This window comes from Rhinopithecus roxellana, chromosome 20 (assembly GCF_007565055.1).
Source record: "Rhinopithecus roxellana isolate Shanxi Qingling chromosome 20, ASM756505v1, whole genome shotgun sequence".
NCBI classification, from domain to species: Eukaryota; Metazoa; Chordata; class Mammalia; order Primates; family Cercopithecidae; genus Rhinopithecus; species Rhinopithecus roxellana.
The window spans coordinates 78,001,530-78,145,708 of NC_044568.1; the positions used below are offsets into that span (position 1 = coordinate 78,001,530).

At 46.2% G+C, this 144,179-nt stretch overlaps 1 protein-coding gene across 1 annotated transcript; it reads right to left on the bottom strand.

Annotated features, from left to right (window-relative positions):
- Nucleotides 1-46,171: 46,171 nt before the first annotated feature.
- Nucleotides 46,172-109,434, bottom strand: TEKT5 (tektin 5). The gene is made up of 7 exons (XM_010370256.2): nucleotides 108,805-109,434; nucleotides 105,467-105,550; nucleotides 104,726-104,796; nucleotides 97,205-97,348; nucleotides 90,820-91,042; nucleotides 54,379-54,533; nucleotides 46,172-46,470 (listed from the first exon to the last, which is right to left on the bottom strand). Exons 1-7 carry the CDS (start codon nucleotides 109,366-109,368, stop codon nucleotides 46,254-46,256), a joined length of 1,458 nt encoding a protein of 485 aa, XP_010368558.2. The 5' UTR covers nucleotides 109,369-109,434; the 3' UTR covers nucleotides 46,172-46,253.
- Between the last annotated feature and the right edge of the window lie 34,745 nt (nucleotides 109,435-144,179).

Consider the following 144,179-nt stretch of genomic DNA (forward strand, 5'->3'; position numbering starts at 1 on the left):
CTGATTCAGAGCCAGGAGATGCCTCCTCCCTGTACTATCTCCCAAGCCACCAGCTGATAGGGTGTGTCCCAACAGGAAAGAACCTGTCCAGACCCCCAAGATCCCTCTCCAAGACCCAGAGAAAAAAACGGGCCAATTGTTCCTCTCCCTTGTTTCTAAACCCTCTCCAGAGCCCAACCTGTCTGTCCCATTCACCTGCTACTTGCTATTCTTTGTTTTCTGTCTTTAAATATACTCCTGTTCCTCTAGGAAGATGGGAGACAGAAACCTGCCCCATACCTGCTTGTATTCCTGCTTCTGGTGTTTCGATAATGAACTTGGTGTGGGGGAAAGTAAAAGTGTGTTTGATTGAGTTCTGGTCCCAGTCCTTCAGCCCCTTGTAGTAGTACACATCCCGAATCTAGCCATAGCCTCATGATGAGAGGAGTATATTCCTCAACTTGATCTTGAGCTTGGCCATGTGACTTGCTTTGCCCAATGAGATATTAGCAAAGATGACACACACAAAGAATGGAAGGGTGCCTGGGTGGTAGGATTTGCCCTCTCTCTCTTTTGCCATTTCCATGAGCATAGTATACCTCTGGTAGCTTAGCGGTCCCAGAAAATGAAAGGCATGTGGAGTAGAGCTACCCTAAAGGACCTACAGAACTTCCGTCAGAGACACAGAGCTACTCCAGTCAAGCCACACACATGTAAATGAGAAATGCATGCTAATTGTTGCATGCCACTGCGGCTCATGGTTGTTTGTTTCACAGCAGTATCTGGTCTATATGGAGAGAAAGAACTGTAAGGAAGGTATTTGAAGGTATGGAAAGTCACCGAGGATGGGGGCTCGGTTCAGGGTGGGATAGAAGATAATTTATTATGCAGTGATCTCCCTTGTGTCTTTTCTGGCTTGAACATTTTAGGGTTCTGCAGTCTCTTGTAACTGGATCCTGTTTACTCTTTCTTGTTCTTAGAAGGAATGACTAGGGGTGCCCAGGCCTGGGTGCAAATCGGATCCCCAACCTTAAGAAAGCCGAACAGAACTCAATGTTGTAGCAGCACAGGTCATGGAGAAGACAATGTGGACTCTTGTTAAGAAGGATGAAGATTTTTTTCAAATAGCCACAAACTCCTGATGGGAATAGATTGAATATGAATGTGATTCAACCATCATAACCCACTTTTGGTTGGTGGGTTAGCTGAATCTTAACAGATGCCAGGGGTTTTACTAACTTCCATTCAGTGGCTGTTTCAGCTGAAAACAAACTGGTGCATAGGCTGCTAAGATGACTCCCATGCCCCTGCCTCCTGGTATTCATGCCTTTGTATAATTCTCTCCCCTTGAGAGTAGGCTGCACCTAATGACTTGCTTGTTTTTTTTTTTTTTTTTTTTCTTTTTGAGATAGAATCTTGCTCTCTCGTCCAGGCTAGAGTACAATGGCACAGTCTCGGCTCACTGAAATCTCAGCCTCCTGGGTTCAAGTAATTCTCCTACCTCAGCCTCCCGAGTAGCTGGGATTACAGGTGACTGCCACCATGCCTGGCTAATTTTTGTATTTTTAGTAGAGATGGGGTTTCACCATGTTGGCCGGGCTCGTCTCAAACTCCTGACCTCAGGTGATCCACCCACCTCAGCCTCCCAAAGTGCTGGGATTACAGGCGTGAGCCACCATGTCCGGCTAAAAAGGCACTTCTAAGTGTGGCTCAGCTGGCTACCATCTTGGTGTGAGACAGATGGTTAGGTAGCCCCCAAGTCACTACTGTATGAAGAGTCAGGAAATCGGAATTCCTCGAGTGGGATCTGAGAAACATGCTTTATTGAGGCCATTTCCTCCCTGTCGCCCACCTCTGCAGACTGGGTTGGGGGAAGGATGGAGATAATGATTTCAAGCCCTAGTATCGTCCGACTTAAAGCTCAGAGCTCTGGGTCTCATAGCTTCTCCCCATGAGTCAGAGGGTAGAGCCATACGTTTTAAGTCTGACCTTTCCTGCTTCCTTTTGTCTCTGATTTCTGTCACAGAAATACCTACAAACTGCTGTCATAAAACATCCTGCAAATGCAATAAGAATGAACAGTACAAATAGTATCCATTTGACTTACGACAAAGAGGGTTTGACTAAGCACCAAAGGCAACAACCACAGAATTTCCAAACTTCTGGAGAAACAGCCCCAAACCATGCTGTCTTAGGCTGTTTCATGTCTCCTAAAGCCATCACATGAAATGAATGTAAATGTCTGTGAGTAGAACAAAGGTAAGTGGCTGTGCCCGGGCTTTTCCCATTATAGAAACATCTGGCTGCTTGACTCTGGTTCTGTTTTCATCAGGAGGTTTGGCACCACAGGGATGGAGCCTCAGAGCCCTCCCAGATTTGAATTTCCCTGAAATATGGTCAGAAAGCATAACAGGAAGCAGGGGGTGGGGGTTGTGCTCCACCACCAGAATCATTACTACCCGAACATCTGGAACCCAGCATGGTTCATGGGATGTTCTTGGCAAGTCGTAGAAGAAAGTCCCCAGGTGTCCCCAGAGTGGCAAGGAGGATGGAGGCCAGCTCTCTAGGCCTGTCTTCTGAAAAGAACAGTTTGGCACTGAAAAGTTCTGCAAAGAAGAAGAAAAAAAGATGTTTCTGTTGTTAATAATGTCCCAGGAGTGGGCTGTCATTTTTCCAGGATCCTAAGTATAGTCATAAAAGCAATCCTTCAGTCTATGAGAGCATCCTTGTTCTTTTCTTTTCTTCTTTTCTTTTCTTTCTTTTCTTTTTTTTTTTTTTTTTTTTTTTTTTGAGACAGAGTCTTGCTCTGTCGCCCAGGCTGGAGTACAGTGGCGCCATCTCGGCTCACTGCAACCTCCGCCTCCCGGGTTCACGCCATTCTCCTGCCTCAGCCTCCCCAGTAGCTGGGACTACAGGCACCCACCACCATGCCCAGCTAATTTTTTTTGTATTTTTAGTAGAGACGGGGTTTCACTATGTTGGCCTGGATGGTCTCGATCTCCTGACCTCGTGATCCACCCGCCTCAGCCTCCCAAAGTGCTAGGATTACAGGCGTGAGCCACCGCGCCCAGCCTTCTTTTCCTTTCCTTTCCATTTCCTTTCCTTTCCTTTCACAGAATCCTGCTGGTTTACCCAGGCTGGAGTGCACTGACATGATCCTGGGTCACTGCAACCTCCACCTCCCAGGTTCAAGTAATTCTTGTGCCTCAGTCTCCAGAGTAGCTGGGATTACAGGCACCCACCACCACACCCAGCTAATTTTTACATTTTTGTTAGAGACAGGGTTTCACTATGTTGTTCATCCTGGTCTCGAACTCCTGAGCTCAGGCAATCCCCACACCTCAGCCTCTCAAAGCGCTAGGATTACATGCGTGAGCCACTGCACCATACTTGTGCTTTTCTAAATATATTCTTTTAATTTTACAAAAAGTTTCTTTCCCTTCTGCCAGAAAAGTGGTTTTTTCCCATTACTCAATGTATACATATTTTGAATCTCCCGTGTGCCAGACATTATTGGAGACATTGGGAATACAGCAATGAGTGAACCAACTTGTCCCCAAAACCCCCTGATCTCATGGAACTCACTAACCAACCCTGGTCAGTTCTGCTCATTATCCTTCTTCATACTGATCTGTGTTTTATTTTTCTTTCCAAGATTGCTGGGTATCTTTTTGTGAGGTGTCTCTTAGGCTATAAAACCATGGAAATATCTTCCTAATCCGAGTGACCTCAGTTGCCTACCCACCCCGCAGGCAACTTCAGCCTTAGGGCTCTGGCCAGACTCTCGCATCCTTATGAATCTTTGGATCTGGGGAAGTAAGGATGCCTTCCATTTCTACCCTACTGCCCCATGCATGGTCTAACAGTTCAAAATTCAAAGAATGACGTGGCGGGGGGAGGCCTAGGAATTCCTCCCCATTCTCTCCTCCTGGCAGCAAGGTATGTAAACTATTCTGGATGAATGAGATTCTTGATCTTAAAGGCCTTATACGTTGACATTCTGGAACTCCCTCATAATGTGGGATTAAAATCCTTTTGGACACAGGCTATGTCTGTTTGCTCTTGTTGGTTCCTCCCTTGTTTGATGTCCTCTGAGAGGTGGGGGTCCGAGATAAGGCAGCCTCAGCCTCCAGACTCCAGCCTCTGCCGTCAGCAACCAGCACAGTGGAGATGCTCACGTGAGGGGCTTTTCTTCCATAATGCTGTTTCCAATCTGTAATTTCATTTGTATTTTTTCAAGCGTGTGCTTTCTTACTTATTGTCTTCATTCCCCAGTAGAACACAAGCTTACCGAGAGCAGACGTTTCATCTATCTTACCCATGGCTTTTCCACCAATGTCTTCACATAGTGGGTGAACAATCAGTGTTCCTATTAGTCTTTTACATTTTTATTATTTTTTTTTATTTTATTATTATTATTATTACTATTATTAGAAATGGAGGTCTCACTCTGTGGCTCAGGCTGGAATGCAGTGGTGAGATCATAGCTCACCACAGCCTCAAACTCCTGGGCTCGAGTGATCCTCCTGCCTCAGTCACCTGAGTAGCTAGGACTACAGGTGTGTGCCACCGCGCTCGGCTAATTTTCTTATTTTGTGCAGAGATGAAGTCTCACTATTTTGCCCAGGCTGGTCTCAAATTCCTGGGCTCAAATAATCCTCCTGCCTCGGCCTCCCAAAGTGCTGGGATGACAGGTGTGAGCCACTGCACCCAGCCCCACTAGTCTTTACAGTGCCTATATGAAAATAAGAAAAAGGTGCCTCTTCTGAGTCAGTGATTTAGAAAATAGTAACCTCTCAGGGCAGATAGCTTGACAAATAGATAGCACCTTGGTGCAGAGGGGAAAAAAATGCCCCTTCCTCTAGGCAGACACAACCCCAAGTCAGGCACATGGCTTGGTGAACAGTCTGTAGGCTGGATTTCACCCTCTAACCTCTTGGCTAGGAATCCTTGTGCAGGACACAAATTATACAAGAGAAAGGGGCATGAGAACCAATGAATATGTGATGAATGAGTTAATGAATGAAAGGCAGATCCTTGGGTGATATGTGGTGGTTTTTAAAAATGTCTGCAAATTCTATGACAGCCCATTGAGAGCTTTGGACCCATTGATCGGTATCCAGTCCATCAACAGTATATGGTGCAACCAAGTACGTGGCTTCCGAGGCTAGGTGATGAAAGACCATGTATGCTCAACCTGGTTCTCTGGAGGACCTACTTACTGAGCACCTAATTACTGGCATTGAGCCAGGCACTGGGACTACAGTGATGAGCAGAAACAAATACAGCTCAAGGCCTCATGAAGTTTACAGTCTGGTGGGGGACACTACTATTAGGATGGCCACAACATGTATCATCCAAAGTAGGACACTTCTGAGAGTGAAAAGGGTGCTGTTAGTAACTGCAGTGGGACAGTAAGCACACCTAGAACTATCCCAGGACGACAGGGATGTGCAATTGCCCTAACTATAATCAACTAAGTAATCCCTTAACTAAATGTGAATGTTATCAGCGTGACAATGTGCTGTGAAGGAGGAGAAACCCAGTGCTCTGCAAATCTAGCGTAAGGGGATTGCCCCAGCAGAGACATCAAGAGGGCTTCCCTGAGGAAGGGTGCTGGAGCTTAGGCCGAGACCCAAATGGTAAGTAGGAGCTGGTTGGCAGAAAGCAATGGGAGACAGCACCAAGTGGAGGTGGCAGTTCGTGCATAGGCCTTGTGGATGGAAACATGAAAGGCAGGAGGGCCTGAAAGAAACCATTGCAGCTAGAAAGGCCAGAGTGAGGATGAGGCTAGAAAGATGGTCGGGCTATGGTAAGGCTGGGGGATTCGTTCTAGGAGCAATGGAACACCATTGAAGGTTTTTCTTTTTTTCCTTTTTTTGAGACAGAGTCTCACTCTGTCACCCAGGCAGGAGTGCAGTGACATGATCTCAGCTCACTGCAACCTCCGCCTTTTGGGTTGGAGTGATTCTCCTGCCTCAGCCTCCCGAGTAGCTGGGATTACAGGTCCCTGCTGCCACACCTGGCTAATTTTTGTATTTTTAGTAGAGACACAGTTTCTCCGTGTTGGCCAGGCTGGTCTCGAACTCCTGACCTCAAATTATTTGCCCGCCTCAGCCTCCCAAAGGGCTGGGATTACAGGGGTGAGCCACTGTGCCCAGCCGAAGGTTTTAAGTCAGTAACAACATGATCTGATTGACTGCTGTGTGGAGAAGTTTGGGGAGGGAAAGCGTGGGCTCAGGTGGAGAAATAACAAGATGAGAGATGATAGTAACTTGAAATTCAAGATTTCATTCATACTGCAGAATGATGCTGGGTCTGGGAGAAGAATAACCCAAAGGGCACTCAGAGATTCTTTTGGGGAGATGTCTAGAGAAAATCATGTTATTGACAGAACTGAAGAGTCTGGGGGTCAGATGAAATGGGCACTTCTCTGGGGGCCATATGTGAAGGGCTTGGCTCGGTGCCTTGGAGTGTCTGATGGTGCACATGTTTCTTGAAGTGCTGGGGACACCCTGGACTCTGGAGATAGGATGGTCTAACTCAGGTAATAAGGAATAATTTGCTGGGCAGCTTCTATGTAAGCTGCACTTTGATGATGGATGAGTTGGCCAGAGAGCAGGGGGCAGGGGTGGTTCCCATCCTAGCCTGGTCACAAATGAAGCTTCATGTATTTACCTGTCTGGCTTCCAAAGAGAAGCTTAGGGCAGCTTACCATCAAAGACACAGACACAATAGAGCTGACACAAAAGGAATACAAACTACACAGATGGAGGAGGAAGCAAATACATGCGCCCAGAGATTTGGAAAGGTGAATGCACCTATGAGTCACCTGAGGTACAGAGTAACTATGTAAATTTCTGGGCCCCACTTCCTAAGGTGCTGGTACAATAGATCTGGGGTGAAAGCCCAGCAATCTGCATATTTAACAAGCCTCCCTTCCCTGCAAACTGATTCTGACATAGGTGATGAATGGACCACATTTCAAGAAACACTGCTTTAATCCGTTCAGCAAATGCGGCCATAGTAACTGAGTATCAAATTTAACTTGGGAGCCCCTGACACCCTAGGCACAATGGTGAGCTGACATCCTATTGAGGAAGATTTCCTTGGTTGATGGAGAGTCGCCTTATATTCCCACAGAGGTGGCCCACAGGAGAGCATTGAACTACCTTGACCTTCAGTTGCATCTCTCTGTTGCTAGAGAGGGCTTTGTGTGAATCCTTGGCTAGGGTAGGATTCAGATTTTGCCACCAAGGCACCGTGGCACAAACAGCACCGAAACACAAACAGCACCGAAACAACCAGCCTAAGTGTGTAAACTGCTGGAATGTGCATGGTCAACTTGGCATTGAGAATGACGATGAGCTGGTAAGATAAGGATGAACATTTCCAGCCCTGGAACAGCCACTCTCCCTCCTGGGAGAGATCCTGGGCAGACAAAGTGGGACCATGTTTGCTCAACCTCCAGGACCAGAAAAACTGGGAAGTGTAGGGATGTGATGCCTTTGAAATTCTAGTGTGTGTGCTGTCCTCAGCTAAGCTTCCAGAGCATCTTTGATTCTGTGCTCCTTGCACTTTCTCGTACTTCTTTATTAATCTTTTCTTAGGTTTCAGTAGCCCCTTCCTTGCTTCCGAAAAGCTTGAAACCTCTCCCCAGGCATTGAGCAATGGGAGGGAGATATAGATGGTGAGGTGGCTGACTGAGAAGGACAGACGTTATGTAGGACATTGCTACTTAAAGTGTGGTCCATGGACCAGCAGCATCATCGTCCCTGGGAACTTGTGAAAAATGCAGACTCTGAGGTCCCACCCAGACTTGGTGGCTCAGAATCTACATTTTCACAGAATCTCTAGGTGAATCACCTGCATGTTAAAGTTTGAGAAGTGCTGCTGTACTTATTCCTTTATCCCACAACTATTTTTTGAGGGCCTCCCAAGGGCCAGGCTCTGTCCCAGTGCTGGGGCCCAGTGATAAATGAAAATGACATAGTCCCTGACTCAGTGAAGGGAACAGACTAGTGAGGGAGCTATGAGATATTAATAAATACCCAAACAAACAAATGTTCAATTACAAGTTGTGGCAGCTACAATTCAAGAAGGAAAAAAAGATCCAAGTGACAAAGTATAAAAAAAGTTGTGGCCGGGTGTGGTGGTTCATGCCTGTAATCCTAGCACTTTGGGAGGCCGAGGCGGGCAGCTCACATGAGGTCGGGAGTTCAAGACCAGCTTGACCAACATGGAGAAACCCCGTCTCTACCAAAAATACAAAATTAGCCGGACATGGTGGCGCATGCCTGTAATCCCAACTACTTGGGAGGCTGAGGCAGGAGAATCACTTGAACCTGGGAGGCGGCGGTTGCAGTGAGCCAAGATTGCACCATTGTACTCCAGCCAGGGCAATAAGAGTGAAACTCCATCTTAAAAAAACAAAAACAAAAACAAAAAAAAACTTACAGACTTCTCTAAGTCTGTAAGACAACAGACTTAGAGAAGGATTTGTAGCAGACAGAATAGACACAGAGTTAAAAGGAGGGGAAAGACCAAGGACAGTCAGGGCCAGGGTAGGCCTCTCTGAAGACATGTCTTTTACACATGGAAAGTGGGTGGTCCTTGAAGGAGTTGGAAGATTCTAGAATGGATGCCCAGGTCTTATCCTGAATCAAGTGAATTGTCCTGCCAGTGAATTACAACCTGAAATGTGAGAGCTCAGATTGTAAGATTCCTGGAGAAGCAGCTAGCACTGACCATACAAGGTTATAATTTCATCCTGTCCATGTGCGCCCATGGGATCCTCTTCAACCCAGCCCTATTCAGCCTGGTGCTGAAGCATGGAGGCTGAGGCTCCCCGAGCTCATTCCTTGCTCCAGGATTGTAAATGCCTGTTAGACACCAGTCCTAGGGCTTGAAAACTGTTATTCTAGGGCCTCCTTCTTCTAGGGTGGATCCCAGGTTTTGTGGCCAGAAAACTGGCAACTCAGCTTTTGGCTAAAGATTAGGGAAGGAGATGTTTTGTTCTGTTTTTCCTGAAATGGTTTCTAAATGTTCCCCCTCTCAAGGGTACTAATCACCTCTCCAACCAGCCAGTTCCAATGGCATGACAGGAGCCAACGGCATGAGTCTCCACATGGTCACCCTCTCCCCTGGCAGCACTCGAGACTCCCCTAACCAGAGAGAGGAGGCCTCAGGTGGGAGGGGGTGCTCAGAGCTGAAAAAAATCCTGGGAAGCTGGAGAGATGAGGGAGGGAACCACAAAGACTTTTTCTCAACCTAATACAATGGAGGTAATCCCCTGGGCAGGGGTGGATTGGGTGGGAGGGGAGTGTTTGTTAAAATTTTACATCACTGGGTCCATCATCCAAACCCACTGAATCAGAATCTCCAGGGAAGGGGGCTGGGAATTATCATTTTTAGAAGTAAGGGGTGGAGCACTAGGTGACTGTATGTCCAGGCAAGTTGGAAAATCTGATGTGGAAGGAACAAGCTCAGAGAGGACTTGACTTGCTCAAGGGCACATGGCAGGTCAGGAGACAACACAAGATGTTGGTCAAGAAAACCAAGCTCCTGGTCCAGTGGATTTTCCCTTAATTTTGTTGGTTTCAACCTTTTCTTTTTTCTTAAAAGAGATGGGGTCTCACTTTGTTGCCCAGACTGGTCTTAAATTCCTGGGCTCAAGTGATCCTCCCATCTTGGCCTCCCAAAGTGCTGAGATTACAGATGTGATGAGCCACCATTCCTGGTCTCAACCTTTTAGGAGTCAGAATCTTTTATCTTTGTGTTCAAATGAAATATTGTAGGGAACAGAATGTATAAGTCAGACCTAAAGGAGTAGGGGGTGAGGGGACCATGGCACATAGTAGGTGCTCAACAAATACCTGTCAAATGAACAAAAGAATAATATCTCTCCTAAAGAAAGAGCACAAGGCCTCGACTCAGAAGTTCGGTTAGGCAACAGCCTCCAGGTAGAATTGAAAAACATTCTTTTGCTTTGGCTCTATTTCTCTAATTTCCTTCCATTTAGGCTAGAAATTCTGATTTTCTGTTTATGGTAGTGGTAAAAAAAAATTTTCATTTTAAAATAAATGTAAGTCAAAAACATAAGTTGATTTTTTTTAATGAAGTAAAATCAAAGATCACGAAACTTTTTCTGTAAAGGGCCAGATAGCAATTATTTTTAACTTTGCAGGCCATACATCTCGACTATAAATGGCTGGGACTGGCTGTGTTCCAATAAAACTTTATTTACAAAGGCAGACTTAGGATCATATTTGGCCCACAGGCTGCAATTGAACAAACTCTGAAATAATAATATAGGTAGGAGATACTGAAAAGGCAGTAACTGTGAAGGTGGTATTGGGACGACCAAATTCAGAACTCTGTTCCAGCATAAATCTAGGAAATCAAGGACAATAACACAGAGGAGTAGAGAGTGAATCCTGGGGTCTCTTCCCACGTGCAGCCCCCAGACCTTTTGTGGCACATCTGTTCATCCCCCCCTTTGCATCCCCCAAAGGGGAAGTTAAAGGATCTCCCAGAAAACGTTCTAAGGGCTTTAATTCCTGTCTTTCCTCTTTGCAGTTGAATCCAGTGCCTGTCCATTTAATAACCCGGGGCTGGGTCTAAGGACACTTAGCAGACATAGGAGGGCCCAGGAACCACCCTTCAACCCAAATCACCCTCTCGTATCCCCTTCTCTGTGCCAGGCTCGGCAGAGAATGTTCCTTTGGCTTCTCGAGGTGTCACTGGGTAAAACTCTTAGATGGGAAAGTATGCTAATTATCCCATTAGCTACGCATCAACTGTTAGCACTTTAGCTAGAGCATGAGCAACCAGCTTTGCAAAGTGACAGAACAGAATATAGAGTGGAAAGAGTCCAGAGAGGTGGGGCCCATCCCTTCATTTTCTAGGAAGGGAAAGTAAAACTTAGGTGAGAAAGGAGACACAGCAAGTGATAACAGACACCAGACTGTCCTCAGTATTGGCCATCTAAGCTGCTCTTCCTTATTCCCACCTTACTGAACGCCTAAGTGCTGAACACTTTTTACCTGCCCTGACTTCATCTAATCCTCGCCACACTATAAAGTAGGTGCTATGATGCCTGTTTTACAGATGAGGGAGCAGAGGCTCAGACAGGTTAATTAAGTAGGTGGCGAGAGGTCTCAAAGGTCTGCGGAACTTCAAAGTTTTTTTTTTTTTGAAACGGAGTTTCACTCTTGTTGCCCAGGCTGGAATGCAATGGCGCAATCTTGACTCACTGCAACCTCCACCTTCTGAGTTCAAGTGATTTCCCTGCCTTAGCCTCCTGAGTAGCTGGATTACAGGCGCCCACCACCACACCCAGCTTTTTTTTTTTTTTTTTTTTTTTTTGCATTTTTAGTAGAGACTGGATTTTGCCATGTTGGCGAGGCTGGTCTCGAGCTCCTGATCTCAGGTGATCTGCTTGCCTCGGCCTCCCAAAGTTCTGGGATTACAGCATGAGCTTCTGCACCCAGCCTCTAAATTCTTTTTTTTTTTTTTTTTTTTTTTTTGAGACGGAGTCTCGCTCTGTCCCCCAGGCTGTAGTGCAGTGGCCGGATCTAAGCTCACTGCAAGCTCCGCCTCCTGGGTTCACGCCATTCTCCTGCCTCAGCCTCCTGAGTAGCTGGGACTACAGGCGCCCGCCACCTCGCCCGGCTAGTTTTTTGTATTTTTTAGTAGAGACGAGGTTTCACCAGGTTAGCCAGGATGGTCTCAATCTCCTGACCTTGTGATCCACCCGTCTCGGCCTCCCAAAGTGCTGGGATTACAGCATGAGCCTCTGCACCCAGCCTCCAAATTCTTTAAAAAACATTTTTTATTATTATTGCTACTATTTTTAGAGACAAGGTCTCACTATGTTGCCCAGACTGGTCTTGAACTCTTGGGCTCAAGTGATCCTCCCACGTTGGCCTCCCAAAGTGCTGGGAATACAGGCATGAGCCACCATGCATGGCCAAAATTATTTTTTCATTTAAGTTAATGTATTTATTTTTAGTGATATATTAGATGTACATATTTTAGGGTACATGTAATAATTTGATACATTCATATAATCAAATCAGGATAATTGGAATATCCAAGAAGCTCCAGATTCTTAATGACCACACTCAACTATCTTGCGTCCCCTTCAAGGTTTCTCTCCTTACTGGCTGCTTCATGCATTTATCTTGACCCAATCTCCAGTTCATTTCCAGCCCCGGAATACTTCCTCCTTTCCCTCCACCAGGAGGTGAGATGCTCTCAGGAAGCCTGACTCAAGTGACCTTGTGCCCAGCACATCCTCAGTTCCTGGAAGGATGCCAGGGAACCTCTGGGTCCTTTGAGTTGATGGTCTCAAACCCAGAGTCAATGCAGACTGGGGCTGCTCTGAGGGTGGGAGACCAGATGCCTCCCCATCTCCAGGGCAGGAGTGTCACAGTTCATTGGCTGGCACCCTCACCAGCCCACACCCTACACTCGCCCAACCAGTTGGGTCACACCACCCATATGCCAGGTGGATCCATTTGGACAGGCGCACAGCATGACCCAGCTTGTCTGCCACCTGTCCTCGGCTGCTGGGTTCCTCCCATCCTCCCACCTCCCAGGTGCCCCAGGTCCAGGTGTTCAAAGGCTCCTCCGTGCACATGCCCCTCCTCCATGAGAGCGCTTTGTGTGTCTCACAAAGAAGAGAAACAGGTCATTTCCTGGAAGCTCAGGGAGGCTCACTGCTGGGGATTCCCTGCCCCTGGGTGCCGGGCTCCCGTTTGTGGGAAGTGATTCCAAAGCCCAAGTATTCCTGATGGAGGGAGGTTAGAGAAGTTCTTCTCCAAGGGGATGGAAGGCCAGGTTGGTATTCTGATATGGCTTCCTTGTCTCTTGCCTGGCCTCAGTTTCCCCATTTGAAAACAGGACAAAGAATTCCCTCATTGCAACTCTCTGAAGTATTCCATAGGAGGATTACTTGGCATTACACACACTCCATTGCCCCATTAATTTATTCATTTATTCAAATATGTTTAAATTTTGTAGTTTTTAGTTTTTTTAAAAATTTTTTTGAGAAGGAGTCTCAGTCTGTTGCCTAGGCTGGAGTGCAGTGGTGCCATCTCGGCTCACTACAACCTCTGCCTCCCAGGTTCAAGTGATCCTCCTGCCTCAGTCTCCTGAGTAGCTGGGACTACAGGAGCCTGCCAGCACCACGCCTGGCTAATTTTTGTATTTTTAGTAGAGATGGGGTTTCGCCATGTTGGCCACGCTGGTCTCAAACTCCTGGTCTCAAGTGATCCACCTGCCTCGGCCTCCCAAAGTGCTGAGATTACAGGCGTGAGCCACAGTGCTCGGCCTCAAATATCATTTTTTTGAAACACTGGCCAAGTTCCAGGGGCTCTGCCTGGCCCAGGAAGGTAGGGGGAGGCACGACACTCAGGGAAGGAGCTTACAACAAACAGGGGAGGCCTACAAAAGCAAACCAACACACAAGGCAGCCAGCCAACCTCAGCTCACAATATGTCCCCTGAGGAAAATACAGCTGGAGGACATGACAGACACTGACCACAGGGGCAGGGCAGGGCCTCTCTGAGCACGCCGCTGATAGAGGCTGAAACAAGCAGAAAGAACCGCCGTGAGAAGGAAGGTCTGCTGCTGAATGTTCTGAGCGAGGAAGCAGCAAGTACAAGTGCCCTGGGGTGACTAGGAGCTTGCCCTTCCGAGGCATAAACAGTGACGGTGTTGCTGAAACATGGCGCACGATAGGGAAAGTGGCAGGAATGAGGTCAGAGGGAAAGGCTGGGGCGGGAGCCTGTGGGGAGCCCTCTGAGGATTCTGTGTACAGCAAGAGCCTCCCCAGTCACAGGAGATACAGGATCTTGCATGACTTAGGAGGAGCCCAGAAGTGGGTACCACCTTCCTCCTTCATCACCCCTGGTTCCCTGGGGCTGGGACTCCTGTTTGGAGAGAGGATCTGGTCGGCTTAGGTTGGGTTATATGTCCACCACCATGGCCATGGGGAAGCCAGAACCCTGTATTAGACACCCCTGCCCCCCAGATCGGTACAGCATGGCCAAAGGGTAGTTCTCAAAAGGGAATGCATGCAGCTAGCAGAGAAAGGAGGCCTGGGCACTTGCAAACAGAAGCCACAGCTGTGCACTCCTTTCCACCCGACTCCCACTTCTGACCTAGATTCTGATGCCTTTCTCTGCTGTCTGAGCCCCACTCCCCACCATTTCCTACCCACTCCAGGAGTTTCTGGCATACTGGGTGGCACCCATTTGTCACTTAATAGAATCATAAAACCAAGAGAAATGCCCAGGACCATCCTGTCACTGTTGCACTTTGGAGCTGGGGAAACTGAGTCTGGTGTGGTGAGAAGCCATGGGTCCTAGAACTTTGTGCTTCTGATGTACCCACCATGGGATTCTGCTGCTTCTTTTACGATTCCTGAAGGAATTCCTTGTCCCCTGTTCCCGCCTTCAGCAGCCTCATTTCACCCATATGGGTGAGGCCACAATGTAAGGAGATGGATTTTCTTTGCCTTGTGCAACCCAGCTAAGAAGTTTGCATCATACCTCATGTTTCCCCGTAGACATACTACAGCTTAGGGAGCTGGCTATGCCTGGGTTTGACAGACTATGTGACCTTACACAGATCATTTAACCTCTCTGTGCCTTCATTTTCTCATCTGTAAAATGGGACTACTACTAGTACTCCCTACCTCCTACGATTGTGGAAAGGTTGAGTTCATATACACAAAGCACTTAGAATAACCCTTGGGGTATATTACCTTCAGAGTGGTGATGTGTCATTCCTAAGCCCCTACAGTGCCTTGCACACACTTCACACTTTGAAACTCTCTGTGAATTTCTTTTGTTCCTTCAACTAACACCTTTTGGGCATTTGCCAGGCCCAAATGCCCTCACTCATGGTGAACAGGCCAGACAAGGTCCCCACCCTCTCTAGGGGTAGAGATAGACCACGGAGGAAAAAAAATCAATCATCAATAAACAAGAAAACAAGACACTTTCAATAGTGACAAGTGCTAGGAAGAACTGAAACAGGGTGACAAAGAGAGAGAGTTGTGAGGGCGCTGTTTAGGCAGAGTGATCTGGGAAGATCTCCCTGAACAGTGACAGTTAGAAGAGTAACCAGCCACAGAACAAAAACTTCTTGTAGAGGACATAAACAGCAGGTGCAAAGTCCCTGGGGTAGGAAAGAGTCACGTGTGTGTGATGGAAAGGAGAAAGTCGTTATGGCTGGAATGAGTTGGGGGAATGGGAGATGAGAAAGCAGAGAGGCAGGCAGGGGCCACATTAAGCAGCTCTCCTTGACCATGGTAGGAATTTGAATTTGATCCTAAGGATGGTGGAAGCCTGTGAACAGCTGAAGCAGTGGAGTGAATGAGCCAATTCATGTTTTCTGGCTACTGTGAGAGAAATGGATTGCAGGGGACAAGATTAGAAAAGCAGAGACTGGTCATGAGGCTGTTGAGAAGTGGTGAGACATATCCTTGGGTCCATACAGAGCACTTAGACAGGCACCTGGAGCACCTCATCAAAGAGCACTGCTCACCGCCCGCAGGTGGTCCCTGTTTGTGAGGCTGCATCATTCCACCAATGAAAGAGGGTAACTCCATACAACCTGGGTGCCCTAGGCAGAGAACTGGAGATGAGTTCCTGCCCAGAACCTGCTCCAGGATCAATCTTTTTTTTTTTTTTTTTTGAGAGGGAGTCTTGCTCTGTCACCCAGGCTAGAGTGCAGTGGTACAATCTCAGCTCACTGCAACCTTCGCCTCCCGGGCTCAAGCGAATTATCTGCCTCAGCCTCCTGAGTACCTGGGATTACAGGCACCCGTCACCACACCCAACTAATTTTTATATTTTTAGTAGAGACAGGGTTTCACCACATTGGCCAGGTAGGTCTTGAACTCTTGACCTCAAGTGATCCACCTGCCTCAGCCTCCCAAAGTGCTGGGATTACAGGCGTGAACCACCGCACCCGGCCAGGAATCAGTCTTGTTCCAGTAGTCCTGCTAGGGCCCTGGCTCTGGCTTCCTTCCAACCTCCGGGGAGTGCCCAGGGCAGAAATCCGGCCCTGCCCACCCTGGGCTGCACACCGATAACCTCCCCAAAGGGAAGCCGTTTGTTTGGAAGGAAATGGTGCAGAATGAGCAGTGGCCACGCTTAAAATAGGGCTGGGGCCTGGTTTCCAGGGCTGAGCTGGGAGCGCTGGAGCTGAGATTTCAGTGGCTGAGACGTTTGGTGGCCTTTCCTGGGACTGTGGAGATTGGATCCAGTTCGGCACCCTCTGCCTTGCCCCAAGGAGCTTCCAAAGGTTTGCATGTAATGCCACTCTTGGGGCAATGCGCTAAGCACTCAGGGGCATAATCACTTATTTTTTTTTTTTTTTTTTGGAGATGGAGTTTTGCTCTTGTTACCCCAGCTAGAGTGTAGGGGTGCCATCTCAGCTCACTGCAACCTCCGCCTCCCAGGTTCAAGCGATTCTCCTGCCTCAGCCTCCCGAGTAGCTGGGATTACAGGCACTTGCCACCACACCTGGCTAATATTTGTATTTTTAATAGAGATGGGGTTTCACCGTGTTGGCCAGGCTGGTCTCGAACTCCTGACCTCACGTGAAGGGGCATGATCACTTTTAATCCTCAGTCCTGGGAAGTGGGGGCATAGTAAGCCCTCATTTCAAAGAGCAGAGCCCAGGGGTATTGATGGGTTTAAAGTCCTGTCCCAAAGCAAGCTCCTCTCAGTGCCTTGGGGGGCTCCGTAGGAAGATGACAGCTCCACAGAGGGGTCTTTGGGGCTGACCCATGACTCTTTACTCTCCCTGTCTCCACTTCCTCCTTCATTCTGGCATTTTCTTGTCCCCATCTTGTCCCATGATGAGGAAGAGGGTTGGAAGTTGGGAATTATAATCGCCTGGCTGCACACTGGCAACAACTGGGGAACTTTTAAAAGTGCTGCTGCCAAGACCCCACCTCTGACCAATTCAGTCAGGTACTGGGGTAGGGCCCTGGCACTGGTCTTAAAAAAAAAAAAAAAAAAAAAAGAAGGAAAGATCTCCCGGGGGATCCTAACATACAGCAAAGGTTGACAGCCACTGCTCTAAAGCCTTTCCAATCCTGCAGTTCCCGGCCTTGACTGGTCATCGTAAATCACCTGGGTAGATGCTATTATGAACTCACGTCTGAGCTGCACCCCGGGCCAATCAAGCTAGGATCCCTGAGGATGGGATCTGGGCAGTACATTTTAAAAGAGCTCTCACAGGCGATTCCCAAGGGCAGGCAAGGTGGGGAAGCTCTGTGAGTCCAGTCTCATAGGTGTACACATATGGAAACTGCGGCCCAGAGGAACGTGGCAACTTGTCCAGGGCCACAGAGCAGCTAGTGGAGTTCAAACCCAACACTCTAGACCCCCAGGCTAGCACAGCCCTGATGGAGGAGGTCTAGGGGCCCACTGCCTGCTGTGATTGTAACCATCAGCCCCCGTGACCCTCACCCTTCTCTAATCCCCACTTTGAGGATGGGTAGGACCTGAGAATATACTGAGCTATCGCTCCTGTGACTATGTTACCTTTATTACCTTACTTAACAAAAGGGATTTATCAGTTGCCTTTGAGTTCATCAAAAGGGACTTATCTAGGTGAGCCTAATCTAATCACATAAGCCGTATAGAAGCAGAGTATGGCCAGGTGCAGTGGTTCATGCCTGGAAGCCCAGTACTTTGAGAGGCCGAGATGGGCAGATTGCTTGAGCCCTGGAATTCAAGAGCAGCCTGGGCAACATGGCGAAGCCCCATCTCTACAAAAAAGTACAAAAATTAGTTGGGCATGTTGGCACACACTTATCGCTCTAGCTTTTCGGGAGGCTGAGGATGGGAGGATTGCTTGAGCCCAGGGGGTTGAACTGCAGTGATCCGAGATTGCACCACTGCACTCCAGCCTGGGCGACAGAGTGAGACTCCATCTCAAAAAAACAAAACAAAAAACCCACCACCCTTTCCGGTGGGTGGCCCATGGTCCCCCACTGTGGCCAGGTAAGTATAGGCAAATGTAGCAAGGTTACTGCACCCAGTCTCCCCTACAAAGGTGTGACCCACCTTCGGAGGCTGTTTCTCAAAAGGACAGCTTTGCCCACTCACTCCTTTCCTTGACTCAAAAGTCCCAGAGACTTGCCCTGACCCCAGTCCACACTTGACATACTGCACCCCACCAAGCCCACCTTCCTTGATCCCTTTTTGCATCATCCTGTTGTACTTCCCCACAGCTCGTAACATCACCTGAGACCATCTGTTTCATTTACTCATGTGTTCACTGTCTGCACTCAGTCCCAATTCGCAGTCACAGGAACCCAAACCCAGAAAGGCAGGGACCTTGTGGATCTGCAGCCTAACACAGTGAACCAGCCAGATCTGTGGGGCTACTGAGGGGGTTTCAGGGAGAGGGTTGGGAGGGAGGGGAGAGACCCAGGGCAAAGAGTTGACCCTGAGCCAGCCTTATGCATCCCACCCCAGGATCCTGGGAGCCGCTGAGGGATTCCTGGGTCCTGTAGATTTCAGCCAGGCCATGCACACTCCCTGCCCTTCAGGGAAGCCCTGGCAGGTCCCCTGGAAGTTCCTGGAGGGTCCGAGCTCAGAGACATGGAGGGAAGGAGGTGAGGCAGGGTGATCCTGACAGCTCCCAGGGGAAACTCCCTGCTCTCTTCCCGCAGGTCCCTTAGCTCGGTGTTTTTCAAATGATTTGTGGTGAAGGACCAGTCTGTGCATCTGTTCTCAATTGCTGATTCATCACACACCAATACTTTCACAATTTACCATAAAAATCCCCCTGTGCCTACATGTCGCAGCAATGGCTAATTGCTATGTAGGTTTCCAAACATTTCCTCTGGGAACTGCACTCAGCTTTTCGAGGACAGATAACTGTGAACGGCTTGCAGGCCACACTTTGAGCTGTACAGATCTGGATACGCCAAGGCCCAGGATGGGTGGGTGGGTGTTGGCAGCTACAAGGGCCCTGACACCTGCCCAGAGGCTGGGTGTTGGAGGAATGAAGGGCTGGGTGGGATGTGCGGGTGAGGTGGGGACCTGATGTGCAAGCCTGTGTCCCCCAGCAGTAAAGAGCCAGGGCTGGGAAGTAGAAGGAATCTCCTCTGTCCTCAAACCACAGGAGACAGGCAGGCAGGAGTGGGGAACTCCTCCAGCTCGGTCCATGCCTCCTGGTCCTTCTCACAGTTCAGGGGAACCTTCTTTGGGGGAGGGAGCAGTTTTGCCCCACTCCGTACTTGTCATCGCCATGCCACTTTGGCCCGGAGTCATTAAACTCCTCTAGAGATGTTTGCCTTGTACCTCGTAGTGCAGATTCCAGTCCAGAAGGAATGCACGCTCATGACATGAAGGCAGTGTCAGAGGGCCTTGCATCTCTCTGCACCCAGCCTGGGGACAGCTGGTTTCCATCTGCCAGACGTCAGGCTGTTGACAGGGGTGGGGTGGTGATACCGTCCCAGCCCAGCATTCAGGGAGCTGGCATCTCAGATTGCCCCACCCTGCCCCTCCCCGGCCCTCAAGGAGCCGAGAGGAGAGTGAGATCGAAACTCCACTCCATCAAGAGTGGGCTGACCCAGCCCCCTCCGTTTCTGGGTGGGGTCCCAGGAATGCCTCACTGCCCCCCCCCCCACCCCGTCTTGCACACAGTAGGCACTTAGAGTATTTGCTAAGCACATGCAGGGTCCTCAGCTGGCCTGGAGGGAGCCCCAGCCCAGTGGCCTTCCCCAGGGTCACCTCAGTAGCCTTCAGGCCCTGGCCGCATTGTTCCAATTCCTACAGGTTTGGAATGTCTCTGTTTACTGTCAATGTCAATCTGACTGGGAGAACACCCAGTTCCCAGAGGCCTTCTGGGGCGTGGCAGGGGACACAAGGCTGAGAGATGGGAGCAGGCCACACCTGGGCCCCCCAGCTCCCTTCAGGATCCCCTATCTTACAGACCCCAATCCAGGCACATTGTCACTCTGGGTCCTGGAATTGCATAAGCAGATGGGTGGCAGCCAGCAGGAGTTCCACAGGGCCTCGTACCTCTACCCACGACTTCCAGCCCCTCCCCTCCCTCCTTGTCTTTTTATTTGGCAGGATATGGGGAGCAATGGCTGCTTCTGCAAGGAGCTGCCCCTCCTCCTATGCCTTTGAACAGAGTCCCTCCACCTACCACCTCCACCTGTCCAAACCCTCTCCGACTCATAGATCTCAGCTCTGTATCCAGATGGCTTGGATTCAGATCTTACCTCCACCATTTCTAGCTGTGTTGCCTGGGCAAGTTACTCAACCTCTCTCTGCCTGTTTTCTCACCTGTAGAGTGGCATGTTGGGAGCATTTCTTCTATTTCTGACTGCCCATCATCTCGGAATCCCCTTTCTGTAACTGGAGATTTCTCCATTTGTCCATAGTATGAGTCTGTACTCATGAATGTAGAAGTCAGAATTCAATTTCCCAACCCCTGTTTGATCATCAATCTGGTGCAACCATGTAGGACTTCCATGGAGAGACAGATCATTAGTTCAAGCACTACCTTTTCTTTGGTGAACATGGTGGCAGGAACAATTGGATCTTTGGGGACATCAATGGCTGAACTCGTGTGTCTGTAGAAGCAGTTGCACATTTGCTAAAGCATCCTCCGTAGAGTGGTTGGGTGTTATCTCTCACTACCTACCACCCAGACCCAGTTTTCTGTCTCCTCACCCTGAATTCAGAGAGCTGCCTACTTTTAAAAAGCCTTTGCCGTTTAAATTAGCTAAAATTCTGTTATTTGCAACCAAGACCCTTAACAAAGTCATGAGGACAATAGTAATATCTACCTCGTGGTGGTGGTGTGAAGATCAAACCCTCCTACAGGCTTGGTGGGAAGTCAAGAGGCAGCCAGGCCAGCTCTTTGAATATCTTCCTTGTGTCCAGGGTGTCCAGCTTTATGGTTTGGGGACAGTGTCCTCTGCCTGTGTCCCAGAACACAGCCTCACTTGCAGGCAAGTTGCTCTTCTGAACCTTCCCTCTCCTTTAAGAAGCACAAGAACCTCAGGGTTGCACTAGGTCCCAGGGTCAGTCACTCACCTCCCCGAAATAAAACCAGGACATCTGACCCATACGGCAAAGAGCTCCATTCTCTGAGTGCAGCATCCGAAACAAGACCTGTTTGCTACAGGAGATGCTACGGCAGCCGGGCATCCTGCAGCTGGGAGCACCCCTTTCCCCTTGGGAAGTTCGGTGGAGACTGAGAAGCACTGAGGCTCCGGACATGGAGGCACCTCCCCAGTCCCAGAAATACCTAACTGGAGAAGACCTGGGATTTCTAGGTCCCTGCTAGTTAGTGACACAGCCAGACCTTGCATGTGGCTCCTGTATTCTTGGTCACTTCCCTGGGGCAGCCATGGTGAGCTTGACCGGGCAGCCCCAGAACTGACATCTTCCCTTAGTATCCCAACTTTCTGTACATGGAGACATGCCCCCACACGGCCACTCTGGGGCAGGTCTGGCCTCCCAGGCATCCTGAGAGTGACCCATCGGTCACTGAATCGATGCCAACCCTTGTCTACTGGCGGTCCCCAAGACATGGCCTCTTTCCATTTGCCTCTTATTCACCACAACAGGTCGCCTTGGAGAAGACCTTCGGTGTTCCACTCAAGTAGGTCTCTGTACCTGGTTGAATGGTGTGCCCCGAAAACTCACATATACTTGGAACTTCAGGAAATTACCTTATTTGGAAATGGGGGTCTTTGCAGATACGATTAGTAATGAAGATGAGGTCATACTGGATTAGGGTGGGCCCCAATCCAATGACTAGTGTCCTTATAAGACAAGGGAAATTTGGACACAAACACACAGGAGAGAAGACCACGTGACAATGGAGGCAGAGGTTGGCGTGATGCAGCTGTAAGCCAAGGATTGCTGGCAAACCCCAGGAGCTGGGATCAGATTCTCCCCCAGCCCTTCCCGCAGGAACCAGCCCTGCTGACACCTTGATGTTGGACTACTGGCCTCTGAACAGTGAGAGGACGCACGTTGGTTGTTTTAAGCCTCCTAGATTGTGGTAACTGGTTACAGCAGCCCTGGGAGATGAATACAGTTTCCTTTTAATTAATCTTGTTATGAACAGCAAAGACAGGATTGTGGGAAGGAGTGAGTGCCAGTGATACTTTTCAGACTTGGGTTCTGTAGGCAAATAAAGATGAATTGCCCATCTTTTCCTTCCTGTGATGTTTAATTGTAATTTAAACATAATTGTAACGGTGATGTGTAATTTAAAGGTGGCGACAGCCGGTCGTGGTGGCTCATGCCTGAAATCCTAGCATTTTGGGAAGCTGAGGTGGGCGGATCACTTGAGGTCAGGAGTTTGAGAACAGCCTGGCCAACATGATGAAACCCTGTCTCCACTAAAAATACAAAAATTGGCTGGGCATAGTGGCATGTGCCTGTAATCCCAGCTACTCTGGAGGCTGAGGTGGGAGAATTGCTTGAACCCGGGAGGCAGAAGTTGCAGTGAGCTGAGATTGCGCCACTGTGCTCCAGCCTTGGCGACAAAGCAGGACTCCATCTCAAAAAAAAAAAAAAAAAAAAAAGGGTGGTGAGGATTGCAGTTAGGAAATTTTGCATAAGTAGCCTTTGGCAAAGGAAGCAATTGAGACACTGCCCCCGATCTATGGGTCAGGGATTGTCCAAACCCTTCCCAACCAAGAGATGTCAGCTCTGTATCCAGGCAGCTTGGATTCAAATCTTACCTCCACCATTTCTAGCTGTGTTGCTTGGGCAAGTTACTCAACCTCTCTGTGCCTCTGTTTTCTCACCTGTAGAGCGGTGTGCTGGGGGCCTTTCTCCTATTTCTGGCTGCCCATCATCTCCGAACCACCTTTAACTGGAGATTTCTCCATTCGCCCATAGAGTGAGTCTGTACTCATTAATCTAGAAGTGAGCTCAACAGAAATACAGTAAGAGGCCGGTGGCTCACGCCTGTAATCCCAGCACTTTGGGAGGCCGGGGTGGGCGGATCACGAGGTCAGGAGATCGAGACCATCCTGGCTAACACTGTGAAACTCCATCTCTACTAAAAATACAAAAAATTAGCTGGGCATGGTAGCATGCACCTGTAGTCCCAGCTACTCGGGAGGTTGAGGCAGGATAATCGCTTCAACCCAAGAGGCTGAGGTTGCGGTGAGCTGAGATCACACCATTGCACTCCAGCCTGGGTGACAGAGCGAAACTCTGTCTCAAAAAAACAAACTCAATTTATTTTATTTTAATGTATTAATTTTTTTTTCAGAACAGGGTCCTGCTCCCTGCTCTGTAACCCAGACTGGAGTGCAGTCGTGCAATCATAGCTCACTGTAGCCTCAAACTCCTGGGCTCAAGTGATTCTCCCACCTCAGTTCAAGTAGCTGGGACTACAGGTGCACGCCACCATGACTAGCTAATTTTTTGTAGAGATGGAGTCTTGCTATGTTGCCCAGGCTGGCCTCAAACTCCTGAGCTCAAGCGAATCCTCCCTCTGCAGCCTCCCAGTGGGCTGGGATTACAGATGTGAGACACTATTCCCTACCCAAATATCTCAATTTAAACAGTAGCATCTAATTTTTAAGCTTTGTGTGGAAAAACTGAAGATACCAGTTTGCACTAGTTTTTATGAAACAATTGGCCAAAAACTGATGGTGTAACTCTCTCCAAGCTGTAGATATATTTCATCTTCTGTACTCAGCAAAAGACTCCCATTATCCTTTATTCGAGTAGTTCAACCAGTGATTTTCAGAAAGTGGCTTAGTGACTTTGTGCCTCAGTTTCTTCATTTGTAAAAGAGAGATAATCACAGTTCCTACTGCATAGGGTTGCTATGAAGATTAAATGAATTAATTTTGTGATTCACTTACACAAAATAAGTGCTCAGTAAGGATTGGCGGTTATTGTTGTTATTATCGTTAGCCAAAGCAGCTTGAAGGGAGGATGTTCTGTATTACAGGAAGTTCTCAATTTAGCCCACTCTGAGCCTCCTGCAGGCTTCCTACTGCATTCCTGGGTTCTCTCCTTCCCTATGGAGACTCAGCCAGAGGAGACCCTTCTTCCTGACCCACCCCCACCAGAAAGTGGGGGTCCCAACAAGGCACACACAGCCCTTGTAAAGACAGAGATTAGGCCGGGCGCGGTGGCTCAAGTCTGTAATCCCAGCACTTTGGGAGGCCGAGACGGGCAGATCACAAGGTCAGGAGATCAAGACCATCCTGGCTAACACGGTGAAACCCCATCTCTACTAAAAAAAAAAAACATACAAAAAACTAGCCGGGTGGGGTGGCCGGCACCTGTAGTCCCAGCTACTCGGGAGGCTGAGTTAGGAGAATGGTGTAAACCTGGGAGGCGGAGCTTGCAGTGAGCTGGGATCCGGCCACTGCACTCCAGCCTGGGTGACAGAGCGAGACTCCGTCTCAAAAAAAAAAAAAAAAAAAAAAAGACAGAGATTACATCCTGGTTTTGGTGTGGTTGGGACATAGCCTCCTGAGCACTGTGCCTCCAAATCATGTTTGCAAAGTGATTGTTCAAGACCAATGGTTGGGAAGCTGAATGGCTCAGGTTCTTGGCTGAACAATAGATGAGAGGGGGCCCCTGGCTTCCCAGAGGAAGGGGAAGAAAGGGACATGAGTGAGTTAGCAGCATGGCAGGGAATAGAGAGCAAACGGGTGACAGCTTGGGCTCTGGCTGGTCCACCCACCTGGTGCAGCCCCCACACTGCATCACAAAGCTCTTGCTCATGACAAATCCCCGGGCTCCACTCCCATGCTTGACAGCATCCCTAGCTCCTAAGCACATTCCTTAGCATTCAAGACCTTCCTGGTTTCCCTGCTGACTGCCACCTTCTTCCCAGCTTTGAACTTGATGCTGCCTGGAGGCCCCGTCACGGAACACACTCTCATGCCCATCAGCTGTTACTTCTGCTCAAAAAGCTCTCCCCTTGCTGGATTCTAGTCCTCCTAGGAAACTGCCTCCAGGAAGCCTCCTGACTCCCCAGTGGGGTCGCATTCTTCCTGGATGAGGAGGACATTTCTGTTCACTTAACCATTCCCCTCATCGAGGCTGGTAGCACCACACAAGGGCAGGGAGGGGTCTGAGCCCCCAACTGCATACTATGAGGTGGACCCGGGAACCCCAAGGAGAACTCCTTACCCTTAGGTCCTCCCCTGACCCCCTCTCCCTCAAACTTTATTTTTACCAAAGATCATCTAAGAATCTCTATTGCACGCCCACCCAGTTCTGCAAGGGGTGCAGCGGAAGGGGGAGGCTCTCCCTGCTTTAGAGAGGTGTTATAGGGTGAATTACATCACTCCCAAAATGCATATGCTGAAGTCCTGACCCCCAGTATCTCAGAATGTGACTGTATTTGGAGAGAGTGTCTTGAAAGAGGTAAGTTGAAAGAGCTAAGTTGAAGTGAGGCCACTCAAGTGGGCTGTAACCCAGTATGACCAGTGTCCTTATGAGAAGGAAATCTGGACACAGACACGTACAGAGGAAAGACCATGTGTAGACACAGGGAGAAGAAGGCCGTCAACAAGTTAAGGAGGGAAGGAACCATCCCTGCTGACACCTTGATCTTGGACTTCCGGCCTCCAGAACTGTGAGAAAATACATTTCTGTGGTTTAAGCCAGGGTCTCCAACTCCCCAGGAAACCGGACCAGTTAGGAACCGGGCCACACAGCAGAAGGTGAGTGATGGGCAGGCAAGTAAAGCTTCATCTGTATTTATAGCCACTCCTCATCGCTTCCATTACCACCTGAGCTCCATCCCCTGTCAGATCAGCAGTGGCAATAAATTCTTACAGGAGCTGGCCGGGTGTGGTGGCTCACACCTGTAATCCCAGCACTTTGGAAAGTCAACGCAGGCAGATCACCTGAGGTCAGGAGTTTAAGGCCAGCCTGACCAACATGGTGAAACCCTGTCTCTACTAAAAATACAAAAATTAGCTGGTCATGGTGGTAAGCACCTGTAATTCCAGCTGCTTGGGAGGCTGAGGTGGAAGAATCACTTGAACCTGGGAGGCAGAGATTATAGTGAGCCGAGATCGCGCCACTGCACTCCAGCCTGGGTGACAGAGCAAGACTCTGTCTCAAAAATAATAATAATAAATAAAATAAAAAATTAAAAAAAAATTTTTTTATCAGAGCGTGAACCCTACTGTAAACTGCATATTCAAGGGATCTAGGTTGCGTGCTCCTTATGAGAATCCAATGCCTGGTGATCTGTCACTGTCCCCCATCGCCCCCAGAGGGGACCGTCTAGGTGCAGGAAAACAAGCTCAGGGCTCGCATTAATTCTACCTTATGGTGAGTTGCATAATTATTTCACTATATATCACAATGTAATGATAATAGAAATAAAGTACACAATAAATGGAATGCACTTGAATCATCCCAAACCATCCCCCAACCCCCATCTGTGGAAAAATTGCCTGCCATGAAACCAGTCCCTGGTACCAAAAAGGTTGAGGACCGCTGTTTTTTTTTTTTTTTTTTTTTTTTTTGAGACGGAGACTCACTGTGTAGCCCAGGCTGGAGTGCAGTGGTGCGATCTCGGCTCACTGCAAGCTCCGCCTCCCGGGCTCCCGCCATTCTCCCGCCTCAGCCTCCGAGTAGCTGGGACTACAGGCACCCGCCACCGCGCCCGGCTAGTTTTTTGTATTTTTAGTACAGACGGGGTTTCACCGTGTTAGCCAGGAGGGTCTCGATCTCCTGACCTCGTGATCCGCCCGCCTCGGCCTCCCAAAGTGCTGGGATTACAGGCTTGAGCCACCGCGCCCGGCCTTGAGCCACCGCGCCCGGCCGGACCGCTGGTTTAAGCCACCCAGTCTGAGGTGCTGTGTTATGGCAGGGTAGGAAACTTACATAAGGAATTGATAGTTCTCCGTTTCTGCCTTTGTAAAACAGAGATAATAATGGTCTCTACCTCATAAAGTGGTCAGGAAGACTGAGTAAGTCAAATGTACATAAAACAGAGCTGATATTGACGCATCAAACAATCCTAGGATTTCAGAGCCGGGAAGCCTGCTTGGTGTCCCCCTCCCTTGTCTGATGAATGAGCAGAAGAGAAGGGACTTTCTCAAAGTCTCATGGTAAATGGGGAACACCAGGGCCAGAATAGAGCTTCCAGGCTCCGAGCCTTGGCCACGCCATCATGCCGCTCGTGGGTTTCTATTATTAAGCAAAATGCACGCTTGTTCTTTGTTGCACAGCCTGCATCAGGGCCTGGCCAGCCCACTCTTGGGGTGCCGGATTGATCCTCGCTTGATGAGACACAGACTGCAAGGAGGAAACAGTCTGGCCAGTAGGGACTGGGAAGTAGCTGTTTCCAGCTTTGCATCTGCTAAGCTACTTACTCTAAGGGCCTCTCCACACCCAGGCAGCCAAGAGCTTCCCTCGTGTGGGAGCTCTGCCCAGGACCTGGAACTGAGCAGAGAGCCATGAGGGGTCCTCCCTCTGCACACTATCTGGGAGCAGGAGAAAATGGGGGTCTCATGGGGCTGACCCTGGAGCTGGGCTAAGCCACAAGGGCACAGAAGGCAGGCAGGGTCCAGTGCTCATTCTGCCAATCCTTGCCCCCTGAACCAACAGTAGTTCATGCTGGATTCCTGTTAAGAAGAGATGACTCCTGCTGTGTGGAATGAGAGCTGCTTTCTAGGCCACTTCCAGGAAGATGATGAGCTGCTCTCTAGCTATGCACTTAGCTGTGGTCCCAGAAGGCCCTACACATCGAGGAGACCCAGGAGCTGAATGGGTTCTCAACTCTGATGTCATCACGTGTTGTCCCTACTTCGCAATCATCCACCTTCGGCTTGAAATGCTCTCACGACAGGGAACTCACTACTCCACAAACTATTCTCTTCCATTGTAACAGAGGTTTTAATCAGTACTACCCAACAGAAATATAATGTAAACATGTTAACATTACTTTTTAAAGTATATTTAAAAAGTAAAAAGAAACAAGTCAAATTAATTTTAATAATATATATATTTTTTCCCAATAGATCTAAAATACGGTCATTTCAACATGTAATCAATATTCAGAAATGTAGGCCGGACACGGTGGCTCACACCTGTCATCTGAGCACTTTGGGAGGCCAAGGTGGGTGGATCACCTGAGGTCAGGAGTTCGAGATCAGCCTGACCAACATTGTGAAACCCTGTCTTTACCAAAAATACAAAAATCAGTTGGGCGTGGTAGCACACGCCTGTAATCCCAGCTACTTGGGATGCTGAGGCAGGAGAATTCCTTGAACCTGGGGGGTGGAGGTTTCAGTGAGCTGAGATCATGCCACTGCACTCCAGACTGGGTGACAGAGCGAGACTCAGTCTCAAAAAAAAAAAAAAAAAGGAGTTAGAAATTTAATGAGATGTTTTACATTCATATGTATTGTACTAAATCTTAGAAATCTGGTGTGTATTTTACACATCACCACTGCTCAATCAGACTAGCTAGATCAGGGCTCAGTGGTCACTTGGGGCTCATGGCTACTGTGTTGGATAGTACAAGTGTAAATTATAGTTTTTTCGTGTGCTGAATTAAAATCTAACTCCCTGCTATTGTTACCTGTTCTGTTGATCTGGTTGTTTTTTGTTTTTGTTTTTGTTTTGTCTACTGTGCTTAGCAGGCTTAACTCCTTTTCTATATACTAGCTATTTGGTGGTTGTTTGTTTGTTTTGGTTTTTTTGGAACAGTCTTGTTCTGTCGCCCAGGCTGGATTGCAATGGTGTGGTCACAGCTTCAATCCCCAGGGCTCAAGCGATCCTTCCGCCTCAGCCTCTACAGTAGCTGGGACAACAGGTACACACCACCACATCCAGCTAATTTTTGTTTTGTTTTGTTTAGAGATAGGGTTTTGCCATGTTTCCCGGGCTGGTCTTGAAACCGTGGACTCAAGCAATCTGTCTGCCTTGACCTCTCAAAGTGCTGGGATTACAGGCGTGAGCCACCACGCCTGGCCCCTGGCATTATGTTTTTATTGCACTGTGTTGCACTAACCCGTTTCCTTCCATGCTAAATAGTCTCCATTCCTTCAACAGTTCTGTGCATGACATCACTTCTAATCCCTTCCCCCGGATGCTTCTTTTGATCAGTGTCTCTAGGAGTGAACCATGATCTATTTTTCTGTAACTTGGTAGCTGATGCCCTTGGCCCGATTTGAGCATAAGTGGTTTTTCCTTTTGTTCTATTGGTGTTCGATTCAATTATTTCTGTAATTAGGAGTATTTACCTTTGTCCATTGCAATGTTGTAAATCTTTTCTCCCAGTCATTGCTGGCCTTTCAACTTTTTCTATTCTATCTTTGGCTATACAAGTTTCTGTTTTCAGGAAGTCAGTCTGCAAATATTTTCCATTTGTAGCTTCTGGACTTCGTGGCGTGCTAAGGGAAGTCTTGCCCACTCTCATGTGTATGAAAAAGTATTATCCTGCATTTTCTTTCACTGTGTCCACTTTTTAATACTTCCTTCATCTAACTGGAATTGTTTTGTGATACGAGGAAGGGGTCTAACTTAATTTCCATCCCCCCAAATGCATAGCCAGTTGTTCTATTTTGTGAATAATCCATTCTTTCCCCACTAATTTAAAATGCCATTTAAAAAAATCAGTTTTAGGGCTGGGTATGGTGGCTCACTCCTGTAATCCCAGCACTTTGGGAGGCCAAGGCGGGCAGATCACTTGAGGTCAGGAGTTCAACACCAGCCTGGCCAACATGGTGAAACCCTGTCTCTATTAAAAATACAATAATTAGCCAGGCATGGCAGTGTGCACCTGTAGTCCCAGCTACTTGGGAGGCTGAGGCGGGAGAATCGCTTGAACCCCAGGAGGCAGAGGTTGCAGTGAGCCGAAATTGCACCATTGCACTCCAGCCTGGGTGAGAGAGCCAGACTTCGTCTCAAACCAACAAACAACAACAAAAAATTAACTAAAAAAATAAATAAAAAATAAAATTAAAAAATCATCTTTAGGGTCTACGTTCTCTTTGTCAGCAGAGAAGTAAGACTCTAGCAGTTCCAGGGTTGCATCTGATCAGCTCAACAAGCTCAGTAAAAAGAGGTTTCCTCTTCTCTAATGGTCCCGGTAAAAGAGTCCTAGGACTAACTCCCACTGGACAGCCTAGACCAACATGGAACCAATGGGAGAAAAGGATCTGCTGATTGGCCACGTCTGATCCCCCTGTCTCCCTCAGGAGCAAAGGGGAAGTATCACTTGAGAAAGGGGGAAGGGTAGATACTCAAGGGGAAAGTAGGATGCTGTCGACAGAAAGAACAGATGCTGTTCAATCAAAATGCTGCCTACCACAATGCAGCTGCCCTCTTAGCCTGACACTGGGTGCCCCACAGCCCCAGCTCTGTAGGCATCTGGGGAGTCCACATCCCCTCTGCTCTATCTAGGCTTCTGTCTCAAAGATCAGCTAGAGTTGTGTCTGCCCCAGAAATTCAGATCTGAGGCTGGGCATGGTGGGATTACACCTGTAATCCCAGCACTCTGGGAGGCCAAGGTGGGCAGATCATTGGAGGTCAGGAGTTCAAGATCAGCTTGGCCAACATGGTGAAACCCCATCTCTACTAAAAACACAAAAATCAGCCGGGTGTGGAGACGTGTGCCTCTAACCCCAGCTACTCAGGAGGCTGAGGCAGGTGAATTGTTTGAACCCAGGGGTGCAGGTTGCAGTGAGCCGAGATTGTGCCACTGCACTCCAGCCTGGGTGACAGAATGAGACTCTGTTTCAAAAAAAGAAATAAAAGAAAAGGGAAAAGAAAAGAAAAAAGAAAAGAAGGGAAAGGAAGGGAAGGGAGGGGAAATTCAGGTCTGATTCCAGATGCCTTTTCAGGGGGATCCCCACTAGCCTAGAAAATCAGCCCAGCAAGGTTGGATAGGACAGTCCTGCCCCCTCCTGCCCCCTCCTGCCCCCTCCTGCCCCAGGACCTTGTCCACGTTGCTTCTTTCTGCCAAAAAGAGCAGAGTTCAGGAAGGCCAGAAGGAAGGAAGGATGCCAGTAGGATGTGGATGCTGTTTACAAACAGAAAGTGGCTCCTTCCTGCCCACCTCCAGGAGCAGTGCTGCCTTGCTTAGCTACTGTAGGGAGGGTCCCTGGAATGCCCTTTCTGGCCTCTTCCCAAAGACCCACAGCCAATCCCTGGGTCACCAGAGGACAGCCTTAGAATCCTCTAGATAAGGCTCTAGAGAAAGGTTTACAGGCCAGACCGCAGACCCGGAGTGTTGACCTGAGAGAACAGATGGCTGTGTTTCTACACGGGGATGCCCCAGCCCTTGACGCCTCATGCCACAAGGTGGGCACGGCGAGCCCCTCCCTCTCACTCTTGAGCCTTCAGGGAATCAGGATGTGATTTGGGAGGAGTCAGTGGATGAGGTCAGAACCCCAATTTTTTTGGTTGCCCCTCCATCTCCATCAGCCCCTACAAAGGCCCCATAATAATAATATGCTAAGTAGAACAATAGTAAAGTGAAAACACCATATAAAATGGAAATTAAAACTCTTTTTAGGCCGGGTGCAGTGGCTCATGCCTGGAATCCCAGCACTCTGGGACGCCGAGGTGGGCAGATCACCTGAGGTGAGGAGTTTGAGACCAGCCTGGCCAACATGATGAAGTGCCATACCTACAAAATAATAATAATAATAATAATAATAGTAATAATAATTAGCTGGGTATGACGGCAGGTGCCTGTAATCCCAGTTACTCAGGAGACTGAGGCAGGAGAATTCCTTGAACCTGGGAAGTGGAGGTTGCGCCACTGCACTGAAGCTGGGGCGACGGAGCGAAACCCTGCCTCAAAATAAAAGCGGCATAGGAATAAAAACTCTTTTTAGTAAACTTTGCTCTGTTGGAAGACAGGCAGCACTTCAGCTAAACAAAAGCAGGCTGCTCGCCTGCAGTGTGAGGGATGCTTGAGTTCAAAGCTCATCCCTGCCACTCGCTGACTGTGACCCAGCAACTTGTAGAGACTTCCTGTGGCTCCATAGACCCCTGTGACATGAGGCTGAAGACTGTCTCCGCCTTACAAGATTGTTGTGAGGATTCAAGACATGAGTAACTGCAGTAAACCAACAATAACAGCAACAAAGTGTTGGATGGTTATGGGTGATGACAGGGTTTGCAGAAGTGAAATGAATGGCAGCAACATTATAAAGGAGGGGAGGGAGGAATTGCAGATACTCTGTGAAACCCTAGAATGTTATTTGCAAGTGGACTCAGGGTTAGGTACAGTGGCTCATGCCTGTAATCCCAGCACTCTGGGAGGCCGAGGCAGGAGGATCACTCGACGTCAGTAGTTCAAGACCTGCCTGGCCAACAAGGTAAAACCCCATTTCTACTAAAACTACAAAAGTTAGCTGGGTGTGGTAGCGAGCACCTGTAATCCTGCTACTCCTCCTGTGGGAGGCTGAGGTGGGAGGATCGCTTGAACCCCAGAGGCAGAGGTGGCAGCGAGCTGAGATTGTGCCACTGCACTCCAGCCTGGGCAACAGAGTGAGACTCCATCTCACAAAACAAAAACAAAACAAAACCCACAAAACAAAACAAAAAAGAAAGTGGACTCAGATTACTTGTAAATGTATAGTAAATGTATATTACAAAACCTCTAGGTCAACCACCAAAAAGCTGCTTAAAAGAAGTATAATTGATATGCTAAGAAAGGAGAGAATATAGAATCACATAAAACACTCAAAACCAGAGAAGGCAGAAAAAGAGGAGAAGATTTGTTTAAAGTAAAAACAAGTACACTGAATGCAAAGTAGTTAGAAATGTGGTAGGTATTAATCCAACTACTTTAAATGTGAATGGTCTAAATACACCAGTTAAAGACAGAGACCTCAGAGTGGATTAGAAAAATCAAGACCCAACTATGTGTTGTCCACAGGAAACCCACTTTAAATACTGACAGGAGTGCTAGCAGAGGGTGAAAGGCGGTGGAGCCAAACTGTCCAAGATTTATTGGGCCACTTCTTTTCCTTCTTTCCTTCCTTCCTTCCTTCCTTCCTTCCTTCCTTCCTTCCTTCCTTCCTTCCTTCCTTCCTTCCTTCCTTCCCTCCCTCCCTCCCTCCCTCCCTTCCTTCCTTCCTTCCTTCCATCCTTCCTTCCTTTCCTCCCTCCCTCCCTCCCTTCTTCCCTTCCTCTCTTTCTTTTTTTGAGACAGCGTCTTTGTCTCCCAGGCTGGAGTGCAGCAGTGCAATCACAGCTCACTGCAACCTTGACCTCCTGAGCTCAAGCAATCATTCTGCCTCAGCCTCCTAAGTAGCTGAGACTACAGGTGCACGGGTGCACGCCACCATGCCTGGATCATTTTTTGATTTTTTTTTTAGAGACAGGGTCTCACTCTGCTGCCCAGGCTGGTCTCAAACTCCTGGGTGCAAGTAATCCTCCCATCTCAGTCTCCCAAAGTGCTGGGATTACGGGCATGCAACACCACACCTGGCCACTTTTTAATTTTAATAAGCCTCAGTTTCCTTTTCTATAAAATTGGAATAGTAGTAGTTCTGATGAAAAATAGTATAATTGATACACTAAGAAAGGAGATTAAATGAGCTAACTCATACAAAGCATTTATTTGAGAAGGAATCTCACTCTGTCACCCAGGCTGGAGTGCAGTGGCACAATCTCGGCTCACCGCAACCTCCACGTCCTGGATTCAAGCGATTCTCCTGCCTCAGCCTCAGAGTAGCTGGGATTATGGGCACACGCCACCACGTCTGGCTAATTTTTGTATTTTTAGTAGAGACGGGGTTTTTCACCGTGTTGGCCAGGCTGGTCTCTGATTGCTGACCTCAAGTATCTGCCCCCTTCAGCCTCCCAAAGTGCTGGGATTACAGGCGTGAGCCACCACAGCTGGCCCCACATAAAGCATTTAAAATAGTGGCTGGTACATAAGTGCTGTAAGAATATGCTGTTATTGTTATTATTATCCAAGTGCAGCTTCCGAATAAATTGCCTAAAGCTCACTCCTAATGAGCCTTTTACTTCAAAGCTTCTCCTAAATGGAAATTTTGGAGCCACTAATGTTTCTTTCTTTCCTTCTTTCTTTTTTTAAAAGACAGAGTCTCACTCTGTCACCCAGGCTGGAGTGCAGTGGTGCAATCTCAACTCACTGCAACCTCCGCCTGCCGGGTTCAACTGATTCTCCTGTCTCAGCCTCCCAAATAGCTGGGACCACAGGTGCATGCCACCACGCCCAGCTGATTTTTGTATTTTTAGTAGAGACAAGGTTTTACCATATCGGTCAGTCTGGTCTCGAACTCCTGACCTCAGGTGATCCACCCGCCTTGGCCTCCCAAAGTGCTGGGATTACAGGTATGAGCCACTGCACCCGGCCCCTTGTGTTTTAAGACCAGGATTGGCTACATAATTTTCAGAGCTCAGTGCAAAATGAAAACACAGAGTCCCTTGTTCAATATTACAAGGAATTTTAAGATGGTACTTCTGTGTGACAGTACAGGTAGAATGTCCATGAAGCCAGCCGTGAATAAGACTATGGATTAAGAGGGCAAAGTCACAATCCAAGATGCCAACTACCCAGTCTGTTCCACCCCACTTGAGTCTGGAGGGCCGTGACCTCCTGGCTGTGAACACATCTCACTTCTCTGCCCCCAGGGAATCCCAGCCCAGGTGCACATTTTGAGGAAAAAAAAAAAAAAAAAGAACTTCAGCAAATGCTCTGTGGAGCCCTAATGCTGGCTGTCTTGTGAAATCCTGGATCCAGGATTTCCGGGGAGCTGGGGGCTGGGCTCCCCTGGGCTGGAGGCCAGTTTTGGAGAAAGGAAGGGCAGAGCTCAGACTGCTTCTGAGAAATGCGCTCAGGAGTGGGCTGAGAATTTTTGGTTTCCTGGGACGCCTGCTCCAGGGAGCCCGCAGCAGCAGGAGCGAGTCCTGGCCTGTCCAACACTCTCACCCACTTCCCCTTCACCCTCAAGTCACCCAGTTGGCCACACTCTCCTAGGCGGGCGGGGGCGGAGGTTGGCAGAGTCTTCAGAGCCTTTTATTCAAACCTTTTGGGTGCTTTGTTTACCACGCCTGGCAAAGTCCAGGGCTCTGGCTTACCCTGGTCTCTCCCTTTCCTGCCCCAAAGGTCACCACCCAGGGTCCCAGTCCCTTGTCCTTTGGGGCACTCTCAGAGCTGCCACTCTGGGGTGGGGGAGCAGATGGGCACAGGCCTGGTGTTAGCGGCAACCTCCGCCTGGGGTGCCCGGCCACACAGGCGATTCCCAGAGAGAGTGGGCGGCAGACAAACAAGCGTTCAGTGTCAGCACAGCCCACCCAGCTCTGAAATGCGTCCTTTCTGTCTCCTGGGGGTGGGGCCTGACAGTAACCCCCGGGGCCCAGTGACTGCAGGGGCCACCCGCTCCCTAGCACCCCCACCTCCCACTCCTCCTACTTTGCAGATCCAGCCCTCCCCTCCTATCAAGGGGCAGGGACAAGGCCAGCTCTGCAGGGTGGGGCCAGTTGGTTTTTGATCTCAAAGATACTGTTCATCCCAGCCTGGGCAGGGCATTGGGAAAGCCTCTGGCTTCTCCCGCCCTCTTTCCATTTCCTGCCCCCTCCGGCACACTGCCAAGCTAGAAATACTGAAATGCAGGCTGCAGCCTCTTGTGGGTGCAGGTTAGGAAGCCAAGAGGCAGGAGAGCTGGGGAAAGAGGCTGGCTCCTTCTGCTACCCCCAGTCCCTCCTCCCTTCACCCCTATACTCTCGCAGCAGATGGAGGAGCCCCACCACCACACCTGGCCTCCAGAGCAGGGGCGATGTTCACAGAACCCAAAATTAGCAAATACAGACGGAGAGGGGCTCCGATGGAGAGACTGGCAGAGAGAGAGGAGCTGTTTGAAATCCAGGACATACCATGGTGGAAGGAATACTTCAATTCCAAGTTTAACACTTGGAGGAACTGGAAGGGGAGGGAAAAGAGAGGAAAGTGGTGCATGGCAGGAACTGGAGAGGGAGAGGGAGCAAGGGAGCAGGTGCAGCTACTAGATTGCATGACCTGAAGTGCAAAATGCTCAAAGCAGTGCCTAGCATTATCCGGATGCCCAAAAGGCACATCTTCATTGCTGTCGTTGTTACCCTGTCCTGTCTGGGTCATCAGCTCCCCACAGGTATAACCAATTCTCTGCCTCCACCTGACCTGGGGGAGTGATGCCCTCCCAGCAGGAGGTGGGTCCCGCTACATCAGGGTGGGTACTCCTGTCCTCTGCTCAGGGCTCACTGCACAGGCAGAGTCCTCTTCCCATACTCGCCTCAATCCTGGACCCCATTTGGGTTTTATTAACATCCTGTTCACTCTGTCTCCGCTCTGATTCCTAGTGCCCACATCATCCACCTTGGCATTCTTCTTGTGGACTAGTCTTGTGTAGGCCGGGTAAGAAGTACAGTATGCTCAGAATTGAATCACAGTTAGTTACTGTGAATAATTTCATTCATTCTATAGCCATTCATCCACTTAATAAGTGTATCTTGAGCCAGATCCCACGCCAGACACTGTGCTGGAGATGGGGTTGCAACAGTAAAGAAACGGCGGTGCTCACTTCCTGGTGCTCAGAACCTGGGGTAGGGGCGTCCCTCTGCTGCCAGCCCATGGTGGTGGTTCAGCATCACCCAGCTCCCTCTCTCGGAGCTTCTGACTCTAGGGATAGGAAAGGGTCAAGGAATCCATATTTTTAAAACATGTATATTTCACATGACTCTATTTTCAAGGCAGTTTGGGAAACTGCATCCTAAGGAAAGGAAATCTACTGGACTGGGGGAAAAAAGAAGCTGAGAGGACCCCTCAGCGAGATCCGGTAAGGCTTTCCTGGGAAACTGACAGCTGTGACCTGTGTCTACAGGTCAAGGCTGTGAACTGGGGGAAGAAGGTAGGGACAGGGACCAATGTTCCAGGAGGAGGGAACAGCGCATGCGAAGACCCTGATGTGGGTAAGTGCAGCTTGGGGGTAATGGGGAGCTGGAGAGGTGGCTGTGAGTTGAAGTCAGAGACAGAGATGGGGTATCCTAGGAGCCCTGGGGAGCCCTGAGAGGGTTTTATGCAAAAGGCCTGCTGTGATCGTTGTTTTGAAAAAAGGTTTCTCATTCAGCAGATGCCTGTACTGAGCCATACAGGCTCCGTGCCAGGTTCTGGCAGAATCAGGCTTCTCTCCCAATTCCTCTCCCTGTCAGGCCCTGGCTAGCCCCGCTTCTGCAGGCCTTGGCAGAGGGAGGAGGGGAAGCCCAAGTGGCCTGGAGGCCCCAGCTCCGCTTCTCTCCCTGTCTTGGCAGACAGAAAGCTATAGAATGGGTTTTGGCATCTCCCACCGGCTGTGTCTGCCTCAGCATCCCCCCAGATCCAGCGGTGGGTAGGCACCCCCTAGGGAACCTGTTGGCCCTACTGCCAAGAACCCCTTTGCTCTCCAGAAGGTGATGTCAGGACTACCCCCCATCCCCCGACACGCACTCCACCCCTCCTCCAGACCAGAAGGGGTCACCTGCCAAGACACTAACAGATGGGTCGAGGGAAGCTCAGAGGAGCAGGCATGTGGCCCCTCGGGCAGAGTCCTCATCCCTGCACCTGACTCAGCCCCGCGCTCCCACCACCACCTCCTCACAGGCTCCAAAGTCTTGGGGAGCAAACGGGGAGCAGGGGGATCCCCAGCCGCTTCTCAATCCCGCAGAAGCTGGTGGGTAGGAGGCAGTGGTAGTGGGGGAAGCAGGGGGGCAGTATCCACGGTGAGCTGGGCTGGGTTGGAACAGAGCTGGCCAGGTGCCCGAGGTCTGCGCAGGGGTGTGGTGGGTGTGGTGCGCGCCGAGGGGCGGGGTTACAGAGTGGCTTCATTTGCATACAACCGTGAGGGGCGGGGCCATGCCGCCTACCATAATTCTTGATCTACGATCTCCCCACCTCCGCAGCAGCCAGACTTTCCCCCACCCAGCCTCGTTATCTCCTCTTTGATTAAATTTAATGCTCCTGAACCAAATTCCTGGAATCCAGGGAAGATAGATGGGGGTTGGAGACAGAATGAACCCCACCCTGCAAACTGATGATACTGCTCCCGTTTCCATTTCTGGAAAAAATCAAGTCCACTGGCATTTCTGAGAAACCAGTATGGGGAGGTGCGACAGGGAGAGGGTCATATCCCAAAAAGGGTCATTTGCTCTCTTCCCCAGACTCCTGGGGTCCTCAAACTCCTCCTCCTCCTCTTATTCCAGGGGCAGCGCTGAGTGAGAAGCCCCTTCACCCAGCATGCACCACTGTCTTGCTAAATTTGAGTTCCAGTCAGCGAGTTCTACGTGGGAAAGGCCCCTGCAGGGTCTCCCACCTGCCAGGTAGCTCTCCATTTTGAAGCAGGGTGTCCCTAACAGCTCCTAGGCCAGCAGGACCAGCTAGCTAGTGAGTGCCCGCTGTGTGCCAGTCTCTGTGGCCTCATATACATTCACTCAAATAACCCTTGCTAAGTAAGCCTTTATAAGTAGAGACTATTCTCATTGTCCCCATTTTACAGATGAGAAAACCGAGGCTTGGAGCGTGTAAGTGAGTTGTGAGGCCCCCAGAGGGGGAGATGAAGAACTCGGATTTAAATCTAGGCGGAGGGGCTTCAGACGTAAGAGTGGGTGCTTTCAACTCAAGTGCTGACCACAAAGAGGGTGAAAAGCTGTCATTTGGCCGGGCGCGGTGGCTCAAGCCTGTAATCCCAGCACTTTGGGAGGCCAAGACGGGGGGATCATGAGGTCAGGAGATCAAGACCATCCTGGCTAACACGGTGAAACCCCGTCTCTACTAAAAAAAAAAAAATACAAAAATCTAGCCGGGCAAGGTGGCGGGCGCCTGTAGTCCCAGCTACTCCGGAGGCTGAGGCAGGAGAATGGCGTGAACCCGGGAGGCGGAGCTTGCAGGGAGCTGAGATCCGGCCACTGCACTCCAGCCCGGGCGACAGAGCGAGACTCAGTCTCAAAAAAAAAAAAAAAAAAAGAAAAGCTGTCATCTGTGCTGGGAGGGACATAGGGTGACTGGATGCAAAAGCACAGAGCACCCTTAAAAGGTGACAGGGGCGTGAATCGGGACTAAAGCGAGCCAAGGGAGGCGTATAATGTGATGAGGTCCTTGGGTTTGTGCCAATGCAGACCCTTTAGCTGAAGGGCCATGAGAGCAGGTCCTCCTTATGTGTACATAGATTTATTATGTAAATTTTCATGATATTTTCCAACTTTTTAATCACTAAGTTTTCTTGTATCTAATGGAAATTTCCGTGCAGAAATTTCCTTAGAAAGGTCCAAGAATAAGATCAGAGGAAGGAAGAGAATGGGCTGCACCAGCCACAACGAATCCTTTCTCTTTTTTTTTTTTTTTTTTAGACGGAGTCTCGCTCTGTCGCCCAGGCTGGAGTGCAGTGGCCCAATCTCAGCTCACTGCAAGCTCCGCCTCCCGGGTTCACACCATTCTCCTGCCTCAGCCTCCCGAGTAGCTGGGACTACAGGCGCCAGCCACCTCGCCTGGCTAGTTTTTTTTTTTTGTATTTTTTAGTAGAGATGGGGTTTCACCGTGTTAGCCAGGATGGTCTCAATCTCCTGACCTTGTGATCCGCCCATCTCGGCCTCCCAAAGTGCTGGGATTACAGGCATGAGCCACCGCGCCTGGCCCCTTTCTCTTTCTTAAAAAGTCAAGGTGAAGGTTGGGCGCGGTGGCTCATGCCTGTACTCCCAGCATTTTGGGAGCCCGAGGTAGGCGGATCACAAGGTCAAAAAGTTCGAGACCAGTCTGACTAACATGGTGAAACCCCGTTTCTAACACAAATACAAAAATTAGCCGGGCGTGGTGGTACGCACCTGCAATCAGGAGGCTGAGGCAGGAGAATCGTTTGAACCTGGAAGGTGGAGGTTGCAGTGAGCCGAGATTGCACCACTGCACTCCAGCCTGGGCAACACAGTGAGACTCTGTCTCAAAACAAACAAAAAAAAAAAAACAAGATGAAATTAGCATAACATAAAATTAACTATTTTAAAGTGTTCAGGAGTATTCACAGTGAATTCACAATGTTCATCAGCTCTATCTAGTTCCAAAACATTTTCATTGCCAAACGGAGACCATGTACCCTTGGACAGTTGCTCCCCAGTCCCTTCTCCCAGACCATTAAGGGTGAAGTGAGACCAGGCATCATGGCTCACACCTGTAATCCCAGCACTTCAGGAGGCTCTTTAGGAGGATCGCTTGAGGCCAGGAGTTGGAGACCAGCTTAGGCAACACAGTGAGACCCTGTTCTCTACAAAAAATAAAGAAAATTAGTTGGATAGGGTGGTGTGTGCCTGTAGCCCTATAGTCCCAGCTACTCTGGAGGCTGAGAGCAGGGAATTGCTTGAGTCCAGGAGTTGGAGGCTGCAGTGAGCCATGATCACACCACTGCACTCTAGCGTGGGTGACAGAGTGAGACCCTGTCTGGAAAAAAAAAAAAAAAGCCAGGCTCAGTGGCTGACGCCTGTAATCCCGACATTTTGGGAGTCCAAGGCAGGTGGATCACTTGACCTCAGGAGTTCAAAGACCAGCCTAGGCAACATGGTGAAACCCTGTCTCTACAAAAAACACAAAAATTAGCCGGGTGTGGTAGCGTGGGCCTGTAGTCCCAGCTACTTGGGAGGCTGAGGCATGAGAATCGCTTGAACCTGGGAGGCAGAGTTTGCAGTGAGCAGAGATCACGCCACTGCACTCCAGCCTGGGGGAGAGAGTAAGACCCTGTCTCAAAAAAAAAAAAAAAAGTAAGAAAAGAGAAAAAAACTTGAAGTGACCCGAAGTGAAGACTTCTTAGATTTTGCGCCCCCAGTATCCTGCCACCCTTGCCTCGCCCTGGTCCTCCCTGATCTGCCTTTCAGTTCATCGATAACCACAGCCTCTTATCTGCTCTCAGCTCCTAGATAAGGGCAGCCCCTTATCAGGAGAGGTCCACACCCCTGGGGAAGGCAGGCCTCTCTCATTCACACCCTCAGCCCTGAAAGGTCTTCCTTATCTTCCAAGACCACCAACAGCCCAGGGCCCAGCAGAGGCAGCTGCAGACACCCACTCCTAGCACACGCACACACTGCCAGGTGCTGACCTACCAGGCATGTGGCCTGGGCAAGCAGCCCCTCGGATATCCCCGACTCAGGCTGTCCAGGGTTCTGCGGCCCATGGGTGCCCACACCCGTGCCTGCCCCCGGAGGAGTGCCAGGAATCCCAAGCAGCGCTGCTGGGTGGGGGGTGGAGGGAGGGGCCGGCTGTCTCGGGGAACACAGAGAATTCCACCGGGGAGCATGTCTGGGGTCACGTGGGATGGGAGAAGGTGTGGCAAGAGGCTTATAGCCCAGCCCCCTGTGCCATATGGAGACCAAGAATGTTCTGCATGTGGAATAAGACTCCATATCGCGGCTTAGGAATTTTAATTGTGTGCTTTAAACCTGTCTCCCATTCCTGCCTCTCCTCCCACCCCTCACCCTGAGAGCAGGGACACTTGTTTAGAGTGCCTTGGAAATCACAGGAGCGAACAGCCAGGACTTTGTGTGATAGTGACACACTGACATTTCTGGACCAGACCAAAAATGCAGCCGCCTCCCTCCCAGGCAGTGCCTTGTCACTGACACTGGCTGGGAGTAGAGGAGCGGGGGCAAAAGCGCCAGTGTAGAGCCACCTGGGTGGGTGCATAAGCACTGAAGGCCAGGGCCAGCCCATCCTAGCTGTGTAACTGTGGGCAAGGGACCTAGACTCTGTGCCTCAGTTTCCTTATTTGTAAAGTGGGGATGAGCATGGGGATTACCTGAGATAGGGCACTTGGCATCTCCCAAGCATTCAAGCTGTTAGTGCCAGTTTTTTTTTTTTTGTTTTTTTTTTTATTTTTTAGAGACAGGGTCTTGCTCAGTGACTCAGGCTGGAGTGCAGTAGCACCATCATAACTCATTGCAGCCTTGAACTCCTGCACTCAAGTGATTCTCCTGCCTCAGCCTTCCAACTAACTGGGACCACAGGTGCGCACCACTGTGCCCAGCGAATTTTTTTTTTAGAGATGGGGTCTTGCTATGTTGCCCAGGCTGGTCTTGAAGTCCTGGCCTCAAGCAATCCTCCCACCTTGGCCTCCAATTGCTATTGTTATCATTACTCTCTTCTCCAGAAAATGAAGAAATGTTTTATCAAATCAGCCCCTCTGAGAGCAAGGCTGTGGGGTCCTCTGCTCCTTTAGATGCCCCTGTGGGCCCGGCCTTTGCCTGACCCTTTTTGGTCTGTGGGTCCACCCTAAACAATCTTTTCTTTATTTTGGGAAGCTATGGTCAGTAGTAGTTCAGACCCAGGATTCTCATAACTGGACATAACTGTCTCAGTCATTTATTATTTGCAAATCCTCACTTGGGGGACCATTATATAGATAAGGAGACGGTGTGACTATCACTAAGTTTCTTAACCTCTCTGTGCCTTAATTTCCATTTCCATGTTTCAGGGCTGAGTGATGATTAAAATGAGATGGCACTTTTAAAATTGCCTGGCACAGAGCAAATCCTCAATAAATATGAACTGTCATTCTTAAAATATTACTGAATACCCCTTAGATATGGAGGTATTAGTCCTATCATCCTAACTTAGTCCTCACAGTCACCCATGAATGGGGGAAATGAATATTGGCCCCCTTTGACAGATAGGGAAACTGAGGTTCAGTGACTCAGTGACTTTCCCAAGGCAATACAGGTAGTGGAGAGTGGAGTCAAATTAGATCTAGTGTGAAAGTTCTGCTCATGCCAGGATCAGTGGCTAGCACCTGACATCCCAGTGCTTTGGGAGACTGAGGCGGGAGGATCGCTTGAGGCCAGGATTTCAAGATCAGCTTAGGCAATATGGCAAAACCCTGAGGAAGGAAGGAAGGAAGGAAGGAAGGAAGGAAGGAAGGAAGGGAGGGAGGGAGGGAGGGAGGGAGGGAGGGAGGGAGGGAGGGAGGGAGGGAGGGGGAGGAAGGAAGGGTGGATCCTGCTCTTGACCATGGTAGGAAGGAGGGAAGGAAGGAAGGAAGGGGGGAAGGAAGGAAGGGGGGAAGGAAGGAAGGAAGGGAGGGAGGGAGGGAGGGAGGGAGGAAGGAAGGAAGGAAGGAAGGAAGGAAGGAAGGAAGGAAGGAAGGAAGGAAGGGTGGGTCCTGCTCTTGACCATGGTAGGAAGGAAGGAAGGGGGGAAGGAAGGAAGGAAGGGAGGAAGGGAAGAAGGGAGGGAGGGAGGGAGGGAGGGAGGGTTTTGCTCTTGACCATGGTGTCATCCCACCACCTCTTTTAAATAATGACAGAGAAGGAGAACCCCTTCTCCACACGAGATTAGGTGGCCTCCTTCTTTATATTTTCAGGATTTGTCAAAGAAAATCTATAACAATAGAAGGCCAGTATCAATTCAATGATGTATTGGTTGAACCCAATGGCATCCACGAACATTTCAATCATAGCTTAAAAAGTGTTGGAGATCTATTTTTTTTTCTACCCATGTTTTGGTGCTCACATGGGCTCAAGGATTCTTCCCAATAATGCTGAGGTTTTCCTAGACATCCTCGTGTTGGGGGAACCATTATACAGACACGGCGACTGAGGCTCACTGAAGCGCAGGAACCTTGCCAACTCAAGCACCTGACTTCAAGGTTGGTTTTTCCTGAAAGACCACTGGCCCCCGTCTGCCTAAATGTAGCTGCATCTGGTGGTGTATAGGCCCTGTGTCTCCTTGTAGCGCCTATAAGCGCCAGGGGGGCCACAGTCCAAGTTGACTCATCTTCCTTCCCCACTGTACCTGTTGCCCAGGTGAGACATAATAGGTGCTTATCTCAGATGGTAACAGAAGAGAAGGCGAGCAGTGGCCAAGTTTAGGAAAGATTAGGAAGGTAGTATGCACATGACGTGCTGATGAATTAAATGTGGGGTGTGGGAGAAAGACAGGGATCAAGGATGACTCTAGGGTTGGGGATCGGCTGGTAGGGCATTTACTTAGGGAAGAACAGAGAGTGGCCTGGAACTGGGCGGGTAAAGCTAGAAATGTCGTCAGGAGCTGAGTTCAGGAGCCTGGATTTAGAAGCCAGAAATTTGGGAGTCAGTGGGGGGATGAATGGGATTAAAAGGAGCGGAAGGTACGCTGGGCTCATGCCTGTAATCCCAGCACTTTACAAGGCCGAGGCGGGTGGATCACCTGAGGTCAGGAGTTGGAGACCAGCCTGGCCAACATGGTGAGACCCCATCTCTGCTAAAAATACAAAAAATTAGCTGGGCAAGGTGGTGTGCATCTGTAGTTCCAGCTACTTGGGAAGCTGAGGCAGAAGAATCACTTGAACCCAGGGAGGCAGATGTTGCAGCGAACCCAGATTATGCCATTGGGCTCCAGCCTGGGTGACAAGAGTGAAACTCCATCTCAAAAGAAAAGAAAAGAAAAGAAAAAAAAAGAGGGGAAAGAGTGAAATCCCCTATGGAAGAGATATATTAAGAAACTGAGGCCTGGCTGGGTGCGGTGGCTCATGCCTGTAATCCCAGCACTTTCGGAGGCTGAGGCAGGCGCATCTTGAGGTCAGGAGATCGAGACCATCCTGACTAACACAGTGAAACCCCGTCTCTACTAAAATTACAAAAAATTAGCTAGGCATGGTGGTGGGCGCCTGTAGTCCCAGCTACTCGGGAGGCTGAGGCAGGAGAATCGCTTGAATCCGGGAGGTGGAGGTTTGCAGTGAGCCAAGATCGCAGCATTGCACTCCAGCCTGGGTGACAGAGAGAAACTCCAACTCAAAAATAAACAAACAATTCTATGGCATTTAGTGTATTCACAATGTTATGCAACCACCTCTTTCTAGTTCTAAAACATTTTCATCACTCCAAAGTAAAACCCTGCACCCACTAAGCAGTCACTCCCTGTTCCCCTCTCCCAGCAACCGTATCTATTTCTATGGATTTACCTATTCTGGACATTTCATATAAATGGAATCATACACTATGTGAGATTTCTGTCTAGCTTTTTTCACTTAGCATCCTGTTTTCGAGGTTCATCCACGATGCACCGTGGATCAGTGCTTCATTCCGTTTTATGGCTAAATCAGACTCCATTGTGCAGATTCAGCACACTTTGTTTTCCCATCCATCCATGGATAGACATTTGGGTCATTCCACCCTTTGACTAATGTGATCAGTGCTGCTCTGAACATTCGTGCACGAGTATTTGAGGATCGTTTTCACTTCTCTTGGGTAAACACCTAGGAGTGAAATTGCTGGGTCATAGGGCAGTTTTATGTTTAACTACTTTTTGAGGAGTGCAGTGGCATAATCTTGGCTCACTGAAACCTCTGTCTCCCAGGTTCAAGTGATTCTCCCACCTTAGCCTCCCCAGTAGCTGGGATTACAGGTTTGCACCAACACACCTGGCAAATTTCTGTATTTTTAGTAGAGATGTGGTTTCCCCACGTTGGCCAGGCTTGTCTGGAACTCCTGGCCTCAAGTGATCCACCCACCTCGGCCTCCCAAAGTACTGGAATTACAGGTGTAAGCCACCACAGCTGGCGTTCCATAGCTATTTGTAAAATACTCCATCAGCCAAACGTGGTGGCTCATGCCTGTTGTCCCAACACTTTGGGAGGCTGAGACTTGTGGATCACCTGAGGTCAGGTGTTTGAGACCAGCCTGGTCAACATGGTGAAAACCTATCTCTCTACTAAAAATACAAAAATTAGCCAGGCATAGTGGTGGGTGCCTGTCATCCCAGCTAGCGAGGCAGGGGAACTGCTTGAACCCAGGAAGTGGAGGTTGCAGTGAGCCGAGATTGCACCATTGCACTCCAGCCTGGGTGACAGAGTGAAACTCCATGTGAAATAAATAAATACATACACAAACACTCCATCTACCAAGGCTGGGATTCACACCCAGAACCTCTGATTCCAAATCCTGGTTATTTTTGTGTGTGTTTTTTTTTTCTCTCTGCCCCACACTGCTGGCAATCCCCCGCACCTCGGACTATCCTCATTCCATAGATGAGGACCACAGGTGAGAAACTTGTTCCAGGCCACACAGGTCCTAAGTCACAGTGCTGGGCTCTAGATTTTGAGCTATCAAGTCTAATCTTAAAACACCATGGTCTACACTGTGCTCCTAAGGTGACAAACAGGTAAGAGAGAGAGATAGAGACAGAGAGAGAAATACAGATAACAAATAGGTACGAAAAAGAGAAATTCGGCCCCTTCCAAACAAAATACTGTTTTACTTTGTTTCTCAGCCTCTTCCAATTTTATGCCAGCGTGGAACGAGGCGCCAGGGCGGTGCTCAGGTGTGGCCCACCAGGCGCGGGGTGCAGGGGAAGGTCTTACGCATGCCCATGCACTTCTCCTTGTCGATGCAGAGGGTGTTGGCCTTGATGGCGAGTTCGTGCTCTAGCCGGCACTTGGTCATGACCAGCAGCTGCAGCATGTCTTGTGTCTCCCGCAGCCGCAGCTTGAGGGTCTGCAGGGTGTCGTCGATGGTGAACACCTCGTTAACCAGCCTGGGGTGAGGGAAGAGGAGAAGGCACAGGTTATTCATTTATTTTTATTTGTTTATTTTTTGAGACAGAGTCTCACTCTATCGCCCAGGCTGGAGTGCAGTGGCATGATCTCGGTTCACGGCAACCTCTGCCTCCCGGGTTCAAGCAATTCTGTTTCAGCCTCCCAAGTAGCTGGGATTACAGTCACGCACCACAACGCCCAGCTAATTTTTGACCTTTTTTTTTTTTTTTTTAGTAGAGACAGGGTTTCACCATGTTGGTCAGGCTGATCAAGAACTCCTGACCTCAAGTGACCCACCTGCCTTGCCCTCCCAAAGTGCTGGGATTACAAGCATTAGCCATGGTGCCCAGCCTGGCACAGGTTATTAGGTTCAAGGTAGATGTACTCACTGTGCACTGGGAACTGTGCCTGACAGCAGCAAGCAAGACAGGCAAGGCTCAGCCCTCCAGGGGAAGCAAGAGGCAGAATAGGTAGACAAGTAAATACACAAGAGAACTGTCAAGGGTAATGTACACAAAGGAAGAAATAAGACAGGATGGTAAAACAGAACAGGAGACCAATCTGGACATTCCTTGGTAAGTTAGACATAGACTTACCATACAGTCCAGCAGTCCTGCTCTTGGGTATATACCCAAAAGAACGGAAAACAGGTGTTCAAACCAAAATGTGTACATGAATGTTCACAGCAGCCCGATTCACGATAGCCAAAAGGTGCAAGCAGCTCAAATCTCCATGGATGGATGGATGAGTGGATAAGCACAATGTAATAAAGCCACAAAATGGGAGATTATTCAGCTATAATAAAAAGGAATGAAATACAGCCGGGTGCAGTGGCTCACGTCTGTAATCCCAGCACTTTGGGAGGCGGAGGCAGGTGGATCACCTGAGGTCAGGAGTTCAGGACCAGCCTGGCCAACATGGTGAAACCCCGTCTCTACTGAAAATACAAAAAATTAGCCGGGCATGATGGCGCGTGCCTATAATCCCAGCCACTTGAGAGGCTGAGGCGGGGGAAGCTCTTGAACCCAGGAGGCGGAGGTTGCAGTGAGCTGAGATCGCACCATTGCACTCCGAATGAGCGAAACTCCATCCCAAAAAAAAGAAAAAAAAAAGGGGGATGAAATACTAATACCTGTGACAACATGGATGAATCTTGAAAAACATCATGCTAAACAAAGGAAGTCAGACACGAAAGGACAAATATTGCATGACTGCATTCATAGGAAACGTCCAGAATAGGCAAAACCACACAGAAAGAAAGTGAACTGGTGGCTTCCAAAGGTCAGGCAGTGGGGAGAATGTAGAAGATTCTTTAATGGGTATGGGGTTTCCTTTTGGGTTTATGAAAATGTCATAGAACTAGAGAATGCTGAGGGCTGCACAACATCGTGAATGTACCAAATGTCAATGATGGTAAAGTTTGTGTTATGCGTACTTTATCACAATTTTTTCTTTTTTTTTTTTTTGAGACGGAGTCTCTCCCTGTCGCCCAGGCTGGAGTGCAGTGGTGCCATCTCGGCTCACAGCAACTTCCACCTCCCAGGTTCAAGCAATTCTCTTGCCTCAGCCTCCCGAGTAGCTGGGATTACAGGAGCCCGCTACCACACCCAGCTGATTTTTTGTGTTTTCGTAGAGACGGGTTTCACCGTGTTGCCCAGGCTGGTCTCGAACTCCTGAGCTCAGGCAATCCGCCAGCCTCAGCCTCCCAAAGTGCTGGGATTACAGGCGGGAGCCACCGCACTCAGCCCTATAATTTTTTCCTAAACAGGATAACAGGGCCAGCCTCGTCTAGATAAGAGCCTCACTCAGTCTTCCTTACTGGCCAGGGCACCATCCCCAGCTGCTATGAGTGAGTGTTGGCAGCTAGCGGCCCACAGGTCTGCACTTCTCCAGAGAATTATGTTGCTCAGCCAATCAGAGCTATCTCACCTGGGAGTAGAGTCCCTGCCAGTGGCCACAGGCAATGACTGGCTGACTCAGGTACAAAGGGCCTCTGGTGCAAACATCTCCATGATGCACTTCACGGTCTAGAGCCCCTTGCAGGATCAGCTAGGGCTGAGCTGCCCCGTACTGCTTCCCCACCCCTCTCCTTCTGAGGCTTTGCTTTTCTAGAACTTTCTGAGGAGAGGACATTTTTTTCTTTTTTCTTTTTGAGACAGAGTCTCACTCTGTCTAGGCCAGAGTGCAGTGGCGCAGTCATAGCTCACTGCAGCCTCAACTTCCTTGGCTTAAGCGTTCCTCCAGCCTCACCCTCTGAAGTAGCTGGGTCTAGAGGTGTGCAAAACCACACTTGACTAATTTTACATTTTTTGTAGAGACAAGATTTCACCATGTTGCCCAGGCTGGTCTCAAACTCCTGGGTTCAAGCAGTCTGCCCGACTCAGCCTCCCAAAATGCTGAGATTACAGGCATGAGCCACCACACCCAGCTGATTTTAATTTTAATTTTAATTTTTTAGACAAGGTCTCCCTTGTCACCCAGGCTGGAGTGCAGTGGTGCCACCATAGCTTACTGCAGCCTCAAATCTCTGGGTTCAAGAGATCCGCCTGTCTCAGCCTCCCAAATAGCTGAAGCTACAGGCATGCACCACCACACCTGGTTAATTAAAAAAAAAAAAAAGTTTTATAGAGATGGGACTTCTTTTTTTTGCCTCCAGGTTGGTCTCAAACTCCTGGGCTCAAGTGATCCTCCTCCCTCAGCCTCCCATGAGATGACTTTGAGCAGAGAAGAAAGATGAGATTGAGCTGGATGTGTGAAGGCCAAGAGGGAAAGTAGGCTTTAGCAGTGCCGTGGAGTAGAACTTTCTGTGAAGATGGGAAGGTCTATATCTGTACCATCCAATATGGTACCCACCAGCCCCACAGGGCTAATGAACTGAGAAGCTGCATTTTTAATTGTATTCCTTTAATTTAAAATTTAAATTTTGGCTGAGCGTGGTGACTCATGCTTGTAATCTCAGCACTTTAGGAGGCTGAGATGGGCAGATCACTTGAGGTCAGGGGTTCGAGACCAGCCTGGCCAACATGGTGGCAAAACGCCATCTCTACTGACAACACAAAAAATTAGTCAGGTGTCGTGGTGCACACCTGTAATCCCAGCTACTTGGGAGGCTGACCCAGGGGGCAGAGGTTGCAGCCTCTAATCCCAACACTTTGGGAGGCTGAAGTGGGCAGATCACTTGAGGTCAAGAAGTTGAGACCACCCTGGCCAACATGGTGAAACCTGATCCTTACTTAAAAAAAAAAAAAAAATACAAAAATTAGCCAGGTGTGGTGGCCTGTGCCTGTAATCCCAGCTACTCGGGAGGCTGAGGCAGGAGAATCGCTTGAACTCGGGACGCAGAGGTTGCAGTGGGCTGAGATCATGCCACTACACTCCAGCCTGGGCAATACAGCAAGACTCCATTTCAAAAAAAAAAAAAAAGAGAAAAGCACATGCAAAATTAAGGGCTTGGGTTTGTTCTCAGCACTGTGGGAAGCCATGGGGTGGGGGTGGGGGGTTTGAAACAGGGAAGGACATGCTGATTCGAGTTTCAGGATAACCTCCAGGCAGCTGTGTAAGATGAGATTGGAAGGGGCAAGAGTAGAGGCAGGAGAAAGGTTAGGAGGTTATTGTGAATCCACACGGAGTGGATTGAATGTGTTCCCCAGAAAGATATGTTCAAGTCCTAAGCCTTGGTGCACGTGATGTTATTAGGAAATAGGGTCTTCGCAGGCATAATGAAGTTAAGGATCTTAAGATGAGATCATCCTGGATTTAGGGTGACACCTAAATCCAATGACTGATCTCCTTGTAAGAGAAAGGAGAGGGAGGTTTGAGACACGGAGACATGCAGGGGAGAAGGCCATGTGGAGACAGAGGCAGAGATGGGAGTGATGCAGCTACAAGCTGAGGGACGCCAAAGATTGCTGACAGTCTCCCGGAACTGGGAGAGTGGCAGGGGACAGAGCCTCTCTCAGAGCCTCCAGGAAGAGCAACCTTGATTTGGAACTTTGGGCCCCCAAAGCTGTGAGGGAATAAACTTCTGTTGTCTGTAGCCACCCAGTTTATAGTAATTTGTGATAGCAGCCCTGGGAAATGAAGGCAGCAAACTGAGCTGTGACGGTGGCTTGGCTGTGGGACTGTGTTGGGGGTCCCACCTCTGCAGAGAAGAGACAATGAAACTGTGCTCAGGACCAGAGGACATGAAGCTGGGTGAACTTCCCCATGGTAAGCCTGGCCTAGAGAGAAGCGAAGACAAGTGACAGAAGCAGCCTGGAAACTTCCACCAGCACTGTTCAATAGAACTTTCTAGAGCAAGGGAGATGTTCGGTGCTATGTTGTCTGATATGGTGGACCCTAGCCACATGTGGATACTGAGCTCTTGAAATGTGGTTAGTGTGAATAAGGAATTGAATTTTTTAACTTTATTTAATTTTAATTAAAATTCAGTTGTTGTTGTTGTTTTTTGATAGGGTGTTGCTCTGTTGCCCAGGATGGAGTACAGTGGCACGATTATAGCTCACTGCAGCTTCCAACTTCTGTGCTTAAGCAATCCTCCTGCTTCAGCCTCCTGAGTAGCTTGGACTATAGGCACACCACCACGCCTGGCTAATTTTTGTATTTTTTGTAGAGATGGGGTCTTGCTATGTTGTCCAGGCTGGTCTCGAACTGCTGGCCTCATGCAATCCTCCCACCTCAGCCTCCCAAAGTACTGGGGTTACAGGTCTGAACCACCACACCTAGACTTTAAAGTTCAATTTTAAATGGACTTTCTTTCTGGGGGATAGGCATGGATGGGACTCCAGTGACTGGAGTAGGTCAGGAGAAGAGAGACCACTTGCAGGAGGAAAAGGAAAAAGATGGCCCAAAGGCAGGAATGGAGGGGATGGGGACAAGGAAGATCATGTGTAGATGGGACAATTTAGCCATTGGAGAAGGGAGACAGCCTGAATCCTATCATCTGCTCAGTTCCCAAGACAGCCATGCATACAAACCAAAACACAACATGCACAAACACAGACACACACACACACGCACACACACACACACACATACACACACACGGCCAGACTCCTGAACCAAACATGCTCTACCTTCTTGCTCTCTGTCTGTCCTCCTCAGTGGTATGACTGTTAAACAGGAAACGGGAAGGCAGAGAGCTTGCCCCAAAGCAGTAGGTCCTCCAGGCAACTCCCCCAGAAGCCCTGTTCTGTAGAAGTCCCCAGTGGGTGCTGGGCACTGTGGCCCACGCCTGTAATCCCAGCACTTTGGGAGGTGGAGGTGGTTGGATCACTTGAGGTTAGGAGTTCGAGACCAGTCTGGCCAACATGGTGAAACCCTGTCTGTACTAAAAATACAAAAATTAGCCGAGCATGGTGGCGGGTGCTTGTAATCCCAGCTACTCAGGAGGCTGAGGCAGGAGAATCTCTTGAACCTGGGAGGTGGAGGTTGCAGTGAGCCAAGATTGTGCCACTGCACTCCAGCCTGGGCAACAGAGTGAGACTCAATTTAAAGAAAAAAAAATAGTCCTGTTGGGGAGGCAAAGGGATCACCTGAGTCCTCCACTCCAGGAGGTGCTGGGGTTCAGCTTGAGCATCGAAGAAGCAGGGGCAGGTGGAAGACAGGTCAGCAGAGCCCAGCCCCTACTCTTCTGCACCCAGGACCTAGACCCCATCCAGTCCACTTCCAGGGCTGAAGACCTAGCAAGCCAGTAGCAGGCCTGCTGGGTGTTGCTCTGTTGCCCAGGGTGGAGTGCAATGGCACAATCATAATTCACTGCAGCCTCCAACTCCTGGGCTTAAGCAATCCTTCTGCCTCAGCCTCCTGAGTAGCTGGGACTACAGGTACATGCCACCATCCCTGGCTAATTTTTGTATTTTTTTTTTTTAGAGATGGGGTCTTGCTATGTCATCCAGGCTGGTCTCAAACTCCTGGCCTCAAGTGATCCTCCTGCCTCAGCATCCCAAAGTGGGAGGGACTCCAGGCCCTCAAGTTCAAAGCCTTGAATCACGTTGCCTGCCCCTCCACCCCACAGCAACATATACCTTGCTTTTTCCATTTCCTAAATGGTTACTTAGGCGGTAACTGAGGCTGTGCAAAAATCATCACTTGGGCACCACCCAACACTTTTTCTTGATTATCTATCCTCTTTCTCCTAACTGATAGCTCTCTTCTTGACATCTTTTCAGTTCTAGCAGTGGGGTCTCCACACCAGGATGGAGGGAGCAGGGTCCATCGCTGGACCAAGACCTGCACTCCCTGCCCAGTGAAGCCCTGGCTTAGTGCTGTGTGACTGGGATAGCTTTTTCAACCTCTCTGGACCTCAATTTATCTTCCCATTTGACAATAGTAGGAGTAACGGACTTCCCAACTCCCCTAGGAGTAAGACTGAAAGGGATAGAACTCAAAAGAAGCTCAAGGGATTGCAGTTAGACATCAGGGTGAATTTCCCTTGCTGTAAGCCAGGGCTGAAATAATGTGCACAAGGAAGCCTGAGGATGGTCCTTTCCATCTTCTTCTCTTGGGGGATATCAACTCAGTATCTTGTCAAAAGAAGTACTGCTATGAAACCCGGTGAGCACAGCCCTGGGCACAGTGAATGCAGAATAAGGTTTATGGAGCAAATGAGCAGCTGAAATGTGGCCAAACTCAGTCTCCTCCCACTCCACCAGAAACCCTGTTAGTGCCCATAGGAGGATGTTCCAAGGATGACCCTCAATGATCCCCATCTCCTGGTATCACACCCGTGAGTATGGGCTGAACCTAGAGACTTGCTTCTAAAGAAGAGCATGCAGAAAGAGTTATGGGTGTCACTTCCATGGTTAGGTTACAAAAGACTGTGATGTCCTTGCTCCTGGTACTGTAATTGTCCTTCTGGCTTGCATGCTTTGTTGAAGCAAGCCACCATGCTGGAGAGACCCATGGGTGAGTGAGGGTGGCTGCCAGCCAACAGCCAGCAAAGAAGTGAGTTCTACCAACAAGCATGGGAGTGAGCTTGGATGTGGAACCTTCCCCAGTCCAGCTTTGAGATAAGACCACAGCCCCAGCTGACACCTTGATTGCAACCTCTGGAAGACCCTGACATGTGGAACCTAGCAAGGAACCTAGCCCAATTCCTAACCCACAGAAACTGAGATAACAAATATGGTTCTTTCAAGTCACTACCTTTTAGGGTAATTTACTACATAGCAATAGACAACTAAGACAATGCCCCTAGCATGGGGGAACAGAGTGGCCAGGTGGTTTGCCCCAAGTCATACAGCACGTTCATGGGAAATAATCCCCTAGTCTGATGACCTGTTCCTTTTTGGTCTGGCCATCATCCTATTACAATCCTCGCCCTCCACCCCCACAAACCTTTCCAGGCTGGAATGAGCTTTTCACCCCGTCCTGTGAGAAAGCCCTTCGTCAACAGACACCAGCCTCATTAGCACAGCAGGATAGGTGGAATCCGTCTGCCAGGAGCTCATGAGGCTCTTCCAAGGCTTCATGGTGAGAACTTTACAAAGAGGGAGGTGGGAAATGAGTGAGGAATGAGCCAGGTGCCTCTTTCATGGGAGCCTGGAGAGAGAAGGTAAAGCCACCGCCTGGGAGGCTACCATTCATTGCCTTGGCTTTCAAGGAAAACAGGAGGGTCTCTAGAGCACAACGGAGTTACAAAACCACCGCTAGTTTAGGCAAGTGAGAAGACCACAGTGCACAGGGTGGGGCTCCCAGTGATGAGGAAGCCACGCAGTGGTACAGCCCGAGCTGCATCTCAGAACTCCACCCGCACCCTGCACTCTGTTGAGCTGTGGGACTGGATGTCCTGATTGAGGGAGGGTCCGTTTTTCAGACCCAGTGCACCTGGGAGCTCCTGAGACCCACCCCTCCGCCTTCCTGGATTACCAGGGGTTCTCCTGCCTCCTCTGGCCTCCCTCACTTACTTGAACTGCGGGATGTCCCTGCACAGCTCCACGTTGGGGCGCCAGGTCCGGCACTCCAGCCTCGTCTGGGCCACCTTCAGCGGGCCCTCCTTGGCCACGATGGACCTTTCCAGCAGCATGATGGTGTTCTCGGCCTGGAAGATCTCCTGCAGCGTCTGAGAGGGAACACACAGGTGTCACCACCCACCAGGCCCTTTTGACCTCCTCTGACTGGGGACCTGGGGGCAGCTCAAGTCAACTAGGTCAGCCTCCAGCCAGGCACTTACGATACCCCTTCCCTGGCCTTGAGTACCTGTGGGGCAGGGAGTTCACCCTTCCTAAGAAACCCTGAGGCCCCAGGCGCGGTGGCTCACGCCTGTAATCCCAGCACTTTGGGAGGCCGAGGCGGGTGGATCACCTGAGGTCAGGAGTTGTAGACCTGCCTGGCCAACATGGTGAAACCCCATCTCTACTAAAAATACAAAAATTAGCCGGGCATGGTGGAAGGCGCCTGTAATCCCAGCTACTCGGAGGACCGAGGCAGGAGAATCGCTTGAACCCGGGAGGCGGAGGCGGAGGTTGCAGCGAGCCGAGATCATGCCGTCACACTCCAGCCCGGGGGACAAGAGTGAGACTTCATCTCAGGGGAAAAAAAAAAAAAGGGTTAGAAACCCTGAGAAGCCGCTTCAGGTACCCTCTAGTCACCAGGGCACTGTGGACATGGAAGACGGGCCAGTACCATGGATAGTTTTGTTCTGAATCTCCAATAGCCATTAGAGTTGCCTGTCAGTGCTCAGCAGGAAGAAAGCAAAGGAAGGGAGTGAGGGAGAGGAAGAGGGAGAGGAAGTGAAGGAGGAAGGCAGGCCTTTCAGATTGACAGAGACTGTTCATCTGAAACAATCTGTAAGCCAATCTCTAAGCCAGTTTCACGTAATCTGGGTTTTCCATAATATATATATAATATATATATTTTATATATATATATGTATGTATGTATTCAAACAGACCCAGAGTTTACCTTCTTCGTAATTACTTTCTTAATTACGAAGAAGGTAAACTCTGGATCTGTATGTATTTTCCATTATTATTAGTATTATTTTGACATGGAGTCCCGCTCTGTCGCCCAGGCTGGAGCCCAGGCAACGGCATGATCTGGGCTCACTGCAAACTCTGCCCCCTAAGTTCAAGTGATTCTCCTGCCTCAGTCTCCCAAGTAGCTGGGATTACAGGCACCTGCTGCCTCACCTGGTTGATTTTTGTATTTTTAGTACAGATGGGGTTTTGCCATGTTGGCCAGGCTTGTCTCAAACTCCTGACCTCAAGTGATCCACCTGCCTCAGCCTCACAAAGTGCTGGGATTACAGGCGTGAGCCACCACACCCAGTCTGTTTTTTGTTTGTTTGTTTGTTTGTTTTAACAAATCCAGAGTTTACCCTCTTAGTAACTAGATTAGTGAATAAAGAAGGAAGAAGGGAAAGAAATAAGAATGCAAGGAGGGAGGGAGGGAGGGGAGGGAGAGGGAGAGAGGAGAGAGGAAAGGAGGGAGAAAGGAAGGCAGGAAGGCAAGAAGGAAAACAAAAGTTTTTATCTGTCAAAATATTTTTCCCAATACGATGTCACCATTGTATCCTACAATCTATGAAAATGCAGATCTCAGGGAGGGGCAGGCAAGAGCCCACTGAGGTCTGAGAATGTTCTACATCTTGATCTGAAGGTTGCACAGATATAAACATAGATGAAAATTCATCTTCAAAATCCAGCAAGCTGTGAGCTTCACTGACTCTTCTGCCTCAACAGAAAATGCAATGAAAATCAGAAAAAGTCAAATACAAGGCACGATTGGTGAAATGTCAACATTTGTGTTGGGTATATGAAAGTCTTTCATTTATTTTATTTTTCTGAGAAAGGGTCTTGCTCTGTCACTCAGGCTGGAGTGCAGTTGCACAATCACAGCTCGCCACAACCTCAACCTCCAGGGCTCAAATGAGCTTCCCGCCTCAGCCTCACAAGTAGCAGGGACTACAGTACACACCACCACACCTGGCTAATTGTTTAGCTTTTTTCAAGAGATGAGGTCTCGCTATGTTGCTCAGACTGGTCTCAAACTCCTGGGCTCAAGCAGCCATCATGCCTCAGCCTCCCAAAGTGCTGGGATTACAGGTGTGGTCCACAGCACCTGGTGCGAGTCTGTGATATGATTCTCTCTACTTCTGTTACTAGAAACTTTCCACAACAAAAAATAAAAGAATGAGAGCATGAACAAAGAATGGGCTCAAAAGCCTATGCTTTTATTCCAGAAGGAACCCGTCCTTGCGCACTTGGCCAACCACAAACACACCCAGAACTGAGACACTGGCACTAAACCATGTCACATCCCCGTGACTGAAACATCCACTCTCCGCCCTGTTGTCACCCAGTGGCCCTCAACCTGTGAGCAGTTCTGCTGGTCACGGTGTCCCTCTCCTGTGACAAGGCCCTTTGAGGACAGGCTGTCCTGACACCCCTTCCCAGACTCAGCAGAATACAATGGCGAGGTTGCATGTGCTCAGTCCCTGAGAAGCCTAGAAATGACGCAGTGATGTCCTGCCATGATGGCGTCCAGCGCTCAGAAGGATGTGCCCGAGCAACTGATGACCATGAAGAGTTCAATTTAATTTGCCCAGAGACTCTATACCACCTAGAGAAGCCATTCATCAGCTCCACCAGGAACGTCTCCACAGCTGGAGATGCACCTGCTCTTCCATACAAGGGCATCTGCTTTGTGAATGTGACTGCTACCTTGATACAAGACCATGGGAAGTCAACATCTTTGAGCATTTCTACCCTGTTCATGTAATTAATGAAGAGGATAATTCAAAGAAACAACCAGTGAAGCCCTACTTGAAAGTTCATCATCAAAATCATGGGGGTCTGGGGAAAGAGACAGACAAGACTATGATGTAAAACAGAAAGTACTATCTGCAAGTGACGTGGGGTAATTAATTCAGCCTTTGTTCAATACCATCTACCTTTTCCATTTTAGACCAGTGATAAGTGATAATGATTTACAACAGAAGGGTCCCAAATGCACCTTCAAATCACACTCAAGTTTGGGTGCAGTGGCTCACACCTGGAATCCCAACATTTTGGGAGGCCAAGGTGGCAGAATTGCTTGAACCCAGGAGTTTGAGACTAGCCTGGGCAACATACCAAGACCTTATCTCTACAAAATAATTTTAAAAGTTAGCCAGGCATGGTGGCGCAAGTCTGTAGTCCCAGTTACCTGGGAGGCTGAGGCTGGAGGACTGTTTGAGCCCAGGAGTTCAAGGTTGCAGTGAGCTATGATTGCACCATGGCACTACAGCCCAGATGACAGAGCAAGACCCTATCTCCAAAAAACAAAAAACAAAAAACTCAAACAGTTGTACCTTCCAATATATTCTCCATCCACACATGCACACACCAGAGGCAGATTGGGAATAACAGGAGTGCTGAATTGGAAACTAGACCACCAGGGGCCAAATCTTGGTATCACCACTACACGTATAAGACCTACACATATAAGACCTTGGGCATCCATGTCCTTATGTGGAGGTGATAAAAGCATCCGCCCAGTAAGTGTGTGACAAGAATAAAATGGAATACTGCACGTACAGTTTTCCAAGAGTCCCTAACACATACTAAGTGCTCATCAGAGGTCAGCCATTCCAATGATCACACTCTATTTTTCAAATACGAGACCAATACATTGAAATACCATTGTTTCCAAGAAGTTTCATCCCATCCTCCCAATTGAAACAAATCACATCTCTGGCATAAGCAAAGGTTTGTGTCTCCACTAACACACCTCAGACAGACTGGTTCACAACAGGGTAGGTTGGGTTCCCCAATCAGAGTGTGAGCCACTCCTGGGGAGGGTCCAGGCCCACCTGTCCCCTTCTGTGTCCCCTCTGCATCCTAGCGCCTGCTCCCAGATGTGCCTTGGGACTGGAGGCTGGCACTGCCTCACAGTCTGATCTCCCGCCAGCCCACCCCTAAAGCTTATACAAGCTTCTTCTTTCTTCTTTTTCTTCCCCCTCTTCCTCCTCCTCAGTCTTTCTCTGCCTCCTTCTCCTTCTTTCTCTTCCTCCTTCTCCTTCTTTCTCTTCCTCCTCCTCCTTTTTCTTTCTCCTTTTTCTCCTTCCTTCCTTCCTTCCCTCCCTCCTTCCCTTCCCCCCTCCTTCTCCCTCCTCATCCCCACTTTTCCCCTCCTCCTCCTCTGTGGGACAGGGTCTCTGTTGCTCGAATTGAAGAGCAATGGTGGGATCATGGCTCACTGCAACCTCTGCCTCCCAGGCTCCAGGGATCCTCTCACCTCAGCTTCCTCAGTAGCTGGGACTACAGGTGCATGCCACCACACTCAGTTAACTTTCTTTTTATATTTTTTAGAGACGGTGTCTTGCTATGTTGCCCAGGCTAGTCTCAAACTAATACACTATGTTTTAAAACAATGAGGCTGGCTCTTCACATAATATTCATGATATAACCTGTGCTGTCCAACATGAGGCCAAGGGTCACACACGGCTGTTAAGCACTTCAGTGTGGCTAGTGCAAATTGAGATGAGCCTTAAGTGAGCCGTAAGCATATAACATGCACCAGATTTTGAAGACTTAGCACAAGAAAAATGTTATAAAATATCTCTGTAGTAATTTTTACATTGACAACATGTAAAAATAACACTTTGGTATATTACCAAAGTATTATGCATTACATAAAACATATTAAAATCAATTTCGTGCCGGGCAGGGTGGCTCACGCCTGTTTTACCAGCACTTTGGGAGGCCGAGACGAGTGGATCACCTGTGGTCAGAAGTTCCAGACCAGCCCAGCCCACATAGCGAAACCCCATCTCTACTAAAAAAAAGAAAAAAATTAGCTGGATGTGGTGGTGGGTGCCTGTAATCCCAACTACTGGGGAGGCTGAGGCAGGAGAATCGCTTGAACTCGGGAGGAGGAGGTTGCAGTGAGCCAAGGTCTCTCCATTGCACTCCAGACTGGGCAACAAGAGCAAAACTCCATCTCAAAAAACAAATAAAATGAAATAAAATTCACATTTTTTTTTTTTTTTTTTTTTTGCTTTTTCAAGCAGCTACTAGACACTTTAAAGTTACCCAAGGGGCTCGCATTGTATTTCTGTTGGACAGCGCCAGTGAAGACCCTGCTGAGCACTTTTCAGTTTACGAAGTCCTTTCCCATCTTTTACATCCTTTGATACCCACAATGGCCCTGTGAGAAAGCGAGTCAGTGACTACTATTCCCACTACACATATGAAGTCAACTGAGGCCCAGAGAGGGGCTGCAAACAGCTCAGTGCATCATCAGAGGTGGACATGAGGCTTGAAACCCTAAAGTCATTTTTCTCCAAGTGGCGTTCACAGATCTCCACGTCGGATTCTTCCAGAAGGGCTTATTATCTATGCAGATCCTTGAGCCCTACACACTTACTGCATCCAAATCTCACCTTCCCAGGTCCTTGTTTAAATGTCACCTCCAAAGAAAGAGCGTCCCTGTCTACTCTATTAAAAATGGACAGCCACCTCTATCACGCCACCCCTCACCTGGCTTCCCCCTTCTTTCCTGGATCTATTTGTCTGCGTGGATCGATTTGTCTCCAGATCCTATGGGGACACCAGGAAATTGCTTCCTCACTAGAACATAAGCTGTCAGAAATCAGGGGCTGTGTTTTGTTCACGCTGTTCTCCCATCGCCTAGAACAGTGGTTGGTACAGCATTAGCGTTACCAGTTAAACCATAGGACTCCTAGTTAAAATTGAATTTCACATAAACAACAAAGCACTTTCTCATGTATGTTCTATAAGGGACTGTCTGAATGTTTGTGTTCCCCCAAAATTCCTATATTGAAAGCTTAATCTGTCCCATTGTGTTGGAGGTGGGGCCTCTGAGAGGCGATTAGGTGAGAAGTGGAGCTCTTGTGAATGGGATGAGTGCCTTTCTAAGAGGCCAAAGAGCTACTTTGCTCTCTGCCAGGTGAAGAATAAACAAACGCTGTCTACTACCCGGAAGAGGGCCCTCACCAGAACCCACTCATGCTGGCACCGTGACCTTGAACTTTCAGCCTCCAGAACTGTGAGAAATAAATTTCGTTGTTTACAATCCACCTAGCCTATGGTACTTGGTTATAGTAGCAAGAATGCACAGAGGCAAGCCCCAGTTATTGCATGAGACATGCTGATGTTAAAACACGATTTGTAGGTCAGGCACAGTGGCTCACACCTATAATCCTAACACTTTGGGAGGTTGAGGTGGGAGGATTGCTTGAGCCCAGGAGTTCGAGACCAGCCTAGGAAACATGGTGAAAACCCATCTCCACAAAAAATACAAAAAAATTAGTCAGGTGTGGTGGTATGCACCTGTGGTCCCAGCTACTCAGGAGGCTGAGGTGGGAGGATTAGCCTGACCCCAGGAGGTGAAGGTTGCAGTGAACCATGAAGCACCACTGCACTCCAGCCTGGGCAGCAGAGCAAGATCGTGTCTCGAAAAATAATAATAATTTGACTGGGTGCAGTGGTTCACGCCTGTAATCCCAGCACTTTGGGAGGCCAAGGCAGGCAGATCACCTGAGGTCAGGAGTTCAAAACCAGCCTGGCCAACATGATAAAACTCCATCTTACTAAAAATACAAAAATTGGCCAGGCGTGGTGGCAGGCACCTGTAATTCCAGCTACTGGGAGGCAGAGACAGGAAAATCGCTTGAACCTCGGAGGCAGAGGTTGCAGGGAGCCAAAATCGCACCATTGCACTGGGCTGCAAGGCTGGGCAACAAGAGTGAAACTCTGTCTCAAAAAAATAAATAAAATAAAATAAAAATAATTTGTTGGTCAGCCACGGTATCTTTGTGCCTGTAATCCCAGCACTTTGGGGGGTTGCTGAGGTGGGAGGATTGCTTGAGCCCAGGAGTTTGAGACCAGCCTGGGCAATATAGTGAGACCCCATCCCTATAAAAAAAATTAAAAATTGGTCAGGCATATAGTGCACATCTGTAGTCCCAGCTACCTGGGAGGCTGAGGAAGGACTGCTTGAGCCCAGAAGGTAGAGGTTGCACTGAGCTATGATCACAACACTGTACTGCATTCTAGCCTGGGCAAAAGAGTAAGACTCTGTCTCAAAGAAAAAAAAAAAAATTGTTGATCTGACATTCAAGTTTAAATGGACATCCTGTACTTGTCTTTGCTAAATCTGGAAACCCTACTTACTGTAGTAGCTCAATAAACATTAATTGAATGAATGAATCACACTGGCATCTGGAAGTCTAGATTTTTAACCAGCTTCCCCCCAGTGACTCTTATGCACACTCAAATTTGGGAACAACTTGCCTTACAAATTATAGAGTCCTGCCCATCTCAGAATTTAAGATAGGGGAAAACTGATTACACAGTAAATTGCTCCTGAATGAGGTGGGATTGCAAGTATAACACCCAGTCCCTGCCTTCAAGGATTTTACAATCACTTTGTTTTTTTCCTTTCTCATAAGCTGTAAAACATTCACACATCTTCATATGCAGGAATGCCTGTTTTAGTCATGGACCCATCCATACCCTATGGGCACCAAGAAATTGCTTAAAACAGAATTTTTTCAAAGAATACAAGTCCTGGCTTCTGTATTAGCTTACAAAAAAATCCAGAAAAAACAGATAGCAATTTGCTCCCTAAAGAGGACAAAAGGATGTCTGTTTCCTACTGGTGGGGTCAAGACAGGAAGCTGGGTTATGGGAGGGCAGGGGGACCCAGCCTCCTCCGGAACCCACCTAGGAAGGAGGCCGGCCCCTCACCTGGTCCTCCGTGAGCCACAGCAACTCAGCCCACACGCAGGTTAAACATTATCCCATAAGAATGTTCTGGGCCCAGCAAGTGAGTGGCATATAAACACTCAATGGGGGAACACCTCTCTTGGAAGCCCTGGGGATTTTCTTCAGAAACCTCCCCTTTGTGGGGGCAGTGGGTGGGATGTACAACCCTGAGAATGCACCACTTCAGCCCAGCACAGAAGAAAATAAAGCCTTATATAGATGAAAAATGCTTCTTGGTGCCACTTTGCCCAGTGTATACCCTGTCATGGAAAACAGCCCCTACCATCTAGGCATCCTTACTTGAAGAGCCTATTGCTGGGGTGGAAAGGACATTACTGAGAGTTCAGTGGGTGATAAGAAGCTGCCACTGGGCTGGGCGTGGTGGTGCACACCGGTAGTCCCAGCTACTCAGGAGGCTGAGCAGGAGGATCGCTTAAGCCTGGGATGTCGAGGCTGCAGTGAGCTGTGATCACGCCACTGCACTCTACCCTGGGTGACAGAGTGGGACCCTGTCTCAAAAAAAAATTAAAAAAAATAAACAGCAGCAGCTGCCTGTGGTATGCACTGGCCCTGCCCCACCCTGAGCCCATCCAGGGCAACTCCCAGGATGCTCCTTTCCACCAATAGGTGCTGCTGCTAGAGAAATCTAGAGATGCGTCAGGCCAGTGACCTGAGCCCACTTTGTCTCTTTCTTTGTTCACTTTCTCCACTCCCTGGTCACCATGCTCAGGGCTCAGCCGGCCTCTGATGGGGACCTGAAACTTTACAAAAGGCCTGTCTCCTGAGTATGGGAAAGGAAGACCTAATACTCATTCATAAGCTCAATCCTTTCTTCATTCATTCATTCATTCATTCAGAGTCACTGATTCATGTGTCGATGCAACAAATGTTCATTGAGCACCTACTTAGTGCAAAGCACTGTTCCAGGCGGTGGATTCAGCAGTAAGCAGAACAGCTGGAAAACCCTGTCCTTATGGAGTGGACATTTGGGTGGACTTTACACTCTGTTTGCTTTTTATGCAACAAACACCTGTTAAGTGCATACGAACAAGTGCACACTACAAGTGAGACAAATGGTCACTTCCAGCATCACAGGAACTCAAGTCCCTTCCACCTCCTGTTAAAAACATGTATTAGATGCTTTTGATGTACAGCACATGGGTAGGGGACAGGGCCACAAAAAAAGGCACCATATTAGTTCTCCTGGAATTCCTGTGTAAGCAGAGGAACAAGGGCACAGCCACACACGACCATTTATCAAGTGTTTACTCCAGGCCGGGTCCTGCGCCAAGACTCTCACATGAATCATCTCATTATAGGACCAAACCAATCCTATGCAGAAGGTTCTAGCAACATTCCCTGGCTTTTATTTTTATTTATCTTTTTTTTTTTTTTTTTTGAGACGAAGTCTTGCTCTGTCGCCCAGACTGGAGTGCAGTGGCCGGATCTCAGCTCACTGCAAGCTCTGCCTCCTGGGTTCAAGTGATTCTCCTGCCTCAGGAGACACAGGGACACAGGCATGTGCCACCACGTCTGGCTAATTTTTGTATTTATTTATTTTTTAGTAGAGACAGGGTTTCGCCATATTGGCCACGCTGGTCTCAAACTCCCAGCCTCAAGTGATCCGCCTATCTCGGCCTCCCGAAGTGCTGAGATTACAGGCCGCCTGCATTCCCTGGTTTTTAGATGAGAGAAGTGAGACAGTTACCTCCTTGTTAATTCTTTTTCAAACCTGCTGACCATTTCCAGACATGAGGCCCCACGTGGTGCCAGCCTACCTTTGTCTCTCTAGCCCTTGGCCATGTTGCATGGTTCACAAACAGCAGCTTCAGCATTGAGCAGTTTCTGCAGGCCACAGGCTCAGACTGCATTTGAATGGTTGGCTCTGCTTTCCTTGTATTTATTTTCTAGCTACCCTCAGGTTACAGCAAGTGCTGATAGTTTTCCATTTATTGAAGTGACCTGAAGTTTCTCTTTTATTTTCATTTTTAATTTTATTTATTTTTAGAGACAAGATCTCTCTCCATTGCCCAGGCTGGAGTGCAATGGCATGATCATAGCTCACCGCAACCTTAAAAATCCTGGGCTCAAGTGATCCTCCTGCCTCAGCCTCCTGAGTAACTGGTGCTACAGGTACATGCCACCATACTTGGCTATTTTTTATTTTTATTTTGTTTGTAGAAATTGGATCTCACTATGTTGCCCAGGCTGGAATGCAGTGGCACTATTGTATCTCACTGCAGCCTAGAACGCCTGGGCTCAAGTGATGTTCCCAACCCAGCCTCCTATGTAGCTGGCATTACAAGCGTGTGCCACCATGCCTGACTAATTTTTTTTGGAGATGGGGTCTTGCTATGTTGCCAGGCTGGTCTTGAACTCCTAGCCTCAAGCCATCCTCCTGCCTCAGCCTCCCAAAGTTCTGGGATTATAGGCATGAGCCAATGCACCCAGCTGTGTCTCTTTTAAACACAATTTTTTTCTTTTTTAATTTTCTTTTTCTTTTTAACACAGGGTCTCTTACCTAGGCTGGAGTGAAGTGGCACAATTTCTCCTCACTGCAGCCTCGACCTTCTCGGCCTCAAGTGATCCTCCCACTTCAGCCTCCTGAGTAGCTAGGACTACAGACGTACACCACCATGCTCAGCTAGTTTCAGTGTTTTTTTGCAGAGACTGGATCTCGCCTTGTTGCCCAGGCTGGTCTCGAACTCTGGGGCTCAAGTGATTCTCCCACACCGGCCTCCTAAAGTGCTGGGAATACAAGTATGAGCCACTGCACTCGGCCTATTTTTTGAAATTTTTAGGTGACTCAATTTAAATAGAAATACAAAGTCAGTCATGGTCCAGGTGGCACATGAATACGGTAAAATTGAGAACATGGTGCTCCTGCACTTGGTACATAGATAACACAGGTGAAAGAGAATTGAAGCAGAGCTAGGAGGAGGACACTCAGGGGCAGAGACTACTGCCGAGGCTGTTCCCACCCCATATCCTTCCCAGGTTGAGACTGGAACTGACAGCTGCCTGTTTCTCCACCACCCCCACCCCGTTCCACTTTCTTCCTCCCCCTATTGTCCCCTCCTCCTCCCCCCTGCCATTTCTTTTTTTATTTTTATTTTTATTTTTGAGACTAAGTCTTGCTCTGTTGCCCACACTGGAGTGCAGGGGCGCAATCTCGGCTTACTGCAACCTCTGCTTCTCGGGTTCAAGCAATTCTCCTGCCTCTGACTCCCTGGTAGCTGGGATCACAGGTACGTGCCACAAGGCCTGGTTAATTTTTGTATTTTTAGTGGAGACAGGGTTTCACCATGTTGACCAAGCAGGTCTTGAACTCCTGACCTCAAGTGATCTGCCCACCTTGGCCTCCCAAAGTGCTGGGATTACAGGTATGAGCCACTGCGCCTGGTCCCCCTCCCATTTCTTTACAGGGCCTGTCTGCAGGTTTTCCAGAATTGGCTTCCCTAGAACCTCTCGATGACTCACACCCAAGGCAAATCTGCCCATGTGGGTGTGCCCTCTGCCAAAAAACATGCCTCTTAACATCTTGTCCAGACTCTGTCACTCAAGGCCAGGGTCATCTTCATTAGAAGGGAGGAAATCTGGCCAGGTAGGTGGCTCACGCCTGTAATCCCAGCACTTTGGGATGCCAAGGCAGGTGGATCACCTGAGATCAGGAGTTCGAGACCAGCCTGACCAACATGGTGACACTCAGTCTCCACTAAAAATACAAAAATTAGCCAGGGGTGGTGGTGTGTGCCTATAATCCCAGCTACTCATGAGGCTGAGGCACGAGAATCGCTTGAATCTGGGAGACAGAGCTTACAGTGAGCCGAGATTGTGGCATTGCATTCCAGCCTGGGTGACAGAGTAAGATTCCATTTAAAAAAAAAAAAAAAAGCCACACCCACTCTGTCTGGGGGGCAGCCCCTGCTTGTGCACTAGAAACACTGGGGCACCATGACAGCTTCCAGAAGTTTGAGGAATGGGACTCCCAATGCCAGAGAGGCAGATGGCTGCATGGGCTGGCCAGGGGCAGGGGCTGGAGACAGAGCAGGTTGAAGCTTCATGGTGAGGAGGAAGCCCAGGGGACCTTCATCCCGAGCTGGAGGGACAGTTTAGTGACATGGTCTTTCTGCAGGGCAATCCAATGCAACAAGATCAAATAGGGGAGCTGCCCCTTCACCTGGGATGTACCTCCCCAGGTATCCACAAGCCAAGAAGCCCTTCCCTGACATCCCAGTTTAAATTGCAGCCCTAAACCAGCCAGCACCCCCAATCACCTGCTTCCCTGCTTCATTTTCTCTCTAGTCCTTATCCCTGACATACTGTATGTTTTACTCATTAATTTTGTTGTTAATTCCCCTAACTAAAAAGCAAGCTTTTCCTCTGGGAAGGGGTTTTGGTCTGTTTTGCTCACTTCTGAATTCCCAGTGCCTACATGGGATCAATGTCTGTAACACAGTAAATAATAATGATGATGATGATAATATGCAACACTTAGCATACTGCTATTGTGTACCAGGCACTTTTCCAAGGACTTTGAATATATTAATCAATTAGTAGGTGCTCAGTGAACACTGCCTCTCTGGATGGATAAATACACACCATGGGGTGTAAGTGTTTAAGACAAGAGTACACGGCTGGGTGCGGTGGCTCACACCTGTAATCCCAGTACTTTGGGAGGCTGAGGCGGGAGGATCACCTGAGATCAGGGATTTGAGACTAGCGTGACCAACATGGCAAAACCCCATCTCTACTAAAAATACAGAAAAAAAAAAAATAGCCAGGTGTTGTGGTGGGCGCCCGTAATCCAAGCCACCTGAGAGACTGAGACAGGAGAATCACTTGAACCCGGGAGGCAGAGGTTGCAGCGAGCCAAGATGACATGAATGCACTCCAAACTGGGCAATAGAGCAAGACTCCAAAAAATGAAAAAGACAAGAGGAGAAGCATTGGCACCAGACTGTCTAAATCCCAGCTCCAGCACATCCAAGCTGGGTGTCCTTGGGCCAATGTCCTACCCTCTCTGAGCCTTTCCACTATAGCAGGAGTCATAATCATTCCTAGTCCATGGGCTGGAGGTGAGGTTTAGTGAGACAATCCAGCAACGTGATTAGCACAGGGCCTGGGAGAAGGAACTCTTGAAAACCTTAGCAGGTATGGACCCCTTCACTGCCTTGGCACACAGAGCTGGCAGACGCAGACACCTCTCTGGTCACAGAGCAAAGGTGGCATGCAGCTCTTCCCACAGTGCATGCTTTTCTCCCACACAATCTGAAAAATGCCAAAGGAAAGTCCTGCTCCTCTCCCCACCTGCCCTCCCACCCTCTCCAGGCTAGGTAGAACGATCCCTTATATACACAGGCAGACACACACACACACCGCACCCTCTCCAGGTCAGCTAGAACAATCCATTCTATACACAGGCAGACACACACACACACACACAGCACACCCTCTCCAGGTCAGGTAGAACTATCCCTTGTATACACAGGCAGAGACGCACACACACCCCCACCCTCCCCAGGTCAGGTAGAATGATCTGTTATATACACAAGCAGAGACACACACATGCACAGACAGAGCTGGCATCTCTCTGCCCATCCCCCAAGCTCTGAGGGGCTTCCCCACTGCAGGCCCCCTCCGCAGGGATGTTAACCTTCCTGTTCCCATGAAGCTGGAGGAATCTGGGGAAAAGAGGCTTCTGGGGCACAGCCTGGCATATCCTAGTGGCTGGGTGAGGCTGCTGGGGATTGGCTCAGGGGGTCACCCCATGGGAGGAGTCCTGGCATCCTGTATCTGGCAGCCAGCCCTGCCTTCCCCGCCCAACCCTGCCTGGGAACTGGAACTCTGGTGGGAAGAGGGCGGTGGAGTAGAGGACTCACCTCACTCCCTTTCCCGCCCAAACTCTGTGCTCTGCATATAGCAGGCTGCCTGCCAGTGGAGATGAGGTGAGCCTAGGGAGCAGGAGTCCTAAGCCTCCCACGTGCTATACACCTGGGGACAGGTTACTTCACCTTCCTGAGCCTCTCTATAGTTGCACAGATGTAGGTTCAATTCCACCTCCTGCTGTGTGACCTTGCATGGATCACAACCTCTCTGTGCCTCATGCAATCTGCACTCAACAACAATTGAGCCCTTTTTAGCTGCCAGACACTGTGTAGGGCACTTGTTCTTTCGTCTATAAAAACTAGCTTAATAATAACTTGCCTGGCCAGGTGTGGTGGCCCATGCCTGTAATCCCAACACGTTGGGAGGCCAAGGTGGGCAGATCACCTGAGATTAGGAGTTTGAGACCAGTCTGGTCAACATGGTGAAACCCCGTCTCTACTTAAAATACAAAAATTAGCCAGGTGTGGTGGCGGGCACCTATAATCTCAGCTACTTGGGAGGCTGAGGCAGGAGAGTTGCATGAACCTGGGAGGCAGAAGTTGCAGTGAGCCGAGACCGAGCTATTGCACTCCAGCCTGGGGAATAAGAGTGAAACTCTGTCTCAAAAAACTAAAAACAAAAACAAACAAACAAAAACACTTGCCCACAAGGTTATTGGGGGAACTAAGTAAAATTGTGTGCCTGTGCACGTGTGTGTGTGTGTGGTAGCTGCTCTATTATTTTTTTTGAGAGAAGTTCTCACCCTGTTGTCCAGGCTGAAATGCGGTGGCACTATTACGGCTCACTGCAGCCTTAACATCCCAGGCTCAAGGGATCCTCCCACTTCAGCCTCCCGAGTTGCTGGAACTACAGGCACATGCTACCACACCCAGGTAATTTTTGTGTTTTTCATAGAGATGAGGTTTTGCCACGTTGGCCAGGCTGATCTCAAACTCCTGGGCTCAAGCAATCCACCTACCTCAGCCTCCCAAAGTGCTGGGATTACAGATGTGAGCCACTGCACCCAGCCAGTGGTTAATTTTATATGTCAATTTGACTGGCTTGACTGGGTTAATTGTATATGTTAATTTAAAGGGATACCCAGGTAGCTGGTAAACCATTATTTTGAGGTGTGTCTGTGAAGGTGTTTCTGGAAGAAACTAACATTTGAATGGATGAACTCAGTGGTCATGTCCAATGTGGGCAGGCATCACCCAACCCACTGAGGGTCCGAATAGAACAAAAAGGTAGAGGAAGGGTGAATTCGCTCTCTCTGCTTTAGCTGGGACATCCATCTTCTCCTTCCCTTGGACATCAGAGCTGCTGGTTCAGACTCAGACTGAGGCTTACAGCCTCAGCCCCTGACTCTTAGACCTTAGGACTGGAACTGAATTACACTACCAGGTTACCCAGGTCTCCAGCATGCAGACTGCAGGTTGTGGGCCTTCTCAGCCTCCATAACCTCACAAGCCAATTCCTATAATAAATCTCTCAGATATATTTCTGTATATCCTATTGCTTCTGTTTCTCTAAAGACCCCTAAAACAGTGTGTAAATTGCTTAGTCCAGTGTCTGCCACCATGCCATGGACTGTCCTGCTCCCCACCCTACCTTCCCCAACCCCCCCAGTCTGTGATGAGATTTTTCATTTGGGATCATTGTGTTTTCTTTTTTTTTTAATGTAAGACAATAGGAAATTCAGATTCGCTTGAAAGAATTTGTCTTTGCAGGCAACTTAAATTCTGTAATGCAGGAAGAGAGATTTACTGCTGGAGAAATAACTGCCTTTCCTAAAAAAAAAATTGAGGACTAAATTTATCCTTCAAGAATCGTTATCTCTTTTACATATATGCAAATGCTGCACGGGTAACTCGAAAGCCAATTACATAAAAAATGTTGCCTTTACAAACAGCCTCCAACCATATTTACACATTCTTATTGCTCCCAGTCTAAATGGAGGGAGTGCAGTCCATTGGGAGAAGTAGGCCTTCAGAACCCAGCAGAACTCCTGGGTTCCAATCCCAATTCCACTACTTACCCCCGTTCAACCTTGTACAAATTACCTAATCTCTCTAAACCTCAGTATTTTTTTTAATTATGAAATAATATTTTTAATGCCTGCCATATAGGATTATTGTGAGGGTTATGTAAGATTATATATGTTTATATGTAGGTGGCATTGTGGCTACCTGACACATAGAAAGGGCCATATTAATACCCATTTTCTCTTAACCTGTGGAACACTATAAAAGACTACATTTCCCAGACTCCCTTGCAGCTCCAGGCCATGTGACTAATTCCAGCCACTAGAAAGGAATCAAAATGTTGTCTGGGACTCTTGGGAAGTCTCTTTTAAAAGGGGGTGCTTGTGCCCTTCTCTTTCTCGGATATCTTCCTGCTAGCTCAAACTTAAGATGTGATGGTGCAGCTCCAGTAGCCCCCTTGGACCATGAGGTCTAAGTGTGAAAAATAAATGCTTGGATGGTGAAGTGGAAAAATAGCAGCCTGGGCATCTGATAACACCATAAAGCCAACTTGCCAACCCAAGATTTATTTTATGGGAGAGGAAAGTAGACTTCTAACTTACTTAAATTGGTGCTATTTGAGGTTTTCTATTACATGTGGCTGAACCTAATCCCAAATGAGTTGTCATATATGACCAAAGAGTTCATAGCAAATCATCCCTGATGAGGGTATCTTGACCTCAGCACTACTGACATTTTGATAGACTCTTTGATAAAATTTGTGGAGGAGGCCGTCCTGTGCGTTGAAGGATATTTAGCAGCATCCCTGGTCTCTACCCACTAGATGCCAGTAGTACTCGCTTCCAGTGTGACAACCAAAATTATCTCCAGACATTGCCAACTACCCCCTAGAGGAAAAAATTGCCCCGTGTAGAGAACCACTGCCCTTGATTTATTTTTATTTTTATTTTTATTTTTTGAGAGTCCTGCTCATCACTTAGGCTGGAATGCAGTGGTGTGATCTCAGCTCCCTGCAATCTATGCCTCCTGGGCCCAAGCAATTCTCCCACCTCAGCCTCCTGAGTACCTGGGACTATAGGCTTGTGCCACCATGCCCAGCTAATTATTCTTATTTTTTGTTGCCCAGGCTGGCCTCTAACTCCTGGGCTCAAGCGATCCACCCGCCTTGGCCTCCAAAAGTGCTGGGATGACAAGTGTGAGCCACCGTGCCCAGCCATCTTGATTTATTTGCTGAGAAATTTGGAAGCCAAAGAGGTAAGGCCTATGGAAGTGAACCTCTAGAAATGAACAAACACCTGAGATATAATAAACTGATATCAAGAGGAAAAGATAATCAAAGGCACAAACATTTGGGTTATACAGATCTCTCCAGAAAAGTATTCAACTGGGTACATGCAAATTACTTTTTGTTTTGTTTTTGAAACAGTGTCTTGGCTTTGTTGCCCAGGCTGGAGCACAATGGTGCAATCAATCCTCACTACAGCCTCAATCTCCTGGGCTCAAGTGGCCCTCCTGCCTCAGCCTCCTGAGGAGCTGGGACTACAGATGCACACCACCATGCCCGACTAATTTATTATTTTGTGTCGAGATGGGGTCTTGCTAGATTGCCCAAGCTGGTCTTGAACTCCTGGGTTCAAGTGATCCTCCGACCTCAGCCTCCCAAAGTGCTGGGATTACAGGTGTGAGTCATTGCGCCCAGCCTACCTTTTTGACTTGAAATTCAAGCCTAGACTCAGATTCATGGACAATTAGTTGCATATAAAGCCAAAAATTAGGGCTGCCTTTTTTTTTTTTTTTTTTTTTTTTTTGAGACAGAGTTTCACTCTTGTTGCCCAGGCTGGAGTGCAATGGTGCGATCTCGGCTCACTGCAACCTCCGCCTGCCAGGTTCAAGTGATTCTCCTGCCTCAGCCTTCTGAGTAGCTGGAATTACAGGTGTGCACCACCATGCCCAGCTAATTTTTTTGTATATTTAGTAGAAATGGGGTTTCACCGTGTTGGCCAGGCTGGTCTCAAGCTCCTGACCTCAGGTGATCCACCTGCCTCAGCCTTCCAAAGTGCTGGGATTATAGGCGTGAGCCACCATGCCCAGCCTAGAGCTGCTTTTAAACAACTGTGTTTAGGATAGGAATCAATAGGATAAGGCAGTAGAGAAATAGGAGTGAAGCCAATGCTATAACCAATGACTTCCAAAGTGATTTTAAGTGGTAAATGATAACGTAAGTCACATTGTAGGAAAGTCATTCCCCTTTCAATTTTTTCAGCATCTTTATTGAGATACAATTTGCCAAAAAGTTCACCCACTTAAAATGTACTGTGGTTTTCAGTATAGTTACAGTTGTCCAGCCATCACTATAATCTAATTTAGAACATTTTCATTACCCACCCACAAAAGAAACTTTGTATCCCCTGTCTTTGAATCTGATTATTGTCTTGTAATCTAAATGAAAGAGATGACAACTCTAAGTGTTGACTAGGATGCAGAGAAACTGAACCACTTATATGCGGCTGGTGGAAGTCAGTATTTGTCAACCTCTGGAAAGCTGTTTGACAGAACCTACTGAAGTTGAAGATACACCCACTTTATGAGCCAGGGATTCCATTCCTGGGAACGCCCATGAGAAAGGAGTCCATATGTCCACCAGAAGACTTGTGCAAGACTGTTCATAACAACTTAAACATCTGTCAACAGGAGGATGGATCAGTTGTGGAATAGTCCCACAATAGACTACTATCCAGCAGTAAAAAAGAACTTCTAACACACACACAAGAATACAATGGATGACCCTCACCGATATTATATTGAGTGAAAACAGCCAGGCACCAAGCAAAGAACATATTGCATGATTCCATCAATATGAATTTCAAGACCAGGCAAATCTAATGGCTGGTGATAGAAGTAAGAATGACGGTTCCTTTGGGGAGAAGGTGTAGACTGGGAGAGGGCAAGAGGGGGGCTCCTGGAACTAGAAATGTCCTAGGCTTTGATCTGGAACAGGGTTTCCCAACCTCATCTCCTACTGACATTTAGGGTCAGATATTTCTTTTTCTTTCTTTTTTTTTTTTTTTTTTTTTTGAGACAGAGTCACTCTGTCACCCAGGCTGGAGTGCAGTGGTGCCATCTCAGCTCACTGCAACCTCTGCCTCCCGGGTTCAAGCAATTATTGTACCTCAGCCCCCTGAGTACTTGGGATTATAGGCATGCGTCACCACACCTGGCTAATTTTTGTATTTTTAGTAGAGATGGGGTTTCACCATGTTGGTCAGGCTGGTCTCGAACTTCTGGCCTCAAGTGATCCACCCACCTCAGTCTCCCAAAGTGCTAGGATTACAGATGTGAGCCACGGTGCCTGGTCTGAGACCAGATAATTCTTTGTGTGGCATCTGTCCTGTGCATTGAAGGATGTTCAGTAGCATCCCTGGCCTCTACCCACTAAATGCCAGTAGCATCCAGCCCGCAAGTTGTGACAACCACATTGCTAAATATCCCGAGGGGCATAATCACCCCATGATTGACAGCCACTGAACTAGGTACTGGTTACACATGTGCGCACACACGTAAAAATCAAATTCCAGCTGTACACAGATTAATGCAGTCAAACGTCACATATACCTGATGAATATGTACAACTATGTCCCCATAATAACTAAACATTTTTTAAAATTTGAAGATTTAATACAATTGTGTTCTTTGCTGTGTTATATGTCAGTTTGTTTGTTTATTTATTTATTCATTCATTTATTTTGAGATGGAGCCTCGCTCTGTCGCCCAGGCTGGAGTGCAGTGGCGCCATCTCGGCTCACTGCAAGCTCCGCCTCCCGGGTTCACGCCATTCTCCTGCCTCAGCCGCCCGAGTAGCTGAGACTACAGGCGCCCGCCACCATGCCGGGCTAATTTTTTGTATATTTAGTAGAGACAGGGTTTCACCATGTTAGCCAGGAAGAGCTCAACCTCCTGACCTTGTGATCTGCCCACCTCAACCTCCCAAAGTGCTGGGATTACGGACATGAGCCACCAAGCCCAGTAACACCTCACTTTCAAAAAAAGTTTTAATAAGGCAACTGCAGAGAAAACAAATCAATGTGTTTACATTCAAGATAAGAAGACCATGAAAGGCCTGTATGCTCATTATTAGTGTTACGATAGCTTAAAGGTGAAAGGTGAATGGGTGAAGTTTGGGGAGGATAGATTTAAATGGACACAGGGTTTTCTTCTGGGGTGACGAAAATGGAACTGGGTAGAGGTGGTCGTTGTACAATATTATGAATACTAAATGGCAGCGAATTGTTCACTTTAAAGTAGTTAATTTTATGTTATGTGAATTTCACCTTAATAAAGGAAAAAACTCATTTTTGTCTCCACCACCCGCAATACCTATTACTATTGTAATTTAAAAGGAATCCACCTTCAGAAGCATTTAATCCAGTTCCCTGGATATCACAGGCAACATTCTGAGACATTAGGCAACGTGATGAGGTCACAGATGGAGAGAGGCAGATCTCCAGATCTCCGGTATAGGCTCCAATATAATGCCCCCCCCCCACCCCAGCCCAGCCTCCACCAACCCACTTATTCCAGTGTAAGGGGTCAAGACGGGGGTTGCCTGTGTGATGGAAAAGGGCTCTCCACAGTCTTTGGAATGTGGCTCAGAAAAAAGCCTGCCCAAGGCAGGTGGCAGGTGGCTCCTTGGGCCACATGCCCCCACCTTTGGCTGACCAAAGGTTTTCGTGTTAAGTAACTCCCCCCACCTACCCCCACCTGCTGGCAGAATTCTGTGCAGGGCGTCCTGGAGGTAGAAACCCTATATAGGAAGTCAGGAGGCCCAGGTTCCCATCTCAGCCCTAACACAAACCAACTATGGGGCCCAGACTCCCACTCAGAACCCCTGACTGCTCTGAGCTGCTATCTCCTCATCCGGGAAATAGAGACTGGCCAGGTAATGTTCTCTAAGAATTCCATCTTCAAACTCCCACACATACCTGGAGCCACTTCCTTCAAAAGCCAGTCTGAGAATGTTACCAACAGGAGTGCAAGTGTGTGTATGTGTGTGTGTATGTGTGTATGTTTTTATTTATTTATTTTTTTGAAGATGGAGTCTTGCTCTGTTGCCCAGGCTGGAGTGCAGTGGCACGATCTCGGCTCACTATAACTTCCACCTCCTGGGTTCAAGAGATTCTCCTGCCTCAGCCTCCTGAGTAGCTGGGACTACAGACCCACGCCATCACACCCGGCTGATTTTTGTATTTTTAGTAGAGACAGGGTTTTGCCATGTTGGCCAGGCTGGTCTCGAACTCCTGACCTCAAGTGATCGACCCACGTTGGCCTCCCAAAGTGTTGGGATACAGACGTGAGCCACTATGCCCGGCTGTGTTTTGTTTTTACTTCTTTAAGTCCATCCTCTTTAAATTGCTGCAAATCTCAATATACAGCTTTATGATCTCTGTTGAAACTACTCACCTTGGCCATTGTAGCACAAAAGCAGCCACAGACAACATGAAAATGTACTGGGCATGGCTGTGCTCCAATAAAACTATTTATAAAAATAGGTTGCGGGGTGGGGATTTGGCCCTTGGGGCTGTGAGTTTGCAACCGCTATTATAAACTATTCCAGGGGAAATCATGATCCCCCAAATCCGCCCATCTCATGCAAGTCTGCTGCTCCTCTGGGGTTTCTGTGTTCACAGAACAATTTCTCCAGTGCCTCGCTACTCAAAGTGTGGTCCATGGACCAGCATCTTTGGACTTGAAGAGCTTGTTAGAAACCCAGGCCCCACCCCAGATCTCAGCACAGAATCTACATTTTTACAAACTCCCAAGCTATTCATATGCATAGTAAAGCTTTAAAGCAAGAGAAAAGCATGATTATGTTTGTAGTTTTATGCAGATCTCTCTGGCTGCCATTTGGAGGATGGACAGAGGGGACAATCTGGATAAGCTGAGAGACAGGAAGACTCACAGCTAGGCAGTGTGGACAATTACAGAAGGAATGAGGTCACCAGAGTATCCAGAAGTTGAAGTAGGAAGGACTTGAGAACTTATGGAATGTAAGGAGAGGAGGAGAGGCCAGTGGTATTCGGATTCCAGTGTGCCCACCTCACTACCATCCAGAGGAACCTTCTAGAAGAGAGGTTGGGGAGCCACCAGCCACTGCCAAGCGTGTGGCCTTGGCAAATCACCAAACCTCTCTGAGCCTCAGTTTCCCCACGTGTATAAAGAGGATGATAATAACACCTATCCCAGAAGGTGACTTCTAGGATGGATTTAGGTAACCTGTGTAACGTGTTCAGCACTGCGGCCAGCACATAGCAAGCCTTCCAGAGCCCTGGGTCCCTCAGCCTCCACACTATCTATCCTTCCATCAGCCTAGCCATCTACCTATCTACTATCTTTTTTCCTTTCTGTCTTTTAAAATTAAACCTTAATGCTAGCAGATCAGGGTTTCTTAGCCTTAGCACTATTGACATTTGAGGCTGGGTGATTCTCCATGGTGGGGGATGGGGACTCTCCTGTGCACTGTGGGATGTTTGGCAGCATCCTTGGCCTCTACTCACTGGATGCCAATCATCAGTAGCACACACCCCCATTTGTGACAACTAAATGTCTCAAAGACATTGCCAAATGCCCCTGGGGGAAATGGGGACAAAATCACCTTGTTTGAGAACTACTGCTTTAGATGTTGACCTGTTATTGTTATCATTAGGCTGGGTAGCGGGGGAAGCATCTCTATTAACCTGAAGCCCAGAATCTAGAGCTGGACTTGTGGCATCCTAATAAGTTAGCAACAACGAGGAGGGGGCCCCAGGCTGAGGAGAACAATTGTTCTGAGAGACGGTTAACCACAAACAACTCACTTGCACAGCTTTCTGTTCCCAAATACTTTGTTCTGCACGTACCCCCAGCAGCACAACCCTGGAAAACTTCCTTCCAGCTCCTGCCTCTTTGCAGACAGCCCCTTCTGTGCTGTGCTACCCATTGCTTTCTTGCAATGTATCCTTGTACTTTCTCCAGTACATCTGCCTTTCTTTACCCATGACCATCTTGGTAAATTCTTTTACCACCGACAACACTGGCCCCAGTCAGTTGCACCCATGACAGGACCACCTGGAGTAAAATCACAGCTCTGCCATTTCCTAGTTGGAGTGGTTAGTGGTGGCGACTTCAGATAAATCACTTTTTGTGATGAGTCCTCAGTTTCCTCATCTGTAAAACAGGTCTAATAATAACCCCTTCTTCATGGGAGGGAAAGATAAGCTCACCTAAGTAAAGCACTCAGTAAGGCTAATATGTGTTTTGTTGTTACAGTAAGTTATCTTCTTCTTTCTCCTTCTGCTTGCAGCAGGATGGAAAACTCAATTATGATCACCCACTCTCACCTCCTGTAGAGGAGAAGCCAGAAGCAAATCTCCATTCCACCCACCCACTTACCCTCAACCCTGCACCCAGAATATGGAAAGGGTTGAGGTCAGCACTGGGAATGGTCTCTGGCCATGCATGGGGTGTGAAAGGCAATTACCAGGTCTGCCTCAGATAAAACCAACCTCGGCTCGGTGGAAAAGTGTGCTGATATTCCTGGCTGGACTAGAAATCCAGCCAGCAGCTCTGAAAGCAGAGATATGTTTGGCAGGGTTGTTCGCCATGTAAAACTATCTGCCTGTGTCTTGTGACAGTGGAGAAAGCCTCTAAGGCCAAGAAATTATTTTTGATGTGGAAGGGAAAAAAATGGATTTAGCAGTTCCAGCCAGCTTTAGGCTTCTTGATGTTTTGTGCAACCTTGCAAATTTATTGTTTTCCAAAGTGCACGAAGCCAAGGAGTTTCCAAGGAGATGCTTAGCTCAGTGCAGATCCCCAGCTCAGGAAGGGGGAAAGCAGCTTGACATCCTTTTCTGGTCAAATGGTGGAAGATTCTCAAGTTCAGCCAAATTCAGGAGCAAGGAGAGAGAGAAAGAGAAGAGCACTCCGGAGGGACCTGGCCAGGGATTCAGAACATGAACGTCCCAGAGCTGGGACTCTCAACCCTCGGCACTCTTGACATTTGGGACCAGATATATCTCAGCTGTGGGGACTGCCCTGCGCATTGGGAGCTGTTTAGCACAGCATCCTTGGTCTCTACCCACTAAATGTTAATAGCGTTCTCCACCCCCAGCAGTTGTAACAACCAAAAATGTCTCCAGACATTGGCAAATGCCAGTGGGGTGCAAATTCACCCTGGTTGGGAACCAGTACTCCAGGAGATAAATGTTGAGCAGGTCCTGCTCACAGCTGTTTCTGTCAAGTGGTGGCCCAGCTGCTTTCAGAAAATATCAAGCCAGCACATGCCTCAGCTGTTGAGAGGCTGTCTGAGGTCAGAGGTCCTGAAAGTCCTGAATGGGGTTAGAAATGGGCAGAAGCTTTCTTGCCTGAGAGACCAATGTATTCTTAAAAAAACTGATGGTAATTCACCATCTCAGGCCTTTGAGGGCCTCCTTCTTAACAGTTATTACTGTTTTTAATTAATTGTATGTTTGCTTATTTTTTTAAACTCTATTTCCCCCTCTAGAATGTAAGCTCCTTGAGGGTAGGGATCTTGTCTGTTGTTCACTGTTGTATCCCCAGCGCCCCACTCAGTCTAGCACATAGGATGGGCTAAGTATGTATCTGCTGCAGGGAGGGAGGGAACAACAGATAATTGTTGCATGTCTACACCTGGAAGATATACCTAGAGGGCTTGTTAAAACTCGGATCACTGGACCCCACTTGCAGACTTTCTGATTCAGTGGGTCCCAGATGGAGCCTGAGAATGTGCATTTTTATCAAATTCCCAGGTAGTGCTGATGCTGATGGTCTAAGGACCACACTTTAAGAACCACTGGTCTGAAGATCTAACTTCTGGTCCTCAGTCCTGGGCTGTGCGTTAGAGTCACCTGGAGAGCTTTAAAAAGATCTGCTGCAGGCCACACCCTGGCCAATTGAATCAGAATCCCTAGAGTGAGGCCCAGGCATCTGGGAGATTCAAATATGGCACTAAGGCTGAGAGCGGCTCACCTGCACCTTCTCACTTGTTCCTCACAGCTGGTAGCATTGTTCCTTTCTTACAGATTAGGAAACAGATTCAGAAGGGTTAGTTACTTCCTCAAGACCCCTTAGCCATACCAAAATTCAAACCAGGTGCCAGGTTCTTTCAGTTACTTTGTCGTCCCTCCCACTTCAGCAGATCAGAAAGCAGACCATAGCTTTGTACTATTTTTATAACTAATAGCCATTGATCACTAAGGGATGGGCACAGCTGCTGTTATTCTCACAACTGCTTGTCAAACATCATTACTCCCATTTGACAGAGGAAAAAACTGAGGCACAGAGAGGCAGAGAAACCTGACTTTGGTCAAACAGCCAGGAAGTGCTAAAGCCAGAATTGAGCCCAGCCCTCTGCAATACACTATGGGTCTTACCTGTGAGGACACAGAAGGTGGAGATGGAAGGGGAGGCTGGACCAAGGAGGAGGCCAGCAGATGTCAAAGCTGGAGCATAGGTGAGGCTAGCCAGTAGGTCCCATGCTAGCAAGCAGACAAAGACACAAAGGTGGACGAGGCATGACTTGGAAAAAATTAGGGGACTGCTGGGACATAACGGTATCCAGGAGACGCCACTGCAACCCTCTGGCTTGGCCAGGCTGCACCTTATATTCTTCTCATCTCACCAGGAACCAATCCCGGTGATTGTCCTTCCCAGGGCTTCCAGGCAAAGCATATGATTGGCTGTCAATATTTGAAGCCAGCCATGGGAGGAAGGAAGTACTAGCGTCCCTGAGCATAGGTGGTGCTCACAACATGAGCTAGAAACAGCCTCATTTGTGCTGCCCTCTCCCGTGTTCGTTCTCTCCCTCTCCTGTCTGGTTTCTCCAACTTCCTGCATCTGTCGGCTACCTCCCCAGCTCTGGACCTTGGCTCCACCTTCCTGATTCCAGCAGCTCCTCTCCCATTTGGCACAGTGTTCCCATGAACTGATAACCAGTGACACAGTCCCCCTGACCAGCCCACCTTCTGGCGCAGCTCTCAGAGTTTCCCATGTCTGAGCTCCCAGGGAGCCCTCATGCTGGGTCCGTCCAGACACACACCACCCATGACTATGATGAGACCTGAGCTCATGTGACACTGGAAGGGCTATTGATTCCTCCTGGTGCTAAGGTGGGCAACAGGTAGAGACCTGCCTATGCATGCATATGACCCTGAGCCTTTTCCTGAGAGCTACAGCCTGAGATAGCTGGAAACCCATAGATAGCAGAGCCTCTGCAAGCCACATTCATACCAAGCCCAGGACCTACAGGAACAAAGTCTTAAACAGAACAGAGGGGTGGGTGCGGTGGCTCAGGCCTGTAATCCCAGCACTTTGGGAGGCCGAGGCTGGTAGACCTCGGAGTTTGAGACCAGCCTGGTCAACATGGTGAAACCTTGTCTCTAATAAAAATACAAAAAGTAGCCGCAGTGGTGGTGCACGTCCGTAATCCCAGCTACTCGGGAGGCTGAGGCAGGAGAATCGCTTGAACCCAGGAGGCAGAGGTTGCAGTGAGCCGAGATCGTGCCACTGCACTCCAGCCTGGATGACAGAGGGAGACTCTGTCTCAAAAGCAAAACAAAACAAAAACAGATCAGGGGATGGCATTTAGGGGGGCGGATGCCCTGAAGAACCACCCTGTTCACCAAGCCACGGGGAGTAGGCACAGTCCAGGTTTTATACACGCAAATTCTTCCTCTCTTCTGGAATCTTGTAGTTTATAAGAGGGCAATTGGCCTCTTCAGACAACAGTCTGTGAGTTCAGGACTCACGCAGATCTGAAGAATTCTGGATGTCTTCTACCTCCTCAAACCCTCCGCCCCGTTCTTCAGTGGGGCCTGGAATTCCTTTAAAACAAGGGTTCTCAGCCTCAGCATTACTGACATTCAGGCCCAATCATTCTTTGCTGTGGGGGGCTGTCCTGTGCCATGTAGGAAGTTTAGCAGTATCCCTGGCCTCTATCCGGTAGATGCCAGCAGCACCCCCTCACCCAACTATAGCAACCAAAAATGCCTCCAAACATTTCAAATGTCCTCTGGGGAACACAACTGCCTTCAGCTGACAACCACTGCATTGAAGAATTACTCAGGACGCAACTTCTACGAAAATGCAGACTGCAGAGAGAGGGGAGCGCCTGCACAGGAATGAACAGCGGCCGTTGATTACTGAGTGTCTGCAAGGGCGGCTATCTTATGAAGCCAGGGATGGGGTGTTGTTCTGAAGTCAATACAAGGCATGAAAATTGCGTCTGGTCAAAAGTGCCCTTGAAACCTGGTCATCCCTCCATCAGGACATATGGCTGTTTCCTTCGTTGAATACTGATGTGGGTGTATTTTCCTACAACATGGCAGTCACTTTCAGGACATAATTGCCCATATGAACTATCTACACTGGTGCAGGGGTAACTATTCTGCCGGGATTCCGATGAAATGAACTAAACTTCATTCAGCCTAACGCTGGCTCCTTACTTTTTTTTTTCCTTTGAGACAGGGTCTCGCTCTGTCGCACAGGCTGGAGTGCAGTGGCACAACCACAGCTCACCGAAGCCTCGGCCTCCTGGGCTCAAGCGATCCTCTCACCTCAGCCTACCAAGTAGCTGGGACTACAGGCGCATGCCACCATGCCCAGCTAATTTCTGGTTTTTTTGTAGAGACAAGATCTTACTATGTTGCCCAGGCTGGTCTCAAACTCCTCGGCTCAAGCTATCCTCCCACCTCAGCCTCCAAAAGTGCTGGGATTACAGGCATGAGCCACCACGCCCGGCTTCCTTCCTTACATATCTTAATGGTCTCTCCCGTACACAGTGAACTGTGACCTAACAGGATGTGTGAACAGCCTGGAACCGACTCCTGTACCAATCACAGAATTTTAGCCAATCGCAGGGAGCCAACTGTTCAAATCCTGTTCAAATAAGGCAAACAAACAATAAGCAGAAACCAATCTGGCTGTTTCTGCACCTGACTTTCGTCTTCTGTGCCTCACTTTCCTTTTTCTGTCTGTAAATATCATCCGACCATGTGGCAGCTTTGAGGCTGCTCTGAATCCATTCTGGTGTAGGGGGCTGCCCAATTCACCAATCATTCTTTGCTCAATTAAATTCTGATAAATGTAATCTGCCTTAAGCTTTTCTTTTAACGCTCCCAAATTTCAGGTACTGGGCAGCACTGTCATCGCATTTCCCATATCCACATACCATCTACATAATCATTTAATATTTTTCTTCAAATCAGCCTGTTTCAGCCTTTAATGTATGTATTTGAAATGAAACCTTTAAATTATTTCCACAAGTGGAAATCTACTATTGTTTTCCACTAATAGAGGGTACCATAACAATAGGGAAAATGGGAAAAATAAGTTAATAATTCTTTTTTTTTTTTTTTTTTTTTTTTTTTTTTTTTTTTTTTTGAGATGGAGACTCACTCTGTCACCCAGGCTGGAGTGCAGTGGCATGATCTCGACTCATTGCAACCTCCACCTCCCAGGTTCAAGTCATTCTCCTGCCTCAGCCTCCCGAGTAGCTGGAACTACAGCCATGCGCCACCATGCCCAGCTAATTTTTGTATTTTTAGTAGAGATGGTGTTTCACCATGTTGGTCAGGCTTATCTGGAACTCCTGACCTCAGGTAATCTGCCTGCCTCGGCTTCCCAAAGTTCTGGGACTACAGATGTGAGCCACCATGCCTAGCTGGAAAAAGAAGCTAATAACTTTCTCTAGGTTCTATTGCTTTCCAAAGCTTCTAAGCCTGAGGCCTGATGCCTTTGCTAGAAAGGTAGATGGGCAAAGGAAGGACAGGTGTTAAAGAGAGGTCGGCATCATGAAGAGTCTTGCTCTGTGACACCATCAGAAAAGACAGAGACTTTCTCCCCAGGATGCAGTGGTGTTTTATGAGGAGGGTAGCACAGGGCCAGACTGCCAGCTCCACTTCCCCAGGGCTGGGCCAGTTTTAGAAATCAGCCATCAGTAGCTTGGCTGCAGCCTCCACCACTGGAAGGAATCAGCTGCAAAGCACAAAAGCATTTCCCAGTGCACAATGGGTTCCAGACCTCCTTGGACAAACAGAGGAATTGGCAGTAGGCACGCAGGGCCTCAGATCATCAGCAGGGGCCCTCACCCCTCAGACGCCAGACCTTCCTGCCCAGGCCTTCCTAGGAAGGGGTGGTTTTGCTGATGCTAATAATGGCTGCTTGGGAGTCAAAACCCCAAAGAAACTTCAGAATGAAACCAAAGCCCTTCAAAGTTAAAATTCATAGCCCTTCTCTGTTCTGTTCAAGCTCTTCCTATGCCTGGATGTTCTGTTTATCTGCCTCTCTGAATTTCCTCTGATATATAAAGCAGAGTGCACAAATACAGGGCTACAGGATCAAGTAAATAATGCAAATGAGGGAAGTGTGCTATAATAGGGAGTGGTGGGGCCTGAGGCTAATTGGAGCACCTGACCCCCAAGAGAGGCAGCAGCCACTCACCCCTTACCCACTGTTCCTTGTAGAAACATGGGCTGTGAATTGCTAGAGCTACTAATTTTTCAAGAGATGCTGGAAATCTGAAAAATTTTTATGTGAAATCCCCATTTTATACCAAATATTTTTTGAACTCTATGAGAGTGCATACAAATATGTGTACATGAGGGTTCACAGCAGCTCTGTTATTTTTTTTTTTTTTTTGAGACGGAGTCTCGCTCTGTCACCCAGGCTGGAGTGCAGTGGCCGGATCTCAGCTCACTGCAAGCTCCGCCTCCCGGGTTTACGCCATTCTCCTGCCTCAGCCTCCCGAGTAGCTGGGACTACAGGCGCCACCACCTCGCCCAGCTAGTTTTTGTATTTTTTAGTAGAGACGGGGTTTCACCGTGTTCGCCAGGATGGTCTCGAACTCCTGACCTCGTGATCCGCCCGTCTCAGCCTCCCAAAGTACTGGGATTACAGGCTTGAGCCACCGCGCCCAGCGATTTGTAACAGCCCCAAATGGAAACAACCCAAATGCTTATCAACAGGTGAGGCCACGTGCGGTGGCCCACACCTGCAATCCCAGCACTTCGAGAGGCTGAGGCCGGTAGATCACCTGAAGACCAGCCTGGCCAACATGGTGAAACCCCATCTCTACTAAATATACAAAAAAAGTAGCTGGGCAAGGTGGTGCACACCTGCAATACCAGCTACTCGGAAGGCTGAGGCAGGAGAAATGCTTGAACCTGGCAGGCGGAGGTTGTAGTGAGCCGAGATCGCACCACTGCCCTCCAGCCTGGGCAACAAAAAGGTACCCTGTCTCCAAAAAAAAAAAATTATAAAAGGAAGATTGGCAGGTGTTAAAAGAGGTAAGGGAGGCATTCTAGCACCTTTGAGATGGTCAGCAGCAATGAAGAAGGAAAAATCTCGTTGTATGATTCAATGGTATTAATGCTACATCCATGTAACACATCTAATATTTCACCTGCCAAGATCTAGTTCACACATCAGAACAAGCACTTTCTCCATAGAAGGATCCCTGACCCCACACATCCTACCCCCAAAAGCCATATTTGTGCATCTTTTCCCCCTACACATTAAGAGATCCCCTACTCAAATGCACATTCACGTGGGTAATTGCATGTAAGTGAGGGGTTGTTTTTCTGGAAGTTTCCAGGGCCCTGCATCTCAGAGGAATCAGCACTCAAAGGCAGCAACCCACTCTATGGCCACCAACTTCTTTAGTCCAGAGAAGTCACCAGCTCCTCTGCTAGCAGTGGTCAGTATGATACAGTGATGCCTGGAGCCTCAAAGTGCAAGGATGAGGCCCCAGGGCAAGTTAGGAGGCTTGGGGTGTGGCCGAGATGACAGAACTCTAGGATCCCAGTGAACAGATGAGGCTGTCTGCACAGCCCCAAACCACTGTCTGCATGTGGAGCCATGTAGATCTGGCCTTACAAGGTGGATTCCTATGACCACTTGGGAAATAACTGCCTTGCAGCACAGATACGCATGGGCACTTGGAATTTTCCAGAAATGCCTTTTGCCAAGGAGAATCAGGCTGAGCTCGACTAATAACAGTTACATTTTTAAAAGAGCATTTCAGGCCAGGTACGGTGGCTCAAGCCTGTAATCCCAGCACTTTGGGAGGCCAAGGCGGGTAGATCACCCGGGATCAGGAATTTGAGATCAGCCTGGTCAACATGGTGAAACCTCGTCTCTACTAAAAATACAAAAATTAGCTGGGCATGGTGGCAGGCACCCAGCTACTCAGGAGGCTGAGGCGGGAGAATTGCTTGAACCTGGAAAGCAGAGGTTGCAGCAAGCCAAGATCTTGTCACTGCACTCCAGCCTGCGCGACGGACTGAGACTCCGTCTCAAAAAAAGAAGAGAGCATTTCAAATCCTCCAGCCAAAGTAAACTGTTGAAAGGTGAAATGGTTGCTATATATTTATCTTCATTGAGTCAAATTCCTGTATTATTTTAGAAAAACACCATGTGAAATTCACCAACCAGAAGACAAATCCTTGTTCAGGAAAATGTCAATAGTGTAGGGTTGGAGTTTGGCTCATTTCAGACGGGTGCCAGCTTATTTGCAGAACAGCTGGTGATTAAATTATGACTATTAATAAAAATCCATGAGGTTGCAAAAACCCTCTGGTCTGCAGTGATGAGGTTGTTAGTAACAATTCAAAACTTCCCTGGAGGAATTTTTATTTTTATTTATTTATTTCAACTTATTTTAATTTTAATTTTTAGAGACAAAGTCTTGCTCTGTCACCCAGGCTGGAGTGCAGTGCTGCGATCATAGCTCTCTACAGCATCAAACTCCTGGACTCAAGGGATCCTCACTAGAGAAATTTTGAAAGGGAAAAGGTTTTGCTCTCTCCACCTCCACTCAAAAGATCCTTTCTCTCTCCATCAATAATTGAATTAATACTTAGTTACCTTTTACTGACTGTTGATCATTTGTCAAGCACTGTTTTAAGAGCTCCAGAGATTAATTCATTAATACAGTAATGTTACCCTGTAGAAATTCTTATCCCTGTTTAACAGGTGAGAAACCAGGCACCAAGAGCCAACCAAAAGAGCCTTCCCAAGTCATCCCCAGACCACAAACTTCAGGCAATGAAACATGACAATGAACTACATTTGATCCACCGTATGAGATGCCTCATTAAAAGAAAATGCACAAGAGCCGAAAGAAGGACACCACCAAGCGTCCATAAATGGACGAATGGATAAAGAAAATGTGGTATAGACAACGGAATATTATTCTGACTTGAAAAGGAAGGAAATTCTGACACATGCTACAACACGGATGAGCCTTGAAGACATTATGTCAAGTGAAATTAAGCAGTCACAGAAGGACAACTACTGTGTAATTCCACTTATATGAGGTCCATAGAGGAGTCAAATTCTCAGAGACAGAAAGTAGAATGGAGGTTATTTGTATTCATCTGTTCTCATGTTGCTAATAAAGATATACCCAAGACTGGGATATTTACAAAGAAAAAGAGATTTAATGGACTCGCAGTTCCATATGGCTAGGAAGGCCTCACAATCATGATGGAAGGCAGGGGAGGAGCAAAGGCACGTCTAACATGGCAGCAGGCAAAAGAGAACGTGCAGGGGAACTCCCTTTTATAGAACCACCAGTCTCACGAGGCTTATTCACTATCACAAGAAGCGCATGGGAAAAACCTGTCCCCATGATTCAATTACCTCCCACCTGGTCTCTTCCACTGACACATGGGGTTTATGGGAGCTACAATTCAAGATGAGATTTGGGTGGAAACACAACCAAACCATATCACCATGGATATGTGGGGAGATGGAAAAGTGGAGGCAGTGTTTAAAGGGTGCAGAGTTTCAGTTTGGGAAGATGGGAAAGTTCTGGAGATGGATGGTGGTGATGGATGCACAATGTGTGAATGTACTTAATGCCACAGAACTGTACACTTAAGAGTGGTTATAATGCTAAGTTTTATGTTATGTGTATTTTACCATAAAAAAATGGATTTTTGCATGAAAAAAGAAAAAGAAACATTAAAAGCATTCATTCATGCATGCTTCATTCTTTAAAAAAAAAAAAAAACCTCAATAAAAAACTCAACATTGTAGGCTGGACACGGTGGCTCACACCTGTAATCCCAGCACTTTGGGAGGCAAAGGCAGGCGGATCACTTGAGCCCAGGGGACTTGAGCCTGGAAGTTCAAGACCAGCCTGGGCAATATGGCAAAACCCTGTCTCTAGAAAAAATACAAAAATTAGCTGGGGTGTGGTGGGGGTGCTGGGTGCCTGTAATCCCAGCTACTCAGGAGGCTGAGGCAGAAGAATCGCCTGAACCGGGGAGGCAAAGGTTGCAGTGAGCCGACATTGAGCCACTGCACTCCAGCCTGGGCTACAGAGCGAGACTGTCTCAAAAAACCACCCCAACGTTGTAGATTTCTTCCATTCACTGCACAAAGATGTAAGGAGTACCAGGCAGTTACTAAGCAGTAGGGGGACAAGATTAAATCAGGAGCAGTGCTCTGAAGACATATTGGCAAGTAAATAAACTAGTACAGTAAGATCACAGCCACTAGCACAGACATGGTGCCTACTACGTGCCCTCACTCCTTCAGGTGCTATATCTGCATTAACTCAAATAATCCTCACGGCAGTCATTTTGGGTTTTGTTTTTTTTTTTTTTTTTTTTTTTGAGACAAGGTCTTGCTCTGTCGTCCAGGTTCGATGGAGTGCAGTAGTGCAATCACAACTCACTGCAGCCTCCACCTCCCAGGCTCAAGAGATCCTCCTTGCCTCAGCCTCCTGTGACAGTCATTCTTATCCTCATTCTACAAACAAGGAGACTCAGGCTCAGAGAAGTTAAGAAAGTTGTCCAAGGTTATAGAGGATTCATCACACCCATGCAGTGTGGCTCAGGGTCAGTGGTTCTAGCCAAAAGGTATGAGATGGAAGAAGCAACAAAAAACACAGTCTCAGAACGCAGTGACCACCCAGAGATGGTGAGTGCAAATATGCCGTGGAGTTTAGGAAGGATTCCTGGAGGAAGAGACTTTTGAGCTAAGTTCCAGAGCAGGGGTTGTCAAAACTACAACCTGTGGACCAAATCCGGCCCACTGCCTAGTTCTGTGAAGTTTTATTGGAACACAGCCATGATCATTTGTGTACAGATTGTCCATAGCTGCTTTTGCAGTATAGGCCCAGAAACCATATGGCCTGCAAAGCTGAAAACAGTTATCATCTAGCCCTTGACAGAAGTTTACCAACCCTATTCTAGAGAATTAATAGGAAAATAGTTCATGAAAGATAAAGGGAAGGTGCACAGGCCAACTCGATGCCAACTTTGCCTTCTCCAGATATCTTACCCTCTTCCAGTCCTTCTTCCACTTGATGTCACCACCACAGCACAGGCAGCCTTCCCCATTCCCTGGGCCTCTTCCAGAGCCTCCTAACCACTCCATCCATTCTTTTCTTTTTTTTTTTTTTTTTGAAGCAGAGTCTCACTCTGCCGCCCAGGCTGGAGTGCCGTGGCAAGATCTCAGCTCATTGCAACCTCTGCCTCCTGGGTTCAAATGATTTTCCTGCCTCAGCCTCTCGAGTAGCTGGAATTACAGGTGCCTGCCACTACGCCCAGATGATTTTTTGTATTTTTAGTAGAGACGGGGTTTCACTATGTTGGCCAGACTGGTCTCTAACTCCTGAACTCAAGTGATCCTCCTGCCTCTGCCTTCTGAAGTGCTGGGATTACAGGTGTGAACCACCACGCCTGGCCCCTGCATCCATTCTTAACTGCTGCATCCCTTCTGCCACCCAGGCAGAAAAGAAATCAACAAAAGCACAAGCTTGGACCCAAACACTGTCCGCTTAAAATCTTCAAAGGCTCCCCATTGTTCTTAGGTGAGAATCCAAATCCTTCACCAGGCCTACCCAGACCTGCCTGCCCCTTCTTCCAGCTTCATCCCGGACGCATCCTTTGCCTTGCTGCTCTCTCTGGAATCCTCTTCCCACCAACTTTTGGCCACTCAACTCCTGTTGATCTGTTCTGGGTGGCAATGTCCCCTGCTTCTCTGCTCTACCCAGTGTGGGTCCCATGAGAATCTCTGGCTCACCTACCCTTGCTCCCTCCCTATAAAAATGTTGGGATGATTTCATGGAAACTCCTGTTTCGAGGCCAGGCACGGTGGCTCACTCCCGTAATCCTAACACTTTGACAGGCCGAAGTGGGAGGACTGCTTGAGCCCAGGAGTTTGAGACCAGCCTAAGCAACATAGCAAAACGCTGTCTCTACAAAAAACTAAAAAACTTAGCCAGGTGTGGTCGCACGCACATGTAGTCTCAGCTGCTTGGGAGGCTGAGGCGGGAGGATCGCTTGAGTCCAGGAGTTCAAGGCTGCAGTGAGCCGTGATTGTGCCACTGCACTCCAGCCTGGGCAACAGAGCAAGATCATCTGAGAAAAAAAAAAAAAGAGAGAGACAGAGAGAGAGAAGAAAGGAAAAATAAACTTTATTTATTTTTTGTCTCTTCTGGAGCACCAGACTAAAGGGTGGCAGATGTAGGTGGGCTGAAGCTACCACTGTAATTTCCATCAAACCCTGCCTGCAGCCCACAAATCCCCCCAAAGATACAGACACAAGAAAAAAGGGCACAGTTTTGTTTTTGTTTTTGTTTGAGACAGGCTATCACTCTGTCACTGAGGCTGGAGTGCAGTGGTGTGATCTTGGCTCACTGCAACCTCTGCCTCCCAAGTTCAAGCGATTCTCCCACCTCAGCCTCCCCAAGTAGCTGGGATTACAGGCATGCACCACCACACCTGGCTAATTTTTTGTATTTTTAGTAGAGAAAGGATTTCACCATGTGTCCAGGCTGGTCTCAAATTCCTGGCCTCAAGTGATCTGCCCACTTCGGCCTCCCAAAGTGCTGGGGTTACAGGCATGAGCCACTGCGCTTGGCCTTAAAAAGGCGTGCTGTTCTGCAAATACAAATTCAAGGCAAGTTCCCTCTGACCTGACTATCATCCAAGTTCTTTCTGTGTATATAAATTTCACAACCACCACTGTTCTTCCAGGAGAATGTCAAATCCCCAGAGGCCAGGGCCCATGTTTATACGGCTCCTCATATTATTCCTAGTGCCTAGCGCAGCATCTGGCACCCAGTGGGAATCTAAATTTGCATTGAGCAGGGAGTATAGATTCCATCCAAAGAAGACTCCAAGAGCCAACCCGGAGGTGTGAAACAACATGATGCAAAATGCCTAAAGGGCAAGCTGGTGTGGGCATAGCGGGCTGACGACAGAATCGGGCAGTGCTGCAGACTCCTCAGATCCAAAAAGCACCCCATCCCTCAGCAGGAAATCCCTTTAGACTGTTAGGGTTCTGTTGAGGCCTTTGGAAGTCAAAGGTTACACTTCCAAAGATGCTGCTGTGGGCAGAGAAGATGTGTCGGAGTGACAGAGACAATGGGCTGCAGAGCATGACAGGTTCTCTGCACCTGTCATGCTCAGCCACATGGGTCTTAGATGGAGAATAAGGGGTCCTGGGAGCGTCACAGCCTCTTGGGGACAGCCAGGCCAAGTTCCAGGCTCCATCCTCCAGTGAGCAAGAGAGGATGGACCCTGGATGCTTAAATCCCCCCAGGAAGTTCAGCCCTTGGCCGCTTTTAGAAAGAACAAGACCACAGACCTTGGGGACGGAGGGTACTGGTTTGGCACCAGGGGCAGGGCCAGCTTGGCCCAGAAACCGCTCAGATTCATGGGAGGAGGGTGAGGGCTTGGCAGAGAAGACAGGGGTAGTGGGAGGATCTGCTCACCTTCGCCAGCTGTGTCTGCAGCTTATTCTTCACGCCCGTCACCTCGGAGATGCGGGCGTTGAAGGCCAGGTTGGTGTCTGTGAACTGCCTCCACATCTGATCCGACAAGGTCTCAAAGAGGTGCTCCACCTCCTCCCGCAGCCGGATGGAGTCGGCCCGCATGTTCTGAGAGTGCTTGATGTTGTCGTTACTGAATTTGGCCCAGGTCTCGGGTACGGAGATCCTGCAAAGGCACAGGGGCGAGTTGCCGCAGTCCTGGGAGACCTCAGAATCTGCGGCTTCTCAGCCTTGGCAGTCTTGGCCTCTGGATTGGAATTATTCTCTCTGCTGTGCATTGTGGGATATTTAGCAGCATCCCTGGCCTCTACCTACTAGATGCCAGTAGCTCCCGGACCACCCTGTTGTGACAACCAAAAAATGGCTCCAGACATTGCTAAGGCACCCTCCTGGGGGAGGGCGCAGTCACCCCTTGCTGAGAACCACTGTCCTGATCCAATACCCTCATTTTACAGGGGAGGCAAGAGAACCCTAAAGAGAGCAGCTGGTTGGCAGAAGGGCACTCAGTGAGTGGGTCAAAGAGAGGGTCTCCCTCAGAGAGCTCTTTTCCCTAACACCCACACCACCGCCACCAGAAACACAGCATGGACAAGCCAAGGCTGGCATTGGGCACAGAGGGGGTTCACGGATCCTCCAACTCTGCGATGAGAATGTGGCCATGCTACTTTCACTGCCATTCATTCATGGAATATTTCTTCAACTTCTACCACATGCCACGCATTGTTCCAGGCACTTAGGAGAGAGCCATGAACAAGAACAGCAACATCCACGTCCTTGTGGCGCTTAATTGCCAGAGAAGGAAGATTGACAGTGAACGAGGAGATAGTTACACATTGTGTTATGTGCTGGGAAGGGATTTAGAAACTGGAGGGCCGGGCCAGCCATGCCTCTAATCCCAGCATGCTGGGAGGCCGAGGAAAGCAGATCAGTTGAGCCCAGGAGTTCAAGACCAGCCTGGTCAATGTGGTGAAACCCCCATCTCTATAAAAAATGCCAAAAAGAAGTACCTACGTGTGGTGGTACACGCTTGTGGTCCCAGCTACTTGGGAGGCTGAGGTGGGAGGATCGCTTGAGCCCAGGAGTTCGGGTTTGCAGTGAGCCATGATTGCACCGCTGCACTCCAGCCTGGGCAACATAACAAGACCCTGTCTCAAAAGAAGCAGCAGCAGCAGGAGGATGAAAGAGACAAATGGAGTGGTGTCATTATGTGTTGTTCAGGGTTATAAACGGGAATAGATGAATACTTGGAAGGGTGTTGAGATGGTCAGGGATTAGAAAATGCATGAAGTGCTGAATGCAGTGGCTCATGGCTGTAATCCCAGCACTTTGGGAGCCCAAGGCGGGAGGATCACTTGAGGTCAGGAGTTCGAGACCAGCTTGGCCGACATGGTGAAATCCCGTCCCTACTAAAAATACAAAAATTAGCTGGGTGTGGTGGCACGTGCCTGTAATCCCAGCTACTTGGAAGGCTGAGGCAGGAGAATTGCTTGAACTGGAAGTTAGAGACTGCAGTGAGCCAAGATCACACTGCTGCACTCCAGCATGGGCAACAGAGTAAGACCCTATCCCCACCACTAAAAAATAAAAAGAAACTGCATGAAGTTGTCACTATCCCAGCTGTAACGGGCAAGAGAAAAGGAAGCAGTAGGTGTTATAAGAGCCCCAGAAGAGAAGGAACCATGGTCGACCACAGTGTCTGGGAGGGAGGTAGCAGGGGAAGAAATCGTAGCCTCTCTCCTCCCACACTCTGTCTTCTGCTGGTGCCCCTCCTCCTGGCTGAACCCATCTGGAAATCAAACGACAGAGAGCCCAGGAGAGGAGGTCTGCAGAGGAGAGTCTGTTGTGCAGGACACACAGTGTGGCAACTGGAGAATGGATTTGGGGAGATCAATGGACAGGGACACAGGCTACATTAGCAAAGGCAGGCAGGGAAGGCTTCTCGGAGGTGGTGACACATGAGCAACTCCTCAGTAAAGTTCTTCCTGGCAGAGCATGTAAACCCCTGCAACAAGCAACCAATGGACCATGTGGGGTTTTCTCATCTGGGAAGGCTTTGAGGAAGGGCATGCATTTCTTTGAGTTGGCTTCAGGTCCTGGATAAACCAGACTAGGTAATTTCTCAAGGTCTTTTCTGGTCAGGAAGTCTCCAGTTCTTTTTTTTTTTTTTTTTTTTTTTTTTTTTTTTTTTTTTTTTTTTTTTTTTTTATTGAGACGGAGTCTCGCTCTGTCACCCAGGCTGGAGTGCAGTGGCCGGATCTCAGCTCACTGCAAGCTCCGCCTCCCGGGTTCACGCCATTCTCCTGCCTCAGCCTCCCGAGTAGCTGGGACTACAGGCGCCGCCACCTCGCCCGGCTAGTTTTTTGTATTTTTAGTAGAGACGGGGTTTCACCATATTAGCCAGGATGGTCTCGATCTCCTGACCTCGTGATCCGCCCGTCTCGGCCTCCCAAAGTGCTGGGATTACAGGCTTGAGCCACCGCGCCCGGCCCTCCAGTTCTTAAATAAAGCAGATTTTTATACTCAGGCAGCAGGAATTGAACTCACATTTCTAAAATAAAACTCTCTTTTCAGACTTTTTTTTTATTTCTTTTTTTTTCTTTTTCTTTTTTTTTTTTTTTTTTTTTTTTTTTTTTTTTTTTTTTTTTGAGACACAGTCTCACTCTGTTGCCAGGCTGGAGTGCAGTGGCAGGATCTCGGCTCACTGCAACCTCTGTCTTCCAAGTTCAAGCAATTCTCCTGCCTCAGGCTCCCAAGTAGCTGGGACTACAGGCGAGCACCATCACGTCTGGCTAATTTTTGTATTTTTAGTAGAGATGGGGTTTTACCATGTTGGCCAGGATGGTCTGGATCTCTTGACTTCGTGATTCGCCCACCTCGGCCTCCCAAAGTGCTGTAATTACGAGCATGAGCCACCGTGCCCAGCTTCTTTTCAGACATTTTAAAGCACACTTAGGTTGCATGGTGCACAGAAGTTTTAAAAATCATATAATGTGTGTGATTGTTTTGCCTGGCTTTTGTAGGAGTTAAAAATCAAGCAATAAACAGGCATCTTGGGCTTCTGGAGATAGGACTGGCACTATGTCAGGTTCAGAGCTTTCATCCAACCAAGACCTGAGGCTCAGAGAGTGAAGCATCTTGTTCAAGGCCGCACAACAATACTGCATCCCAGAACACCGAGGAAAGAGGAGACGATAAGGACAGCAGAGAGAAACAGGCAGATTTACTTTGAGTGTCTCTGTTGCCTCTGCATGGGGGGACACTGTCAATGTCATGAACAGTAACCTCTAAGCCCTTGTCCTCCCCTGCAGCAGACAGCTGAGCTCCCCAGAGAAAATAACCCACTTAATCACATTCTACCTGGGGAGGAATTTGCTAAAGACAGGCTGCCTCCTCAGCAGGCCGTGTGCCTCAGTAGGGGGAAGTGCTTTCTGGAGTCCATGTCCACTAAAGATGGAGAGGACAGCTGGCCTTGCTGGAGAGGCAGGAAGGCACCATTGGTAAAAATACACAGGCTCAGTATTCAGTGCAGATTCAGAATCATGGCTCTGTTATTTGCTGTGTGAGCTTGAGCCAATCGATTCACCTCTCTGAGCCTTAGTTTCCTCATTGTAAAATGGAGATAATGGTACCAACCCCAGGGTTGCTGAGTGTTTAAATGTGAAGTCCTTATCATGGCACTGGACAGAGTAAGCACCCGAAAAATATTTATTATTCATGAGATGTTGCACATGAAGCTGTCAGCACAATGTCTAGCACACAGCAGACACCATGTAAAAGGTGTGTCTTCCTGGCCAACATGGTGAAACCCCGTCCCTACTAAAAATACAAAAATTAGCTGGGCGTGGTGGCACATGCCTGCAGTCCCAGCTACTTGGGAGGCTGAGGTAGGAGAATCACTTGAACCTGGGAGGCAGAGTTTGCAGTGAGCTGAGATTGTGCCACTGCACTCTGGCCTAGTGACAGAGCGAGACTCTGTCTAAAAAACAAGGTGTCGGCCGGGCGCGGTGGCTCAAGCCTGTAATCCCAGCACTTTGGGAGGCCGAGATGGGCGGATCACAAAGTCAGGAGATCGAGACCATCCTGGCTAACACGGTGAAACCCCGTCTCTACTAAAAAATACAAAGAACTAGCCGGCCAAGGTGGCGAGCACCTGTAGTCCCAGCTACTCGGGAGGCTGAGGCAGGAGAATGGCATGAACCTGGGAGGCGGAGCTTGCAGTGAGCTGAGATCCAGCCACTGCACTCCAGCCTGGGTGACAGAGCGAGACTCCGTCTCAAAAAAAAAAAAAAAAAAAAAACAAGGTGTCTACTGCCATCATCATCATCATCATCACTGTTAATCCAGAAAATAGATACTGCAATTCAGACAGTCACCAAACATCCTCTTTCATCCGCCCAGACATAGCCCTGCTTTAAGAAAACCCCAAGGCTGGGTGTGGTGGCTCACACCTGTAATCCCAGCACTCTGGGAGGTCAAGGCCTGAGGATCACCTGAGGTCAGGAGTTTGAGACCAGCCTGACCAACATGCAGAAACCCCATCTCTACTAAAAATACAAAAAAATTAGCTGGATGTGGTGGCGCATGCCTGTAATTCCAGCTACTTGGGAGGCTGAGGCAGGAGAATCGCTTGAACCCGAGAGGTGGAGGTTGTGGTGAGCTGAGATCACACCATAGCACTCCAGCCTGGGCAACAAGAGCAAAACTGTCTTGAGTAAATAAATAAATAAGAAAACCACAAATACAAAGCCCCAAGCTAGCACATCTGGGGAGCAATTAGTTGCCACAAACAGCAGCTCTCTTCTGCAGATGGAGTCTCTAGATGGGGGACTTCCAGTAGCAGGTCCCTCCTGGGTGTAGAAATTGGAGGCTCCGTGGCTGCCAGCTTTCTGGAGAGGAATCTGGGAAGAGAGACCCTCTGGACTCCCTGTGCAGATGAGGGGGGCCAAGCCCCCAAAGTCCTGCTCACCTTGCCAGTGCCATGGGGGACAGCACCTTGTCAGGAAGAGGAGGAAAGTCCCCAGGAGTTGTCATTACCGGAAGTCCCAAAGGGTCACCTCAGCACTTCCACATTTGTAAGATCCAGAAAGCGACCCCAGGCTTGGGCCAAGGAGACTGCCAAGGAATACCGTCCTTCTCGCTCCCCTTCCTCCCTTCCTGTGGTTCTTCTTTCCCTCCCTTCTTCCTTTCACTCATTCTTTCATTCCATAAAAATTTATTGCATACCAACAGGTGCCAAGCACAATTCTATGTACTAGAGATTTTTTTTTTTAACAGAAGAAGGCGGAACTAAGATAGACCCCACCTTCTTCCTCATCCTAAGCATCTCTCACACCTCAGACTACCAAGTGGGAAGCATGTTTTCATTCTGCATAAAATCCCACAATTCTGTGATATGCCCACGATCATGACAGGCTCACAGAAGGCACCACCTCGTAGCTGCTGTGACGAGAAAATGAGGTCACACAGTAAGCACTCGATAAATGTTGGCTGTTATTATTCTATACGAGGCTCTGTGCTTAAAACTTCATACACCCACCTTTTTCATACTCATAGCAGCCCTGGGAAGTGGGTACTAATTTTCTCCCAGTGGTATAGATTCAGAAATGGCCCAAAGAAATGAAGTGACTTGCTCAGTGTTAGTGTAGAGGCTGGGATTTGAAGTCAGGCAACCTGGCTCCAGATTCCACTCTTTCTCTCTCTCTCTCTCTCTCTCTCTCTCTCTCTCTCTCTCTCTCTCTCTCTCTCTCTCTCTCTCTCCGGCTGGTCTGGAAAACTCCTGGAACTCCTGGCCTCAAGTAATTCTCCAGCCTCGGCCTCCCAAAGGGCTGCGATTACAGGGGTAAGCCCACACCTGACCAGGCAAGAATTCACTCTCTTAAACCACTATCGGCACCAGCTGACCCCAGGTGGCCTCCCTGCCAAGCTTGTCACTTGTTTGGGAATTTCTTTTTTGGTGAAACTGCTGAGCGGCAGTGGCTGTGTGACCCTCACTAAGCCAATGGCATGCGCTCTCGAAATTTGGATCTTGAACAGTGGGGCAAGGATGAAAAGATGAAGGCACTCTGACCACACAGCTCCCCCTGCCAGGACCTTTCTCTCCAGCCTTCCCCTTGAGTTCGTGGCTCCCCCATAACCCCTCGGGTAAATTCCATTTTGTCTTAAGTTAACCCAACTTGGATTCTGCCGCCTGCACTGGAGGATCCCCGTTCGACCACACTACTTCCCACTTAACTGGCGCACGATGCCCCTTCGCCATTCGTTGGCAGGAGCAGAAGCCCTCACTCCAGTTGGACATGCCAGGGATGGGGAGGGGATGTCTAATACTTACGTGCCATCAATTTTCTCCATGCCGTGGAAGAAGCTGATGCAGTCTGACGTATTTCTCAGGTTAAAGCACTTCTCATCGATGCACTGCGCCGAGCTTTTGTCCTCGAGGTCCCTCTCCAGGGCGTGTTGAGCATCTCGGTTATCCCTGCAGGGAGGGAGGAGTCATTCCTGGACTGTGCACCTGCCCAGAATTCCCAGCCTGGGCCACACAGCAGGTGTGTGTTACAAGCCCTGGCCCCACAGGAAGCCCCCCAGTAGCTTCTCAGTTCTCTTCCCACCTCAATGCCCCACCACATACCCAGAGGCTCCCCCCAATCCAAACAGATTTGCCCTTTATTCTTTTTTTTTTTTTTCCAGAGTCTCACTTTGTCAGCCGGGTTGGAGTGCAGTGGTGCAGTCATGGTTTACTGCAGCCTTGAGCTCCCAGGCTCAAGCACTCTTCCCACCTCAGTCTCCTGAGTAGCTGGGACTACAGGCATGCAGCCACCAGCCCGACTAACTTTTTAAATATTTTGTAGACACGGTGTTGCTGTGTTGTGCAGGCTGGTCTTGAACTCCTAGGCTCAAGTGATCCTCCTGCCTCAGTTTCCCAAAGTGTTGAGATTACAGGTGTAAGCCACCACACCTGGCCCCTGTTGTCCTTTAGAAGAAGGATGGGTAAGCATTTACTGTAAAGGGTTGCATGATAAATATTTTAGGCTTTGTGGGTCATATGGTCTCTGTTGCAACTACTGAACTGTGCACGAAAGCAGTCACAGATATGTAAAAATGGTTGTGGCTTCATCTCAATAAAACTTTATTTACAAAAACAGATTGTGGGCCAGATTTGTCCCTCCAGCTGTAGCTTGCTGAGCTAATTTAGAAGATATCAACCCATACTTTGGACAAAGTCTGATGCAAGTCTAATCATTTCGTAAATCCATCATTGTGTCTGACCCCATGCTGGGCACCAAGGGATGAGACATGAATAAAACGACACAGTCACTGCCTTCAAGTTGCTTACAGATTTGTGTGAACACATACAAATATAGATAGATAGATAGATAGATAGATAGATAGATAGATAGATAGATAGATAGATAGATAGAGAACAGACTGGTAAGGGCATTGTGCAGGTTTGAAAATACAAAATAACACAGAGGAGGAAACCGTTAACTGAGGATGAGAGGGTGGTCAGGGAAGGCTTTCCAAGGAGGTGTCTGAGCTGGGTTTTCACAATATATTGGAGTAGACATTATGGGGGAATCGCTGCTGGGGGAATGAGAATTCCAAGCCGAGAACATCACACGTGCCAACGCAAAGAAGCTAGAAACACCAGATGTTTAGGGACCTTGGGATCAGGAACTGGGCGGAGTCAGGGGCTAGGTTAGGACAGGGATTGGGTGGGGTCAGGGACTAGGTGGAGTCAGGGACTGGGTGAAGACAGGGATTGGGTGGATTCAGGGACTGGGCGGGGTCGGGGGCTAGGTGAAGCCAGGAATTGGGTAGGGTTGGGGCTGGGCGGGGTCAGAGACTGGGCCGAGGTAAAGAGAGGACAATGGATCGGGGCCAGGGCTTAAGCCAGCAGGGCTGGTTGGTATCTTGGCTAAGATACTTAGACTTAAAGATTACTGCCAAATTCCAGACATTTGAGAACCACTTCCATGATTCTTGTCAAATACCAAACTCTACTTATTTTTTCTTTTTAAAATCACTTTTATTTAATTAATTCATTTTTTTGAGATGGAGTTTCCCTCTTGTCGCTTAGGCTGGAGTGCAGTGGCAGGATCTCAGTTCACTGCAACCTCCGCCTCCTGGGTTCAAGGGGTTCTCCCACCTCAGTCTCCCTAGTAGCTGGGATTACAGGCACCCGCCACCACTTCTGGCTGATTTTTGTTTTTTTTTAGTAGAGACGGGGTTTCATCATGTTGGCCAGGTTGGTCTTGAACTCCTGACCTCAGGCGATCCGCCCACCTTGGCCTCCCAAAGTACTGGGATTATAGGTATGAGCCACCGCATTTGGCCTAAAATCACTTTTAAAATGTAAATAAATGTATGATAAAAGGAAATTTACATCCCTGTCTTTAAAGAAAAACCCATCACCCTTTCCATTGATAGAAGATCACCTCAGACCTAAATATTAATACTAAGTAGGCACTCACTAAATATTAATAAATATGAATACTAAGCAGGCACTCACTAAATATTAATAAATATTAATACTAAGTAGGCACTCACTAAATATTAATAAATATTAATACCAAGTAGGCACTTACTAAATCCTAGCTAGAATCTACTTCTTCCAGAAGGTTCTAAGCCTGGACCTTTTTCTGTTTCCCTGTTGGCTGAAAAAAGAGAGATCAGTTGATGTTACAGACTCATAAGCGGCAGCTGAAACTTTGCCTTGGCGTGTTTAGAAGAATTTTAAGAGTGGAGAAGGGAATAACTTCCATTAAGTGAGGGTATGTCAGACACCAGCTAAACTGAGTGTCTCTGCTCTCTTTCTGTCTTTCTCTCTCTCTCCCTCCCTTCTTGTGTCTGTGTCTCTGTCTCTCCAACCTTTGTCTCTTTCTTGGTTTCTCTCTGTCTCAGCCTCTGTGTGTCTCTCTGGTCTCTCCCTCCCTCTCCTCCATCTATATCTTTTTTTTTATGTTTTTTTTTTTTTCTCTGCTATGGATGTTCATTGCGGGTAAGGGATTTCCAGCAGGCCGGGAGCCAGCAAGTGAAATCCTGACAGTAGTGGGGGTTCCCACCTATTAGGAAGCATGGGTCATGTCGGAGCAGGAGGAACCCCTGACCCGGGGCCCTTGGGGTTTCCAAATTGGCAGAGCCCTGGAGAAATGGGGCCCTGTCCTGCTGAATGAGCTGGAATGTGAAGCGAGGCCAGGATGTGGAAAGCAAACATGTCAGAGAATTAGAGGGAAACCTGGGGGCTCAGAGTCCAGCGTGTCCAGCTGCCTGGCCCTTGCCATGAGGCCTAGGGAAAGAGGAGGCAGTCCTGTTCTCCCTACTTGGCCCACAACCAAGGGCCGGACCAGTGCCAAGCTCACCCTGCTGTCAGCCCACCAGGAAAAGCCCAAACGTGACTCCTCTGTCAGGAAGAGCCTTTTCTCACCTGGTGTGGCAAGGACACCACCCTGCCCAGATGCAGGCCTCAGGCTTTGCAAAAAACCATGAGCCAACAGCCTGGTGCTGGCCACCTGAGCAGTTCAGCGGCAGAGCTTCCCCAAGCGGGTGAGGACACACCAGACTCTGCCTGGCTAATGAGGTTCTGGCCAGCTCTCAGTTAATCAGTATAATCCCAATCCCTCTGGCAGCACAAGCTGCCTCCCTGTGAGATGGCAGGAGTCATCTGACACACAGCCACTGCCCAGCAACAAACAGTCTCCATCCAGGGTGGCTCGGCCTTCAGTCTCCACAAAGAGAAATGCTGCCCTCACCTGCTCTCATCCTCTCCCTCACTCACTCTGTGCTTGCTTTCTCTCTCTCTTGCTCTTGCTGTCTGCCTCAGTTGCTCTCATCTCTCTCGGTCTTTATCTAAGCTCAAACATCTCCCTCTCTCTTTCTCTCTTCTCTCTCTCTCTCTCTCTCTCTCTCTCTCTTTGAGATAGTCTTGCTCTGTGGCCTGGGCTGGAGTGCAGTGGCGTGATCTTGGCTCACTACAACCTCTGCCTCCTGGGTTCAAGCCATTCTCCTGCCTCAGCCCCCGAGTAGCTAGGATTAGAGACATGCGTCACCACCCAGCTAATTTTGTGTTTTTAGTAGAGACAGGGTTTCACCATTTTGGCCAGGCTGGTCTCGAACTCCTGACCGCAAGTGATCCACCCACCTCAGCCTCCCAAAATGCTGGAATTACAGGCGTGGGCCACCGCACCCGGTCTCTTGTCCTCTTTCTCCATATCTGTCTCTCCCCATCTCTTTGCCTTTCTCTGTCTCTGTCTCATCTCTTGATTTCGCTTTCTGGCATATCTGACTCTGTGCCTCTCTGTCCCTCTGTCTCCCTACTCCCCATCCCTGTCTCTGTTTATCTCTTCATGTCTGTCTCTTTTGATGTCAGTGCTCATCTCTCTCCGTGTGTCTCTCAGTCTCTGGGACTGTCTCCATCTGACTCAGTCTCCCCAGTTCTTCCAGCTCCCCTGGCCTCTGGTTGCATCATCTGGGGTTGCACAAGCAGCCTCCTGACCCCAGTCTCAGGATTTCTCCTCTGAGGTCCAGCTCCCCACTTCAAATCTGTGATTGGTTCACTCTGCTGGCTCAAACTGCACCACTTCCCAAACGTCAGCCCTCCTGTCCCCACCAGCGCCACGGTTTGTCACATCCCATGGCAGCTACAAATGGAAAACCATTCTCTCTTGCCATAAATAGAAGATCACGAAAATAACTGGAAGAAAGAACAGAATAGAGAGCCCAGAAATAAATCCAGGCATTTACAGTCAATTGATTTTCAGCAAAGATGCCAAGAACACACAATGGAGAAAGGACAGCTTCTTCCTTTCTTTCTTTCCCAACACCATGTATAAATGGTATTGATACAAGTGGAAATGTACATGCCGAAGAATAAGTTAGAGCTCTATCTCACACCGTAAACAAAAATCAACTCAAAATAGATTAAAGATTAGCCGGGCATGGTGGCGGGCACATGTAACCCCTGCTACTCAGGAGGCCGAGGCAGGAGATTCACTTGAACCCGGGAGGAGGAGGTTGCAGTGAACCGAGATTGCACCACTGCACTCCAGCCTGGGTGACAGAGGGAGACTCCATCTCAACAACAACAACAACAAAAATAGATTAAAGACTAAAATGTAACACCTGAAACAGTAAAACTACTAGAAGAAAACATAGGGGAAAAGTTTCATGACATTGGTCTGGACAATGACCCCAGTAGCACAGGAAGTCAAAGCAAAAATAGACAAATGAGATTACATCAAACTAAAAAGCTTCTGCACAGCAAACAAAACAATCAAGAGAGTGAAGAGACAACCTAAGAAATGGGAGAAAATATTTGCAAACTATACCTCTGATAAGGGGTTACTATCCAAAATATATAAGGAACTCAATAGCAAGAAAACAACCTAGCTTTAAAATGGGCAGTTATTGTGGCACAATTTAGGATAGCCAGGACATGAAATCACCCTAGGTATCTCATAATAGATGAATGGATGAAGAAAATGTGGCATGTATACACAACAGAATACTAGTCAGCCTTGAAAAAGAAGGAAATCCTGTCATTTGCGACAACATGGATGAGCCTATAGGACATAATGTAAAGTGAAATAAGTCAGGCACAGACAAATATCTCATGATCTCCCCATATATGTGGAATCTAAAACAATCGAACTAATAAAAGCACAGAGTAGAATGGTGGTTACTAGAGGCTGGGGGTGGGGGATTGAGGAGATGTTGGTCAAAGAGTACAAATTTCAGTTTGTCAGGGGGAATAAGTTCCAGAGACATGGTGTCCATAGTTAATAACAATGTACTGTGTACTTGAAAATCACTGAGATTTTAACTGTTCTTGCCACAAAAAATAAGTATGTGAGGTAACATATATGTTAAGTAGTTCAAATTAGTTCAATGTTTTGAAACATAAATGTAATTTCAAAGCATCATGTTTTATATGACACAGCATATACCACTTTTGTCAATTAAAAATGAATAAGTAATTTAAAAAAATAAGTGCAAGAAAAATGCAATAAAACAAAGACACTGGCCTGTCCCAATTCTCCCTTTGTTAAAGTTTGCCTGTTTAAATAAGAGTATTTAGGCCAGGCGCAGTGACTCATGCCTATAATCTCAGCACTTTGGGAGCCTGAGGTGGGCAGATCACCTGAGGTCAGGAGTTTGAGACCAGCCTGGCCAACATGGAGAAACACTGTCTCTACTAAAAATACAAAAAAATAGCTGGGTGTGGTGGCATGGGCCTGTAATCCCAGCTACTCGGGAGACTGAGGCCAGAGATACTCATGAATCTGAGAGGTGGAGGTTGCAGTGAGCTGAGCCCGCACCACTGCACTCCAGCCTGGACGGCAGAGTAAGACTTCGTCTCAAACAAACAAACAAATAAATATGAATATTTAAGGAATTTTATTTACTGAATTGATTATTTATTTATTTATTTTTTTGAGCTTTTGCGGGTACATAGTAGGTGTATATATTTGTGGGAGATATTTTGATACAGGCGTGCAATTTGTAACAATCACATTAGGGTAACTGGGGTATCCATCCCCTCCAGCATTTATCATTTCTTTGTGTCACAAACATTCCCATTTATACTCTTTCAGCTATTTTTGAATGTGCAATAAATTACTGTTGACTGTAGTCGCCCTGCTGTGCTTAAGGTTTTTTTTTTTTTAAGCAAATCGATTTATAGACAAACTATAGGTACCAGTCGTCCCGGTGACAGGTGGAATTGTGAGAAATTAGGACAGGAGCACACAAACTATCGAACTTCAACTCTGTTTTTGTTCTTTCAGCCATCATCCCTCCTGCTATATTTGCATCTTCTCTGTACACCTCCACCCTGATGTCTTTCTAGGGGTCTCCGATGTGTCTGTCCCTGACCAAGCTCTTTGCTCTAAGGGTAACTTGCCTGTGATGTCTTTCTTCCTAACATACAGCACTAACCCCTTCGGGGGGTCCAAGGGCTCCTAGAGGAGGAGGCGGGTTCTGGGGTACAGCAAACCAATACGTGTGCTCCCAGGGCTGCTTTGGAAGCTGCCCGGCCCCTCTGCATCCACCCCAGCCGCCCATGTGCACCAGGCAGCGGGACAGACAGCCACTGCCAGGTTGCCAGTCTGTCCCGTGCTTTCTGTGTCTATGTGTCAAGAGTGAATGAAGTGGAAAAACCAGCAGAGCAGCGTGCCCTGAAAGAGTTAAAGGTGAGTGCCAGATACAGGTTGGAGGTGAGGCAGCTGCTTCCAGGGGTAGCTGGTGCCAAGGGCTTAGCTATGGGCCCCAAGCCCTGTAAAACTTGTCTCCCTTTAATTATGAGGGGGGCGCCCCGGGCTTGTCGGGATACTGGTTATATAATCTTGTAAGAACAAAAAGCTGATTTCTTTTGAAGACTTCTGGCTCAATGCATCCACCAGCTCCCTTCTAGAGGTGCCCAGCCCCTGGCCAAGCTACCTAATACCACCCACCCTCTATCCTCTCCCAAGGTTCAGAACTCAAATGGGGAAGCCACAGGCTAAGAGGGGCCTCAGGGAGGCCAGTTGCCTCTTGCCAGGGCTCTCGTTGTAAGTAAGAGTAACAAGTGATGCACCGGCTTGTGAGAGTCAATTGTGCACGTCTCAGTAACATCATATTAGCAGCTTAAAATCAGCCATTGTGGTAGCATTTACACCACCCAAACTGGCTGATCCTATGTTCAGGACTCTTTTTTTCCCCCCAGAAAGCTGGTTGTTGAACATTTACCAGCACACCACTGACCAAAAGAACCACACAGAGACAAGTGGGCCCCTCTGGCTTGTCCCCCAGAAACCTGGGAGTCCCAAAACAAACCCCAAGGAGAGGGAATTTAAAAAAAAAAAAAAAAAGCCCTTACCGCATCTGGAGATCAATCCTTTGAGCTAATTTTCTCATCTGTTGCTGGCAACATTTTAGCAAATCCACTTCCTGAAATGAAAAATGTCAGAAAGAAAGAGAAAAAAAAAAAAAAAAGAAAAAAAGAGAAAAATGTCAGAAAGAGCGGTGCCTCTTAGAACCTCAGTCGTGTCTCTCAAGCCAAAGCCCTCACTTCTCCCCTCCGCTCTCACTGACCACCCTCAACCCCAGGAGGTGGAATGTCAGCGTGGGGCCCCTGCCTCAATCCACGTGACCCCAGGGCCAGGCAGCTAAGGGTTGATTATGGAGGCGCCACCATTTTTTTCTTTTTTTTGCCCTACTTTCTTTTAATAGACTCCCAGAAAAAAAGAAAATTTAGCACCTACTATGTGCCAAGCACTCATTTATAGATTATTTTATCATTACATTAAATAATGCATATGAAGTAGTATAGCCTATGACATATAGTAGGTGCTCAATAAACACCAGTTTTTATTATTAGTAGCAGTATATTATTATCATGCCTATTTTGGAGATAAAAAGACTGAGAGTCAAATAACTCCATTTCTCCCTGTTCCTAAATTGCAAACTAGGCCTCCACCCATGCTTCCTGAGCCCTAGCTTTCCACAGGGTGACACGTGTGGCTTCTGCTCCTGACAGGTAGCTCAGTAATTTCTCTGACCTGCTGGCCTTCCCGCCTCCTTCCGGGGGCTGGGCAGACAGACCTAAGAGATGCCTTACCCGGATAAGGTTTTTCTCCACGTTGTCATGGACCAAATCAATCCCAATCCTCTTCTCTCGATGGTACAGACACTCCAAGGCCACCTGTGAGAAGCAGCACGATGAGCTTATTCTTCCTGCATCTGTATGCAGACCCTGAGCAGAAGGCACTCACATCCACCCATGCCACAATGTCTTCCATTCTCCCGGAAACCTGGGTGCTTCATGTGACCTCATTACTGTGCATTGGATGGGCTTCTGCCGCCCCTTCTCACTGGATGAGAGCTGTGGGTTGCCATATGACCAATGCATCTGGAGATGCAAGGCCCATGTAGAGAAGGCAGGACAAAGTAGTATCTCAAGAACCAATTTGGATTCCCATAATTGCATCAGCAGCCCCAAGCCTTCCCAAAATACAATAATACATAGAGTAAAACTTCACAATAATTTCAGATAAGATGGTGTTGGCTGCCATCCTCCATGTAGCTTCTCTTCTGACTTCAATCGGGGCTTGGCCACTTCCTATTGTGTGCATTTGGGCCAATTGCTTAACCTCTCTGCTGGTTTCCTCCTATGCTGATGAGTGCCATATTGGTGCCTATCTCGCAGGTCCATTGTGCAGGTGAAGTCGACTTGACAAGCGTAAATCACTGAGAACATTGCCCATAAATATTACCTGTGAATACGCATGAAAAACCCCTCTTTGCAGATCTCCCAGTGGAGGGACGGTTTGGGGAAGTGGTCAGGACAACCCTGCCACACAGCCCTGGGTCTTACAACTCTCATGCAGACCTGGGCAGAGCAGAAGAGAGGACAGGAAAAGGGGCCTTTCAGGGGTGCTCTATGATAGGAAGCTGACGAGCAGCAGCAATTGGCATACCAGCCCGTGATGTCACAAAGGGCCCAGGATCCGAAGGAAGCAGGACGTCAAGGTCTGGACGTCAGGACGCAAATGTATGTGAGAACTCAGAAATGGGAGGGGGTCACTGACCCATGCCACAAGGATTTCCAGAACCCCTTCTGTGAGTCGTGCTCTGCTAAGGTGCTGGGGATAACACAATGAACCAGGCTGAGAGTCCCTGCTCTCATGCAGCCTGTGTTCTACTAGGGGAGAGAACTCCCATAAGAAAATCAGGCTGGGCGCAGTGCCTCCCTCACGCCTGTAATCTCAACGCTTTGGGAAGCCAAAGTGGGAGGATCACTTGAGCTCAGGAGTTGGAGACCAGCCTGGGCAGCACAGCAAGACCCCATCTCTACAAAAAATTTTAAAATTAACCAGGCGTGGTGGTGCGTGTCTATAGTCCCAGCTCCTCGGGAGGCTGAGGTTGGAGGATCTCTTGACTCCAGGAGGTCAAGCAATGAGCCAAAATCATGCCACTGCACTCCAGCCTGGGCAACAGAGCAAGACCCTGTCTCAAACAACAACAAACCAGGAACTCAATCATTTCCAATTGTGTGAAGGGCCAGGATGAAAATATTCAGGTGGATGTGAGTGGGTGAGGAGTAAACAGCAGAGTGGTCAGGGAGGAATTCGCTAAGGAGGAGAAGGACTGTGTCATGAGAAGCAGAGATGCAGACCTGGAGAGAAATGCACCAGAAGGAAAAACAGCAGGTGCAAAGGCCCTGAGGTCAGCAGAGAAACAGACAGGAAGCCATTGGCACTGGATTAGAGGAAGTGAGACCAGAACAATAGTGGGGATAGGGGTTATGGGGAAGAATGCAGGAATTTGGGAATTAAGATGTTAATTTCTGGGAGGCCATCAAGGCAATCAGTGGCTGCTGTGAGGACAATGGGTTGGAAGGGAGCAGGAATTGGGAGACCAGGAAGGAGGTGGTTGACATTGTGCAGGGAGAGGCTGCCTGGACTGTGGGGGCAGCCCGGGAGATGGAATTGAGATGTTGATGGTCCCCCTGCCACCATGTGGCTGATCAGAGAAAGCCAGATGTGACCAGGCAGAGCTGGACTTTCTAGACAGGATGGGGGAGTGAAAAGAGAGTGGGAGGGAGAGCGGTAGGTTTGGGATGCTGCTGTAGGGCTCTGAAAAGCAGCCCTGCTCATCCTCCTTCCCAGGGAGAGAATCTGGGGTTGTATGGAATCTGCTCCCTGCATTCCATGGGTTTGGACATCTCAGAGTGATGGAAACCTATGCCATGTCTCCCAGGAGGATCCGGAGGCAGGATCTCTCCTACAGAAGCCCCTGAAGCTGCAGGAGGCTTCCAGGCAAGAGGTCCTGAGTTCCCCACACACTCCAGGGAGCAGCCAGTCATCTTCCTGTGTGGCCAAAGTCAGTTCCCATAGGTGCTGCTGGTTCCTTACCCAGTGTCCACTCAACCCCTTCCATCACTTTCTCCTGGATGCTATGAGAAACATTCACTTATCCAGACCCCTTTGTATCCAGACCCAGGCGTGAGCCACTGCGCCCAGTCACATTTAGATATTTACTCATTTATTCAGCATATATTTATTGCGTGGCTACTCTGTGCTTCGCCCTGTCCTAGGCTGGGAATACATTCAAAACGTTAGTGTAAACAACATCAATCAGCACCGATATTGGTCACTACAGACCCACACAGACATACAGGTGCCCTTCACTGAATAGCAGTCTTGAATACATCAGTGACAACACAGGCAAAAGTCTCTGCCTTGATGGAGACTATTCTATATCCTAATATTCAATCAAGTATACAGCATGTCAGAGGATAAGTATTATGGGGAAAAATAAGGCAGTTATGGGCCAGGTGCAGTGGCTCACGCCTGTAATCCCAGCACTCTGGTAGGTAGAGGTGGGCAGATCAGATCGAGACCAGCCTGGCTAACATAGCAAAACCCTGTCTTTACTAAAAATACAAAAATTAGCTGGCCATAGTGGCGGGCGCCTGTAATCCCAGCTCCTCGGGAGGCTGAGGCACGAGAGTCACTTGAACCCAGGAGGCGGAGGTCGCAGTGAGTCAAGATCGAGCCACTGCACTCCAGCCTGGGTGACAGAGGAAGACTCTGTGTAATAAATAAATTAATTAATTAATTAATTTAAAAAATCAGTTATTTTAAGTATGCGCTTTAAGGACCGGAACACACACATGCTCAAGCATGCATATGTATGCACACAATATGTTCATGAAACCCCTGCAACTTTGATGTAGCTTCAAGAAGAAAAGGAAATTCTATTGAGTCCAAGAAACCCTGATATGACTGGGATTATCCTGAATTGACTAAGATTGTATTACTGATCATATTCAGTGGTGCAGCTCAAACCGACCTGCAAGGTGCCTGCCACCTTGATCTTCAGTCGAAGGAAGTGGAATGAGCGTGCAGTATCCCCATCACACGGCCGCAGCCCTGTCCCCAACACTGTACTCACCTGCAGTGGGCAGTTCACCTCATTGGCCGCGCACTCCAGCCGCCCCTTGACCGTCTCCAAGTTCTGGTTCTCAGTCAGAAGTCTGTCCAGCTCATAGCTCAGCTCCGACTTCCAGAAATCGATGTCTGACAGTCTCTGGCCCAGGTTCCGGGTGGTGCCCTGCTGCATCTGGTGCGTCAACTGGTCCTTGTCTTGCAAGAGCCTCATGGAGTCGTCCGTCAGCCGGCTGGCCCACAGCCGGGAGGCCTCTGCCCCACGCACCTGCAGCTGGTTGGACTGGTCCCAGTCATGGGGGCTATAGCGAGAAAAGAGCGCTGAGCGCAGCGCGGGCAGGGTGGTGGGCGGCCGCAGGGTGCTGAGGCTCTCGTCTGGGCAGGTCTGGACGTTGGATATCTTGTAGAAGAGGCTAGGCCTCCATGAATTGAGGTAGCGGTACCCAGGCAGGTAGTAGGGCTGATAGCACTCCTGGATCACTGGAGACTGTACAGCTGGCAGCGAGGTCAAGCCACAGCATTTCTTGGGGCCACAGTAACTGGCAGTCTGAGTGGTCCCAAGAAACTCCATCTTCCCCCATGAGCCCCGCTCAGGCAAAACTCTGCTCAAGGATCCAAAGTCATCACCAGGAAAGGGGAAAGTGCTTCTCTTGGGGACTGGCAGAACCTCTATGACTCAGCACTGGTGTCATAAAGCCTGGGGAGAGGGACTCTTAGGGGGCCTTTGCTCATTTACAGGCCAGCTGGGGCCACATTGTCCAAAACAAAAAGACAAAACAATGATCGGCAAAGTGAATGTGAGTTTCGCAATCCACAGATTCGGTTGCAAGAAGTGACATTTTATCTTCCTATTAGAAAGGAACTGTGTTCCCAGACCTAACTGGGCCCCATGGGAGGAAAATTAATGTAGTCTAGCCAGTGAATTCAATCAGCTCGGGCCAATTTGGTCAAAGCGAGTTGATTTCTTTCTTTCTTTGTCCCCAACACGGCATCAAAATGGTCCATCTGAGGTGAGGCATGGTGGCTCTTGCCTGTCACCTCAGCACTTTGGGAGGCTGCGGCTGGAGGATCACTCGAGTACAGGAGTTACTAGTATGGGAGACTGGCCTCGGCAACGTATTGAGACCCTATCTCTACAAAAGAATTTTAAAATGAGCTGGGCACAGTGGCTGGTGCCTGCAGTCCCAGCTACTCAGGAGGCTGAGACAGGAGGATCACTTGAGTCCAGGAGGTGGAAGTGGCAGTCAGCTGTGATTGCTCCAACTGCACTCCAGCCTGGGTGACAGAGCAAGACTTTCTCCAAGAAAAAAGAAGGACCATTGGTACCATGGGATACCACTCAGCAATACTACTCAAAAGAGCACGAATGAATCTCAAATGTTAAGCTATGTGGAAGCAGCTAGGCTCAAAAGACGACATTGTGTATTAGTTCATGTATATGGCATTCTCGAAAAGACAAATCCATACGGACAGAGGACAGATCAGTGGCTGCCAGGGTCTACAGGTTGGGGTAGAGTTGCTGACTCCAAAGGAGTACAAGAAAATTGGGAAGGGCAAGACAGTATGTTCTAGATCTTAATTGTGTTGGTTACACATTTGCCGAAACCCATAGAAGTTTCCACTAAATAGAGTAAATTTGACTGTACATCAATTATACTTCAATAAACCTGGTTTCTAAAAATAGAGGGAGGGATCTTGAGCATCAGGAGGCAGAGTCTATCATGTCTATTTTGCTCACCACTAAATTCCTGGCATCCAGAACACTATTGAATGAGTGAATGGATGGGTATCTAAAATGAGAGCTTTCTTGTTCCAGAGAAGTTATTAACTCTATATTCTGTAACAATTTTTTTTTTTTTTCAGAGAGACAGTGATGCTCTGTTGCTCAGGCTGGAGTGCAGTTGTATGATCGTAGCTTACTGCAGCCTGAAACCCCTGGGCTCAAGTGATCCTTCTCCCTCAGCCTCCCAAGTAACTGGGACTACAGGGACTACAGATGCATGCCATCATGCCTGGCTAATTTTTTTTTTTTTTTTTTGTAGAGATGGGGGTCTCACTACGTTGCCCAGCCTGGTCTCAAACTCCTGGCCTCAAGCGATCCTCCCGTCTTGGCCTCCCAAAGTGCTGGGATTATAGGCATGAGCCCTCCACCCCCACCCCACCACCACCACCCAGCCTATAACAATATTTTAATTACACCAAGAAACTTTCTTCCCTCTTTGGCCAGTGGGAGTAGCAACAAAGTGACAAGATATAGAAAAAGAGGACTGCTTGATTTGTGGGGCTTCTTTCTGCTGTTGAAATGGGAAAGAGATGAATCTAACTCTCAAATGGTCTTCGTTAGTAGAGTATGATGTTCAATGGCAATTTTCCCCCAATCGCCTAAAATCAGGAGTGGGTATGAGAGGACAAAGGCAGCAAAAGTGAAGATAAATAACATTTAGTAAGCACCTTCAATGCTCTTGCACTTTACATAGACTCATTTATTTCATTTCCACAGAAAACCTCTAAGGAAGGCTTCACACCCACATCTTCTAGGGTGGGATCAGAAACGCAAGTGGGCCCTGGTCCTCCTGATGTTCACAACCCTTACCTCTCAGGGTCTTCTAAGAGTTACGTACGGGAGAGGCCTGCACACAGAAGGCAGCCAAGAAATTGATGAGAAAGATTCAGGTATTTTTTTAAGCACTAAAAGGTTATGGTAATGTATTATTTTGGAGGGAAGTGTAGGGGGAGGCAAGGGGAAAAAAAGTTTTTTGTGTAACATCAAGTATAAAGTGAAATTTAGGGTTTCTCATCATCCTTGGCTTCTTGTAGCCTCCCCAGATATAACTAATATTATCAGATTTTTCCAGAGATAATTCATACATATATCGCATATATATAGATGATATCATATATAACACACACTGATATTAATAAAATATCTAAAATATTTATAATAATATCAACTGTTAACACACAGTGTTACCACACTATGATGTTAATAAAATATTGATATTTATAATATCTAGTGTTAACACAAAGTGATATTAGTAAACTAACACATCTACAAATTCTAGTGTTAACACACTGTGATACTAATAAAATATCTATATTTATAAAATCTAGTGCTAACACATGGTGTTAACACACAATGATATTAATAAAATCTCTGTATTTATAATATCTAGTGTTAACACATGATGATATTAACAAACTATGATATTTATAATATCTGATGTTTACAGTGTTAAAACACTATGATATTAAGAAAATATCTTGGCTGGGCACGGTGGCTCAAGCCTGTAATCCTAGCATTTTGGGAGGCCAAGACAGGCAGATCACGAGGTCAGGAAATCGAGACCATCCTGGCTAACACGGTGAAATCCCGTCTCTACCAAAAAAATACAAAAAACTAGCCGGGCGAGGTGGCGGGCGCCTGTAGTCCCAGCTACTTGGGAGGCTGAGGCAGGAGAATGGCCTAAACTTGGGAGGCGGAGCTTGCAGTGAGTGGAGATCCGGCCACTGCACCCTAGCCTGGGCGACAGAGAGAGACTCTGATTTATCATATCCAGTCATAACACTCTATGGTATTAAGAAAATATGTGTGATATTTACATGACCTTATGTTAACATACAGTGTAAACACACTATAATATTCATAAAATATCTGTAATAAATATAATATCTAGTGTTAACACACAGGGTTAATACATTATGATACTAATAAAATATCTATGATATTTATAATATCTAAAGTTAGCACACTGTGTTAACACACTATGATATTCATAAAATATCTGTGCTATTTATAACTAGTGTAAACACACAATGATATTAATAAAATATCTATGATATTTATAATATCTAGTGTTACCACACAGTGTTAACACACTATAATATTTAAAAATCTATGATATTTAAAATATCTAGTGTTAAAACACACTAAGATATTAACAAAATACCTATCATATTTATAGTAGTTAGGGTTAATACACACTGTTAGCACACTATGATATTAATAAAATATCCATAAGATTTATAATATATAGTTTTAACACACAAGGTTAACACACTATGCTATGAATATAATATCTATGACATTTATAATATTTAGTGTTAACACAGTATGATATTAATAAAATATGTGATATTTATATCATCAAGTATTAACACACTATGACATTAATAAAATTTCCATGATATTTATAATATCTAGTGTTAACACACTATGATATTAATAAAATACCCAGTATTAACACACTATGGTATTAATAAAATATCCATGATATTTATCCTATCTATGATATTCATAATATCTAATGTTATCACAGGGTGCTAACACACTATGCCATTAAGAAAGTATCCATGATATTTATAATATCTAGTGTTAACACACTAGGATATTAATGAAATGCTCATAATATCTCACCCCCTGTGACATTAGGAGTAATATCTCCCTAGGATATTATGAATAATGTTACAGGGTGCCCACACGTGATGTACACCTCTGTGACAGTAGAAGTAATGTCTCCCTTGGATATTACGAGTAATGTCACAGAGTGTCCACACACGGTGTATACCTCCTGTGACATTAGGAGTAATACCTCACTAGGATATTACAAATAATAGCACAGGGTGTACACACGGTGTAAACCCCCTTTGACATTAGCAGTAATATCTCCCTAGGATATCAGGAATAATATCACAGGGTGTACACATGGTGTACACTTTCTGTGACATTAGGAGTAATATCTCCCTAGAATATTTCAAATAATATCGAAGGGTGTACACACGGTGCACATCCTCTGTGACATCAGGAGTAATATCTCCATAGGATATTATGAATAATATCACAGTGTGTACACTCCCTGTGACATTAGGAGTAATATTTTCCTAGGACATTATGAATAGTATCACAGGGTGTAATCCCCTGTGAAGTAATATCCCCCTATAATATTACGAATGATATCACAGTGTGTACACCTCCTGTGATATTAGGATTAATACCTTTCTAGGATATTATGAATAATATCACAGGGTGTATACTCACCGTGACATTAGAAGTAATATCCCCCTAAGATATTAAAAATAATATCACAGAATGTACATCGACTGTGAAATTAGGATTAATATCCCCCTAAAATATTATGAATAATATCACATGGTGTACTCCCACTGTGATGAGAGGAGTAATATTACCCTAGGATATTATGAATACTATCACAAGAAGTACACACGTGGTGTACACCCACTGTGACATTAGAAGTAACATCCCCCTAGGACATGCCGAATAATATCACAAGGTGTACACACATGGTGTACAACCACTGTGACATTAGGAATAACATCCCTTTAGAATATTAGGAATAATACGACAGGCTGTACATCCCCTGTGACATTAGAACTAACATCCCCTTAAGATATTACCAATAACATCACAGGCTTTATACACCCTGTGATGTTAGGAGTAACGTCCCCCTAGGAGATTACAAATAATATCACAGGGTGTACACCCCCTGTGACATTAGGAGTAACATATCCCTAAAATGTTACTGATGGTATCAAAAGGGGGTACACAACCTGTGACATTAGAAATAACATCCTCCTAGGATATTACAAATAATATCACAGGGTGTACACCCACTGTGACAATAGGAGTAATATCTACCTAGGTTAATATGAATAATATCATAATCATAGAGTGTACACCCACTGTGATATTAGGAGTAATATCTACCTAGGATATTATGAATAATATCACAGGGTGTACCCACATGGCGTACACACACTGTGATATTAAAAGTAATATCTTTGTAGGATATTATGAATAATATCACAGGGTGTACACCCACTGTGATATTAGGAGTAATACCTCCCTAGGATATTATGTGAAATTAACAGTAACATCTTCCTAGGATATTAGGAATAATATCACAGAGTGTACACCCACTGTGATATTAGGAGTAACCTCTCAGTAGGATATTACAAATAATATCACAGGGTGGAAATCTACCTAGATATTAGGAGTAATATCTTCCAAGGAGATTACAGATAATATCACGGAGTGTACAACCACTGTGATATTAGGAGTAATATCTCCCTAGAATATTACTAATAATATCACTGGATGTACACCCACTGTGATATAAGAAGTAATATCTCCCTACGATATTATGAACAATATCACAGAGCATACGCCCACTGTGATATTAGGTGTAATATCTCCATAGGATATTATGAATAATATCAGAGGGTGTAAACACATGGCGTACATACACTGTGATATTAGAAGTAATATCTCAATAGGATATTACAAATAATATCGCAATGGGTGTACACCCACTGTGATATTAGCAGTAATATCTCCCTAGGATGTTATGACCAATATCACAGGGTGTACACCCACCGTGATATTAGCAGTAATATCTCCCTAGGATGTTATGACCAGTATCACATGGTGTACACCCACTGTGATATTAGAAGTAACATCTCCCTAATAAATTATGAATAATATCACAGGGTGTACACCCACTGTGATATTAGGAGTACTATCTCTCTAATATATTATGAATAATATCACATGGTGTATGCCCACTGTCATATTAAGAATAGAATAATATCACCCTAGGATATTACAAATGATATCACAAGTTTTATGCCCACTTTGATATTAGGAGTAGTATCTCCCTAGAATATTATGAACATTATCACAGGGTGTACATCTACTGTGATATTAGGAGTAATATCTCCCTGGGATATTATTAATAATATCACAAGGTGTACACCCACTGTGATATTAAAAGTAATAGCGCCCTAAAATACTACAAATAATATCACAGAGTTTACACCCACTGTGATATTAGGAGTAATATCTCCTTCGGATATTACAAATCATACAACAGGGTGTACACCCACTGTGATATTAGAAGTAATATATCTGTAGGATATAATGAATATTATCACAGGGTATACACTCTCTGTGATATGAACAGTAATATCTTTCTAGGATATTATGAATAATATCACAGGGCGTTCACCCACTATAGTATTAGGAGTAATATCTCCCTAAAATATTACAAATAATATCACAGTGGTTATACACACATAGTGTACACTCCGCTGTGATATTAAGAGTAATATCTCTGCAGGATACTACAAATAATATCCCAGGGTGTCCATCCACTGTGATATTAGAAGTAATATATCCTCAGGATACTACAAATAATATCCCAATATGTTCATACATGGTGTACCCCATCTGTGACATTAAAAGTAATACCTCCCCAGAAATTATGAATACTATCTCAGGGTATACACACATGGTGTACACCCACTGTGATATTAGGAGTAATATATTGCCAGGATATTGCTAATACTATTCCAGGGTGTACATACATGGTGTCAAAGCATTGTGATATTAGGAGTTATATCTCCCCAAGATATTACAAATGCTATACCAGCGTGTACACACACTATGATATTAAAAGTAGTATCTCCCCAGGATATTACAAAAAATATCCCAGGGTGTACACACATCGTGTACATCCACTGTAATATTAGGAGTAATGTCTCCTCAGGATATTACGAATACTATACCAGTGTGTACACACAAGGTGTACACCAACTGTGATATTATAAGTAGTATCTCTCCAGGATATTATGATTACTATCCCAGGATGTAGACACATGGTGTACACCCACTGTGGTATTAGAAGTAATATCACCCCAGATATTACTAATAATATACCAGGGTGTACACACATGGTGTACCTACCCCCACTTTGATATTAGGAGTAATGTCTTCCCAGGATATTACAATAATGTCCTAGGGTGTACAGACACGGGGTACACCCACTGTGATATTAGGAGTAATATCTCCCCAGGATATTACAAATAATGTCCCAGGGTGTACACACGTGGTGCACAACAACTGTGATATTAGGAGTAACATCTTTCTAGGATATTATGAAAAATGTCCCAGGGTATACACACATCGTGTAAACCAACTGTGTTATCAGGAGAAATATCTGCCCAGCATATTACAAATAATGTACACACCATGTGTGTACACCCACTGAGATATTAGGGATAATATCTCCCCAGGATACTACTAATACTATCCTAGGGTGTACACACATGGTATACACCCACTGTGACACTAAGTGTAATATTTTCCCAGGATATTACAAGTACTCTCCCAGGGTGTACCCACACGGTGTACAGCCACTGGGATATTTTGAGTAATATCTCCCAAGGACATTATGAATACTATTACAGGGTGTAGACACTTGGTGTTCACCCACTGTGATATTAGGAGTAATCTCTCTCGAGGACATTTCGAGTACTATCCAACATGTGGTGTACACCCACCATGATATTAGGAGTAATATCTTCCCAGGATATTATGAATACTATACGAGGGTGTACAGGGTGTACATACATGATGTACACCCACTGTGATATTAGGAGGAGTATCTCCCCAAAATATTACAGATACTATAACAGGGTGTACACACATGGTGTACAACCACTGTGATATTAGGAGTAATAGCTCCCCGGGATATTAAGAATACTATGCCTGCTGTACACATATAGTGTACACCCACTGTGATATTAGAAGAAATATCACCCAAGAATACTATGAATACTACTTGGGGGTGTATACACATAGCATAAACCACTGTGATATTATGAGTAATATATCCCCAGAATATTGTGAACACTATCCCACACACACCTGGTGTACACCCACTGTGATATTAGGAGTAATATCCACTTAGGATATTATGGATACTGTCGCAGGGTGTACACCATGTGTGCGATATTAGGAGTATATTTCCTCAGAATATTATGAATACTATCTCAGGATGTACACACATAGTGCACAACTACTGTGATATCACCAGTAATACCATCCAATGTTATTACGAATGCTATACCAGGCTCTACACATATGATGTACAACTACTGTGATATTAGGAGTAATATCTCTTCAGTTTATTAAAAACACTATCCAAGGGTGTACACCCACCGTGACATTAGAAGTAATAGCTCCCCAGGATATTACAAATACTATATTATCCCAGAGTGTACACACATGGTGTACATTCACTGTGATTTTAGGAGAAATATCGCTCCAGGACATTACAAACACTTCCCGAGGGTATACACACATGGTGTGCACACACTGTGATATTAGGACTAATATCTCCACAGGATGTTATGAATACTATCTCAGGGTTTAAACACACGGTGTACATCCACAGTGACATTAGGAGCAATATCTCCACAGCAGTTTACGAATAATATTCCATTATATTAAAAGTAATATTTCCCCAAAATATTACAAATACTATCCCAGGGTGTGTACACATGGTGTACAGCCAAAGTGATATTAACAGTAATATCTCCCTAGGATATTATGAATACTATCCTAGAGTGTACAACTACTGTGATATCAGGAGTAATACCTCAACAGGATATTATGAATAATATCCCAGGGTGTACACACATGGTGTACACCCACTGTGATATTAAGAGTAATAACTCCAGAAAATATTACAAATACTATCCCACACATCGTGTACACCCACCGTGATATTAGGAGAAATATCTTCTTAGGATATTATGAATACTATCACAGGGTGTACACAATTGATGTACAACCACTGTGATATTTGGAGTAATATCTCCCCAAAATATTAAGAATACAATAATAGGATATATATACATGGTGTACACCCACTGTGATATTAAGGGTAATATCTCCCAGGATGTTATGAATACTATACCAGTGTGTACACACATGGAGTACATGCACTGTGATATTAGGAGTAATATCTCCCCAAGTCACCGCGATATTAGCAGTAATATTTTCCAGGATATTACCAATGCTATCCCAGGGTGTACACACATGTTGTACACCTGCTGTGATACTATAAGTAGTAGCTCTGCATCATATTACAAATTCAATCCCGGGGGTACACACAGGTTGAACACACACTTTGATATTAGGAGTAATATCTTTCAAGGATATTACAAATAGTCCCACGGTGTACAGACATGGTGTATACCCACTGCAATATTACGAATAACATCTCCCAAGAATATTATGAATAATAGCACAGAGTGTACACATATGGTGTACACCCACTGTGATATTAAAAAAAAATCTCCCAAGGATATTACAAATATCTCAGAGTGTACACACATGGTGCATACTTACTTTGATATTTGGTGTAATATCTTTGGAGGATATTATGAATAATATGGTGTACACCCACTGTGATATAAAAGTGATATCTCCAGAGGATATTACAAATAATATCACAAGGTGTACACTCACTGTGATATTAGAAGTAATATATTCCAAAGATATTATGAATAATGTCACAGGATGTACACTCAATGAGACATTAGGAGTAATATCTCCCTAGGATATTACAAATATGATCACAAGGGGTGCGCACACTGTGCTATTAGGAGAAATACCTCTCTAGGATATTACAAATAACATCACAGGCTGTACACACATGGTGTACACACCCTGTGCTATTATGAGTAATATTTCCCTAGGATATTATTAATAATATCACAGGGTGAACACACATGGGTATATTTACTACGATATTAGCAGTAGTATCTCCCTCAGATATTATGAATAATATCTCCCTCAGATATTATGAATAATATCACAGGGTGCACACACGTGGGATACACCCACTGTGATTTTCGAAGAGAAATATTTCCCCAGGATATCACGAGTAATATCACAGGGTGAGCAAACATGGCACACACTCACTGTGATATTAGAAGTGTAATACTTCCTCAGAATATTATGAATATAATCTTAAAAGTGTACACATGTGGTGTGCACCCACTAGGTTACTAGGAGAGTAATATATCCTTAGGATATTACAGATATTTCTGGGTGTACACATGGTGTGTACACCCACTGTGATACTAGGAGAATAGTATTTCCCTGCGAAATGGGGTGTAACATCATCCTTTTTCCCGCTGGATATTAGGGACTATATACACCCCCTGTGATACGGGAAATAACATTATCCTTTCTTCACCAGGATACTCTGAACAATATCTCAGGGGGGGTGTACAACCCCTGCGATATGCAGAGTAATATCATCCACTCACCCCCTGGATATTATGAACAATATCACAAGGGGGTGTTCACCTACTGCGATATGGGGAGCAATATCTTCTTCTGTCTTCCTGGATATTGTGAACAATATTACAGGAGGGTGTACATTCCCTGCGATATTGGGAATAATATCACCCTCATCACCCTCTCCCTTCCTGGATATTATGAAAAATAAAACGGGGGGCTGTACGCCCCCTGAGGTAGGGGGAGTAATATCATCTTCTTCATCCCTGGATATTATGAAATATGTCATAATAAGGTGCATACTTTCTGCGACATTGGGTGTAATATCATCCTCTCCCTCCCTGGATGTTATGAACAATGGCACAGGGAGGTGTACACTCCCTGTGGTATGGGGATTAATATTCTCTTCACTCCTAGATATTATGAAATATATCACAAGGGGGTGTATACTTTCTGTGATATTGGGACTAATATCTTCCTCTTCCACCCTGGATATTACAGACAGTATTACAGGGGGGTGTACACCTCCTATAATATGGTGAGTAACATCATTCTCTGGATATTAAGGATAATATCGCAGGGTGTTGTACACCCACTGCGATGTGGGGAGTAACGTCATCCTCTCCACCCCTGAATATTACTGACAATATTGCAAGGAGGTTACACCCCCTGTAATATGGGTAGCAACGTCATCCTCTCTACCCTGGATATTATGAATAATATCATATGAAGGTATACACCATGCAGTACGGTGAGAAATATCATCCACGACCCCTCTGAATATTAAAAAACCATATCACAGGACATTTTATACCCCCAGCGATATGGACAGCAATATTATGGTCTCTCCTCCTGGATATTACGAGCAACATCATAAACAAGTATACACCCCCCGCGATGTGGGTAGTAAATATCACCATCTCCCTTTCTGGATGTGACGAACCATAGCACGGGAGAATGATATGGGGAGTACTATCACCAATTCCCCACCGGATATTACGAACAATGTCACAGAAAATGTGTACACACTACATGATAAAAGGAGTAATATTAAACATTTTCCTCTTGGATATTAAGAACCACATCACAGAGGATGGAACACCCACCGTGATATAAAAAGTAGTATCACCCTATCCCTGGAAATTACAAATTATATCACAGGGCGGTGAACACCGCCAGCGATATAAGGAGTAACATCACCAAATCAAAACCGAATATTACAAATCGTATCACAAGGAGGGTGTACAACCCGCGCGACATAAAGAGTAATATTATACAATTTCTTCTTGGATATTACAAACCACATCGCAGAGGGGTGAACGACCCCCGCGAAATAGGGACTAACAGCACCCTACTCCCCCCTGGCTGTTAGGAGCCATGGCTGTTTGCCCCTCTAGTTCGCCGTGTTTTCAACATTGGAAGAAATATCATCTCTTCGGTGTGTATTACGACCCAAATGACGGAGGAGTCTGCAACGCCTGCGATATAAAGAGAGGTATCATTCTCTTCTTTCCGGATATTAGGAAGAATAACACAGGGGGGTGTACACCAGCTGAGATATTGGGAGTAATACTACCCTCTTCTTTCCTGGATATTAGTAGCAATATCACAGGGGAGTATATACCTCTTGCGATATTGGGTTTAATATCATTTTTCCTTCACTGGATATTACGAACAATATCACCAGAAGGGGGTTTAGACCCTCTGAGATAATGGAAATAATATCTTTTGTTCCAGTCTTGGATATTAGGAACCACATCAGATAGGTATACACTTCCCGCAATTTTGACAGTCATATCACCGTCTCCTCCCCTGGAAATTAGGAACAATATCACGGAAGTGCTGTACACTTCCTGCGATATTGGTTGTAATATCTTCCTCTCCACCTTGGATATTACGAAAAATATCACAGGGGTGTGTACACCCCCTGCGATTTTGGGAGTAACATCGTCCTTTTCTTCTTTGGATATTAGGAACCGCATCACAGGGGTGTATACACTTCCTGAAATATTGACAGTAATATCACCTTCCTCTCCCCTGGAAATTAGGAACAATGTCACAAAAGAGGTGTACACTTCCTGCGATATTGTGAGTAATATCATCCTCTCCCCTTCTGGCTATAGGAAGAATATCACGGGGAACTGTACACTTCCTGCGATATGGGAAGTAAAACCATACTCTCCCTCCCTGGATATTGAGAACTATATCACAGGGGAGGTGTATACCTCCTGCTGCAATGGGAGTAATGATATTCTTCTTCTTCCCTGGATATTACGAACAATATTACAGTGAAGGTATACACGCCCTGCGACATTGGGTGTAATGTTATTCTCTCCACCTTTGGATTAGGACAGTATCACAGAAGTGATATCGCTGCACACTTCCTGCAATATTGGTGATAATATCTTCCACTTTCCCCTGGATATTGCGAATAATATTACAGGAGTGTGTACGCCCCCTGTGATATTGGGAGTAATATCATCCTTCCCCCCCCCCCCCGGATATTAGGAACAGTATCACAGAAGGGGTGTACATTCTCCCTGCAATATTCAGACTGATATCATCCACTCACCCCCTGGATATGAGAAACAACATCACAGTGGGAGGTTGTACACCCCCCTTTGATATTGAAAGTAACGACATCCTCTTCCCCCCTGGATATTAGAAACATATTACGGGGGTATTGATATCGAGAGTAATAACATTTTCTCCCCTTCTGGATATTACGAACCATATCACTGGGGGGTGTACACCCCATGTGATATTTTGAAAAATATCATTTCTCTCCCCTGAATATTATGAACAATATCACAGGGGGGAGTACACCCCCTACAACAGCGGGAGTCACATCATTCTCTCTCCCCCTGGATATTACGTACAATACCACAGGCTGTTGTACAACTCCTTCTATATTGGAAGTAATATCACCTTCATTTCCCTTGATATTAAAAATAATATTAAAGAGGGGTGTACACTTTCTGTGATATTCAAAGTAGTATCATCATCTCACCCACTGAATATCACAATAATAATGGTTTATTATCACGAACAATATCACAGGGGGGTGTACAACCCCAGCGATATTGGGCATAATATTATTCTCTCCATCCCTGGATTTTATAAACAATATCACAAGAGAGGTGTACACATCCTGCGGTATTAAGAATAATATCATCCTCTCCCCACCTTGTACATTAGGAACAGTATCACAAGGAAGGTGGACACCTCCAGGGATTGGGGGAGTAATATCATCCTCTCATATCCTTGGATATTATAAACAATATCACAGGGGTGTGTACACCCCTTGCAGTATTGGGAGACATCATCCTACCCTCTAGTGGATATTAGTGACAATATCACACAGGGGTGTACACCCTCTGCGATATTGGGAGTAACATCATCCTCTTTTTCCCTGGATATTAGGAACAATATCAAAGGGGTGCGTGTACACCCTCTACGATATTGGGAGTAATATCATCCCTTTCCTCCCTGGATATTAGAAACTATATTACGGGGTGGGGGTGTACATCCCCTGCGATATTGAAAGTAATATTATCCTCTCCCCTCCCCCTAGATATTAGGAACAATGTCTCAGGAAAGATGTACACCAGCTGCGATATTGGGAGTCATATCATCCTCTCCCCCCTGGATATTAAGAATACTATCGGCCGAGCACAGTGGCTAACGCCTGTAATCCCAGCACTTTGGGAGGCTGAGGCAGGCGGATCACGAGGTCAGGAGATCGAGACCATCCTGGCTAATACAGTGAAATTCCGTCTCTACTAAAAAAAAAAAAAAAAACACACACACACACAAAATTAGCCGAGTGTGGTGGCGAGCGCCTGTAGTCCCAGCTACTCCGGAGGCTGAGGCAGGAGAATGGCGTAAACCTGGGAGGCGGAGCTTGCAGTGAGCCGAGATCACACCACTGCACTCCACCCTGGGTGACAGAGCAAGACTCCGTCTCAAAAAAAAAAAAAAAAAAAAAAAAAAAACAATATCACAGGGGGCTGTACACACCCTGCAATATTGGGAGTAATATCATCCTCTTTTCAACTGGATATTATGATATTACAATATCACAGAGGGAGTGTACACTCCCTGCAATATTAGAGGTAATATCCTCTCCCCCCTGATATTATAAACAATATCAAAGGGGGGGTGTACAAGTGCTGTGATAATGGGAGTAATATCAACCTCTCTTCCTGGATATTAGGAACAATATCAGAGGGCGTATACATTCCTTGTGGTATTGGGAGTAATATTATCCTCTCTCCCTTGGATATTAAAAACAGCATCGCAGCAGGGGCGTACACCCACTGTGATATTGGGAGTCATATCATCCTCTGCTTCCCTAGATATTAGAAACAATATCACCGGGGAGGTCTACAATCCATGCGATATTGGGAGTAATATCATCCTTTCCTCCCGTGGATATTAGGAATAATATCACAGAAGATGTGAACATCCCCCTGCAAAATTGGAAGTAATATCACCCTCGCACCCCCTAAATATTTTAAACAATATCACAGGGGCAGTGTGCGCTATCTGCGATATTGGGAGTAATAACATCTTCTCTCCCCGCCTAGATATTAGAAACAATATTACAAGGGCGTGTGTACACCCCCTGCAATATTTAGAGTAATGTCATACTCTCTGCCACTGGATATGAGAAATAATATCATCGGGGGGGCGTATACCCCGTCCACTATAGACAGTAATATCATCCTCTTTCCCCGTGGATGTCAGGACCAATATCACAGAAGGGGTGTACACCCCCTGCAATACTGTGAGTAATAACATCCTCTCCCTTCCTGGACATTTGGAACAATATCATGGGAAGGTGTACACTCTCTGCAATACTGTAAGTAACATCATCCTCTTTCTCCCTGAATATTACGAGCAATATTACAGGGAAAGTATACACCCTCTGCGATATTGGGAGTAATTTCAGCCTCTTCCCTTTAAATATTAGGAATGATATCACAGGGGGGTGTACACCCTGTGCGATACTGGGAGTAATATTATCCTCTTCATCTTTGAATATTAGCAACAATATCGCAGAAGTGGTATACACCCACTGTGATATTAGGAGTAATATCTACCTAAAATATTATGAGTAATGTCAAAGGGTGTACACCCACTGTGATAGTAGGAGTAATATCTTTCTTAGATACAACAAATAACATCACAGGGTGTACACCCACTGTGAAATCAGGAGTACTATCTCCTTCGGATATTACTAATATTATCCTAATATTCATAATAACATTACAAATAATATCACAGGGTGTACACCCACTGTGATATTAAGAGTAATATCTCCCTAGGATATTACAAATAATAACACAGGGTGTACAGCCATTGCAATATAGGGAGTAATAGCTTTCTTAGATACTACAAATAATATCCCAGGCTGCACACCCACTGTGATATTACAAGTAATATCTCCCTAAGATACTATGAATAATATCACAGGCTGTACACCCACTGTGATATTAGGAATAATATCTTCCTAAGGTACTATGAATACTATCACAGGGTGTACACCCACTGTAATATCAGGAGTAATATCTCCCTAACATACTACGAATAATATCACTTGGTGTACATGCACTGTGATATTAGGAGTAATATCTCCCTAAGATACTACAAATAATATCACAAGGTGTACACCCACTGTGATATTAGAAGTAATATCTCCCTAAGACACTACGAATAATATCACAGTGTGTACACCCACTGTGATATTAAAGGAAAGATCTCCCTAGGATATTACGAATAATATCCCAGGGTGTACACCCGCTGTGATATTAGGAGTAATATTTCCCTTGGATATTACGATTAATACCGCAGGGTGTACACCCACTGTGATATTAGGAGAAATATCTCCCAAGGATATTACGAATAGTATCACAGACATAACTCACCGTGATATTAGGAGTAATATTTCCCTAGAATATGACAAGTAGTGTCACAGAGCATACACCCACTGTGATAGTAGGAGTAATATCTCCTGAGGATATTATGCATGACATCACAGGATGTACACAGATGGTGTACAACCACTGTGATATTTGGAGTAACATCTTTGGAGGAAATTATGAATTATATCACAGAGTGTACATACATGGTGTACACCCACTGTGATATTAAAAGAAATATCTCCCAAGGATATTACAAATATCACAGAGTGTACACACGGTACATTCATATGTAGAGTAAAATCTCCAGAGGATACTATGAATAATATTGAAGAGCGTACCCACATGGTGTACACCCACTGTGATATAAACGTAATATCTCCTGAGGAAATTATGAATAATATCACAGGATGTACATGCACAGTGATATTAAAAGTAATATATTCTGAGAATATTATGAATAATATCACAAGGTGTACACCCACTGAGAAATTAGGAGTAATACCTCCCTATGATATTACAAATATTATCACAGGGTGTACACCCACTGTGATTTTAGAAGAGTAATATTTCCTCAGAATATTACGAATAAAATCCCAAGGTGTACACACATAGTGTACACCCAGTGTATTATTAGGAGAGTAATATCTCCCCAGAATATTATGAATAGTGTTTCTGGGTGTACACATGGTGTGTACATCCACTATGATATCAGAATAATAGTTCCCTGCGATATGGGGAGTAACGTTATCCTTTCTTCACCTGGATACTATGGATAATATCGCTAGGGGTGTACATCCTCTGCGATATGTACAGTAATATCATCCACTCACCCCCTGGATATTATGAACATATCACAGGGGGGTGTTCACCTACTGTGATATGGGGAATAATATCATCTTCTCCCTTCCTGGATTTTATGAACAATATCACAGGGAGGTGTACATTCCCTGCAATATTGGGAGTAATATCTTCTCCCTTAATATTATGAAAAATAACACAGGAGAGTGTACAACCCCTGCGGTTTGGGGAGTAATATCCTCTTCACCTCCGGATATTATGAAATAATTCACAAAGGGGTGTATACATTCTGCAGTATTGGGAGTAACATCATCCTCTTCCTCCCTGAATATTATGGACAATATTGCGAGGGGGGTACACCACCTATGATATGAGTAGCAACATCATCCTTTCCGCCTCTGGATATTATGAACCACATCACATAAAAGTGTACACTCTGCACTATGGTGAGAAATATCATCCGCTCCCCCTCTGGATATTAAAAACCATATCGCAAGACGTTGTACATCCTCCTCGGTATGGGGAGTAATATTATCGTCGATATTAAGAACATCACAAGAAGGTGTACACCCCCGCTATATGGGGAGTAATATCACCCTCTCCCCGCCTGGATGTTACGAACCATATCACAGGTGGATGTACACCCTCCGCGATATGGACAGTAGTATCACCCTCCCCCTCCCTGAATATTACATACCATATCACAGGGGGGTGTACACCCCGCGCGATATAAGGAGCAATATCACACTCTTTCCTCCTGGATATTACAAACCATATCACGGGGAATTGTACACACCCCGCCATAGGGAAAGTAATATCACCCTATCCCTCTTAGGATATTACAAACCATATCACAGGGGGAAGTACACCCCCATCGATATGGGGAGTAATATAACCCTCTCTTCCCCTGGATATTACGAACCATATCACACTCCCCGCAATATATGGAGTAATATCACTCTCTTCTCCCCTCCTGTATATTATGAAGCACATCGCAGTGATCAACACCCCCCGTGATATGGGGAGTAATGTCACCGCCCTCTCCCCCCCTGGATATTACCAACCACATCGCAGAGGGGTGAACACTTTCTGCGATGTGGGGAATAATATCCCCCCTCTACCATCCTGGATATACCAACCACATCGCGGAAGAGTGAGAACACCCCCCACAATGTGGGGAGTAATATCACCGCCCTCTCCCCCCTGGATATTACGAACTATATCACACCCCTCACGACATGGGGATTAATATCACCTGCCTCTCTGCCCTTGGATATTACGAATTTTATCACAACCCCCACAATATGGGGAGTTATACCACCTCCATCTTCCCCCCGGATATTATGAACCATATCACAGGAGGGTAAGCACTTCTTGTAATATGGGGAGTAATATCACCTCCCTGTCCCCCCTTGGATATTATGAACCGTATCACACCTCCTCGTGATATGGGGAGTAATAGCACCCCCCTCTCCCACGCTGGATATTATGAACCGTATCACATTCCTTGCAATATGGGGAGTAATATCACCCTCCTCTCCCCACCCCTGGGTATTATGAAACATATCACATCCCCCGCGATATGGGAAGTAATATCACCCCTCCACCCCCCCTGGATATTACATACCATACTGTGGGGGGATGATCACCCTCCTGCGATATGGGGAGTAATATCACCCCACCTGTCCCTCTGGATATTATGAACCATATCGTGGGTGGGTGAACACCTTCCCCGATATGAAAAGTAATATCACCCCCATCTTCCCCCCAGGATATTGCGAACTATATCCTGGGGTAATATTGCTATGTAATATTAAGGGTTCTTCATATGGTTGAATATTCGTGTTGGCTAGATTTTACTGACGAGTTAATAATAGTATATGTTCTACAGTTAAGAAATTTTGATACATCCTTATATGTATGTGGGCTAACTTTTTTATGTACTTTAATATATGAATGTACTATGTGCGATTAAGCATATATAGTACAATATATTATTCTTGGGGACTAACAGTAATGCACGAAGTACACAGAAGCACTAATGTATTAGTGTTAGTTTATTAATACTGACATGGTAGTTAAAATGTGTGCTGAGAAAAGTACATGGAATAGTTTAATTAGAATTTCAGCTTTGGGTATTGACAGTGAAGTGGGAATGCTTTTTCCCTGAGTTGTCCTGGGGAGGGAATTCTCCATTTCTGGTTTACAAGACCAGAGTATTGAATTATACTACAAGGGTAGTTTAATTTAAGTAGCTTATTTTTCAATTAGGGCAGTGAGTGGCATAAGGGTGAGGATAGTGGAGAAATACATAATGGATGCTGTTTGTCCAATAATAATGAAAGAGTAGTGGACTGGCTGTCCTCCGATTCATGTGAGTGTGAGCAGGTCAGCTACTAAGATTCAGAATAGGCATTGACTTAATGGAAGAAATATTATGCTTTGTTGTTTAGACGTGTGAAGTACGGGATAATCGCTAGAATGAGAAAGCAGGATATAAAGGCTAGTACACCACCTAGTTTGTTAGGGATGGATTGTAGAATTGCATCTGCAAACAAAAAATATCACTCTGGCTTAATGTAGGGTGGGGTATTCAGGGGGCTGGCCAAAGTGTAATTATCTGGATTCCTTAGAAGGCCAAGTGACAATAGTGTTAGGGTTGTTAGGAGGAGGAGGAGAAAAATTAAACCTAGAATATCTTTGATCGTGCAGTAGGGGTGGAAGGTGATTCTATCCGGGTCTGATGAGACTCCTGAAGGGTTGTCAGATCCTGTCTCATGTAAGAATAAACGGTAAACAGTTACTAGAGCTGTAATGATGAAAGGTAAGATGCAATGGAAGGTGAAAAATCGTGTAACGGTGGCTTTGTCAACTGAGAATCCACCTCAGATTCATCGTACAAGGTCAGTTCCAATATATGGAATGGCTGATAATAGGTTTGTAATTACCGTAGCACCTCAGAATGATATTTGGCCTCATGGAAGTATGTAGCTTATAAATGCTGTTGCTATGGTTGTGAGTAGGAGAATAATACCAGTATTTCAGTGTTCTAGAAATATAAATGACCAGTAGCATAAGCCTCAGTCAATGTGTAGGAAGAGGTAGATGAAGAATATTGAGGCACCGTTAGCATGAAAATAGTGGATTACTCAGCCATAATTTACATCTCAGCTGATGTGGGCGACTGAAGAGAAAGCAGCTGAGGTATCTGATGTATAACGTATGGCGAGAAATAATCCTTTGATAATCTGGAGAATTTGGCAGGCACTAAAAAGTGAGCCCAAGTTTCATCACATGGAAATGCTGGATGGCATGGGGAAATCAATGAATAAATGGTAAATAATTTTTATTAGTGGGTGTGTTTTGTGTATTTTGGTCATTAGTGTTCTTATAGTTGAAGTACAATGATGGTTTTTCATACCATTAGTCATTGTTATAGTCCATGTAGGAATAATGGCATATGCTTTATTTTTAAGTATTCTTTTGGTTGTAGGGTTTGTAGGTTTTTCTTTGAAATCGTCTCCTATTTATAGGCGCTTAGGGTTGTTAGTGGTGCTGTAGGCTGTGGTATTGTGTTGAACTTTCGTGGGGTTAATAGTGTTTTTAATTTATTTGGGTGGTTACAACTAGGGCTGTTAGTTTTAGGCGACGCGGTATAGTTGTCTGTAGGCATGACATAGGAATAATACTGTTGGTGATAAGGAATCCAGAGAAAATACTGCCAGTTATTAGGCATTTAACTGAGTTAATTAGGAAGGGGTTATTTTTGTCAATAGTGATCAGGGTTGCAAAGCGGGGTTGTCCTATCAGAGCGAAGAAAATAATTCGGATACTATAGACAGCTGTTAGGGAGGTTGCAATAAGAGTAATAGAGAGGGCTCGGCCGTTGGTATATGATGTGTTTACGGTTTCGATAATGAGATCTTTAGAATAAAAGCCTGTGAGGAAAGGCATACCTGTAAGTGTGAGGCTACCAATAATTAGGGAGGAGGAAGTGAGGCGTAAAGTCCTGAATAGATGTCCTGTTTTTCGGATGTCCTGTTCATCACTGAGGTTACGGATTATGGATCCTGAGCATATAAATAACGCAGCTTTAAAAAAAAAAAAAAAGGCATGGGTGCAGATGTGAAGAAATGCTAGGTGTGGTTGATTCATGCCAGTTGTGACTATTATAAGGCCTAGTTGGCTTGAGGTGGAGAATGCTACGATTTTTTTTATGCCCTTTTGTGTTAGAGCACAGATTGCTGTAAATAAGGTGGTCATAGCCCCTAAGCACCATGTAAAGGTTTGAACTAAGAGTTTATTTTCTATTAAAGGGTAGAAGCGGATGAGCAGGGAAACTCCAGCTACACTACGGTGCTGGAGTGGAGTAGAGTTGAGACTGGGGTTGGGCCTTTTATGGCGGAAGGAAGTCAGGGATGGAGGCCGAATTGACTTTCCTACTGCTGCTAGGAGAAGACTAATTAACGGAAGGGAATTGGAGGCAGAATCTATAATAAATGCTTGTTGAAGCTCCCATGTGTTGGAGGACAAGAGGAATCATGCTATAGCTAAAATGAAGCCAATGTCGCCGATGGGGTCACAGAACCGCTTGGAGGGTTGCTGTATTAGCATCCGCTCGGCCATATCATCAGCCAGTTAATAAGAAGGACACGATTCCTACGCCTTCTCATCCGATAAAAAGCTGAAAGAGGTTATTGGCAGTAATGAGAATTAATATTGTGATGAGGAAAATGAGTATTTGAAAAATTGATTAATGTTAGGGCCTGAGTTTATCATACTGAGTATTCTACGATAGATCAAGTAACAAATAGCGCTACTGGGAAAATATTGTGGAGAAGTAATCTAGTTTAAAGCTTAGTGAGAGTTTAAGAGTTTGGATTGTTAATCAATGTCGGTTTCAGATAATTACTTCTTGGTCTGTATATATAAATATTGCCGTAGGGATGAGGTTAACAATGAAGATGCCTGCAATAGATATTTTTACATAGTATGGGTATGAATCTTACCTGCAGGAGTTGGCCAAGGTAATAAAAATTGGTAAGATTAAGGGAATTACAACTGTTATAGTAGTGGAAAAGTACCTGTTTATTACTTTTATTTGGAGTTGCACCAATGTTTTTGGTTCCTGAGACCAATGGATAACTCTTATCCTTTAAAAGTTGAGAAAGCCATTTTGTTAGACACAGGGGCGTGAGTTAGCAGTTCTTGCATACTTTCTCGGTAGATAAGAAGTTGCGAGCTTCTATTGTTAGATTCATAGTCTAATGTTTTGGTTAAACTATATTTACAGCATGCAAATCCCATAATAATTTTAGAGTTTAAGGACAACAGGAAAACAGTTGCAAGGTGTATAAGTACTAGTGTATTTTCTCCTGTAAAGGAGGGTTTAATACTGTTACTGTAATATGCAAGTGTCCCTCATTGTGTCGTGGTTAGCATACACAGAGAGTAAAAGGGCTGTGATTAGCATATTAAGTCCTATAAGCATAATGGTGATGTTTGATCAGGAGAATGAAACCATAGTAATGAAGAGTTCTCCTATTAGATTTATAGTAGGGGGTAAGGCAAGGTTAGTAAGATTTGCTAGAAGTCATCAGGAGGCTATTAGTGGGAGCAATGTTTGAAGGCCTTGGGTAAGTAGTATAATTCAGCTATGGACTCGTTCATAGTTTCAATTTGCTAGGCAGAATAGTAAGGATGAAGTGAATCCATGGGCAATTATAAGGGTGACTGCGCCTGTAAAGCTTCAAGAGGTTTGGATGAGGATAGCCATAATAACAAGTACTATGTGGCTTACGGAGGAGTAAGCAATAAGTGATTTTAAATCGGTTTGTGGTAGACAAATTGAGCTTGTCATGACTATCCCTCATAAGGATAATATGAGGACAGGGTAGGCTATATATTCTGTTAGAGGGCTAAGGATAAGGGTAAGCCATATGATACTGTAGCTGCCTAGTTTTAGGAGTACCGCTGCAAGTACTATTGAGCCGGCAATAGGGGCTTCTGCGTGGGCTTTGGGAAGTCATAGGTGAAGTCCATATAGAGGTATTTTTACTATAAAAGCCAAGATACATGCTAGTCATATAATGTTATTAGATCAGGCGTTTAATAGTTCTTCAGTGGTAAACATCATTATTAGCATACTTAGTGAACCTGAGACATTTTGAGTATAGATAAGTGTGACAAGAAGGGGAAGGGATCCCACTAGTGTATAGAATAAGAAATATGAGCTTGCATTGAGGCATTCTGTTTGGTTACCTCAGCAGGTGATGATAATTAGGGTAGGAATAAGTGTAGTTTCAAAGAGGATATAAAATATAATTACTTCTGTGGCTGTGAATGCTATAATGAAAGAATGTATATGGGAAATTAATATGGAAATGTAGAGATTTTTTCATAGAAGTGATTCATTGGACAGGTGATACTGGCTTGCTAGAATTATAAGAGGTAGTAATCAGGCTGTTAAGATTAGAAGGGGTGACGTTAGCAGGTCAGCAAAGAAGGTTAATGAGAAGTTACATGAATTATCCTTTAACTGGTTAAAAAATAGTAGAGTAGGCCGGGCGCGGTGGCTCAAGCCTGTAATCCCAGCACTTTGGGAGGCCGAGACGGGCGGATCACGAGGTCAGGAGATCGAGACCATCCTGGCTAACGCGGTGAAACCCCGTCTCTACTAAAAAAAATACAAAAAACTAGCCGGGCGAGGTGGCAGGCGCCTGTAGTCCCAGTTACTCGGGAGGCTGAGGCAGGAGAATGGCGTGGGCCCAGGAGGCGGAGCTTGCAGTGAGCTGCGATCCGGTCACTGCACTCCAGCCTGGGCGACAGAGCGAGACTCCATCTCAAAAAAAAAAAAAAAAAAAAAATAGTAGAGTAATGAGGCCGATGAATGTGCTGTGAATAGTCACGTTAATTCAGATTATAGAGTTTTTTGGCCGGGCGCGGTGGCTCAAGCCTGTAATCCCAGCACTTTGGGAGGCCGAGATGGGCGGATCACGAGGTCAGGAGATCGAGACCATCCTGGCTAACACGGTGAAACCCCGTCTCTACTAAAAAATACAAAAAACTAGCCGGGCGAGGTGGCGGGCGCCTGTAGTCCCACCTACTCGGGAGGCTGAGGCGGGAGAATGGCGTAAACCCGGGAAGCGGAGCTTGCAGTGAGTCGAGATCCGGCCAGTGCACTCCAGCCTGGGCGACAGAGCAAGACTCTGCCTCAAAAAAAAAAAAAAAAAAAAGATTATAGAGTTTTTTAGAGTCATGTTATTGGTTAACAGTGCAATTGTTGGAATAATAACTTTTAGCATTGGAGTAAATTTAAATTTTGTATGTAATCTAGGCCATATGTGTTGGAGATTGAAACCGGTAAGGCGAGGCCCACTAGTAAGGCAGCAAATACTAGGAGGATAATGGACATTATGGATGCTAGAATAAAATGTATATTTAAAATTATAAGAGTACTTACGATAAATATGGATAACATTATGCCTTCTAAGCATAATAGGGATGATATTAAGTGGGATCGATAGATTAATATTCCCAGAGCAGCGCTATGGTGCATGCTAATATGTTAATATAAATAAAGGGCATTTGGTAAATATGGTCTATCATAATCTAATGAGTCAAAATCATTTATTTTAACTTCAACTATTTATCAATTCAACTCAATCTAATCCTTTTTGGTTCATTCATAAATTAAGCCTAGGATTAAAACAATAACTAATATAAGGGCTATGCTAATTATTAGTGTTAGGTTGTTTGTTTGAAGGGTTCAAACGCAGGGGTAGTAGTAGAGTGACTTCTAAGTTGAACAGGAGAAATGTGATGGCTACTAGGAAGAATTTTATGGAGAAGGGGAGGCAGGCAGAGGTAGTGGATCAAATCCACATTCATAAGGGCTAGATTTTTCTATATAAATATTAAGTTGTGGGAGTCAAAATGTAACTATTATTAGTAATAGGGCCAGTAAAGTGTTGGTTGCTAGGGCTACTGTCAGGTTAATCACACTTTTTCAGATCTTATCAAAACTAATCGATTGGAAGTCAATGGTACTGCTTATACTAAAAGAGTAGGACCCTCATTAGTAGATAGAGACATATAAGAATAATCACACTACATCTACCAAGTGTCAATTTCAGGCGGCGGCTTCAAAGCCAAAGTGGTGATTGGATGTAAACTGATATTTTAATTGGTGGAGGAGGTAGATAGTGAGTAATGTTGATCCATTAATAACGTGAAGTCTGTGGAAGCTTGTGGCTATAAAGAATGTTGAGCTGTAAATTCCATCGGAGAGAGTAAAAGGGGTCTCGAAATATTCTGAAATTTGTAGAAGGGTGAAATAAGATACCTAAGGTAGTCGTGATGGATAGTGCTTGAATTGTTTGCTTTTGACTACCTTCTATCAAGCTGTGGTGAGCTCAAGTAATCGAAACTCCTGATGCAAGTTAACACAGACGTATTGAGGAGAGGTACTTCTAAAGGGTTATGGGACAGAGTGCCTGCTGGAGGTCAATGTCCTCCTAATTCTGGAGTTGGTGCTAAGCTAGAGTGGTGGAATGCCCAGAAGAAACCGGCAAAGAAAAACACCTCTGAGATAATAAATAGAAGCATTCCATATCAGAGGCCTTTTTGGACAATTGTCATATGGTGTCATATCTCCCTACGATATTATGAATAATGAGTCAAAATCATTTATTTTAACTTAAACTATCAATTCAACTCAATCTAATCCTTTTTGGGTTCATTCATAAATTAAGCCTAAGATTAAAATGATAACGAATATAAGGGCTGTACTAATTATTAGTGTTAGGTTGTTTGTTTGTTTGAAGGGCAACAAGATATACACACATTATGTACACCCAGTGTGGTATTAGGAGTAATATCTTTCTTTGATATTACGAATAACACACGGTGTACACCCACAGTGATATCAGGAGTAATATCTCTCTACAATATTATGAATAATATCACAGGGTGTACACTGTGATATTAGGAGTAGTATCTCCTTATGATGTTACAAATAATATCACAGGGTGTACACCCATTGTGATATTAAGAGTCATATCTCTTTTCGATATTACAAATAACATCACTGGGTGTATACACGGTGTACACCCTCTGTGATATATGAGTAATATCGCCATACAATATGACAAATAATATCACAGGGTATACACCCACTGTGATATTAGAAGTAATATCTTTCTACAATATTATGAATAATATTACAGGGTGTACTCCTCCTGTGATATTATCAGTAATATTTCAAGAACATGTTATGCATAATAACACAGGGTTTACACCCCATGTGATATTAGCCTTAATGTCTCGAGCATATATTATGCATAACATCACAGGGGTTTACACACATATGGTATACACACTTCTGTGATATTACCAGTAACGTATCGAGGATATCTTATGCATACTATCAGTGGGGGTGTACACACAGGGTGTACTCCCCCTATGATATTAGCAATAATTTCTCAAAGATATATTATGCATAATATCACAGGGGTTGTACACAAACAGGGTATACTCTTTCTGTGATCTTAACAGTAATGGCTCAACGATATGTCAAGCATAATATCACAGTGGGTGTACATACACAGGGTGTACATTCCCTTTTATATTACCAGTAATGTCTCAAGGATATATTATGCATAATATCACAGTGTGTAAACCCACGGTAATATTATCAGTAATATCTTAAGGACACTATGCATAATACCACAGGGTGTACACCCATGGTGATACTAACAGTAATATCTCAAGGAATTATGCATAATAACAGAGGGTTACACCCACTATGATATGAGCAGCAATATCTCAAGGATATTTATACACTGTAATATTAATGAAATATCACTCTGATATTTATAATATCCAATAATTACATGCCATGATATTAATGAAAGATTGCTTTGATATTTATATCTAGTGTTTACACATTGATTTTAATGAAATATTGCTCATATATACATATCTAGTGTTTACACATTGTGATATTAATGAAATATCACTCTATATTATCCAGTGTTTACACACCGTGATACTTATGAAACATTGCTCTGATATTTATAATATGCATTGTTTACACACTATGATAGTACTGAAATACCGCTCTGGCATTTATAATACCTCGTGTTTACACACTGTGATAATACTGAAATATCAGTCTGACATTTATAATATCTAGTGTTTACACACTGTGATATAAATATCTCTCTTATAATATCCAGTGTTTACATATTGTGATATTAATGAAATGGTGCTCTGATATGTATAATATCCAGTATTTACACACTGTGATATTAATGAAATATGGCTGATATTTATAATATCCAATGTTTACACACTGTAATATTAATGAAATATTGCTGTGAAGGGCCCGGCGCGGTGGCTCACGCCTGTAATCCCAGCACTTTGAGAGGCCAAGGTGGGTGGATCACGAGGTCAACAGATCGAGACCAGCCTGACCAACATGGTGAAACCCCGTCTCTACTGAAAATACAAAAAAATTAGCTGGGCATGGTGGCACGTGCCTGTAATCCCAGCGACTTGGGAGGCTCAGGCAGGAGAATTGCTTGAAAGAAGGCAAAGGCTGCAGTGAGCCGAGATTGCACCACTGCACTCGAGCAAAAACTCCATCTCAAAAAAAAAAAGAAAAAGAAAAAAATATTTCTGTGATATTTGCAATATACAGTGTTTACACACTGTAATATTAATAAAATATCACTCTGATATTGATAATATCCAGTGACACACTGCCATATTAATGAAATATTGCTCTGATATTTATAGTAACCAGTGTTTACACACAGTGTTTACACCTTGTGATATTAATGAAATATCGCTGTGATATTTATCATATTTAGTATCTACGCACTATGGCATTAACGATATACCGCCGTGATATTCATCATATCTAGTGTCAATGTACTACGGTATTAATGAAATATCACTGTGATATTTATCATACACAGTGTAAACGCACTATATTATTAATGAAATTAGTGAAATATTGTGATATTTATCATATCTAGTGTCAATGCACTGTCGTATTAAGTAAATATCGCTGTGATATGTATCATATCTAGTGTCGATGCACCACGGTATTAATGAAATATAGCTGTGGTAGTTATCATATCTAAGTCAACACACTACAGTATTCATGCAATATCGCTGTGATATTTATCATACCTAGTGACAATGCACTATGGTATTAATGAAATATCGTGGTGGTATTTCTCGTATCTAGTGTCAACACTATCTTATTAATGAGATATCGCTGAGATATTTATACTGTCATATGTAGTGTCAACGCACTATGGTGTGAGTGAAATAGCGCCATGACATTTATCTGATCATATATAGTGTCAACGTACTATGATATTAATGAAATGTCTCTGTGGTATTTATCATAACATACCTAGTGTCAATGCACTATGATATTAATGAAATATCGCTGTCACATATATCATACCTAGTGTCAATGAACTATGGCATTAATGAAACATCACTGTGACATTTATCACATTTATTGTCAACGCACCATGGTATTAATGAAATATCGCTGTGATATCATATCTAGTGTCAACGGACTATGGTATTAATAAAATTTTGCTGTAATATTTATATCTAGTGTCAATGCATATCATATCTAATGTCAACACACTATGGTATTAATGAAATATTGCTATATTTATTATATCATCTCTAGTGTCAAACCACTGTAGTTTTAATAAAATATCATCTATATATTTACAATATCTAGTGTTAACACACTATGATGTTAATATCATCTATATATTTATAATATCTAGTGTTAACATACAATGATATCCATGAAATATTAGCTACATATTTATAACATCTAGTGTTAATACACTATGATATTGATAAAATATCTAGATGATATTTATAACATCTAGTGTTAACATGCTATGATATTTATAAAATATCACCTAGATGACATTTCTAATATCTAGTGTTAACACAGTGTTAACAGCTGGGTATGGTGGCTCACGCCTGTAATCTCAGCACTTTGGGAGGCCGAGGTGGGCAGATCTCCTGAGGTCAGGAGTTTGAGACCAGCCTGGTCAACATGGGGAAACCCTGTCTCTACTAAAAATACAAAAATTAGCCATGCATGGTGGTGCATGCCTGCAGTCCCAGCTACTTGGGAGGCTGACACCTGAGAATCACTTGAACCCGGGAGGCGGAGTTTGCAGTGAGCCAAGATTGCACCATTGCACTCCAGCCTGGGCAAAAAGAGTGAAACTCTGTCTCAAAAAATATATATATATTATCTGTATGATATTTGCAGTATCTAGTATTAACACACAGTGTTAACACACTATAATATTAATAGGATATCATCTATATATTTATAATATCTAGTGTTAACACACCATAACATTAATAAAATATAGTCTACACGATATTTACAATATCTAGTGTTAACACACTATATTAATAAAATATCACGTAAATGATATTTATATCAAATATTAACACACTATGATATTAAATATCTACATATTTATAATAGCTAAACACACTATGATATTAAAATATCCATGTGATATTTATAATACCAAGTGTTAACACAGTGTTAACACACTATGATACTAATAAAATATCATCTATATATTTATAATATCTAGCATTAACACACTCTAATAATAAAATGTGATCTATATAATATCTAGTGTTAACACACTATGATATTTATAAAATATCTATGATATTTATGTCTAATTTTAACACACAGTGTTAATGCACCATGATATGAATAAAATATCATCTATATATTTATAATGTCTAGTGTTAACACATATTAATAAAATATCTATATCATATTCAAATTTACATTGTTAACACACTATATTAATACAATATCACCTAGATATTTATAATGTCTACTGTTAACATGCAGTGTTAACACACTATGATATTAATAAAATATCATCTAGATGATATTTATAATGTCTAGTGTTAACACACTATATTAATAAAATATATCTATGATTTTATAATGTCTAGTGTTAACACACAGTATTAACACTATATTAATAAAATATCATCCATATTATATTTATAATGTCTAGTTAACACACTATATTAATACAATATCTAGATATTTATAATGTCTAGTGTTATCACACTATGATAATAAAATATCTAGAAAATAAAATGTCTAGTATTAATTCACTATATTAATAAACTATAATCTATATCACATTTAAAATGTCTAGTGTTAACACACAGTGTTAATACACTATGATATTAATAAAATATCATCTACATATAATGTCTAGTGTTAACTCACTATATTAATAAAATATTATCTACATAATATTTATAATATCTAGTGCTAACACAGTGTTATAGAACATCATCTGAATATTTATACTGCCTAGTTCAACACATATTTATAAAATATCATCTCTATGATATTTATAATATCTCTACTGTTAACACACGATGATATTAATAGAATATTGTCTGTATGATATTTATAAAATCTCTAGTGTTAACACATGATGATATTAATAGAATATCATCTCTATAATATTTATAATATTTCCAGTGTTGTTAGCACACGATATTAATAGAATATTGTCTCTATGATATTTATAATATCTCTAGTGTTAACACACAATGGTATTAATAGAATATCACCTCTATGATATTTATAATATTCCTAATGTTAACACACTATGATGTGAAGAATATCATCTATGATATCTGTATATATGTGTGTGTGTGTGTATATATATACATATAAAATAAATGGTTAACACCATACAAACCATTTTCCACATAACAAATGCTCTTGGAGACCATATCACTTCGAGTTATAAACATCTGTCTCTTCCTTTTTAGTGCTGTGTAGTACTCCATTGTACGGATACACCATTATTTATCTGATCATTCTCTACGGCTGGGCATTTGAGTTGTTCCCTGACTTCTGCTACTACCAGCATTGCTGCAATAAGTATCTTTCCACGTGTGATTTCTTTAAGTCAAGTTTATCGAGGTACAATGTTCACACAGTGAAATTCTCCTTCTTCAGCACACAGCTCCTGAGCCCTGAATAAGTCATGCAGGCACGCCCCCACTCACAACCAAGATTAGAGCATTTCCATCACCCGAGGAAGTCTCCTTGTCCCTCCCCCTGCCACTAATAGGGCCCTTGGTCCCCACAAATGTCATATAAAAGGAATAATATAAGATGCAGTCTTTTGAGTCTAGCACTCTCACTTAGCATAACGTTAAAAGCAATAAATATCCTTCCATATACGCTTCTGGGCATATGTGAGATAACTTCAGAAAAAGCTGCAGGATTGAAGAGCATGTGTATTTTTTACTTGTTACAGATCATCTTTTTTTTTTTTTTCAAACAGAGTCTCACTCTGTCGCCCAGGCTGGAGTGCAGTGGTGTGATCTCGGCTCACTGCAACCTCTGCCTCCCGGGTTGAAGTGATTCTCCTACCTCAGCCTCCCAAGTAACTGGGACTACAGGCACATGCCACCACACCCAGCTAATTTTTGTATTTTTTGTAGAGATGGGGTATCACCATGTTGGTCAGGCTGGTCTTAAACTCATAGCCTCAAGTGATCCACCACCCTCAGCCTCCCAAAGTGCTGGCATTACAGGCGTGAGCCACGCGCCCGGCCCCCATGATACATCATCTTGATGATTTCTCACTCCTGTGGACCTCTTGTTACACACTTTATTACTATGTACTTTTTAAGTGCATATATCCTGCTCTAAGGGTCTCTGTGGGGAGCATACACGGTTCTCCTTGGGCCCTGGCTCAGATGCCAACAGATCCCACTCAGGTGTGGTGCCTCCTGCCTGTCTGAGTTGGTTGGGATCCCGGTGCTCTGGGTGTGGGGGAGCTCAGGCATGAACACCAAAGCCAGAAAGGGGCTTCCCAAGATTCCCCCAAACTGATGCCAGTGACAGGGCTGCTGTGGAGGGGAAGGCAAAGCTTAGAAAAGGACAGCAGGAGGCCAAAAAATGTCCCTTGGTGATTTCCAGGGTGGACTGCTCTCTGCGGGCTGGAAGTGTCTGGGACCTTGCTCACCTGGGCTCCAGGTCAGCTGCTTGAGTGATTTGGGGAGTTGAGTGAGGATAGAACCCATGAAAGTCTGCCATCCACTTGGGGCTCTTGCTTGATCTTCCTAAGCAAGGTGGGGCTCCTTGAAGGAAAGAATTAATCTCAAATTTCTGATATTTGACTTTGCATATATAATATATATGGACAAAATATGATCTCTACTTCCATGTGTGCATGTGTGTATAACCCATGTACATTTTTCCCTGCTGTAAAGACACATAAGAACCTATGTCAAGAGTCCAACAGTAAAGCAGAGTGCAGCTTGCAAGGTGTAATATTTTTGTTTGGAAAGTGACATTTTTAATTCCTCCATGAAATCTTTTACTGATTCCAAACAATGTCTTTAACATTGGCCAGGCATGATGGCTCATGCCTTTAACCCCAGCACTTTGGGAGGAGAGGAGGATCGCTTGACCCCAGGAGTTCCAGACCAGCCTGGGCAATGTGGCAAGACCCCATTTCTAAAAAAAAAAAAAAAATTTAATTAGCTGGGCATAGTGGTGTGCGCCTGTAGTCCCAGATATTCGGGGAGTCTGAGGTGAGAGGATCACTTGAGCCCAGGAGGCTGAGGCTGTGATAAGCCATGATCTCACCACTGCACTCTAGCCTGGATGACAGAGCAAGACCCTGTCTCAAAAAAAAAAAAAAAAAAAAAAAAAAAAAAAAAACGAAAGTTGAACTATATTCTCCTTTTATTTAATTGCTACAAAACCATAAAACTAACCAAAAACATAACTATCACTGAAAATGTTGTACAGTGAAAGAAAGCGTTTTAAAAAATGATGTACTCCAATGCAAATACCCTAGCTACACCACGGCTTAGAGGCCTCTCGCCCATCACCAAAAGATTGTTATCAATCTCTCTTAAACCATATTCACGGGGAACACATTCTCTTTCTGAAATGCCAGATGGCCAGCAGAATCCTACCCTGTGTGGGCAGTGGAGGAGGAGGGTTGGTGAGATGGGAGAGACAGAGACCTCACTGTCCCCAGGGGCAGGATTCCCAATCCTGCGCCCCAGCCTGGGCCTCCCGCACTTTGGACGCTCCAGGTCAAGGTTGCCGGGCCATTTTCCTGCCATCTCTGCCTGGAACCTGCCCAGATTGTTTTGACACAGCTGCTTGAGCTCCATGGGCTGGAAAGGAACCACGCCGCATCTGTGAACCTGATGTGAAACCCATCTGCCTGCTGAAGGAACACACTGGAGATCATCTTAGGTGACAGCTGGCACAGCACTGTCTGACAGAAGTTTCTGTAGCAATGGAAATGTACTGTTCCGCGCTAACCACATGTGGCTACTGAGCACTTGAAATGTGGTGAGTCAACTCTTAATTGAAATGTAAATCGCCACATGTGGCTAGTGGCCATCATATTGGACAGCACGGGGCTGGAAAATCTACATGTGCTAATGTGGCGTAACCGTGCAGATGGATGCATGAGGTGCACGGAGAGGCAAGGGTCCAATCCGCCGTCATTTGGCTGAAAACGGGGCTGGAGGGTGGTCTTTGCAGAGGCACACATCGCACCAGAAGAACTGAGGACAGGAGAGGAGCTGGCAGAGGGCAAGAGGGAGAGTTTCCAGGTGTGTTCTTTCATACGTTTTGTATTTTGAACCATGGTAATGTATTACTAATTCCAAATATCGGCCCATTGAAAGGTATTGCTAAATGGCTTCAGGGGAGGAGCAGAATATAGCTGGGCATTATTAGAGCATATGGGTATATTATATGCTATATGGGTATATTATAGTATATAGTATATGTCTTGGGTCAGGGGATGTGGCCACAGTGTGCATGCAGATAGCTGTGATAAAATGGGAGTGTGACTGTGAGTGTGGGTGTGTTGAGTGTATAAGAACGGGAGTGAGAATGACTGTGTGCAGTGTGAGTGGATATGAGTGTGTGCATATGCAAATGCAAATTGTGCGTAGGTTAGAGGATGGGTGTGTGAGAGGAGAGTGTGTGTGTAAATGTGAGTGTGGATGCATGAGTCTGTAAAAGAATCAATGGGAGAATGTGCAGGGAGTGTGAGAAATAGCAAATGTGAGTGTGTGAATGTGTGTGTGTGACTGAGTATGGGTGTGAGTGGGGATAGGTGTGTGTGACTGACTATGGGTGTGAGTGGGGATAGGTGTGTGCAACAGAGTACGGGAAAGTGTGTGCATGTATACATATGAGCGTGAGAGTGTTTGAATGAGTTGTGTGAGAGCGAGCCTGGAGAGGTGTGAGGCTGTGTGTCAGTGTGTGTGTGTGTGTGTGTGCACTGTGCGTGAGATCAGGCATGGGAGTCATCGAGGAAGAAAAAGACAGATGAGACACAAACTCTGACCTTGGAGAGCTCAACCTGGTGTGGCAGGGGGAGAGGAAACCCCTCAGCGAGAACCACACAATAGGATGGTGGAAATTTAATTTGCTGGCGTTTG

Excerpts from the sequence above, each read along its gene's own strand:
- TEKT5 (XM_010370256.2), bottom strand. The coding sequence starts at position 109,368 with ATGGAGTTTCTTGGGACCACTCAGACTGCCAGTTACTGTGGCCCCAAG. Across the intron at positions 105,551-108,804 it reads AGGTGAACTGCCCACTGCAG|GTGGCCTTGGAGTGTCTGTA; the intron begins GTGAGTACAGTG and ends TGCTTCTCACAG. Across the intron at positions 104,797-105,466 it reads TGGAGAAAAACCTTATCCGG|GAAGTGGATTTGCTAAAATG; the intron begins GTAAGGCATCTC and ends TTTTCATTTCAG.